Source organism: Danio aesculapii, chromosome 13 (genome assembly GCF_903798145.1).
Source record: "Danio aesculapii chromosome 13, fDanAes4.1, whole genome shotgun sequence".
Lineage (NCBI taxonomy): Eukaryota > Metazoa > Chordata > Actinopteri > Cypriniformes > Danionidae > Danio > Danio aesculapii.
In genome coordinates, this window is record NC_079447.1 from 22,160,705 (window position 1) to 22,266,522 (window position 105,818).

Genomic DNA, 105,818 nt, shown 5'->3' on the forward strand with positions numbered 1-105,818 from the left:
TGTTATAATTGCACATTTGCAGAGGTTCTGAGTCCTGCTTTTCATGGCACTAACACATGTAACTCAATAAACACTGAAGATCATATGCTTTTCATAGTTTAAATCCAGTTTGTTCCTGTTTAATTTCCCTTAGGTGCTCTTTGTTAGTCCATACCAGATAAACAACATTTCAAGGTATTTTTAAATTACTGGAAAAACCATTTAACGCCAGAGGGAGTCTGGTACTGTAAAGACATTAAAAATAAATACATAAACCTGAAACTGGAGATAAAGTCATCAGGCGCAGCAAAAAAACTGCCAAAGAAATCCACAAGCGGGATTTAAGGTTTATTCAGTCTCTGCTCTGCTCTTCTGGTGCTGTGTTTTAACCACTAAAAGCACAGCTCTTAAAAAAACAGGACTTACATGTAAATCCTGAACTGTGTGCATTCTATTCACTCCAGCAACACACTGACACAATGGGTGAGGTAACACTTGCTGAGAGAGCCAAAAAGCAAAGAAATGGAATGAAAGTTGTTTTGGACCCTTTTCATCATGATCATATGCTTTTAGTGATCTACAATTTGTTCAAATATGCTCCAAAGTAACAGCACTTATCATCTAAATGTGTATTTATCCTGGTCTTGGACGGCTGCTCTGTAGGTGGTTCTTTAAATGGGACACCTGAAAGCCTGCTTGCAGATATGAAAACAGATTTCCCAAATTCCTAATTGAGCATGAGTAATTTACCTCATGCACTTAGAAGTTGTCACAGATACTTATACAAACAGGGATAGCCCGTGACACACTTTCTGCAAGTGAGGCAAATGGAAAAAGCCAGTATTTCCCTGATGCTTTAGCATTTTGCCCAGCACACTTCAAACTGGGCGGAAGGTTTGCACCAGCTTACATCAATGGGGCTTTTCTCCAGGTAAGTGCAAGTCCTCTGGCTTTGGCCAGGGTAAATGTCAGGCCTCGGGAGAGTGAGTTTATCTTGGACCAGTCTGGTATTTTTACACCTTTCATAAAAACCCATGTCTCTGCCACTAAGCTTCCATCACTGGACAGGTGGAATATAATTTTTTCACCCTCAGTCTTTTGTTTGACTCTTTAAAAAAAAAAGAATACACGAAATCCACTAAACACACCTTGTAATGTTTAGAGCTTAATTAATTAACAGATTAAAAGGGACCGTTTACTCAATAAAAATGAGCTTTTAATGCACTCACCCTCAATCCATCAAAGAAGCAGGTGATTTTTTTCTTCAGCAGATGTTTAGCTAAAACCATGGATCTGAAATCATGAAATGATAGTTAATCAGTATTTTGACACAACATTAAGAACACATAAAGTGAAAGTCTGTACAAGAAACAACATTATTCACAATATTATTACCTCTAATCCATGCCCTCTGCGAACTGTTCTGAGTGCATTGACTACAGTTTTGAGGATAAGCAGTGCACAAAAAGAGAAGTACATTTTCTTTAATAACAGACATCAATAAGGACTTTTTCTTTTACGAAACACTGATGTTAAAATGTAAAATGTGCATCATTTACAACATGTCCAATACTCAACCAGTCAGTTTCTTTAATTCAGATAAGATTCAGATACTTTTTTTACTGTTAGTAAAACACATTGATCCTGAAGTCAGGCTATACACTGGTCGCATTTTATGTTTTTAATTAGGTACCAAGAACTGATCATTTAAGCCCCTTTTTTAGCCATTTAAGAATATGAAACATTGCTCCCACTGTTTGTCATTGGCTAGTTCAAAATTTTGAGAATTTTCTTGAAAAATGGCCATATACGGTCTGTTGTTTGTGGAAGCATTTTATTATGACTTATGTGGTCATAAAACCAGAGCACCAACAATTTTTCTTATTTCCACTTTTAAAAAAAAAAGTACATTTATTTTATGCATTTATTAGATGCTTTGGATCATTATTCGTAATCTATTCACACATTCTATGGGATTGGCCCAAAATTCGAGCAGTCATATTAATCAATTCTCTCTACCAATCGAGTTACAACAATATCAGGTTTTTACGAAGATGAAGGGGCACAATGCCCTCACTCACTCACTCACTCACTCACTCACTCACTCACTCACTCACTCACTCACTCACTCACTCACTCAATTTCCTTTGGCTTAGTCCTTGATTTATCAGGGTGTAGCCACAGAGGAATGAACTACCAATTAGTCTGGCATATGTTTTATGTGGCGGATGCTGGGATACCCCCATTCAGTCATTCACACACACATACACTACGGCCAATTTAGTTTATCCAATTCACCTAAACCGCATGTCTTTGAACTGTGGCGGAAACAAGAGCAAATGGAGGAAACCCACACAGAAAGCTGGGACTCGAACCAGGGACTTTCTTGCTTTGAGGTGACAGTGATAACCATTTGCATTTACGCGAAAGTTACTGGGGCATGTCTTCATTTATTATGGACTATATTAGTAAACAGTCCTGTTGGTCATTCGCAGGTACAGCTAGTGACAATATCCTTTAAGTTTTGTTTCATCAGTGTAATTTTATGTTGTAGACAGCAGGTTGAAAACACTATCATAGGTTTTTTTTTCAGCCTGATCTCACGAGAAAAGTATTTTACGTTTTGTCAGTTTAGTGGCTAATTCATACGAGTTAAGTCGTACGAAATTGTACAATTTTAAAAAGGAGGCATGGCACCTAACCCCACCCCTAAACCCAACTGTCATTGGGGAATGAGCAAATCGTACTGAATTGTACAAATTAGATTGTACGAATTCGTACGAATTAGCCACTAAATCAAAAAGTTACAAGTTGCCGTGAGATTGTGTTGGTTTTTGTATTACGTCTGGATTGGTAGCATGAACAGTTAATGGAAATCTATAGACTTAATGGTGTTTTTGTGTTCTTCAGATTCTCCCTATTCATGTTTGGAAATAGCAAAGTGAAGGGTTGTTTACATGCTATTATTGGAGATAAGCCTCGTCTCCCCTAGTGATGTCAACTTTGTAAACTAAGCAGAACAAGTGCAGCATCACATAATGGCAGTTGTTGTTTGTTTTGCTAACCCGCTAAGATGGTTAAGGTCTCCGAAATGGCAGACTTTGCTTTAGGGCTGAATAAGACGTAGAAAGGCTGATGTGGTCTGTTACAATGCCTGTCGTTTCTCCCCACTGTGCCACCCATGAGCTTAAATTGCTAATGGCCCTGCCATGTATAAATACCATTCTCTAGCTAATTAGTCACACTCACCCGCTGAGGGTTGCGGTTGCCGCTCAGACTGTAGGTGAGGCCAAAGGCCCACGTTTAAATTCTCTGCTGCAAACAATACATGTCAGAAAGCTTTATCATGATCATTCTTCTGCGGCGCTTAAGCACGTTGGTTGGAGCTTGAAATGGGGTAGCAAAACAGAGCTGAAGAATTCATAAAAAGGGAACGTGTACAACTCAAGCTATTAAAAGGCAAGAAACTAGACCTCATTTGAAGTGTAAATATGGAGGAAGAAAATCTTTGAATTGTTTGAAGCATAAGTAAACAAAGTGCTTTGATTTATAGTATACAAGCTGTCATATTTTTATTTGTAGGTCAAAACAATAGAAATGACAATGGACTGTAGTTTGATGCAAATCACAATAATGTATTATGTCATAAAAATTTTTATCTGTTAATTTTAATCTGCATTTTTATTACAATAGTAGTGTCGTAACTATGGTTTATCATGCATTGTTTACCATTTGTATAATCACAATTTTAGAACTACCATGGTTAAATTATGGTTAATGTAGGAAAACTGGTGATTTTGTCATTGCCATGCTTTAACTACAATAATCAGGTTTTGTTTTTCAGTTTTTTAAGGGATTTACACATTTCAGCAATTCTCAATGCATATTAAAACGTGTAACAAACAAACAAAATTAAACTGCTTTTAATGGTTGAATCACCAAGAGAAGCAATTTTAACTCTTTGTTTCTTGAGCAGAACATTTGAAGCACTTTATTCTGATGGTCCCTTTTACACATTCAGTTTACTATAGTAATTTGAGTATTAGGAGACTGTTAAAGCCCTGATAAACTACAGGCATAATTGAAGAACAAACTGGCCAAAATAAATCTTGTTTGGAGTTTGTTTTGGAATTCGAAACAGCTTTCCTACATGAACTTTCTGAAAAAGATTGATTTAGCTGGTAAACACATTCAAACTACCATTGGCCTGTGTCCTTTAGTTAGGTGTGGCTCCAAGTCTCTACCTTTTTGGATATAGAAATCTTCAAAATAAAGTGTTAGCAGATATTAAGCAGACACTCTAATGTCTAAAGTGGGCCATGAAATTAAAAATGTTACCAAAAATGAAAAGCAAGTCTACAGTATGTACTTGACATTGTCAGGTGTGAGCTGCTTTCTAGGAGAAATTAGATGGGAGACTTTAAATTAATTTTAAAAAAAGGAAACTGGGTAACACTTTATAATAACTACACACTATGAATCATTTACCAAGCATTAGCATCTAGTGAATTAATTATTTGTTAAGCATTAACTCTACATTAATAAGTGTTAGGAAGCAGTTTATAACTGCAGCTACAAATGCTCTATTCTTGACTTACAACCACATTTATAAAGTGCTTAATAACTGTACTTTTATACTTTGTTAATGATTTATTTTTTATTACTAAATTAACTGCATTATTTACAAACCAGTTGTATTTAAGAGTAGTTGGTGGTTTTTAAGCTCCTTCAGAATGAGTTAGTAAATGATACTAACTCTATTGAAATCAACGTTTATTTATCTTATTATTCAGGCATTTAGTAATGGTTACTATCTATGTTAATAATTGCTTTATTAACTCAATCTCATGCAGTTTTGTAACCTAATCTAAAGTGAGGACTATTTATGCTTTATAAATCCCTTATAAATAACAAATAAAGGCTCAGTGTCAAATGAACAATAATCTTTGCAATCGTATCTCTTAAGTAAAATTACTGTAAAGTTTAAACATTGCTGAATAACAAGAGTGTCAAAATACGACATAAAAATGGAAACAACAACAATATAATAATTTAACAATATAATAAGATGCAATGTTTAAACTGTACAGTCATTTTATTTTAGATAAGATAACAAAGATTTATTTTTTATTAAAGTAGTTTCATTTGTGTGTCTTTAAGCGAGTAGGTATGAATAATGTCTTTTATGTACGCTTATAGTTGTGTAAATTGCTTCTTTGGCCTAATTTGTAAGTCGCTTTGGATAAAAGCGTCTGCTAAATGATTAAATGTAAATGTATGTTCTTTTTTCCTGTTTAGAATATAACTGAGCCTTTATTTGTCATTTATAAGGGATTTATAAAGCATAAATAGTCCTCACTTTAGATTAGAAACTAATTAGAAACACTTTAGATTACAAAACTGCATGAAGTTGAGTTAATAAATGAATAAAGCATTTATTAACATAGATACATTATTATATGCCTGAATGATAAGAATTGTAAATGTTAATTTTAATAGTTTATTAATCATTAACTAACTTATTCTGAATGATATTAAAAAACAACCAACTATGCTTAATAACTGGTTTGTAAATAATGCAGTTGTTAGTTTAATAATGAAAAATAAATCATTATCAAAGTATGAAAGTACAGATAAGCACATTATAAATGTGGATGTAAATCAAGAATAGAGCATTTGTAGCTGCAGTTATAAACTGCTTATTAACGTTTATTAATGTAGAGTTAATGCTTAACAGATAATGAATTCACTTTATGCTTATGCTTAATAAACGGTTTATAGTGTGTAGTTGTTATAAAGTGTTACCGGAAACGGATATGTAGTCTCAACTTCATACAGAGTAGCTAAAGCATTTTCAGTTGCAACTGCATCAGCAAATGCAAACACATCAGTCTCTGGTTTGGTGTATAGAATATGGCAATGCATATGGAAAGTGAGGAGATTGTCATTGAGAAAATAGCAGATGGCCTGGATCTCGCCTCTGGCATTGGTGCCCTCTCCCGCTTCTACTATTAAAACATGATGGGTGGAGGAGGGAAACTTAATATTTCAACTCTGGCTAACAATTTGTGAGCTTCACACTTCACAACAAAAGCGACTGAAAGTTCATTGTTGGATGGCATTAATCATGGCATTGAACCTCGGTGTTACCAGCAGTAAAAGGCAGCCATAAAAACCAGGGTGCTTTCATTTACTGTTGCTTTGAGATCTGTGGTCTCACGGATTCTGCATTTTCTTTTGGTCATATACATATTTCATCTCATCACTGTTGTTTGCAGTGCTTTTCACAGGCTATGTTGGATTTTGTGACACACTGTGTCAGCTAAAACATTTTTAAGATTAATTCATAATTTTTTATGTGCTTCTCTGTGGCATCAAACACGTTTTATATACTTTAAACTTAAAATTTTTTAAGTTCAACAGCTTTTATCCTTAAAAATTTCCAATAAGCTATAGAAGTCATTCATTTCTATGAGGGTATATTTAATTATCATTCTGTTAATAAACTTCTTAATGCAAATTCTTATTTTTGCTAGCACATTTTGAATGTTATAACATGTTTTTAACACTCCTGGTTTGGATAACTGCTCAAAATCACTTGTTTGCAAAGTTTTTATAAAATAACCCCGACATTTTGAATATCTGTGAATTTTGTGGCATTTTTTGCCCCATATATACCCATTAACTTCTGACCCTGCTCCAAATAATTGATCCAAACCATTTTGGCACCAGAAACAAATAAGTTCTGACAGTTCTGACTGTTTTGAGAGGAAGTAGAGCATTTTGAATGTCTTCCTCTCATGAAACGCCTGTTGTTTTTAAAAGCCTGGAAAAAGTAACCGGGGATTCCATATGTGAAAACACGTCACCTGGGCTTCCCTCCTCATTTTCCCCCATCTCGTTTCTTTGAATTACTAATTTGTGCTGTTTTTGGACAAAGAAAAGGCAGCAGCGTTTTACCAGGTTGTTGTGAATCAATTAAGTAGTTACTGAAGTAAATTGCTGGCAAAATGTACAAATACACAACACACTAACCCGTTTGAAGTGCCTTTTCTTAGCTCTCCTTCCAAGTCGAGTTTGCTCAGATCAGAAAGGCTGATATGACTGATTATCGACCAATATTTGGAAGAAACCTGAGATCTGGTCTGGGGGCGACAGTTCTTCCTTTTGATTGGCTGAGTGATGAATTACAAGGAAGTGCGGTAACTGGAGCCGAATCTACCACACGATGAGAGGCGGCTGTGTGTGTTTTATGTAGAGACAGACAAGCTCCCGTTTCCCATTGTCTCTGTCTGAGACTTCCATCAAACAGAGGGTTAATGTTACAAAAGTCTGAAACACTTGAGCAGTGTGTGTGTGTCTGCTAGTGAGCGTCGTTTATTATTAATGAAGTGACAGCAGTGAAGATGTGTGAGAAACATGTCACGTTCCACATCCGTCTTTGTATACATGTCATAAACTCTAGAAAGCTTGTCCATTTCCTAATTGCCCACACAATTTTTTTTAATAGACACATTTTTATGCCATGTAGGGTGTACACTATAAAACTGAATTGGGCAAAAGCAAATAAAAGACAATTCAAAACCAATCAATCAATCTGAGTTTTCGAAGGCAAAATATATCTGCTGTACGAAAGCCCCAACGCTTTCTAATTTAAGGAGATATTTTATGGAAAATGGTTTTAAGTCATTTCCTATCCACACTTCATTATAAATCTCTGAAACACTCCAGAGTTGTCCAGGGGGAAAAAAAGAGCACTGCTGTATTTTAAAGATTAAAGTTATTTCTGCAAGCTCCTGAGAGAAAATCCTCAGGTCATTCTTATATGCATAAGAAACTACAAATCCTTCCTGAAGCTAGAAATTATGCACAGAAGAGAGGAAATTTTCCTTCTCAGGAAAAACATAGATCTTATCAGAGTCACTCTGCTGCTCCAGAAATATCAGAGCTGCCATTGCATCCTGTTGCGCCACCTACAGGCAAACTTTAGGTGTACTTTTTAGTTTTATTTTGTACATTTTTGGTGCAACAGTTTTTTTGGCATTGATTTTCCATGAAGAACCTTTAACTTCAGCCTTAAAAACTTTGCATTCTACAAAAGGCTCTTAAGATTTTAAACTGTTAATAAAATATGGGTATTTTAAGGGATATTAATCCAAATGGTTCTCTGGAAAGCCAAAAATGGTTCTTCTGTGGAATAACTGCAAAAACCTTCTATCTGAAACCATTGTTTTCAAGAATGTAGTGCCCAAAAGTGATGTCTAGAGGAGACGTTTGCACAATATTTCATTTTAGTGACCCTACACATTGAAATAAACCATTAATATATGAGGAACGCTGTACTTGGATCAGAGAAACTTTCATTCATTAATTTTGCTTCAGCTTAGTGTCTATTTTAGAGGTCGCCACAGTGCAATAAACCACCAACTATTCCAGCATGTGTTTTACGCGGCAACCTCCCGCTCTCCCTCATGAAGCAAATATGGAAGTAACTGAAAATGCAATTTATCGAAATTCCGCTAGTCCTGGCTCCATAATAAAGCAGATTTCTATTGAGCCCACTGTTAAAATGGCCAACTTTACAGCAGAAAAAAAAGGTGTTTACAGCCTGGTACAAAGAATGATTTTGGTTCATATAGTTAGTATTACCCTTCATGATAACTGTGAGGGGGGTGAATTTTTTTTGTAACTCATCCGTTTCCTTTATATTAGGTTATATTAAGTTTGCATAATTAAGGGCGTGGCCACTTGTGTGACAGCTAGGCCTCGCTGGTCGCCGTCACTTCACCTCAGCTGATTTCAGCTGATTAGCCACTGAACTCGGCAAATACATCGCATTTTCGTGTTGTTTTATGTGGCTTTACACAGTCAATTGCTTTTTGGAATCATTTTTTTACAATTATCAGATAATATGGCATGCTGTGGGCACTTTTATTGTGCTCACAAACCATTCACATGGTCTCCATTTCCCAGGTGAGTGAAATGATATACTTATACCATCGCTATAAATGTATTTGTTTTATTTAAGATAATTTATTACTTATATTTTTCTTTAGACCTGTAATGCACTGCAGAATCTGACAGATTGATTAGCTATAGGCTCTAGAACAGTCATCTGAAGCGTTGTCATACAGTGTTATGCTGGATTTCATCAATAGTCTTGCATTTACTAGCACAGACTATATTTGAAGTGTTTGGAAGTAATTCGCATTTTCCTCCTGTAGAAAATCGTCATAAGAACAATGCTTTAGTGGCTCTATGTGTTACAACTGTGTTTTTAAAGGTCTAACCACTATATTGATATAGAGTACAACCAAGCACATGTGGTCAGAACACAAACGAGTCGCAGGTAATGAAGTATTAAGCAAAATACCAGCATGGGACTCGAACCAGTGACCTTCTTGCTTGTGAGGCGACAATGCTTACCACTGAGCCACTGTGCCGCCTCCAGCAAAACTAGAAATAAACTGTCAGAACTAATCTGGCTGCTGAAATTAATTTTCCCCATTTCCAGAGGAAGTGGAATACAGGTGTTCTTTTTAGCACAAACCAGGAATAAAAAACAACCCTTACTTTGGATGACCTGGGGGTGAGTACTGTAAATCAACAGGAAAGTTTAATTTTTGGGGGAACTACTGATATAATCTTCATCACTGCTAAATCCCAATAAATAAGTGACTTTGTTGGTGAATCCACATGAACAATGCTGTGATCAAAAAACCCATGGCAGACCACAGCTGATAAAGTTATGCCAGAATGAGCTAGCATTCATTCACAGCTTTCAGAACCGCATGTTCATGAACTACTCAGCATTTTCTAACATTATATTTATGACTCTGACCTATTTCTGGTCTTTACTTCTATATTTGACATAGAGATTTCAAAAAGAGGACTAACCATCTGGGCCCTTTTGATACCGAGACAGAGATTTCTGTCTTTGTCTTCACAAATCCAATTAGCAGAAACGGCCTCTTTAATGACCACGTAGATCCATCGCACACTTTGTGGCCATCACTTTTAATGTCTCAAATCAAACAGCGAATGAAGGCAGCAAAGAAAGGCAGTCTTCTCCCGTTCTCCGGGTGGAAAACAAACGACCCGAATTAGAGGTCTCATCAGTACTGTCTCCTGGATCAGAGCTCCTCTGCCTGTCAAAGTCACGTTTTAATCGCCAAGGTAATTTGAATTCACATTAATGAAAACAAATGGCTCCCTGAGCTCCTGGCGCTCTGTGTAATAAATTATTATTGCTCCCAACAATCACATCTCCATGCATTTTTCAATTACACGCCCCCTGTTGAGTTACTCAAGGATAGCCCACTTTGATGAAGATAAACGATCTTCCCGGGACGTCGGAGTGTCTGCAACCTCATTGTAATAGTTTTCTAATTTAGGCACATCTCGCATGATGTGGGACGTGATTTATCTGTCTATATCTCTGGCTTGACATTGCAGTAATATAATTGAAAGCAGGTGCTAATTACACTTTTGATTGGGTGGGAACATTAACAAACAGAAGACGGCATCTTGATCGGAAAACCTATTTTCCGGAAGGCGATTTAACAGTAATTAAACAGAGTTTTCTTTATAAAAGTCAAAGTCTGGGTTTTACTTTTTTGCGGACAGTGTCTTTTGGTTAATCAAACCGCTGCTGTTTCAAAGTGTTGTCGATGCCCTCTCCATCTGGCATTGTGGTTAATTGGCATCCCAGATTGCCCTACAAGCCAAGTAATCTGTTCTCCAATGTCACCATCCCCCTGTCTGTCACCAGCAGAGGCTCAGGTTTCCTGATTCAAAGCTGCTCTCAGTCACTGATGCAAACCGGATCCCTGCACTGTAAAACAACTTTCAGATTTATCACCTTTGAAATAATATTTCTCATTCTTTATCCACAATAAAAATGATCGACTGGGCCAATATAAGCAATAGCGCTAGGAAAAAACATACAGAGTCCTGTGAACTGTTTAAACACGCCTACATCACACACTCGTGTCTGTGATTTATAATCCCAATACACGCACCTCACAGGATCTCTGGAGAGCTGTATTAGTGCTGTCATCTCTTCCACAAAGAATGAGTGAAGTTCTGCAGGCTCGCATTGCAAGGGAACATCATTAAGATGTAATTGCTGGATGGTTAACATAGCAGGGCACGGGATTTAACTGCATTTTGAATAAAGGTGTTCATTCGAACAGAGCATACTTTGGGAGCTTGTTGCCAACCCACAGTGGTGTTAATGGCAGGCACTCATTCAATGTCTCTCTCTCTCTCGCTGCAAGAGCTTACCATAATTGTCACAGAAAAGCCAGTTTTTGAAGATGGGCCGAGACACAGGCCAACCAGTGGGTCTAAAAACAGATGGTTTCTTTTACTTGCAAGTAGTTTTTGTCCCCACAAAGATATTTCATATATATATATATATATATATATATATATATATATATATATATATATATATATATATATATATATATATATATATATATATATATATATAAATATATATGTGCAGTATACTGTATATAGACTATAAGCTGTAAATATATATGTACATACAGTTGATGTCAGAATTATTAGCCCCCTTTGAATTTTTTTTTCTTTTTTAAATATTTCCCAAATGCTGTTTAACAGAGCAAGGAAATTTTCACAGTATGTCTGATAATATTTTTTCTTCTGGAGAAAGTCTTATTTGTTTTATTTTGGCTAGAATAAAAGCATTTTGGTATTTTTTTTTATTCATTTAAAAATTATTATTATTATTTTTTTTCGAAAGCCTAAAGAACAAACCATCGTTACACCATAACCTGCCTAATTACCCTAACCTGCCTAGTTAACCTAATTAACCTGGTTAAGCCTTTAAATGTCACTTTAAGCTGTATAGAAGTGTCTTGAAAAATATCTAGTCAAATATTATTTACTGTCATTATAGCAAAGATAAAATAAATCAGTTATTAGAAATGAGTTATTAAAACTATTATGTTTAGAAACGTGTTGAGAAAATCTTCTCTCCGTTAAACAGAAATTGGGGAAGAAAATAAACAGGGGGACTGATAAAATGCTGTATATGCTTCTCTATATATGAATTAGCTATATATATATATTTATTCAACATAAATTAATTGATATATATTTTGTTTATAAAAAAAGGGCAGCACGGTGGCTGAGTGGTTAACACTGTCACCTCACAGCAAGAAGGTTGCCAGTTGGCATTTCTGTGTTCTCCACATATTTACGTGGATTTCCTCCAGGTGCTCCAGTTACCCTCACAGTCCAAAGATATGTGGTATAGGTGAATAGGATTAACTAAATTGGCCATAGTGTGTGAGTGTGTGTGAATATAGACGCATGTCAAGGTACTTTAAAGAGTATGCAACTATGGAAGGCTACAACAGGCATGCACTCAATGCAGAAGTATAAATTGGCACTAACCTGATAGAACCGGCTTAAACTGGAACTTCTTTTGGAAACCATGTCTATCGACCAGATAATGTCACCCGATTTGAATGTTATCACTCAATTGAATAGGCGTTATCAGTGGTTATCAGCTGATAGATATGGGCCAGTAGTGGCCTTCTGCACCTACTAGTAGGCTCAGAAGGTTGTTATCATCCATCCACCACATGGTTAATCATATATGGATCACATACGGCTGCGGCTGGATGTTAACGAGTATTATTCATATTATGTGGTATAGGTGAATTGGATTAACTAAACTGGCCATAGTGTGTGAGTGTGTGTGTGAATGAGAGAGTGTATGGGTGTTTCCCAGTACTGGGTTGTGGCTGGAAAGGCATCCGCTGCGTAAAACAAATGCACTAACAAATAGTTAGTGGCTCATTATGCTGTGGCGACCCCTGAAATCAGGGACTAAGAAGAAAAAAAATGAACGAATAACTAAATATTTAATCAGATTAAATATTAAAAAAACATATTTTAACATTCACACAGTGTGTAGGTAAAAGGAACAATTAAATAAAAATAAACTATAATAAACAATAAAACTATACACTTCATGACTGATTATTTTGAATATGATATAAATTATAATTAAATCATTGATTCAGTTAAAAAAGTGCGTTGACCATACAATAAATAAAGTTATATCAATGTCAATCAACAATATGTGTCAATCGCTGAACAGACAGGTCAGGTTAACAGAGGGTCACGTTTCTCTCCGTCCCGCTCACTTAAAATGAAACACCACAACCACAGCTGCAACAGCGTTCACTTTTCACAAGCTTGGCCTCCTCTCTGCTGGCAAGCTTAATCCTGAAAAATAACACCAAGTGCTCTTCCATTCAACTTAGGGACAGACGGTGATGTCTTCAGAGCACTCTTGCCAAGTGACATGAAAAGGTCTAATCACCAGAGAGGTCCTCCAGTGAGCACTTTTCAGAAGCATTTTTGGTTATTCCATTGACTTTACTTGTCCTTGGAGAACCACTGAACCCTCTAATATGATGTAGATAAGGCTTGGCTTGCAGATGTACAATTCGTTCTACCTCCCAAGTCATCACGCTGGTAATGACTACTCTTCCATATTAGACTGCTGGCACAGCGTGATATAAAGGGATTGATTTACCCATCTGGGGCCTAAAAAGCCTTTTCAGGCTTTATAAGGCTAACATTGTACATTAAGGAATAGTGCCTCAGTTGAGACCTTTAAAAAAAAGCCTGGAGCAACAAACCCGCATTTACACAAAGAACAATGCAAATGTCAAAGAGATAAATACTTAATGTTAGGTAATCACAGGTAATGTTGAAGCAAATATTGTGTCTAACCAGCCAATCACTAGCTAAGGCAGCAACTCAATTCATCTATAGACATCTGCTGTAATTCAAATTCACCATTGAAATGGAGAAAAAAGGTCATTTTCACTGTGCCTTGATGTGTACAATTTTAGAAAGACGCATGTCAAGATACTTTAAAGGGTATGCAACTATGCGAAGGCTACAACAGGCCTACCGCATGCACTCAATGCAGAAGTATAAATTGGCAATAATCTGATAGAACCAGCTTAAACTGGAACAAACCATGTCTACCGACCAGAAAATGTCAGCCAATTCATATGTTATCCCTCAATTGAATGGGCTACTAGTGGGCTCAGAAAGCTGTTATCATCCATCCACATGGTTAATCAGCTATATATCACATACGGTTGCAGCCGGAAGCTAACAAGTATTATTTATATTATTCATTAAATTTCCCATTAATTGTATTTTATTAATGTCTACCCCACCCTCAACACTAAACCCAACCATCACAGTAATGTAAAAACAGATGCTGATCTGGAGTCTTCTCTATTAGTATAGCTGATTAACCATGTGGATGGATTATAACAGCCTTCTGAGCCTACTAGTAGATAACCTCTGATAGCGCCCATTCAATCGAGTGATACCATTTGAAGTGGGTGACAGTGTAGCTTGTGTTACACTACACTATGTTCCAAAATTTTCATCACATGTTTTTTTAATTGTTTCTTCATAATTCATAAAAAAGGTAAGCTGTTTGTCCAGTTTTCTGTCATACATAATTCATATGTAGCATTGTTTACAAAGGGTGCGATTTGTATAATATTAAAAAATGTAAGCATAATGTCTATAATAGCTCCTACGCTGAACGTTTCCATATGTTTACCAAGCTATAAAGTAACAGAGACTCAGCAGATCGCACTGTTTTCTGCTCAGGGCTGCTGCTGGCCAAAAGGGTGCCCTCAACAAAAACCCACAAACATTTGTATTTAAACATGTATTTATTTATTTATTTATTTATTTATATACATTACAATAGTTTGACTCATTTTAGATTACTGATCTTTCAGAAATCACAGAATGAGTCAGTTATGTTATTTCATATTGTAATGTACAAAAATAAAAAAACAGCCTATTAAAAACACACCAATCCACCGATGTAAAGACTAAAGAGACTTTATTGTCTGCAAATAATTATATAATATAGAATTATATAATAACTATATAATAATAAATAATACATACAGTGAAATAATTGTGCAGTGCATGTGTATGTTGGTGTGCAAACAGAATTATAAAGTATTGCACAAGTTAATATTAATAATTGAGTTTGTGTAATTATCAGCAACATGGGGAAGAGAGCAAACGCTAAAAGTCATAAAGCATGTCCTGTCATAGTTTATAGCACAATACACAGCAGCAAAGCAAGAAACTGAACGTAAACAACAACAAATCAGGCAGATTTGGTGCAGTTGTGGAGAAGTTTAAACGTTAGCCTCAATAATTTCCTTGAACAGCCAAAAATATAACAGACTGCTGTTGTCTTTTCGCGGGCATAGAGCTGCAACTTGCAGCCGCAAAGATAAGTAGACCGGACTGCGCCATTGGGCTATGCGCGCACACGGATAAAATTACGTCACATGTTTGTTTTTGCGTTCGTTATAAAAGGATTTTTTTTTTATGTATTAAACAACATATTGTCAATATATATTTAATTTACACTCAGTTTATGTTAATATTATTAAATAAATATTAATAACTTTTTTTGAGCAACCAAGATGGTGCCCCTCTCTGGAGTTGAGGCCTGCGTACTCTGCGTATAGGGAGTGGCGGTACTGTTTCTGCTCATGGCCATTTCTGTATACAGTACAGTCAGTGCAAAAGTTCTAGGCACTAGTATTTTTACACACAAATAAAGGTTTACTGTTGGTTATTTCTATATTGTCTGTGGCATGTCAGTTTGAAATATCAATTTACATTTACAAACATTATTTTTGTCTTTATTAATTGTAATTATACACTGAGATTATTGTCTGCACAAGAAGTCTTACAACAGCCAGTGCTCCCCACAGATCTGATCTAATCATCATGTAGTCTGGAATGATATGAAGAAACAGAACCAACTGAGACTAACTAAATCCAGAAGAACTTTGGCAAGATCTCTAAGATGCTTCAAAAAAACCTACCTGCAAAGTTACAATATTGTTAAAAGTTTTAGCACTTGATTAAAAATGCTGTAAAATGAGAATGCTTTCAAAAAGAATGCATACATACATTTTATTTATCAGTTTAACTGAATCAAATCAATGTTTGGTATGAGCGCATTTAGCATTTAAAACACTTGGTACACTTCACCATAGTTTTTCAGGTAGCTTTGCAGGTAGGTTTTTTGTTTCAACCTCTGTAAAAAATCATGGATACCTCTTCAAAACACAGAGCACTTGCATTGCCTGCCCTATTCTAGGCATGGGCCGGTTTAAGATTGTGATGATATGATAACCTTGAATTAAAATATCACGGTTTCACAGTAATGTGATTACTGCTGTAAAATATTTTATTTTTAAATGTCTGGGTAAAGAACATAAACTTTCCCCCTTTGAACACAATCCCCTCACTGACTCTTTTGCCCCCCCCAATACACCCCCACACTCCTCTAACTTATACTCTATACAATCACTGCACTCATCATCATTTAACATTTGCACATTTAAAATTTGCACATATTCATTGCACTGATTCATTTATTTGAACTGTACATACCCACTGCACATGGACATTTGTAATTATGTTTATCTGCACACTTCTGATTATTAATAGCATCCTGTACATATATTCATTTATTGTACATCTCTGTTCATAATGCTAATTCTGTTCATAGTGCTAATTCAACCTGTATATAATGTTCATAGTACATTCATCTGTAAATATTACCATAGTTTTTCTATAACTGCACTTAATAACCTATACCTATATCCTGCACTTGCTGCTATTGCACTCCTGGTTAGACCTAAACTGCATTTCGTTGCCTTGTACTTGTACATGTGTAATGACAATAAAGTTGAATCTAATCTAATCTAATTTTATTTGAAGGAATATTTCAAATATTTTGGAACAGTAGCTTTTGATGTGGAGGGTCCTTTTCTGCTGGAGATGCTGTTGCCCTAAAAAAACGAAATAAAATTGGTGCAAAAAAACACATAAAAAAAACAAAAACTGTACATATACCGTAGGAATGGTATAACACAAAATTTTGGCGGTTTTAAAATCTGACTTTCCAAACTGCTGTAAACCTTAAAACCGATTATCGTCGATTTATCGTCCCATGCATATCCTATTCCTCTGTTTCTGCATGTCCAGCTTCTTTACGACCAGATTATTCCGACTAAACCTACAAGCCTGACTTGTCATAATAAGCTTTTTTTTTTTAACTTTCCAATGACATCCTTTTCTTTTGCTTGGTAATGGCCACCATTAAGAGGTTTTATGCCTGGAGCGTATGCTTGGGGAATACTTTCTACACAAAGTACAATGTAAAAACCAAACACACATGCACCAGCTGCACTGTATTAGCATAGACGGGCAGATGAGCAGCCAGGAGCTGAATTGTTTATGTATGTAGAGTTCAGTTCCATTTACCTTCCCAATATAACTTTCCAAGCAGACCTCTTAAATACTTTTAAATGTGTTGTACTGTGTGCAAATCCCTGGCTTTTCATATCTTTTAAGCTCACATCTATACTTCATCTTGTAGCTCTCAAGAAAACTGGTCATATTGTACCGCTCGCATTGGAAGAGAGCCCTTCCTGCTGTTAATCAGATACATGACTACATGGGGGATACGGCACAGGTGAAACTCTATTACTTAGCCTTCAGCCTCCTAGTCAACACCTGCCATGTTCTTCTAACCATCCACGCTCTTCTGCTTTTTCCATCATTTCCTCTCGTCCTCTTTTTGTGAATATAAGAAGTCTTTAAGTGAAGCTCCAGCTGTATGTACACAAGACGTCTTCTGTCTGCATATAAGTCTCTAGCTTCCCCCAAAAATCCATTGCCTCCCCTTTATGAACTGATCCTTTGCTCTCCATAATTCACTGCAGATTCACAATATGGCTCTCTTAGCACACAGACTAAAACTCATGAAAGCCATTCAGGCTACAGTACATGCAGTACTAACACACCAAATGGAAATACCATACTCTTCTCAAGTCAACTGATTTTATAAACAGTAAAAGCCTGTTTACACTAAGAACTATTATAAACTACTATACTATCCTACAGTGCACATAAACTGCCATAAAGATAGCTATATCAATAACTATATTAGCATACATACCAATGGACGATAATGTTCTGTTTATTACAAGCGTGCTATACACTATAAACCCTGCTGTTGTCATTACTTAAGATATTAAGTTAATATAACTTTATATTACTTAAAATAACAAGCTTTGGCATCAAAACTGAAACAGGTGTGTTTAACTTGCTCATTAGGCTGCAAAAAACTTTTAATTATGGTGGCTTGAGAAAGCCAACAAACTGTTATACTACATAAACTTAATATTCTTCTTAGACTATTTTATGAATGCATCTCCTCCTAGACCGTTCATACTACAACTACCAAACTAACTCCAAACCACCAAACTATACTGAATTAAGTATCTATATCCTTTTCAACTGATCCGACTTCGGATCAGATTCCCAAACACTGACCCGAAAAATTCGTAAAGTCCCATTGACTAAACATTAGACCAAATTTCTGACCTCATACCTTTCTGCCAGACTGTCATACAGACTTAAGGTTGGGCTCATTTAACTCAGACTACCAATCTGCCAATTACTGATGACCTTTCAACTTACTAGCCACACCCTAGCAACCAATTACAGCACCCTAGCAACTTTCTCATAGACTTCCATTATAAAATAACTGCCATTGACTTAACATTGGACATACTAACAAACCCATTCATACTAACAATATACTGATCAAACTAGAAACATAATAACAACATGCTAACTCATACTAAATTCATGCTAACAACATCCTACTTTTTACCAGAAACAGGCTAGCAACATGCTAATTCATACTGAATTCATGCTAGTTTATAATAGACACATGCTAATTCATACTAAATTCATGCTAGTTTATAATAGACACATGCTAATTCATACTAAATGCATGCTAGTTTATAATAGACACATGCTAGCAAAATGCTAATTCATACAACATTCATGCTAGTTTATAATAGACACATGCTAGCAACATGCTAATTTATAAAAGAATCATGTTAATTTATGTTCTCAACTGCCTAGCAACTACTTAGAACAGCTTAGCAACCACATAGCAACTACTTAGCAATGACCTAGCACACCTTAGCAACCACCTAGCAACACCTTAGCAACCACTTAGAACCCCCTAGCAACCACCTAGCAATGACCTGAAACACCTTAGCAACTGCCTAGCAACACATTAGCAACCACCAGGCAACTGCCTAGTAACACCTTAGCAATCACCTAGTAACACCTTAGCAACCAATCAGAATACCCTAGCAACCTCCTAGCAACGACCTAGAACACCTTAGCAGCTACCTAGCAACACCTTAGCAACCACTTAGCAATGCCTTAGCAACTGCCTAGCAACCACTCATAACACCCAAGCAACCACCTAGCTATCACTCAGAACACCCTAGCAACTACTTAGCAACACCTTAGCAATCGGTCTTTAATCGCGGTTTGTGGATGTTAAATCAGGTTTATTTTGTACATTAATATAAGAGATATCCATACAGCAATGGATTTAACCAGTATCATGTCACATATGCGTGCAAAACGAGTGCAAAGCTTAAAATGCTGTCTCTCTCTCTCTTTCTGTGTGTCTGTCTGCGTGTCTGAGCTATGTGTGTGTGTGTGTGTGTGTATGTCTATGCTACGTTTGTGTGTGTGTGTGTGTGTGTGTGTGTGTATGTCTGCGCTACGTTTGTGTGTGTGTGTGTGTGTATATGTCTGCGCTATGTGTTTGTGTCCTTGCTGTGTGTGTGCGTGACCTTAGTAATGACATTGTGTGTGACTCATTGTTGCAAATCCACAAAAAAATGCATCAAATACTGATTGTTAAAGTTCTTACTGTAGTATTTCTCACACAAGTTATGTGAGATCTGCTTCCTGAGGCAGCTGAGGGTGGCGATTGCTGACAGGCACGTGGGAACGGTGGACGGGGAGGACTAGCCTTAAAGGCCCAATACAAAAAAACAGCAAAATCTTTTTTGTAGCTGTAATATAGACACTTTAAACAGCTATAATAAATAATCTGATGTGTGTTTTGAGCTGAAACTTTACAGACACATTCTGGGGACTCAAAAGACTTATATTAAATATGAAAAAAGGGGTAACCTATGTGCCCTTTAATGACCAACAATGAGTCATTTTGGATTCTAAAAAAGTGTTTAAAAGTCTGAAGTCTGCAAATGAATAGTTTCTTAGAATAGTTTGGGTTCTTTCATTTCTTTAATTCAAACCTCAGTTGAAGAACTCAACTGTTGGATTAGCAACAACTTCAATGTAATTCTTTGGACTTGATTCAGGAGAACGTTGAATAGTTCGTGCTGTATTACATTGTGTGCTATTTTTACATTTGTTACCAAAAAAGTTATGTCTGCACTGCGCTGTGAACTCAAGGCCTGTTGGATTTACAAGGTGGCTGTGAGATCATTTCCACACTTTCTGCACTCTTATAAATCACTGGCTCTCTCCAAATACACGCTTCCAAATGACTTTACCATGACAATACACCCACACCCACTTTACACAGGAATGAAATTGACCATCTTCTTGAACTCTTCAGCTCGGCGAGAATAGCAAAGGCTCTGGAAGTGTTATAAAACTGAAAGAAGAGCTCGGTTAGGTATTATATTAATTCCTAAAGTATGTTCAAATTTCCGCACATGCGGTTTCAGTTGCATGATCAATGACTGGAGTATGTCAGATACCAACCACATCCTCCATCAGTTTCCTTCTGCAAGAGCAATAAATCAGGCAGTGCTGAAAGAATTGCACCATTTTATTTCTTGCTGTTGTCAACAAATGGAGTTTCATGGGATAGCTATTTTATAGTCACACTGTAGATGGAAAAAAATGCCTCAGCACATGCATGAACCATAATAATAGTAATTAAATAAAGCTGCATTGCCAACAACTACAAAATAATACAGGCAAACCATTCCACCATCACATCATGTTTACTATAAGGCAACAGTGGCATTGTTGGTCTTTGCTAATTGGAAACATTCGGAGAACAAGATGAAGAAAACAGAAGCAATAATGAAATCCAGATGGGTTCTTATTATTGCAAAACATGCCTGAAATCACAGCAGCTAAGAAAACAGTGTTTCATTTCCAAAACATAAAGGTAGCTTCTCAACAAAGAGTGATTGTTGAATTAATGATAATAGGGAACATCCCTCCTGATGTGAAATGATCACTCATTTGTGGTTTAGCACTTTAAAAAGCTCAAGAAAACTCGACGGCTGCTAGGGTTCAGAATACCAACAAGGCTTGGAACAGGCAAACTTGCTAATCGTGTTTTTGCCCAAACGTTTGGCTTTGAAGGCTTTCCTCCTCTTCTACAAGGTCAAAAGGCTTTCCATGCTGTCACAAGAGCCCGTGTGAGAGGCGCTATTTACTTTGCAGTAAAAGCAGAGTGGGAACACTCTTCCCCATGTGCCATGGTGTTGGCTGTAAAGTCTGTTTTTGTTTCTCCTGCTGAAATTTATCATCCGCAGTGTGACTGCAATGACAACTGGAAAGCTCAGGATGTGTACAGATCAGATGCAGGAAGAAAGGCTTTTGAGCTGTCCTAAAATAATATCTAGGATTCGGTGAGCTGCTATATGTTTAGTGTTGCAGATCTTTGTTATTGAACAAATATGTGAATAAAATGAAGACAAGGAAAGCGCAGAATAATTGAAAGGTTCTGATTAATGACTCAAGTTTTCTTCAGTAATGCCATTTCATTGGAAAATTCTTTAATTTATTTTTATAAAATACCATAGACACGTATAAATATAACGGTCACAGAACATCCCCGCTCGTGTCAAGGATGTTCCCAGAACGTTCTGTGAAGGTCATGGTGTGGAGGATTGGGGGACGCTACTGGCAGACCTTTACAGAACATTCAGAATGTTCTAAGGGCATTTAAGGGATTATATATTTTTGGGAAATTCAATGTTTTCAAAATCATGTTGGCATCAAAGACATTGCCTAAAATTTTTCCCAGGAAGAAAAAATTCTTTTGAAGCATTTGGGATATTATTGGCAGTACTTCACGGAATATTCATAATATTATGATTATTTTTAGGTGACCATATTTTATTAGGAAATTTGATGTTCTCAGAAGATCCTAGCTGTTCTGTCAAATTGGTGGGGTATGTTATTTAGAGGACCTCCATAACATTTCTGAACATTTAGGGCACCATCGCAGAATCAAACCATAAAATGAAATTAGCTGTATATTGTGGAATGTCACGGAATTAAATTTTGGATGCATAAATCACAAGTGGTGCTCAACAGCTGATCAAATCACATTATGACTTGTTGTATATTAAACTAAATATGACATTTGCAGTTGCTGCATGTTTTTGTGAATGAGTTGCACAGTTTGGCTTGCTACATGTACACGTGTGTGTGCCACTCATGGTCTTGTTTTAGGAATGTCCCTCAAAAGAAAAGAAGAGACTTTTGTAACCTTTAGAGAACTTACAGGGAATGTTATGCAAAGTTGCGCAAATACAGTTCCAGCACTGATTTAAATCTCAGATAGTTTTAAGCTACATGTTTTCAAATAATTAAAAGCAGCAAGCTCACAAAACCCAATTATTCAAGCATCAAACTGGACTATATTCTCAAAAGAATTGTACCATTGTTTTCTGTGATCTACTTTCTTTGATTTGAAAAAGGAAACAGTAGATATTTGGGATTCATCAAAAAGAAATGAATCATAAACAAGACGTCTGTAATTGAAATGCATTAGTGGCTAAATTACATTAAATATAATTATCATCATGCACAAATAAGCTTCAGGTTTATCTTTAATCTTTCTTTTTCTAATAGTTTTTTTTATATATTGGTGAATATGTATCATGCTTTGTTTAAGTTCATAAAATGATCATTCCTCCAAATAGGTTTAGGGTGAACATTCATGATTTTTTTTTTACATTTCTGAAGAAATTAATTAGTAACCAATCTAAATTCTGCCAAATTAAATCTGTTTTGTATTAATTCACATTTTCATTTTGACTCCAAATAGGTGTAGAGGAGAACTTTATTTTTATTTATTGAAACTGCAAGTTTCCATACAGGAATATTTTACAGACACATAATTGTAAACCTATGTGCACATATCAATTTATGACCAATTTACATTTTGGTTAATTGGTGACTAATTTGTAAGAATTTATAATATCAGCTTTTACACAACTACATTTGGTAAATCTGTGACTTATTTGTAAGCATGTATACAATCTTAACAAAATTAGATTTGGGTATGCTTGTTTTTTTCAAAAATATAAATTTTTTCTATACGAGTGCTTTACATTTTTGACTAAATTTGTGACTGATTTATATCATTCATGCATAGAAAAATCCATATGAAAAATCCAGAGAATCAAGTTTGTATGTAATGAGACTGAGTTGGAATCCTTTGTCTTAGAAAATAGAAATGGTTCTCAAAAAAGTCTAAAATATACTAATATGATTATCATTGGAGGGAAAACAACAACAACAACAATAACATACAATTAAATGCTGTTTTATATTTATTTATAAAACTGTAATACAGTAGGAGTATAGAGAGTATATTTCATAACTATAGGCGATAACTGAGCTTTCCTTCCAAGTACAAGGTTAATAATTTATAGTGTAATACAGCAATATAATCGTTTGTATTTTTGACAAGTAGTAATTTTCTTTCACAAAGCCTGTGGAAAATCAATGCAAATCAATATATACCACCACATTTCACCCCTTTTAAAAGCTCTGATGTGCTCTGAAACGTATAGTAGTTTAAGACATAAGTGTGCTGCAAATCATTGTGCTGTTGCGTTGCATCAAGCAAAAACAGTGAGACGTATGACAATATCACAGAATATTGGTCCGTTACAATTTACAACCCGTTCATTCACACATTTGTTGCTTAATATCGTGACTGATTACTTAAGATGGTTTACCGCAAGCGTTCATTCTCCACTACATTTCCATTGTCCAAAGTCAAACAGAGGATATTCCCTCAGAGGATATTCCCACAGATAAGAAGGCTGCGATTTGTAGTCTCTCCTTCAGCATCAGTCCCGTTTCTTTGGGCTAATTCCTCTTGCTCTGACCTAATGTCAACTAAGAGGTAAAACAGCTGAGAGTGCAGATAAAGAAAGATTGAGAAATTAAAAGGCACTTTGCTAAAAGTATCTGTCTAGCAGCTGCTTCCTCTGAGGGTGTAAAAAGCATTTACAGCTACTAAAATCAGACACGGCGAAATAATGTCAAATCAAAACATTGCAAAAATCTGTTTGTAAGTATTCAGAACCTAGAGTTTGTACATTATGTATTGAGGCTGAATAGTACATTCAAGTGATCAATCTGAATGATTAATTAATGTGCACAAATTTACATTTAAAAACAACAACAACAAAAACGAAAACATGTTCAAGGCAAAATGACTAAGAGTCCAGAAAGGCTATTAAATCAGTGTTTTAAGCCAATATGGTATAAAAATATATATCAGATCACACAAGGGTATTGCACGGTTAATTAAAATATCTACCATATTTCTTAGAGCATATTCCACAGTTGATTGACGGTGGTCATTTTATATCAGACGCACACAATCAACACGTCACATCAACACATGTCTGCCATTCAAAAAAACACATCAATTGTTGCTTTTTTTCTGAGGAAACACTTGTAAGACTTTAAGGGCTTTGTAAGGATTTGTTCATGAAGAGGTTTCGGTTTGCCAGTGGTGACCATAAAGGAGCGAGATGTTTTGTAACACTTCCAACCAGACTTTATAACAAAAGAGGTATTGTTCCTGAAATCAGAGAAAAGAAAGACAAAACTTCTGTAGATTTATTCAACTATTCTCAGAGCCCTATCATTTCCTCAATGCGGAAAATGAATACGGAATTGCACAATTCAGTCATTAATATAAGATTATCTGAACATCACAGCCAATTTTAAATGAATAAATTTAAATTGCTGTACATCACTTTTAAACGTTATTTTTAAGAAGTAATGTCTTGATGGAGCCATGATATCTTAATTGCATTGAAAATAAAGGTCAAACTGTTTTTGACTGATTCATTATTTTGCAATCATTATTTTGTGTTTTGCATGTCACTGCATTCTAAAGTTTAGTGAAGCTTAGTGAACCTTGACTGTGATTGCGTGAGACCAACAGAAGATCAAAATGTTTCCTCTCTGTTCAGAAATATAAAATATGGAGCAATCGCTCACTTTATAACGTCTAATCATCTTGTTTAATTCCATCCCTTTCGCAGAATTTCACATGCTCTAACTCAAGTGTGACCGAAGCTTCAGTCCAAACCTTCTCAAGTAAGAAAAAACATTTTAGGGAATTATAGGTGCAGTAGGTGATTGTTTTTAGAAACATTTTTGCTGTGCTGGTTGAAAGTCTCTTTACATTCCAATAGTACTGATTAAAGTAAGTGATCTAAATGTATTTATATGTATTTTTATATTCTGGGTAAGGCATAAGACTAAAAAATGTTCATCCAATTAAAATAGTGTCAGGCCGACATCTCCCATAATTCTGATAAGTAGCTCAAACTGTCAGCAAATGCAGATGAACTAGTGCGCACCTGTTTGTACGCAGCTCCGCCGTTTGTGCATACACCAAGCGGCAACCTCCCGCTCTCCCTCGGGAAGCCAGTACGGAAGTAACTGAAACTGCAGTTCATTGAAATTCCGCTAGTCCTGGCTCCATATGGAGCAAATTTTTATTGAGCCCACTGTTAAAATGACTTTACAACAGAAAAAAAACGTGTTTACAGCCTGGTACAAAGAACGATTTTGGTTCATATAGCTAATATTACCCTAATGACAACTGTGAGGGGGGTGATTTTTTTTTTATAACTCATCCGTTTCCTTTATATATTAGGTTTTATATATTACCTACTGCACCTTTAAGGGATTTATGAAAAATTGTAATTTCCATTGCTTGTTTCTCACATGATTCTTCAAAATGCGCATTAAACACAGGAAAATGGACACCCAGGTAATGGAAAACATAGCAATTTAGAGAAAAAAAACTAAATGGATTTTATAGGGCCCTACATACTGAACTTTCAGAAAAGAGATAAATATAAACAACATCAAGTACTGCATTTATCCCACCCTCATTTTCATGGATATTAAAAGCTTAATAAATAAGTTAAGATACTGAAACTGGCAGTTTTAGTTGCTCATGGGCCAAGAAATGTGAATTTCCCATCATAACCAGTGTTGGGGGTAACGCATTACAAGTAACGCCAGTTCTGTAATAATATTACTTTTCTAAGTAACAAGTAAAGTAATGCAATACTTAATTATAATTTCTTTTTTACAACTGTAGTGCAAGATACTTTTTAGTTTAATTAAGTAGCTTAAAAAATAAAATTGTTGAATTAAAATAAATGTAATCACACATTCAAATGAGAGAATTTGCTGACAGAAATCAAGTATCAGGCCAGAGACCTTCCGCGACAGAAGCATTCTCACTATTTTGAACGCACTTAAGAAAAAGAAAAGGGCATTGTCTCAATGGACAATAATTTCTGTACTAATAAGACGAATCTTAAAAAACATAACTAAAAAAGTATAACAGCAAACACATTGCTTTGAACTTTTATTCATCTGTAATCTGAAGTTCAGCCAAATAAGAAAAAGTAATGCAAAAGTAACTCAAAAGTAACATCATGCATTACTTTCCATAAAAAGTAACTAAATAAAAGCAACTAGTTATTTTTGGGGGGAGAAACTCATGATTGCAATACACTACTTTCAAAAGTAACTTTCCCCAACACTGATCATAACTAACATCATCGAATTACACATTAAACGTCCTGATTTGCTCACCTTGGTCTGAATCATGCCGTGCCGCTGGAGTCTCATCTCCTTTACAATGTCACTCACATTAATCTGCAAAACAAAATACATACATTTATCTCTTTAGAATTAATGATATGCTGTGTACTTAAATGAGACTAATGCCATTATCTATTGGCTACAGATTGATGATGATGCTGCTGCTGTAGTTGTTGTGTAAAAGACTCACACTGAGGTCTTTCTGGATGAGACTGAGGATGACGTCTGTGCAGATGAGGACTCCGGCTCGGCCGATGCCTGCGCTGCAGTGGACGGTGATGGGCCCTTTAGCGTGAACAGCCCTCATGTAGCGGATGAAGCGCACCAGCTGCTCGGAGGAGTGCGGTGTGCCGTGATCAGGCCACGTGGTGAACTTCAGGTGCTTTACAAAGTGCACGTCTCCACTCTGGAAAAGTGCACAGGTCAATATTCATGTGCGTGATAGATCTGCATTGATTTAGAATTTTAAAGATACATGGCCAAAAATTTTAATCTGAATTTTGACTGCATTTTGAGTTGCAGTTTGAACTCTCGAAACATTAAAACAGGCAAAATTTCCTTGAAAATGAAAGTAAATTCAAAATTCTAAACTAAAATGCAGATATATTTAATTGAATATATGAATTAATTTCTCTTACCAAAATTTTAAATAACAATTCTCTGCCATTGAATTGTATTAATATATATTTGTATTTGTATATATATTTGTATTATTAAAAATTACAATTATATATTAGCATTATAAAATTACATTTTTTCTTAAATTTTTACACACAAAATATTTTATAGAATATTGCATTATTTAGCATGAGTGCTTTATCAGTGCACCTCTTTTTTAAATTAATCATAAAATAAGCAATTATTCATTTTTAGGATATCTATATGCTAGTGTGCCCCAAAACAGTGACAAAATCCACAATTAGAAGTTCAAGAGTTCGCAGTTAGCTGATGATTGATTATAAAGCTTGTTTGGCATGATGTCCTGGGAGAGAGCCCTGAGCTCATAAGATCCTCAAGGCTGTGGCCCCCTCCCGTTTGAAAGGCGATAGGGGAGTTTGAGCTCAGGTAGATCTCGAGAACTCCCCTGCTGTAGTAGCTAATGAACAGATAGTGATTGCGCTAAAGAGATAACTACTTACTAGGTGCATGTCTATGGTGCCGATTTAGATTAGTCAATTAACTAAGGTTGCATGTTTTTGGAGGGTGGGAGGAATCTGGTGAACCCGGGGAAAACCTACCTGAGCACGGAGAGAACGTGTAAACTCTTGCTGTGAGACAACAGTGCTAACCACTGGGCCACCGTGCCACCCATATAGGAAAGGAGGAGAAGTAAGGGTGGAAGGGGGATTCTTCAAAACGAAGATGGCTGTTATATGGAACTTAAGGTATTTATAGTGGCTTAGGAATCGTCTGATTGGTGAGTCATAAATTGGATAATGTGGGACAAGCCGTAAGCAATCATAAGCACGTAATCCTCTCGAAATTAGTTTATAAAGAAACTTCACGTATGAAACTGATATAAACGTATGCTTGTAGTTTGTCACTTCTATCCAAATGGACCAACAGTTTTATTCACGTCAGCTCACACTACAGATCACATCACATCAACCAATCAAATGCTCTCTAGTATCTGACATGCCCCGCCCCGCCCCCTTCAAGATGCATCTCATTTGCTTTTCATTTTATGCGCTTGAGCTCAACCACTCTCTCTGGCAGGGGTGTGATAAAACAAAACACTATTGACCTTTTTTTCAAAGGGGAGGAGCTACTCTACGTCCCACCCACTCATCATGTTTCAGTTGAGATTACGTCAAACATCGAATAAAAATGCATATTTTAAAGCATTACACAGGACCTTTAAGGGCAGGGTAACCTGTCAATCACATGCGAATGGCCAATAGTAAGCGACAATGACCCAATCAATTCCCAATATACAAAATTATTTAACAAGAGTTTATCTTGATCTTATTTGAGTTGATCTGTTTTTGTTATTTGTTCATTGTACATCTGCAGCAACATGTAGTTGACATTACTTTTCCCTTTAAGACAAAAAAAAGTATACTTCAGCTAATAATAATAATAATAATTAAAAATAATCTTTATTTGTAGGAGCTGATTGTGTTCTTTGTTGTTCTTGCATCTTTTAATTAATATATTATTATATTATATAGTATATTAACTAATAAAAAACAAATAAAAAGGAATAAAATGGAATGTGAGCAACTTTTGTGAAAAAATTTAAAAGTTAAATTAAACTGTTAAATTGGCATCTGCTGTGTAAAACAAATGCCGGAATAGTTGGTGGTTCATTCTGCTGTGGCGACCACTGATAAATTAGGGACTAAGCCAAAGGAAAATAAATGAATATGTTTGATGATTTCAATTAACTGGATGTTCTTTCTGGTCACTAAAATATAATTTAACCATTAAAACTGAGTCTTTAAATTTTAAATGAATAGCAAATGACAGCAATCAATTCATTTTATAATGGTGCTTTTTACACTGAAAAGGTTACAATAAGAAATATATTTGTTTTGGACGAAATGCAGTATTTCCAAGAGGAACATGTTCCTAACCTCTTTTTCCACCATCTTGATGACCTTAATGTGGAAATAACCAAGCATCTGGTAGTTGTCCAGGAAGAGCTGAAAACGGCTGGTCTCTTTGGGGACGTCAAGCTTCTCAGGCCAGTATTTGTGGCATTTGACCCGTCCGCGCTCCACCTCTCGAGTCATCATGGCGATCACATCAGACCTGTTCTCCCACACCATCTGCCAGAAACTGTCCTGAGTGCCAGGCAAAGGGCCCTGAGCGGAGATGAAGAACAGCTCCTCTGAGCCCACCTTCATACGAATGTAGCTGGCATTGATGTAGCCCTCATCCTCTCCCACAGGAACACGCGTCTTATCATCTGAAAGGCCAGAAAAAACAGAGATTGTAGATTGTGATCAGTTAGTCCTAATACACAGATTTATACATTGAAAAAGCAATCAATTTTGTTATGATAAATGTCTGTGGGTCAAATATGAGCTGTCTATTTTTGTGTCTGCTTTAAAGGGATAGTTCAGCCAAAAATGAAAGTCATCATTTACTCACCCTCCACTTGTTGGAAGATATAATAAGAAGGAAGATATAATAAGAAGGAAGATATAATAAGAATGTTGAAAAGCAGTAGCCATTGATTTTCATAGTATTTCTGTTCCTACGATTGAAGTCAATGCCTGTTGTTGATTTGTGTTTACAGAAGTTAAAACCAATTGAGTGTGGATAAACGGTGTGGGAATTCAAATATTTTGAGTGAACTATCCCTTTAAATTAATTTTGTAAAAGTGATTTTGCATATTCATAGAGGGGAGACAGAAAAAATGAGGAAACACCGGTATATTTTAGTAATGTCATATTAAGTAATGTAATGTTTATCATTCTAAATTTGAAGGACTTTTTAGGCATGGCTATACCAAAATTATTAGCATAGTGTTTTTCCAAAATAACCAAAGATACGTCAACAAACAAAACATTTTATGGTTAAAAGGTTTATTTCTTTGAGCATCTGGAAATCATGTTGTCTGAGGGTTTCAGCAAAGTCAGGGAAAACTAGAACATTTGGCTGCCAATTCAATAGTTTGTCAGAAAATTAAGGATTTCAAGAACAATGCAATAGGAGGAATCTGAAAGTCTCATTGGCTTTTAATACTGTGCTTTAAAATACATGTAATGCTTTAAAACTGCTATTGTACTACTATTATGAAAACTTCAAGTAGGACTAAGCCTCAACATTTTTTCAATTATAGTTCAATCTCTTTTTTATTATTATTTTTTAGGGTTTTTTCACCCTTTATTGGACAGGATAGTGGAGATTATAGACAGAAAAGTGTGGGGAGCAGAGAGAGGATCTACAAAGGACCCCGAGCTAGGAATTAAACTTGGTATGCCATTAGCACTTCTGTGCTGCTACTATATATCAGCACACTTTACCACTAGGCTATTGACTCTGATGTCTGATCGCTTATTTTGATCTCCACTGTTTGTAAAATGCACATTAAAGGAAACTTATTATTACAAGATGCAAGTTAAATATGTAGATGTTCCTAAAATGTGTACGTAAGGGATAATCAACGGTTTGCCGTGCGTTAAAGGATTTTAATGCACAATGTGAAGGCGAAGGACCACACGACACAGCGGAGTATTTTGACTAGTATTTTTTTAATTTTGCAGATTTCACTTCTGCCATTAACAGTCCTCATTGGTCTCCTGTGTAGCACATGAGAGTTGCTATGGTAACTACAGTACAAACGTTTGGGAGAAGTGCATTTATTTCGTACTGTCAAAGAGCTTAGAATGACCAAGAGGCGACACTCAATAGAAAGTTCCATTGCAACAGCCCAGCGATTCCGCCATTTTGAAAATACCACACAAATTATGTTTTATATTTCTTTGAAATGGCCCATTTTGTGCCATTCAAATTGTGCCATTTTAGTGACTGTTGCTTTAAATTCAAATTAGATGGTGCTCTTTTCAAAAGAGGACGGGGCTACAAATGCCTATGTGTCAGCATAGTGGCAGATTCAAAAACAAGACTAAAGTTTTATGCCACTGAGGGAGAGATCATCACTAATTGGTGGGACTTTTATCACCACTGATAATATGTACAAAGGCAGAATGTCAATCAAAGTGGTTCTGCATGTTTATGATTATTAAAACTAAAATGAAAGCATTTTTCCATTAAAAGCTGGTTATTCACTGACTGTTGTCACATAACTGTGTTTAAACCCCTTTAAAAGTGATTTTTGCATAATAGGTCATACATTTAAATGTTTCAAAAAACACATGTGGGGAAAAAAGTCAAAATATGAGTGAAATAATGTTCCAGCATTTGTTCATGAAAGGAAACAACATGTTATTCAGAGTCTATTGGCCATCTTCTGTAAATCAGGCTACAAATGTATGATCATTACAACAAAATCAGTACATTTCACTCAGAAATAAACACTGACATATTAAAAAAAAGCTTTCTCCTTTTCGTCCATGACCCCTGTGTCTTGGCCAATATCTGAGTACACTTAACCTTGAATAAGCATGCATGTTATTTGGCCATAATATAAGATAAGAAAACAACAGTTTGGCTCTCGATGACAACTCATTATGGAAACCAGAAGGTATACAATTTTTCTCTTTAAAAATCAACGCATGAACAAACAAACAAACCTCTTGTGTATTAACTATCAAACGTATGTTTCCCAAACCACAAACTCGTTTTTATTTGAAACGCAGGTAGGAGATTTATAACAGGGTCTCAGCATTCCTGTAATGAGCTGATTGCTGTTGTTGGCTTCGGTAGCCAACGGTGTTATTAATCTACAAACCAAGAATGCAGTGATTTTGGTTTCCCCATAGAGGTGAAGGAACAAATTGTGCCGAGGTACAACAAATAGCTGCAAAGAAATGAAACAAGCTCCCAAGGTCATGCTGGTTGGAAACACACAGTGAGAAGAATGAGCTCATGCTATTCTCATGAAGGCTTGAGACTGACTGACTAAAAAAACATTTATTCTTTGAAATTAGATCAGTGAAATCAACACTTTTTGATGACTAGAATCAAAAAATATATATTTCATTTGATTTTATGTTTATTGTTTTAGCTATAGAAAATTATATTATCATTATATTATCACTTTAGACTATTCGGACGTTTTGTGTCAGCAAATTATTGCTGTAACAAAGCTGCATTAAATTGGTTAAAAGTGGCAAAAGGTTTCTATTTTTATATAAATACTGTTGTTTGGAACTTTCTATTAGTCAAATACTGTCATTCTGAAAATGTTCAATGTTTCCAGGAAATGTTAAACAACAGAGTTTTTTATTGTAGGTAATAGGACACAGAATTGATGTACATGCAAAATATATTGTTTGATTTTATATAATAATGCCCTTTTCGTTTTTTTCCCTTAAAAAAAATCCTTCATGCATATTAAATATACATATATATCTAAGAGAAGCAGTACAAAGTTTGATGCCAGTATTATATTATATTATCTTGTACTATATTATATTATGATTCAATTGGTCAACAGTGAGTTTTTCAAAAGCATGTTCATATGTTTATTTCACACGGCCACCATTTTAAAAATAGAAAGCGAGGCTGCGGTGGGAAGAAACCCGGAAGTTTAGAATCAGCACTGTAAACATTGCAACAACATGCTGTGGACTGCAAACCTCCAGCTGTTGCTGCGATTTCAAAGTGCAGATATGGTGCAAACATCACTTTAATATCATTCAGTTCAGTTTAATTTAAACAATTAAAAGCATTTTAGGCATCAAACTAAATCACAATCTCTTTAAGAGTAAAACGCTTAAGTGTCCTCCTAGGCTTTAGTTCATGGCACCAGGTAAACACCGTGGTGATGCTTCCCTGCTTCAGCCTATGTAACCCGGTGAGAAATAAATCCATGCAGTCCTCTGTAGCACACCCTCGTGTTGTCTGTAAAAGTTTTTGTCTTGTTACTGAAAATTTAAAAACGTCCATTTAATCGCTGTTGAGCATGTTCTTAAACATCGCTGATTTGCCATAGTATTCACCATTGCTCAACGGGAATGACTGTGATTGGCTGTGAAGGTCATCAGTTCACCGCTTTTCACAGTGTGCAAACACAGATACATGGACACTGGAGCGTTTTAAAGCCATGAACATCAGTTGAGTCATCGGCATATTGCTCATCTGTGTTTGCACTCGGTAAACATCGGTGAAGTGATGACCTTCATGGCCAATCACAGTCATTTCTGTCGAGCACTGGTGAATACTATGGCAAATCAGCGGTGTTTAAGAACGCGCTCAACAAATGTTAGCTGGAAATTGACTTTTTTTTTCAGTACCCAAATTCAGTATCGTGACTAATATAGTGAATCAGTTCATTAACTTGAGTTTGTTAAATGGCATCTAAAATGTGTGTTTGGGAAAGAAAACATTAGCTAACTAGTGCCATTTCCCTTAACTTATCTGAAAATGAGATCTGATAGCCATTTTTTATGTTCACTATCCATTCAGAACGGACCTTCACGTCACTCGGAAATCGGTGAAATGATAAATCGGTGTAACTTTCTCTTCGTTGATAAGATATACAGCCAGATACACAGACGCAAAACAGTTCCTGTGTGACTCCAGGTGATACTTCCAGGTTTCTTCCCATCGCAGCCTCGCATTCGATTTTAAAACGGTGGCCATGTGAAATCAGTTTATAGGTGAGTTTTTAATCTTTAAGTAACTGTGCTTAAAATTCAAATCAGATTGAATAAATAAACAAGTGTTTTCTTCATGTGTCATGCAACAGTGTCAACAATAAATAAAACCATGAATAAAAAAGAACCTTCCTCTCACTTTAGAAAGGTCACATTTGTTAGTAGCGTGTTTTCTCCTGTGTGCAATGTACAGAGAGAATACTAAAGCCACTGCTGTTGTAACTCTCTAAAGGGGGCTCTTGAGAAAACATGTTCAACAGCTCAGAAGAGGAAAGGGCTGAAAAATAAAACCGAGAAAAAGAAGAAGATAAACAAAAGGGGGGCGCATGTAAGCAGGGGAAGCGTGTGTCGCTGGGAGTAGGTAAACTCGCCCTCCACAATGGGTGGCATCGGCTTTCTGGAGAAGTTCGCAGGCCCTTGAACTCTCTCCAGTAATAACAGTGGTTTAAGTCCCAGGGGCCTCACACTTTTCAATCCAGCGTGCTTTATTCAGGGAACAGAAGCCCAGTGAGCTGCCATGATAATAAACAAACACTCCAGGGCCAAACTACAGCCAGTTTCCCTCCCGCCAGCACATGAAGCACAGTATTGTGCCTATTCTGTTCACAGAGACCCCTTCATTTGAACAAAAGTGACCCCGCACATGTATGGATGTTTCCTATTAACAGTCAAAGCAGATCTGTGAGTCACACATCTCCTGTTGGACTTTTTCAGGGTTACTTTGTTATGATGTCAAACAACGCCTTTGACCTCCTTACATTTCACACCAGCAAAAAACTGAATCCGTACAAACAGGATAACGGTGAAAATGCCAGCTCATACGTGAGGAGATCCGGAAAGCCGCAAAGAGGTGCTGGATAGAGTGTGAAAAAGCAAGTCCAATAGATGGTTACAGTGGCTATGTAATCTAATATGTTGTACACCAGGGAGTAAATAACCAGGGATTGGTTACATTTCACTTAATTGCTGTGTCATGTGTTCCACTGTTTATGGGTAAATGTATACAAGGGTCACGTTCACTGTTGTCTAACACTGAACACATGTTCAAACAGGAGATTTGTGACTGAGATAAATTTAAATGGAACAAATTGTGGTATTTTACTTTTGTAAAACTTTATAGTATTACTTTAATGTGACAGACTTTTTCAGCAAGGATGCATGACTTGAACATTCTATTTATCAAATACTGTAATTCTGACATCTGTCATGTCTATAGGAAAAAACCATACCGCTGACAATATACACGCTGAGAAACAACAGAATCACAAAACAAATAAATAAGAATTCTATTTTCTAAAAAATATGGACATTAGCACTTGTTATCTGAATGTACATTAATATTTATATTACCAAAAATATATGCCAAACTAAGGGGTCGATCACACTGAACGCACTTTTACGTTCCAAAAATGCGAGGCGCACCACACTGCCTTTTTTGTTGACAAGAAAAAGGAGTGCGGTGCGCTTTATGTCACTAGGCAACAACTGAATCAGCTGTATATTGTGCGCGAGTGTTGCTGTTGATACTGTTACAATTGTAATATGTAATAATATTGTGATAATCAAGATTTGTAAAGTCATACAGCTCTGAATAACTTTAAACAGTGACCACTAGTCTCTCCTCTATCTTTAAAAGTCTCTGTAGTCGTGTTGACAACATAAACACTGCTGTCACCTTAACGCAAACCCCGCCTCTGCTTTCATTTGACTGGAGAATGAAAAAGACACGACTGACGTAACATGCTTTTTCTGCTCAGAGTTGACACTTTTTAACTGCATGCGCACACAGTTTGCAACGGCAAAAACGTGAGGCGCAGCAGGCAATTGAAACATCATGCCTCATTCAAACTAGCAGCGACTTTGTAGCTGCCTGTCACTCTGGGTGGCGACCTGCTGCAAACATGTCTGTGTAGGTCTATACAGTACGAATACAACTGGAGTCTGAGCAAGCTGAGAGATCACCTGAGCTCTACTGGTGCTCCTATTGGACTATCGCTCATGGCAGTCGCTCTTCATTTGCATAAAGTTGAAGGATTCTCAATTTTTGTAGCATCACTCGACACACCCACCTGGTTCCCAATGGTCGCTGACGCTCGCAAAGACGGAGGGTGCCAGAAATCGCTCACTCTCCATTGAAATGAACGGGCGCTTTGCCACTGCAAGTCGCTCATAGTGTAAATGAGGCTTCATGCCTTGAAATGAACAACCACTTGTCCCTTTGGCGCTGCAAGTTGCTTGTATTATGAATAAAACATGAGGCATACAGCCCGCAAAACGCTCATGGCCGTTATTAAACCATACAAAAAATATGCACCTCTCAACACAAAAAGCGTGTTCAGTGTGATTGGCCCCTAAAATAAGAAGACTCTTCTGATATTTATTCATTAAATTATTCATTTGACTAATTAGTCCTTTCTTTAAACAGATTCGTCATGACTTGTAATGATTTTACAGTGTTGCATAATATTTCACAAAAATATTGTTCATTGGACAATATTCATTTAAAATGTAATGAATTATTCTGTTTTGCTATTGTAAAACTGTATACTGTGACTTTAAAATGACATAGGACATTATTATATATATTATATTATATATTATATATATATTATTATATAAATATTATTTAATTTACCATCAAAAACCAAGCTTGCATTCATTTTACAGTAAACATCTGCATACATTCTTTTTGTAAGACTTTCCTGGAATTTGTGTACAGTGTGTGGTCCATGTGGTTTCAGAATGGTGTGAAAAAGTACACCCAAAAATCTTTTTTATGAGAACTGAGGCTTACAAACTGTAAAACAGCAATAAAACTCCAAACTAAGGAGGGTTTGTGGTGGATTATGGGAGAAGCAGAGGGACTTACAAGGCAGGATTTCCCTGTATCTGTTCTTTTCCCGGTTTTCAGGTGCTTTTCCAACCAGGCAGTTGTCTGAAGGGTTTAAATGCTCCAAAGCCTATAAAAAACAGCCATACTTATTCACTCATTTACACACTTGAAGTATCATTACATTTCAGACATTGTTACTATCAAAAAGACAAACTAAAATAATATTATAGGAAACTATATATGGATGCCTCTGCTTCTATAAAACAACAACATTCAATATTTTTAATGGACCAGTTCACACAGAATTTAAAATTATGTCAATGTACAGTACTTGTTTCAAATATATTTGAGTCTTCTTTTGAACGCAATTTATTAAATGTTGGAAACTGGTAGCCATTAAGTTCCATGGTGTATTTTACCCCACTGTAGAATGGCTACATGTTATTAGCATTCTACAAAATACCTTGAATCATGTTCAACAGAAAAAACACACTGATAAAGGTTTGGACAATTGAGGGTCAGTAAATTTGTTATTTTTGGGTAAACTACTGCTTTAAGTAATGTGCTATATGTTTTATATATACAATATATTGATGTTGACTGGTACTTACCATAAACTCTTTGACCAGATCTTGCTTTTCTAGCTGCTCAAGGGCCTGGATGAGGGCTTTGACCCTGGAGCCGGAGTACTGCCCATTCTTAGGAGGAGAAATCATTGCAAGACTGGAAAGCTCCTCTTCTGACACGATTGGCCGACCTGAATGTATTACAGCTTTATTTTAGTTGCTGCTAAAATGCTAGCTTAAATCACAAAAATGTCCATATATACAGATATATTCCAGTCTATCTATCTATCTATCTATCTATCTATCTATCTATCTATCTATCTATCTATCTATCTATCTATCTATCTATCTATCTATCTATCTATCTATCTATCTATCTATCAGCTCAACTGTTCGTTAATGCATATATCTACAGTAAAAAGCCAATCACAAGGCAGATGTCACTCAATGTATTTACTGTAGGCATGTAGAGGTGAATACACAAATGCCCTTCATTAAACACGCACACATAGACATCAACTATATACTATATAACTGCAGGTTAACTATGTCTATATATAATAACTTTAATAACAATAATGTGAAAAGTGCTACACAAATAAACTTGAATTAAACAGAATTGCTGAAGTTCAAACTAAGCACCAGAATGGTGAATAAAGGTGATTTGATTAAATGACTTTGTAAGTAACGTTTTAACTTCAGAAACTTTGTCAGATGGGTTGATTTGAATGGATTTTCACATACTGTACAACTATCTCTATGTTTTGCGGAGAATAATTCCAAAAGGAAAAGCATGGGTGTGAGAGCTACATAAATGACTTGTTGATGCCAGTGGTTGGAACAGAATGACCAGACTGGTTTAAGCTAACCGAAAGATAACCGTAACTCTGTTGTGACAGTAACAGTAACCCCTCATAGGTCATTAAACACACCTGAGGGAGAACATCTCTGAATCCACAACAAATTGAAACTTGATGCAACAGGGTTACAGTAGCAGAGCACAGAGCCACTCCTTCAACTGAGAACATCAAACAAGTCTACAGTTCACACAGACATGTGAAACTTGGAAAAAGCTTGTCTGGTCTGACGAGTCTTGATTTCTGCTGCCATATTCATAAATTTCTAATGGTCAGGTCAGAATTTAGCATAAAAAACAATTAAGCATGTATCCATCATGTCTTGAGTTAATGGTTTGTGCTGCTGTTGGTGATGATGTAATGCTTTTGAGGGAAATTTGTAGCATATTTTGGGTTCCTTAGGTACCATATCATTTAAACATCAGCATACTTAAGCTTACATGTAAAAAAAAAAACACTATAGTAATTTACATACTATAGTGTTATTGAACCATACTATAATAAAGTACTTGAAATAATGTGTTAATTCTATAGTTACTATACTAATACAACTACCATAGTAATAAAAATAAATTACACAACGCTGTACTAAGTTTTTCAAAACTATACAAATTATACTAAAATGCAGTAAAAACTGAAGTATACTACAGTATTTCATTTATTCATTCTCTTTTCGGCTTAGTCCCTTTATTACTCAGGGGGTCGCCACAGCGGAATGAACCGTCAACTTATTCAGCATATGTTTTATGCAGCAGATGCCCTTCCAGCTGCAACACCCATACACTCCCATTCACAAACATACACTACGGGCAATTTAGCCAACCCAATTCACCTGTACCACATATTTTTGGACTTGTAGGGGGAAACCGGAGCACCCGGAGGAAACCCACTCGAACATGCAAACTCCACACAGAAATGCCAACTGACCCAGCCGAGGCTCGAACGAGCGACCTTATTGCTGTGAGGCGTTTGTGCTACCCACTTCTCCACCGTGACGCCACTAAAGTATTTAAAATAGTTTAGCATTTCAGTTTAGCTGTAGCATTAACACTAGAATATATACTGTATCATACACTTTTATGGTTCAAAAACACTATAGTATAGTTTACTATAGTATTTTATCATGTATTAGCTGTTCATTAGTACTTATAATTCTACATACCTAATCACCAATACCTAAAACACACTATCTTACTAACTATTTACAGTATAAGCAGCTAATTAGTAGTTTATTGAACTAAAAAGTCAATGGTTTGTTAATACCAAGAATTGTAGCTTAAAATAAGTCTCACTAAAAAAAAATATCACAAAGCTTATATGTCCTTAAACTGGTTTCTTGAACAAAACAGTGAGTTCACTATACTCAAATGGCCTCCACAGCAAGGCTGAAGAGGTCCAACTTTGTAGCCTATTAAAGTAGCCAATGAGTGTGTATACATTGTTTACTTCATTAAATTATTACTAAGACTTTGATTAGATGTAAAAAACAAAAACAAATAAATAATAATAATAATAATACTACACAAAAACGATAATGTAGTCTCATTTACCTGTCTGAGGAATAGTCTCTGGAGGCGAAGGCTGGGAAGCACAGTCGTCGTCGTCACCATCTTCTTCCTCGTCACTGCTCCAGCCGTCCGACTGGCTGTGTTCTGTTTTCATGGCAGATTTTTCTAGATGCTGCTTCTGGGGGTCTGTCCTGAAGGGGGTACGGGGCAGGAATGAGCAGAGACCTTGACCACATTGCTACGTTCCGGGGCCTGTTATCATGCAAGGCTGATTTTCCTGCGATTTTTCCACCTAAAATGTAAAAAAGCTGCTAATTGCAAGTGCTGCGTACTATAACAAGTGCGGCACGCAGGCCAGCCTAACTAGGAGCCACAGCTGTGATTATTATTGGGCCTGTATTTTATCGTTGACTCTTTAGCGCCTCCCTGTGGCGGTTCCCTGTGAGAGCTATGTTAAGAAAAAAACAAACACAAACAGAATAAAACAAAAACTTCAATGAAATTCAGTCCTCATGACTTGACTTATTTTCAGTCACGACATGTTATAAACGTATGAATATTTGCTTGTTTTAATGTTTGACCCAGTGTCAGATAATTCAGAGCACGCTACAAACTTTCAGGTGTCCTACTGTACAATACCCCCTCAGCACTCGAAGTGATAGATGTCATCATACGGCAGCAGGATTAACAAAAAATTAGGAAGATAATTAAACGACACTCACTTTTCTTGTAGCATGTCTGTGACTCCCAGAGACGGACAACACCTCTGACAGGTAGGTGTACAGTTTCGACTTTCCTACAGGCAAGAGATAGAAAGAAAAAGGAGAAAGAGAGAGAAAGAGGAGACAAGTGATGAGTTAACATACTGTCATCTGAGTTTCCTCTGGAGGCGGTGCTTGCTAATTAATTTCATGGAGAAGCTCTCTGGGTGCTGGAACTTGTCACGCTCTAGATCAACTTTTTGTAATCTGTAATTTACTGGATTCGGTCATCATCTCAATGTTGTAATGTACACGCTCACATTAAAAATAACAGTGAAAAACATATACCTGCTCACATTCAGGACAGTCTGAGTGGAAAGACACGTGATCTGGATGTGCTTCAGTTTGTGCTGTAATAAAAGAAGCATCATCTCAAAGGTGACCATTAAACAAGAGTCATTTCTAGTGGTTGAGTTGTGTAGTGTTTTTGACAGAAGTGTTTATGCAGATTTATAAAATGGCTGGCTAATATGAAAACTGAATAATACGATTAACTAATTAACTTCAATAGTGTCACATACAGCTGAAGTCAGAACTATTAGCTCACCTTTGAACTTTTTTTTCTTTTTTAAATATTTCCCAAATGATGTTTAACAAAGCAAGGAAATTTTCACAGTATATCTGATAATATTTTTTATTCTGGAGAAAGTCTTATTTGTTTTATTTCAGCTAGAATAAAAGCAGTTTTAAATTTTTTTTAAATGCATTTAAGGTCAAAATTATTAGCCCTTTTAAGCTATTTTTTGTTCAATAGTCTACAGAACAAACCATCGTTATACAATAACTTGCCTAATTACCCTAACCTGCCTAGCTAACCTAATTATCCTAATTAAGCCTTAAAATGTCACTTTAAGCTGTAAAGAAGTGTCTTGAAAAATATCTAGTCAAATATTATTTACTGTCATCATGGCAAAGATAAAATTAATCAGTTTTTAGAAATGAGTTATTAAAACTAAAAATCTTCTCTCCGTTAAACAGATATTGGGGAAAAAAATAAACAGGGGGCTAATAATTTAGGGGGGGCTAATAATTCTGACTTCAACAGTATATTAATATTGAAATCATTTTAATCTGTTTTTCAGATAATAGTTATAATAATATGAAAAAAGTCATGCTCACCAGAAATATTAATGAATGAATTAATTAATTAATTAATGGATTCATTTGTTCAAATACAAATTTGACTATTTTATTTGTATTTTTTACACATTTTTTCTGTGATGTAAAATTGATTTTAGGTTTCACACGATCCTTCCGAAATTATTCTAGTAAACACATTATTATTGTAAATGCTATCAAGTATTATGCAGCTGATTACAACGAATACATGTATTCAGGATTATTAGATGAAGTGTATTTTTTAATTATTTGAAATTGAAATCTTGTGAAACATTTACTTATCTTATGTATCTTTAAGGACTTGTGCTGAACAAGTATTTAAGTAAAAAAATTAATAAATAAAATAAATCTTTCTATTCTCAAAACTTTGAAAAGCACATATTTTACATGATTTGTTTAATTTAAAGTTTACTTAAAGTTTATTATCGAAATACTGGTTTATTATCTATTGAGGATGCTACTGAAATTAATTACTGTATTAATTGAACTATATATTGTTCTATTTTCAATCAATACACTATTTATAAGGAATTGCTTTTCACAGGACATCTTACTGGTAAAAAGTGCTATAAAAAGCATAACTTTTGAAAAAAGTATTCTTTAACTAGATTGACTGCATCATTAATTATATTATATTTTAATGTTGCAGTCAATCTAATGTAATAGATGCTCCAGTACAGTGGAGGGATACCCGGAGCGGGTCGTATCAAGTTTGCTGACCTGCAGAATTCAGTGTGTTGAAATTCCCATGGGCCTCAGCGGGGTAGTTGGAAGCAGAGCAGGCTGACATGGGCAGGATGTCCCTACACACTGTCAGCTGAACTGAGCCCTCTGCCTTCCTCAAAATATCCACAACTTTACTATGGCTCAGTCCTGATACAATGATGCCATTAACCTGCACACACACACACACACACACACAGCTCTAATGTAAAAATCTGTGTTTACTTGTTACTTGCTTGCATGTTCTTAACCTGATTATGCTTCATAACTTAATGCATGTGCACATTTTGTAAATGTTTTAACCTGTCTTTACTTCATCAGAATAAGGTCTATCACAACTAGATTTTTGCCTTTTCCAACTTCACCTAGCATGCAAATACAATGAAAGGTTTTCTGTCAGATTATTGAAGTGTGCATTTGTGATATTTAACAGCCCAGCAAACACTTAATGTTCCCCAATATAAGTTTTTGGTTCCTGTTTGTTAATTTTTTCAAGAACCAAAAACTGACATTACGACAACATTCTTTTTAGGTTGTTTTGTAACCATAAAATAACCATACCAAAACATTGTAGGGTGTTTAAAAAATAAATAAAAAAACAACCTATAGAGAATGTTCCCTCATGGTTACTCTTAAGTAATTTTTTGCCACCATAAAATGTACGTTCCCAGGACGTTGTAGAATGGTTATCTAAAAACAACATACACAGAATGCTTCTTATAGATTATCTTTAGTTACATTAGCATTAGATACACAAATTAATATATTCAGGGGAAAATATTCTGATGCAATAATAAAGTCTTGCATGTAAACCAAGACAATGGGTTATTTTAGTTGATTATTATAGCTTGATTTGATTTGAGTTATCAGCGTATTAGCTGTGTGCATGTAAATGTGTTAAAGATTGACACATACCTCCAGAAGAATGTCACCCACTCGAAGACGACCATCCTGCTCAGCCACGCCCCCACAGCATATGTCCTTCACTCTCAGTGTGCTGCCATTGACTCCGCCCACTAGTGCAAAGCCCAGCCCACCACGATCAGGCTTGGTGAACTCCACCTGCAGGATACAGCTCTACAGGAAGAAGAGAAGAGGAACTGGGATAATTAGGCAAACTAAACAAAGGCCTTCTAAAGTACTGCACAGAAATCTTTATTGGATTTAGGATTAACACATTATTATAAGTAATGGAAATAGGTCCATTTGCTCAGATTAGTCAGATCAGTATTCAGGATGTGAGATTTTTTGGTTACACATCACAATTTGGTTTAATTTGTTAACATTAGTGTTATAAGATTTACAAATTAATAAATGCTGCAAAAAATGTTTTGTTTGTAGTTTATTTGTGAACAAAATTATAATGTTCATTAGTTCATGATAAATAATTCTAACAAATGAAACCTTATTGTAAGGTGTTATCAAAATCTTCACTGTAAAACATTTCACTTGGTTAAACTTACAAACTGAAGTTCACCAGCTGCCTTAAAAATGTGTCAACTCAACTTAGAGAGATTTTTTGTTTTAACTTAAGATGTTGAGTTTTAGTTAAATATATTGTAAACCTCAACACCTTAGGTTGAAACAAAGAATCTCTCTAAGTTGAATTGACTCAATTTTTTTAAGGCAGCTGGTAAACTTGAGTTTGTACGTTTAACCAATGTGAAACATTTTATAGTGTTGATAAACTTCTCGCCAAAATGTTTAGCTTTTACTGTTCTATCATCACAAACTATGTGGATATACACATTGAAGTCTAAATTATTAGCCCTCATCGGAAATTTTAATTCTTTTGAAAATATTTCCCAGGTGCCATATAACAGAGTAAAGATATTTTCATAACTCATTTATTCTTTACTTATAAGTCAATAACTCCTTTCTATTAACTTATTTCTTTTGTCTTTGCCATGATGATATAATATTTGACTAGTTTAGCAGTTCCCAAACTTTTTAGCCCCAAAATAACAATTCCAGTGACTCACGACCTCCACTATCCTCGAAGGTGGTTATAAACATACAAACATTGCATACAGTGTAGCAGTCTAACAACCATATTTAGTTTTTTATAGTCATTATTAATTTCTTTAGGAAATTTTGATTTGGAGATCATCCTCCATGTTCAGTTGTGGCCTTTTTTATGTAGACGAGTGTGTAAAGGTGTCAAAGTTAAGCATTGGGCCATAAAATCAATCTGCTGCATCTGACACTATTGCTGTGTCATTAATAGAACATAAACAACCCAGGGGTTGCAATCCAATAGAAAAAAAAGAAAGGCTGATGGCTATTTATGCCCATGTTGTTTTTTTATGTAACTAAATAGTATTTTATCTTCTAGGTTATGGATAAAATATGGTAATTCTAATAGTTTAATAATATTTATGAGACTTTTGGATATCACCAAGCGACCCCTGCTCATTGTCTTGCGACCCCCACTTTGGAAGCCACTGGACTAGTTATTTTGCAGGAGTGCAAAGGTTTAACTATGTTTTTTAGGTTAACTACAGTAGGCAAGTAAGGTTGATTAATTAGGCATTGGACAACAGTGTTTTGTTGTTTAGCCAAAAAAATTATAATTTCTTTAGAAGGCTAGTAATATTGACTTTAAAACGATTATACTTTTTTTACATTTTATATTCCAGCCAAACTAAAAGAAGTAAAACTTTCTCCCGAAGAAAAGACTTTATGAACTACTGGGAAAATTGAATTCAAATTGAATTGAATTGAATTTTTTACTGTTCAGTCACAGTATATATGGCATACAACATTTCATACAGTTATAGTAAATGGCAAAGTGTCAGTGTTTTCATATAGGCCTATGAAAAAAAGACAAGTGGATCTAAACAAGCAACTGCTCTCCTTTTCCAGGAAAGCTTTATCGAATCCCATTCTGAATAGTGTAATATTAATGAATTATGAATCCAGTGCTGATGATGATTACACATGTACTGTATTTAGAGGTGAATGAAAGAGATTACAAAGCAAGGGTCACATTACAGTCCATGCCATCAGTCTGAAACAAGGCAGAGAGACAAAAAACATACCTCCTGCTCCGCTGTGACCGACAGCCTCTTCCTGAACGACATGGCACTGTCAGCGACTGCTTTAACTGAAACACAAACAAGAAATATTTTGTCTTAAAAAAATTCTACTAATTCATATTTTAAGAACTGTAGAAATGAAAGACATCAAAAACAAATGCAAATCAACCCAAGCATCACACCACATAATATTCTTCCAACTAAAAAGAAAAGCAAGTGTAAAGCAATGAAAAACAATTCCCAAACTCACAAATGCCCCCCTCCTGTGCTGCCATACCAGCGGCAGGCGTGTTGATGCCACTAAAGGTAAACTATGTCTGCTTTTTGAAGCTCTTTCGGACCTCCTGGCCAGCGGTTTCCTAGCAACCCGGATGCCCACGAGATGAGCTGGCCTTTATTCATCAGACACAGCGAAAGCGCACTTTGATCGGCCAGTGGAGGCCATGTCCCTTGCTAATAATTAATCCTGCACCCGCTGCCCTCTAAGCAGGACATGCCATGTCTGTCAGTGCAGATCTACTGCCACAGAGACACAAGAAACCAAAGGGCTTTACCGTCTGCAAGAGCTGAATGCACGTCAGGTGACATGGGCTCCTCCAGGTGAGGGAAACCTTTCTTCTCTTTCCATTCAAACAAACCTGAAGAAAGGAAATGGTCAGGAATAAACTCATTTCGTTTTAAAATGATTATTTATCCCACAAGCAATTAAGTTTTTATTAAGTTTAAGTTTAATAAATAAGTTTTTATTAGTTGATGGTCAGTAGACTAGATATTTTATTATATTAGTATATTGCTTTTATAAGTATCTATATATTCAGGTAGGTATTTATATACCTAATGTGAATCAAATGACAGAGCAAGTATATGCTGCAAATATCATCTCATTACAAGGATGAATAAACTGGACTTGACTAAACCAATTTGTTTCGTTTTTTTAAATATGATGTTTCAGAAATATATCTGAAAACCATTACACATTATATATTTTGATAGAGTGATTTTTATGGTATTGTTATTAAATTAATATTAGACATTCAAATAAATTTTTTGATAAATGGCAAGCATTTAGTAATGATTAAATTACACACTGGCCACTTTATTAAGTACACCTGTCCAACTGCTTGTTAACTCAAATTTCTAATCAGTTAATCACATGGCAGCAACTTAATGCATTAAGGCATATAGACATGGTGAAGACAATCTGCTACAGTTCAAACCGTGCATCAGAATAAGGAAGAAAGGTGAATGACTTTAAACGATCTCTAGAATTTACAGAGAATGGTGTGAAAAAAGAAAATATGCAGTGAGCGGCAGTTTTGTGGGCGCACAGGTCAGAGGAGAATGGCCAGACTGGTTCGAGCTAATAGAAAGGCAACAGTAACTCGAATAACCACTCGTTACAACATTTCCAACCTTGAGGCAGAAGGGCTACAGCAGCAGAAGACCACACTGGGTGCCAATCCTGTCAGCTAAGAACAGGAAACTGAGGTTACAACTCGCACAGGCTCAACAAAAGTGCACAAAGACAAGATTGGAAAAACGTTGCCTGGTCTGATGAGTCTCGATTTCTGCTGCAACATTCGGATGGTAGGGTCAGAATTGGACGTCAAAAACATTAAACCATGGATCCATTCTGCCTTGTATTAATGGTTCAGGCTGGTGGTAGTGGTTTTGTGGTTTGGGGGTATTTTCTTGGCACACTTTGGGCTCTTTAATACAGTTGAGCATGTTGTCAATGCCACAGCCTACCTGAGTATTGTTGCTGACCATGTCAATCTCTTTATGACCACAGTGTATGGGATATTCTGATTTACTTCCAGCAGGATAACACGTCATGTCATAAAGCGCAAATCATCTCCGACTGGTTTCTTGAACAAGACAATGAGGAATCTCTGTCCAAAATCTCTGAGGAATATTTTCAAGACCTTATTGAATCTATGCCAAGGAGGATTAAGCCAGTCCTGAAGGCAAAAGAGGGTCCAACCCAGTACTAGTAAGGTGAACCTAATAAAGTGGCCGGTGAGTGTATAATAATAATTGTTCTCTCTTAAGTAAGTTAGTCAGTGTCTTACGCAACTGCATAGCAACAGCACAGCAATCACGTCAACAGGTTTTACACAGGCAAGCTCCGATAACATTTTAATGAGATGAATAGTTTGACATTTTTCTATTTGTTCTATTTGGTGTACATATCAGTGGATAAATTGAGTAAGGCAAAATTTAAGTTCACAATTATTGATTTAAATACTCGAGTCTCACCTACATTAAAATGATTTCAAAATTCCAAGAACTATTTCAAACTCATCGTACTTTACCTAATCTGAGCAAAAATGGTGCTAAAATCCAAGCACATGCACCGCAATCCAAAATCGAGAGAATCACATATTAGTCCTGACAGGCACAGTGGTTAAAGTGCTCTAATAAGAGTTGACACTGAAAATGTGTTGATGTCCAGTGAAGCATGCAGTAAGAGCCCGGGCTGCTCCGGAGCACCACTTGAGCAGCTTTTCGTCTCATTTCTGTCACTTCAGACTAGGCTGAAACACGTCGATCACGACTGCCCTCTGCAGCCCAGCCGAAGCCTCCACGTGCCCAGAGCAAGAGAAAACACCCCACTGACTGCCAGAGCTGCCACCTCGCCCATGGGAAGGTTAAAGTCTATGTGTAACTCCACAGACTCCATAATACAAGCACACTCTCAAAATCATGTAATGAAAATATTTGTTGTGTTCTGCTTCCATCTGGAATAGAAAGTTTTCTGATCAAAATTGGACCAAGACATATTATTTATCCAGCTACAGCATTTCCACCTAATATTAACACATTTATAAGCATCTCTTGTGACCACCAGAGGCCGCTGTCGACTGACTGACTGACTGACTGACCGACTAAACCCAACTGACAGTGTTTTCAAAAGCAGTCGAGAAAAAAAAGACCTCGCAGCCGCCTGATTTTTACCATGTTTTCAGATCTTACCATGATCTCACCTTTACTTAATTTAATTTTTTTTTTGCCTTTTGTTTTTGTTTTACCTGCTTTCTTGAACCGTTCTTTGCCAGATTTGAATCCCGTTGTCGCTCAACTCCTCTCTGACATATGTGGCGAGCTACTAGGCAAACTGGTAAAAACGAAAAAGCTGTCCACATGGAGGTAAGAGGTCAGCTGGAAACGCTAAATCAAACAGAAACCATCTGCGGCATCATATCGCCCCGTAGCGATCATTTTGCAGCCATACGTTCCTACATAATTCGTGCTCTCCAGAAATGTATATGGGGGTACGTTTTCACAATGAGCCAGTTTGCAACCGCCGTTAAATGATCGATGGCTTATGATCGAGTGAAAAAGGACGCTAAACATAAAGGATCTGGACGTCAGTTATGATTGTAATACTAAAGTATGTTTTATATGAATATCTTGTCTGGGCATGGTTTCTTAGAGCACATTTCATTTATTCATTCATTTTCTTTGCGGCTTAGTCCCTTTAATAATCAGGGGTTGCCACAATGGAATGAACAACTTATCCAGCGTATGTTTTACACAGTGGATGCCCTTCCAGCCACAACCCAACACTGGGAAATATCCATAAACTCTTGCATTCACACTCATACACTACGGACAATTTAGCTAACCCAATTCACCCATTCGGCATGTCTTTGGACTGGGGTGGAAACCAGAGCACCCGGAGGAAACTCACGCGAACACAGAGAGAACATGCAAACTCCACACAGAAATGCCAACTGACCCAGCCGAGGTTGAACCATTGACCTTCTTGCTGTGAGGTGATTGTTCTACCCACTGCACCATCGTGACACCAAGCACATTTCATAATGATCATCACATATAAACTTTTGTTGCCTGTTCATTTACAGTATGGTCTAATGCATTTTTAACTAAATCTGGAATTGGTTGAAAGTGGATATGTTTGAAGCATCATCCAAAAAATACATTTTTACCTCATATAAAAAATATAATTTTTTTTAGAAAAAATTGTCACAATAATTCAAGCAGATCTGCAAAATCAAACATACCATTCCATTTATCTCGTGGTATCACTGGTTGATCATCTCTGGAAAAAAGAATGAGAAAAAAAACCTTTAACTCAACAAATGACAAAAGGAAACACTGAGACATTGTATAATTAATGCTGCTTTTGATCATACTCCAATCTCACCTCATGGCTTTGAATCTGACTTTGCGTGGGGAGCTCTCACACACTTTCACAGCATCCTCCAGCGTCATTCCCAGAGTACATCTCCCACATATGTAAACAATCTTGTCATTGGGCTGAATGGTGCCCTCCTCGCTAGCAGGAGAGCTCAGCACCACCTCCTGCACATAAATTCCTTGCCGTTTGCTTCCAATTCCTCCTGTTAGCTTAATACCTGCACAGACAAATGCAAAATAATTTTTAAATTAAAATTAAAATTAAAATTATAAATAAAAATACCCCTTCAGCATAAGCAGAAAAACAATCTGTTCTATCAGAACAATTTCACAAACTGTACATGAGTTGTAACAATAAGTAAAATGATAAAAAGACATGGACAAAATGACAAAAACACAAATATAACATTTTTGCCTACTTAAAATAGTTCACCCAAAAATGAAAATGTACTCAGTATTTACTCACCCAAACATTGGTTCCAAACCTTTATGACTTTCTATTTTCTTTTGAACACTAAAAAAAATATTTTGAAGAAAGCTAAAACCCTATAACCATAGACATCTATACTAGGAAAAACAAATATTATTTAAGTGGTTTGAAACTTTCTTTAATGTAGCATCTTTTGTGTTCAACAGAAGAAAAAACTCACGTGGGTCAGGATCAAGTGAGTTGTTTGTAAATGATGACAGGATTTTCAGTTTTGGGTGAACTATCCCTTTAAATAATAGCTACTATAAAATATAAGCAGGCTAATTTTATTATTGTACATTTTGACATACTTTAGTGTCTCGGTTTAACAGGATACATTTTATAAACAGTAATGTTCAATTCTGGCACCCCTCCTGCTTAACCTTTACAGTATATGCTGCCACTGAGCCAAATAATGAGAAAAAACCAAATCTCCTACAACAGCTATCCTGATGAAAGTCACATCTACCTAGCCTTATTACATAATGACAACAGCCCCATTGACACCCTCTGCCAATACATTGATGAAATTAACATTTGGATGTGCCAAAACTTAAAAAAGAAAAACAAAAGTAAAAAGTTAAACAAAGAGAAAACTGAAGTGATTGCGTTTGGGAAAAGAGAGGAGGTTCTCAAGGTAAATGCATGGTAAATGGCTCTGTAAAGCATACACTTAGTGCACCACTTAGGGGGCTTCCACACAGGTTATGCATCTTGCTGATATACACTGTGAACATCAGCTACGCTAATTATTTTCTTTATTCTCCATTTCCACCTGGGGATACTCTTCCCGAGGCCCTCAGACTATGCAGAGTCACTGATTCGATCCAAGACCAACGACGAGATGATCCCAAGGTTTCCATATCCTGGACCTGGCCGAATCCTGAACAACTACTGCGATGGTCATGGAAGAGTGGAGAACATGAGACTGTTTCCTATGACGCTCCAGAGACAGACGAGTCTTCGCTGAGGCCAGCTTCCAGCCTCCGCCACTGAGACTGCAGCTCTGCACAAGACGTTTGGCCAGCGGAGAAATTAAAATGGTCGTGCCCAACTGAGCCTGGTTTCTCTCAAGGTTTTTTTTCTTCACTTCCGCCTTTAGTGAAGTTTTTTTTCCCTCTCCGCTGTCGCCACTGGCTTGCATGGTTCAGGATCTGTAGAGCTGCGCATCGTTGGATTTGCTCTTCAATATTTGGACTCTCAGTAGTGATTATTAAACCACACTGAACTGAGCTAAACTGAACTGAACTTAAACACTACAAACTGAACTACACTGTTCCTATTTACTGTGACCTTTTATGTGAAGCTGCTTTGACACAATCTACATTGTATAAGCGCTATACAAATAAAGGTGAATTGAATAAGGGTCAAATAACAAAAACAAGGTCAAGAATTTTGGTGTGATTCTGGAGTCAGATCTGAGTTTCAGTATTCATGTCAAAGCAGTCAGTAAATCAGCATCCTATCATCTCAAAAACATTGCAAGAATTAGATGCTTTGTTTCCAGTGAGCACTTGTTCATGCTTTTATCAGCAGCAGGGTGGATTACTGTAACGGCCTCCTCACTGGCCTTCCCAAAAAGACAGTCAGACAGTTGCACAGAGCACATCACACCTGTCCTCAGGTCTTTATACTGGCTCCCAGTTACATTCAGAATAGATTTTAAAGTATTAATACTTGTCTATAAATCACTAAATGGCCTAGGACCTCAATACATTACAGATATGCTCACTGAATACAAACTTAACAGATCACTCAGATGTTTAGGGTCATATAACTAGAAATTCCAAGTGTTCAGTCAAAGCAGGGTGAATCGGCCTTAAGCTACTATGCCCCCCGCAGCTGGAATCAGCTTCCAGAAATGATCAGACGTGCTCCAACATTAGGTACATGAAAATCCAGACTGAAAGCTCATCTGTTTAGCTGTGCCTTTACTGAATGAGCACTGTGCTACCTCCGACAACATTGTGTCTTTCTTTTCTTTTGCATTGTCTCTTTTATTGCTGTTTATGTAAAGCACGTTGAATTGCCACTGGGTATGAAATGTGCTATATAAATAAACCTACCTTGCCTAATACTTTCGTAATTATCTTTAAAACATTTTATTAATAGTCTGGAAATTACCAATAATTGATTAGATTGTATTTAAGGTATGAACATGACTTTATTCTTTGAATTTCAAGCTACGTGAAAAATGAGAAACATTAAGCTTTACATTAAAATAAAAAAATCAATCAGTCTTCAAGTCCACCAGTGAACTTTACACATTCATTCATTCATTTTCCTTTGGCTTAGTGCCTTTATTAATCAGGGGTTGCCAAAGCGGAATGAATTCCCAACTTATCCAGCATATGTTTTACACAGTGGATGCCCTTACAGCTACAACCCAGTACTGGGAAACATCCATACACACTCATTCACACACATACACTATGGCCAAATCAGTTTTTTCAATTCACCTGTACCACATGCCCTTGGACTGTGGGAGAAACCAGAGCACCCGAAGAAAACCCACACAAACACGGGGAGAACACGCAAACTCCATACAGAAACGGCAACTGGCTCAGCTGGGGCTCAAACCAGTGATCTTCTTGCTATGAGGCGACAGTGCTAACCCCTGAGCCACCGAACTTTACACATTACTTCTATTCATTTCTGTAATCATCTGGTCAAAATAGAGCCAGATATAGCCTTTCTCTAAAGTTCCAATTCCATGACCATCTGGCACCAATCCTTTTTGCTTTTGGTTCTAGTCTGATACTCCAGTTTAACTGACTATCTTTAATTCAAATGAACAAATAAATAAATAATAAAAATAACAACATTTAAGTGTACACCGAAACTCAAAGTAACCTAAACCTCTCCATGTTTTGACCCAGCTTGAAATAAACACAAAGAAAGCTGTCTGTCTCTTTTTACAGCTCAATACTCATTCTTTTATATTATCATATTAATGTTAAATCATCTTTGAGAGAAAGGGGCTTCCTCTTTGCCCTTTACAGTACATACAGTATAGGGAAGACTGGAGTCAGAAGATTGCAAGTTCCAGAATATTCATTTTTCTAATGCTCTCTCTCTTTTGAATTGGCCTGTTATCATGCACTTGCTCACCCAGTTGTCCAGATGGAGTCTTGGAAATGATGATGTCCTGGAGGGTGTCAGGAGGTGGTGGAGGGAGCAGATTTTGCACAGCTCTGCCCAGCACCATGTGCAGTCTTTTGGAGGAGCACCTGAGGATGCTTATTGCCACGTCATCTGTCACGCTGGTCACATTATGACCATTCACCTAAGAGTACAAAGAGACAATGTTAATTCAGTCAGCTGGAACTGTTTACAGTCAGCCCCACTGACTATCAAAAATCAAACCCTCTGAATGGGACAGTCATAACTGTGAATGTGTGTGGAAAAGCATGTACCATGATAAGCCTGTCTCCTGCCCTCAGCCTGCCATCTGCTTTGGCTGGATTATCCAGGACATCCTGGACATAATAGCAGTTGTCCAATTTACTCCTGGTTATTGTAAAACCGAAGCTTCCACACCAGGATTTGGTCAGTGAGACGGTCAGTTCAAACTCCTTGAACACGTCCTGAAAGGGGACAAGAAGAAATGTGTTTGTGAACAACATAGCTAAGCTTGTGCACCACCTAGACCATCATTAATAATAAGATTACACAATTAATTTGAATGGTTCCCTTTAGACTTTAATTTCATAGACTTTTATTTTGACGGTGCAACTACTACATCTAGCAGCCATTAAAATGGTAGTAGACTGTGTGAATAATATCTATATTTTGATAGCTCTCCAACTTGCATTCATCTAATTTAAGTAACTTTCAATGTGCATGTCAACTTATTTTACTAAATCTAACCTAACAGTCTACTAATACTGTAAGACAGGGATTTTCAAACTTTTAGATGCCACAGACCCCCAAATACCAACAACCATTATCATTATTATAACTCCGAAATATTTAGTTTCTTTAGTACATTTTATATACATTCACTTTATTAGCTACACCTTACTAGTACCATGTTGGACCCCCTTTCGCCTTCAGAACTGTCTTAATCCTTCAAGGCATAGATTCAACAAGGTACTGGAAATATTCCTTAGAGATTTTGGTCCATATAGACATGATAGCATCACGCAGTTGCTGCAGACTTGACAGCTGCACATCCATGATGTGAATCTCTCGTTTCACCACATCCCAATTGAGATCTTGTGACTGTGGAGGCCATTTGAGTACAGTGAACTCATTGTTAGGTTCAAGAAACCAGTCTGAGATGATTGGCATTATCCTGCTGGAAGTAGCCATCAGAAAATGGGTAGACTGTGGTCATAAAGGGATGGACATGGTCAGCAACAATACTCAGCTAGGCTGTGGCGTTGACATGATGCTCAATTGGTACTGATGGCCCAAAGTGTGCCAAGAAATGTGTGCCATGTCTACAGGCCTATAAGCATTGAGTTGCTGCCATGTTAGTGGCTGAATAGAAGCTTACGTCAACAAGCAGTTGGACAGGTGTATCTAAAAAAGTGGCCGGTGACTGTACATTTAGTATTATTTTTTACATTTAGTATAATTTTATACATTTGTTTATTTAATTCAAATTATTATTTTTAATTCAATAAAATCTCATTTAGATCATTTCTTTGAATATAATTTAATTGTATTCATTTTTTTATTATTACAATTAACAATTAAAGTGTATTCCAGAACTTTGCACATAAATATGATCAGGCTTCACCCTTCTGGGATCTTCATCATCCTCTTCGTCATCATCATCCCAGCCGTTGTTGCTAGGTTTGGCAGGAGGCTCTGCTGGAGATGCTGCTTGAATGGCTTGCTGGTATGTAGGAGGTGTGTTCAGCAGTGATGGAGAAAGTGCAGGTACAGGAGGAGGAGCTTCAATGGAGACTGCAGTGCTGCTGCTCGGGGGAGATGGAGCCGTGGTGCTGATGGTCAGGTATTCTTCGCCAGCAGTGACGGTCAGACCATCAGCTGTGAAACTTATCACGTTCTCTTCCACTCCTTCATCATTCACATGACTGTGGAGAGATAATGTGAAGTTATGTTTGTTCGTGCAAATGTATTTGAACAATCGATCATGACTATTTTTTGAATGAAGCAATCAAGAAATCATATAAACCACATGCAAAAGGTGAGAAAGGATTTTGTTGATTGCTTTTTATTTATTTACATATACAAAAAGTAGCTATGCAGCTTTTGAAATCTCTTTTGTACAATTTGGAAAGTATTTATAGCGCTTCACTTTTTCCACATTTTTCTGTTACAGCCTTATTACAAAATGGATTAAATTCATTTATTTACTCAAAAGTCTACACACAATACCCTAATGACAATGTGAAAGAAGATTTTTTGAAATTGTTGCAAATTTATTAATAATAAAAAAACTGAAAATCACATGTATATAAGTATTCACAGCCTTTGCTCAATACTTTGTTGATGCATTTTGGCAGCAATTACAGCCTCAAGTCTTTTTGAATATGATGCCACAAGCTTGGCACACCTGTCTTTGGGATTTTTTGCCTATTCCTCTTTGCAGTACCTCTCAAGCTCTATCAGGTTGGATAGGAAGCGACTGTGTACAGCAATTTTCAGATCTCTCCAAAGATATTCGATAGGATTTAGGTCTGGGCTCTGGCTGGGCCATTCAAGGAAATTCACCGAGTTGTTGTGAAGCCACTCCATTGATATTTTGGTGGTGTGCTTTGGGTCATTGTCCTGCTGGAAGATGAACTGTCACCCCAGTCTGAGGTCAAGAGCACGCTGAAGCAGGTTTTCATTCAGGATGTCTCTGTACATTTCGGCATTCATCTTTCCCTTTATCCTGAGTAGTCTTCCAGTTCCTGCTGCTGAAAAACATCCCCACAGCATGATGCTGCCACCACCATGCTTCACTGTAGGGATGGTACTAGCCTGGTGATGAGCAGTGCCTGGCTTTCTCCAAATGTAACGCCTGGCATTCACTCCAAAGAGTTCAATTCTAGTCTCGTTTCTCTAGTTTCTTATGGGCTGAGAGTCCTTCAGATGCCTTTTGGCAAATTCTAAGCGGAGAGTGGCTTCTGTGTGGCCACTCTACCATACAGGCCTGATTGGTGGATTGCTGCACAGATGGTTGTCCTTCTGTAAGGTTCTCCTCTCTCCACAGAAGAACGCTGGAGCTCAGACAGGGTGACCATCGGGTTATTAATCACCTCCCTGACTAAGGCCCTTCTCCCCGATCACTCAGCTTGATGGCCTGCCAGCTCTAGGAAGAGTCCTGGTGGTTCCACATATCTTCCACTTACGGATGATGGAGGCCACTGTGCTCATTGGAACTTTCAGAGCAGCAGAATTTTTTCTATAACCTTCCCCAGCCTGGTGCCTCAAGACAATCCTGTCTCAGAGGTCTACAGACAATTCCTTTGTCTTCATGCTTGGTTTGTGCTTTGACATGCACTGTCAACCCCGGGACCTTATATAGACAGGTGTATGCCTTTTCAAATCATGTCTAATCAACTGAATTTACCACAGGTGAACTCTGATTAAGCTGCTGAAACATCTCAAGAATGATCAGTGGAAACAGAATGTACCTGAGCTCAGTTTAGAGCTTCACTGCAAAGGCTGTGAATACTTATGTACATTTGGTTTTTCAGGCTTTTTATTTTAATAAATTTGCAACAATTTAAAAAAAAATCTTTTTTCACATTGTCATTATGGGTTATTGTGTGTAGAATTTTAAGGAAATATATGAATTTAATCCATTTTGGAATAAGGCTGTAATATAGAAAAATGTGGAAAAAGTGAAGCGCTATGAATACTTTCCGGGTGCGCTGTATATAGTATAGCTGCATATTAAACATTCAAATGATCTAACCATTTGCATTTCAATTGAAACACATCAAGGTTATAAGTTTTCTGTAGCTGTAGTTTTTATTTCGTTTTGACATTTTGTTTTCAAATTCAGTTAGTTTTAATTAGTTTTTAGAGGTAGATTTACAAGTTTATATTATTTTCAGTGTTAGTTTTAGTTTTTTCTTGTAAATAAGGATATTTTTTAGGTGCAAGATTCAAAATCATCAGAATAAATATTGTATAATAAAAAACAGAAATAATAAAATAATAAAATAACAGAAAAAAAACTTTATTGGGTACAAATGTGCAAAATTAATAATTTTAAGTCCATGTAACTTATTTAATTCTGTCACCGTCTTGTCCACTTGTTGTTTTTGTCACGGGAGCAACAGTGAGGATGACTGGAGGAAGACCAGCTTGGACAAAAACAAAGGACATTTTTGCTAAACTTTTAGTTAAGTTTCAGTTAGTTTTGTATGTACACAATACTGTTTCAGTTAGTTCTAGTTGTTTTAAATTTTACATTTTTATTTTATTTAATGAAAATTTAACAAACTTTTATTTTAGTTAATGAAAATGATTTTAAATGTTATTGTTTGTTTTTTTGTTCATTTTAGTTAACTATAATAACCTTGAACACATCATATCCCATTTATTGGTTTTGAATTTAGACTTCTGTTTAACGTAACTCATCAAAAAAATGTAGATTTCATAAAAAATATTTTTGTAAATAAACTTTTTAACATCATAATTAATAAAATAATATTTCTTGAACACCAAATCAGCATCTATGAATATTGTCCTAAGAATCATGTGACACTGAAGGTGATGACTGCTAAAATCAGCTTCATGTTAAGCTATACTGTATTTAAAAATTGGAAATTTTAAACTAATAATATTTCATAATATAGTTTTTTTTACTATATTTTTTACAGTATATCACATAAATAACAGCCTTGAAAAAAACTCTTTACATTTTTTTAAAATCCTAACGACCCCAAACTTTACCCCTAATGGCCCCAAACTTTAAAGTCTTCAAAACACAGAGATTTTGATTCCTCATAACCCAAATTTTGAATGATTACGTTATATTGTACAATGAGTATAGCAATGGTTAACCTATTATTATAATGATTAATTTATAGATTATAATGCATTAAAATATTCCGCCCTTTACCTGGTACATGCTGAGACATGGTTGCTTCCAGAGACAGTTGGTTCTAGTGACTCTTTCTGATGGGCTGTAATTGCCGTTTTAGGTGCTGCTGGGCTTAAAGCAGTGTTGGTTGTTGACCCTTTAAGAATGCCTGGTGTTGGGGGAGGAGTCGGAGGAGGAGGCAGGTCTTTCTTCTCATACTCCTCCACCAGAATGACATGAGGTTTTCTTTCTCCACCTTCAGCAGAAGATGGACGTGGAGGTAGAGGTGGAGGAATTGATTTATCGGTATCCAGCAGCTCATTCTCCTGGATTTCCTCAGGTGAAGCTTCTTTCTTAAGCCCCATCTCTATCGCCCGCCTCAAGAGGAGCTCACTGAAGTCTGGAGCCACAGACCTCACTTGTAGGTCGAGGGATCTGGATCTCAGTTCACGGGTTGGAACCTGTCAAAAAGGGATGCCAGTTTGAGATGTCAAATTTTTAGAATTGTTTTCGAACATGAAGGAAGAGAATGTTACCAGAAAGGTGTCAATATTTGTATGTTCATCCTGTGAAGGCCTGCAGATTGACAGTCTGATCTCAGATGGAGATTTTTGGAGGAGATGCAGAACCTCCTGTGGTAAAAGAAAGATGAAAATTACAGTAAATACATTTGGGGTTGAAAGATTAATTTAAAAAGAATTTTCTCATTTATGCTAGGCTGCATTTTTTACAGTACAGCAGTAATATTAGGAAAAATATATTACAATTTACTGTTGTCTTAAGTGTCATGTGATCATTCATAAGTCATTCTAATATGCTGAATAGGTGCTTGGTATGTACAATTCAGTAAAAAAGTAATTAGACTCATAGAAAATATAGGGTATTTGGAGCATACAAATCCTTTATTTTTTAAATTAAAGATACTTAAGTTCAATGATTTGGTTAAATTTAAATCAGTACAATTTATGTTTAAAGCTAGGAATAAACTACTTCCAAAATGCATACAAACGTTTTTTGAACGTGAAGAACTAAATTTTAGGAGGTTGAGAACAAGAACAACTTTAAAAAGTTTGTGTATGTCTGTCTGTGGTGTAAAACTATGGAACAGTCAAGATCTGACTCTCAAAAAATGTCAGGATATTAATCAATTTAAAAAGTTGTATAAATATATATTATTAAAGGAATATAATGATAAAGGTGATTGAAAAGGTATAAAAAGAGAAAGGTAAGATGAAATTTTAATTAATGGCTATTTGCAGTACTATGTTTTTTCTTCTCTGGGTTTATGTTACAAAATATAAAGGTACAAATGGAACCAAACATATAATTTGTCAAATATGCCAAAAGGATCAAATATGTTCATGTAAAAAGAAGAGATAAGTAAAAGAAGAAATAAGTTTAAGTAATAGACGAATGATGTATGTGGTAATGGGGTGGGAAAATAATAAGCTTGTGCTTCATCCCACTCCATTTTCGACCATGTTGAAATTTATTTTTTGTTAATGATATTTTATGTATGATATTTTGTTCGAAAATAAATAAATCAAATCAAATCAAATAAAATCAAATCAAATCAAATCAAGATTCATTTGATGTTATTATACCAGTTGTGCTGTTTAAGGCTAAACATTTCAGTTAAAAATCTGGAAAACTCAGCTTTTTGGATTTTCATAATTTTTGGAAAGTCTAATGGAAAGAAAATGGAAAGATTATTTATCACTCTATCCATTTGTGTCATAAAACATATTTTAAAGGACATTTTTCTGGTTATTCACAGTATATTTTTAATTAAGGAGCATTAAAAGAGATGCCTAAAATCCCATTTGTATAAAAAAGCTTTGGCTAATCAAACTGAAATTCTTTCAAATACTGTATGTCAAAAAAGCAGTACAAGAATTTTAAAATTAGTAGTAAATGCCTTTACATAATGACTTATTTGGTTAGTTACATTTCAGAAAGCTAAATATAAATAATACATTGTTTACCTCATAGGAAAGGTCTCTGACAGGTTCTCCATTGACAGCAAGGATTATGTCTCCCTCCTTCAGAAGGCCACAATCTCCTGCAGGATGACCAGAGGACAGACTCTTGATCTGCACAATGTTTTGCCCTTCAGGACCCAGCTCAGACATGAGGAAGCTGAAGCCCAGGCCACTGAAACTCTTCTGCAGCGTCACCTCCAGGATATTTTCTGATACAAATACAGAGTGGAAATTTCAATCTGTAGTTCACAATCGGTTCAAACTCACACACACAAACGTCTATGAACAGTTATAGGGATGGTTCATCAGAAAATTAAATCTTTGTCTGCGTTACTTACCAAACACTTATGGTTTATGAATTGCAATATATCCTGGCCACTGTTTAATATAATTGTAATTAATGAGGACTGGGGCTGTTAACTTCCAAAATGACTGCTATAAATTAGAGCTGTTGAATGAAACCGTTAATCTGGTTTATAAAGACACTCTGAATGATTTGTTTCTCAAATGGACAGATTAAACTTTTTGACTCTGTGGTCTGGTCCTAGCTGTTAAATTAGCGAGGGGTAAATTATCATTGAAAGATGAATTGGACTGCAAGCTCATAAAAATCTGTCTGTCTATCTGTACATACAGTGGTATGTGGTATGTATACAGTGCATCTGGAAGGTATTCACAGCACTTTTCTTTTTCCACAATTTTTTATGTTACAACCTTATTCCAAAATGCATTAAATTCATTTATTTTCTCAAAATTCTACACACAATGCCCAAAAAGACCATGTGAAAATTATTAAAAATAAAAAACCTGAAAAATCACATTAATTCATTTTGGAATAAGGCTGTAACATAAAGAAATGTGGAAAAAGTGAAGCGCTATGAATACTTTCTGGATACACTGTATGTTATATATTTAGTTTTGATAAAAGAAAAAATACATACAGGATTAGATTATATATATTTTTTATTTGAAGGTTTTCATCTAACATTTTATTTTAAGTATATTGTGCTTGTCGTGCTTTGTTGTCTTTTTTCTTTCTGTTTAGCTTTCCGTAAATTGTTTATTTAAGTATTAGTTTAATCATTTTATATTTACTTCAGTTTGCTGTCAAAGCATTTCAAATGTTTAAATAAATTATCAAATGATTGATTTGCTTTCTATTTTAACACTTGAAAGCCCAGATCACACTGAATTCATCCTTACACCATTACATTCATTATAAAAACTGTTCACAACACCTTTCTAAAATTGACTCTGTGTCCCACAGAAAGTTAGTCATGTAAATCAGGTAAGTTGGGCATGAAATTAGGGTGTGTAAATTGATGTAAAATGTTAGGTGCACTGTCTCTTTAAAATGCACACCATTTTGCAAGCGAAAATGTGCGAATAAATGTCAGAATTGATGTAAAACATATGTATATGCACATAAAAACAAAATTCCTCTGGCCAAGATCTAAATTTGGCTGTGTCTTACTGAGCTGAGACTGTGGGTCTGACAACTAGCACAGTGTAGCTGTCAGATTGAGTTGAAATGTTTTGCAGTGTTTTCTCCCCCTCTCTGATCCCCAGCTCACCATCTGACACAAATCTGAAGTCCTTGGTCCTGACAGACAAGGGCGTTTGGAGGGGCACATCTCTCCTCAGGGGGGCACTGAGGGGTGAAGGAGATCTTCGTCTCTCCAATGTGGACGAGGCGCTGGAAGTGTCCAGGACCACCGGAGGCTCTCGCTCCAGAACCAGACTCACCACCTGAAAAACATATTTAAATCTTCACTCGCCTAATGAAACACAATGGCTGCTACACCTATCCGCTTAGTAAGTCTATACAGTTTCCAAATCAGATGACAAAAAAATGAACACAAGGTTCCCACAGAGCTTCTGGAATATCATGGATTTTTAACAGGTCTATTTTAGACATTGAAAGTCAGGGAATTTGACATTCTTTGCTCATGAATAATCAGTGATGTTAATTTGTCATTTTAAATGTTACTTTCCAATTATCACCATGTAAAAAGCTGGGTTTCACACGATCGATTTGAGCTGATCATTTTAAACAGTAGTAGTAGTTTGAACAAACAGCAAACATAATTTTTTGAGTGCATGATGTAATTTTTCTATAACTTTTTGATTATGGTTAGTCTATTTTTCAGAGTCATTTTATTTATTTTCTTACTTGTCTATTTTCTTATTGACGGATTTGCTCTTCAGTGGACTCTCAGCACTGAAAATTAACTCACACTGAACTGAACTAAACTGAACTTAAACTCTGAAAATGAGACTGACACTGTTTCTATTTACAATAATCTTCTATGTGACGCTGTTTTGACACAATCTACATTGTAAAAGCGCTATACAAATATGATGAATTGAATTGAATTGTCAAATGGCAGTCACTTGGGCTGAAATCTTGTGGTGCCTGAATATTAATAAATCCCACTGGTCATACAGGGATATTAAATATATCATTATTTTATGTCTTACTTGTATTAATGTTATACGCTAACTAAAAAACCAAACCCTGGGATTAAATAATACAATTTAATCTAACTACCAGTCCAGCTTTGTTTCAGGCTATAGCACAGAGACCAAAACATACAGCTGAAGCCAAAATTATTAGCCCTCCTGTGATTTTTTTTCTTTTCAAATATTTCCCAAATGATGTTTTAACAGAGCAAAGAATTTTAGTATTTCCTATAATATTTTGTCTTCTGGAGAAAGTTTTATTTGCTTCATTTTGGCTCGAATAAAAGCAGTTTTAATTTTTTTAACAAACATTTTAAGGTCAATATTATTAGCCCCCTTAAGCAATATATATATTTTTATTGTCTACAGAACAAACTATTATGTTTAGAAGTGTGTTGAAAAAATCTTAAATAGAAAATGGGGAAAGAAAGGCTGGCTAATAATTCAGGAGTGCTAATACTTCTGACTTCAACTGTATGTGACAACATGCAATAAAAGATTCATTTTCCTGTTGGTCTGCCTAGTGTTCAATACAGTTAATGGAAATTCAGCTTCTTAGACAGTGAAAGTCAATCAGGGATTTTTCTATTTGGCTTAGAGTAGGAACCCTGTGAACAACAAATGATGCTGCTTTACACTCACAGTGTGCTGCAATATTATTGAAATCATGATAGTAATGTTTATGTACTGTATATGCCCTATCACTAATGGTCATACAGTGATTCATCTTTTATAAAACATTAAAATATTGGTATACGGGATGCAAAAAGTCCAGAGATTGCTGCAAAAAATTCACTTCGATGTGTCATGTGACTAACATGAATAGCTATTCAAGGAGTTTCTTAATCTGGACCCAGAAAGTATGAGTGAATAGAGAACAATGTCATCACTATGCATGACACAAGGTCTGGTTACCTAAACCAACTAGTGAAGACTAGGCAGCTTAAATGTTATAGTGTGTCAGCATGACACACAAGCCTCAACGTCATTCTGCAGAAAGTCTTATTACCCAGACAAAAATAACAACTAACACATGCTTTCACAACGGCGTGTCACTTTAGATCTTTCTTTTACGCTGTCTGAAAACCCTGAAGACTTAGAGATGCTGGTGCTGTTGTCTTAAAGCTATGCTGAGGAAAGGGGCAAGGGCCCTTGAGACCTTTGGCACCCACGAGTTCACATCTACGGCAGTTACTTCTCAAGATGTCAGTTGAGATTAAATGAAAGTGACTGCTCTTTAATGGCTGACTAAAACAAAACTTAACGTGTATGCTCTATTTTTGATTAAACAGTACTTCACAAGGCAAAATAAAGATACCATTCCAAGCAAGAATGAGAGCTGTAATGATAAAGATTAAATAAAACAAACTCTAAAAGAACTACATAATTCCCTTTACATCTATAACATACGAGGAGTTGCTTTATTCTCATTACATATTCAGATCTTTAGGCCACCAGGGTCTATATATCTGACACAGATGAAAATGGAAGGGTCCAATTTGAAACACTAATTATGCTTTAAGGGTTAAAGAGCTCAGGACTTAAAACAGCAAATGACTACATTTAAATGTGATTGTGATAAACAGAATATGTTATATGTTATAGTTTCAGTTTTTGGTGTCAGTGAACCCTAGACTTCACTTTATTGGGAAGAGTCAGAATTTTTACTGGTGGCTAAAAATCTTTTAATTTGTGTTCATTTTAAATTTTACATTTTCATTTTTGTTAATGGAAATAAAAAGCTAAAATAAACTAATTTTAATAACTTAATAAACATGAATTCATTTAAATGGTAATTAAATGAAAGAAAACAAATTGAAACTGAATAAAATTAAACTAAAGATAATATGATTTTTATAATATTTTTAATAAAACTAAAATCTAAATGAAATTTGATAAAAATCAAACAAAGATTAATATGGAAATTTGATATATAAACTTAAGCTAATTATAAACATTCTTTTTAAAATTACATTTAATATGAGATACAGTTAAAATAAGAATAAATAAATAGATAAATAAATAAATAAATAAATGTATACTAAGGCTGAACAATCAGGGCTGGATTAACATAAGGCTAGGTGGGGCTTTTTAGTCTCCAGTAAGGATGACCAGATGTCCATTTATCTCAGGAAAGTTCCTTATTTCGGCTCTACCACAAGAATGGTCCAGTTAAAGGTAGGCTAACCAAGTGCATTGTAGAACAAAAAATAAGCTTCAAACAGTATTCTTATTAACGTGCAGTAAGAGAAGAGCCGGCATAGGCGGAATCATTCTGTATATGTTAATGGACACGTAACGAATGGCTGTCTTGCCGTTCACTCGCATAATCCTGGCCGTCAAATAGTATAACCGAGACAGTGTGCAACCAAATCAAATAGCCTACACAACAGCTATCGAGAGGTCCATCGTTGCAGAGTATCTATTGCAAGAAAATACATGCTTAAATCTGACTGAACCAATTAGAGAAGCAAACTTTTAAATGAATGAATTTCCCCTTTTATAAAAATGAGTAATATTTCAGAGCATTCAAATATTGGCGCTGCCTTTCATTAGACAATATATCTGAGAAAAAACATGCTAACCTTCTGTATTGATTGACTCAAGACCAAATGAGAAAATAGAATTAAGGATTTAAAGAGATTTTAGGGAGTTTCTGCTCAGCTAATGTTTAAAGTTTTTAAAGATAGCCCTATTTTATTGTAAAAGCACTCATTTAGGAAGTATTGCAAATGTGTGTTTTTTTTCTTAATTTTTTTGCTGATTTTGAATTAATTTTGTATGCTTATTAGCCTATGCCTACTTCAGTGAGATATAAGACTTTTTTAACATCAAATATAAATCAAATAGTGGAAAATTTGATAAAAATATTAACTTAGCAAATAATAATAATATATTAATAGTAAAAAATGCTACTTTTGTGAGACAAAAAAATAATGGGGTTCTTGGGTTTGCTATAGCCCCAGAGCCCAATATGTTCTTAATCTGGCCCTGTGAACAATATATCGTTTCAGCATCGATATCACAATGTGCATATTCGCAATAGTCACATGACAGGATATGTAATGTTGAATCTGAATTATAGTTGACCAGGAACTACAAAATTGTATTTAATTACTGTATTTTTACAGAATTTATATGTTTTATGCCAAAAAAACAAAACATTTTACTTAGATTTTTTTGTTTCTAGTCCAAATATCTCCATTTTAAAGTGAAAACAATATTTTTACTTACACCACTGGAAGATAATTTTACTTGTTTTAAATGAAACAATATTTTTACTTGATTTAAGAATTTTTAGACATTTAGACTAGAAATCAGACAAAGCAAAGTAAGAAAAGCATTTTTTGCGTTGTGATTATTCAATTCTCTACCTGAATACTGTTAGACTACCCAGAAAACCATCAATAGTGTTATTCAGACTACTTGTGAAACTGTATTCATATCACAATATTTATAATAAAAAATTAAATATTGCAATATCAGATATTTCCAATATCGTGCAGGCCCTAATGTATACCCTATAAATGTAACTAAATATATGGTTGTGTCTGTACCTCTCCGGTTCTCTTCAGGCACTCCTCCACCGCCTGCCTGTGTGTGACGGCACCAGGTTACATCCGTCCACCTCCAGCAGCCTGTCACCTGTCACATATTCACACATTACTAAGCGTCAACACCAATCATGCTTCACAACCCATCTGGATTTGCATATTCATGATCATTAGCATGTTAGGAAACATTTCAGGCATATTTGTGCATCGTCAAAAAGATGAACGTCCACATATCTTAACTGTTCATCTCAGTAAGGTTTAATTCAACATTAGTATGTTTTATGCAGCATGTATGCATTGAATTGTTTAAAAAGGGAAAGTGCATTAATTAATTCACATGTATTAATTACACAAATATGAATCATATTAATTACAAAAAAAATCGATTTCTAATTGAATAAATTTTGATTCATAAAAGGGTTGTGATAAATATAGTAGCAGCACTGTTTTCAACATGGATTTTATTCTAAGATCACAGAAATTACTTGTGAATTATTAACATAAAAAGATTTTAAAACTGGTAATAATTTTTACCGGTATTACCATTTTTATGCATTTTGGGAACAAATAAACAGCCTTGGTAATCAAGAATTAAGTTTAGATTTACTTACAATTAAAAATTGTAACATTATTCCAAAAAAAAGTGTGGCCAACAGAATAGTTTGAGTTCAGAATACTGAGCATGTTTGTTTTATAAATAATGATGGATCTTAACCTATCTGTATTCTTCCATCTTGATCTGCCGCTCCTCCTGCTATCACGCTTTGATGTAGATTCCTCCGTGATGTACATTAGTGTTGATCCCCCCTAGAAATTAAAATAATGGTATCACCCTCTTTGTTTCAATATGTCAGAACTCACATGAATGCCATGCGGAGTAAAAAACTCACAGCAAACACTGATTCCCAAAACTGCCGTTGATCCTTTCGGAGCTCCATGTAGATTATTGCACCTGGTTTCGAACTGAAGCCAGAACGACTGTTAGACATCTCGTCCTGGAGAGGATGAACATAAACAATTAACAAAACATTCAAAGAGGGTCCTCCCATTTAAAAAAGTGGTTAGTTTTGATACATTCCAGATGTTAACTGCATCACTATAAATCACCTGAATATCCAGAATGCGGACCACAGGTATGTGCATCCGTTTGTTGATTTTAGGGGCCATGATGTTGGAGAGGGTCTCCTCCAGCTCCTCCATCACTGGTCTGTACTCGGCACTCAGGGTGCTTTGGGAGCCAAAGCTTCTTTCTAGCATCATCCCTAAATTACTTGGAGCCAGTGAAGTCTTGCTGCCCCGAAGATCCTCTACTCATGAGAAAAGCATGAAGACATTGACTCACAGTGGTTTTAGGTTTAAAAGGATTAGTTTCACCCAAATGAAAAGTTCGGTTAGGTAATTAATTACTCACCCTAATGTTGTTCAATAGCCTGAGACATTCGACCATCAAATTAGATATTTTAAATAAAATCAGAGTTCCCTCATACATAGACAGCAACAGAACTGCTCAAGCCCAAAAAGGAACTAAAATATTATCAAACAGTTGATTTGACATCAGTGGTTTGACTGTAATCATGCAAAGCTCCTCAAACAATATTTTGTGCCAAAAATGGTAAAAACGACTGTTTTCACCTAAGTGTCCCACAATCGGACCAGGCTTTGCATTATTACAAGCAACATTTGCTTTTGTCTTGCGCTGCTAACTCTAATGGCAATATTTTGTAGTGCCCTTAGTAAACATGCATCCTGACAACCAGTTGAGGAAGAGAAAAACACTGGCAAACAAAGTCATATTTACCTTTTTTCTGGTGCACAAAGGTGTTTCTTGCAGCTTCGTATGATTACAGTCAAAACACAGAATGTTTAGACAATGTTTTGGTTCCTTTTCTGGATTTGAATGTCTCTGGACTGTTGCTGTACATGGAGGAGGAGGGAGCTCTCAGATTTAATTTAAAACATTTTCATTTGTGTTCCGAATATAAACATCTCAGGGGACTGGAGCGACATGAGAGTGAGTAATTACTAACAGAATTTTCATTTTGGGGTGAACTAACTCTTTAATGGTGAAATGTGTAGTTTATATCAAAATATAGATGTAATGCTCACTTATAGTTATCTCAGAACATTAACATGCCCCATTACGCTTTTTCAGATTTAGCTGTCATGCAGTGAGTAATACACTGTTTTGGCATGTAAAAAAATAACAATATCTGAAATTCAAACTGAACAATGAATGAGTTTTCATTTCTCAACAGAACAACTGGTTCTAACTGTGTAAACATTTTGTCAGTATTCCACAAATACCTCCAAAAATATAAGAACAAAAACTACAAAATTTGGCCTGAAATGAATTTGCATTATGCTGATGCTATAATAACCCTGTACTTATAATCCCACCAAGCAATTTTGCATTTAAAAGACTTCTACTTGACATTGAAAGACAGATGTCTAGGCTAAAACAAGCCTAAATGTGGGCTTTCAGTGAAAATCTAATAGACGTCAAACAATAGTCAAAACTAGACTAGACAGATTAGACAGACATCACATGTGTATTCATTCATTCCTGTCTATTGGAATGACTAGTCTAGTTTTGACGTCTATTAGATTTTCACTGACAGCAAAATGTATCCATGTTTACCCTGTATGTTTAGACGTCTATTAGCAGTATTTTAGACTTTTTTAAACACAAAAAATTCAGAAAATTTGAGTTTGGTGTAGTTGACATACAAATCAATTTCATGCTTTTGCACAATATAATAATGAAAAACCACACACTTCATCTTTATTAATGGATTACAAAGTACAAAAAATGAAGACATACGTTTGGGTTGAGACACTATAAGTTCCACTTCTTCTGGGCTGTTCTGGAGTATGGCAGCTGCTACATTAAACGTCACCCCTTCAAGACTGATCTTATTCAACGAGATCAGCCGACCACCTGAAAACACATGAACAAAAAGAAGCTGGGATTCTTCATTTTTCTTTTGACATACAAGAAGGCATGGCCCGATTTTTACCTGGTCTAATTCTCCCATCCTTATCAGCTGGACCTCAGGAATGATGGATGCAATAAAAATTCCAAGATCTAACTTCCTGTGTTGTCCTCCCCGACTATTACGAAACCTTTGAAAACAGCAGGCATATCTCAGTGTATTGTAGCACCATTATAGCAAATGCTTAATGTAAAAAGATGCATGCTTCTTTTTACTTACCATAGCCAAGTTTGGCATCCTTTTTAAAGTGACACAGAGGATTTCTCTCTCTGGGGTTGTTCTTGTGGGTGTGTCCACTGAATTAAAAAAATAATAATTAGTATAAAAATGCTGAAATGAATAAACAACAGAAAGTAGGAAAAACTAAAATAAACATGACAAAATAAATACATTTTAATACATTTAAATACATTTTAATTATGTTAAATTGTAAGAATAACATCATGGCTAAATATTTATAATAAAAATATTGTAAAATGTCTTTTAAAAAACATGACTTTTTCAAATCAAAACCAGAGGGAGTTTCACTGTTTACCTCTTATAGATGAGGTAGTGGAATGAACCTCTGAGTCCTGCTTTTGCAAGAGACATTGGACATGATGCGATAGACTGGGGGACTGAAGGTTTCTAGTGGGCTGCATTGAGGAAAGATCAACACAACAGTTTTTTAATATATAGATTTGGTTGTGTATTGGGTGTACAGAGTAAATCGATTAACTTACCTGCTGCTTTGGCTCTGGTCTTTTGGTTCACTGGAGCTCTTGACTCAGGACTGTAATTTTACTTCATTGTGTTGCTGGATCCGAACTCCAATCTTCGCCGACAAGTCATCGCAAGACTTGCTTATAGAGTCACTTGGTAGTCCATTCAGAACCGATATTATTGAGCACAATCTCTGAGCAGGACAGCCTCTTTATCTGCTCGTGTCGAGCACGGCATATGGATTGTATATTTTGCTATGCTGTCATCTAGGAAGAGATATAGGACGAATTATTTATTATCAATTAGAGTTAGGGTTATTCAGTTCGTTTATTATATGAGAAGTATTGAGACTCAGTGAGACTAACAAAAAAAACAAAAACCCTAACAGAAATTAAAACTAATTAAAAAGAAAAGAAAGATTTAACTACACAGTCAATTATAAAATAGTCTTATAATTTAAATGATTTTAAGAATAATTTAAATATATATATATATATATATATATATATATATATATATATATATATATATATATATATATATAATATATATATATATTATTTATTCATAGCCAAAATCTAATAAATAATAATTAAATAAATAATTCATTTTAGAACCCCGTGGATTCAAATTACTTCAAATAATTCTACACACCTGAAGCTAAACAGTAGGTCAGCTGCGTGAGGTCATCTCACTGTGAAACTTGTGTTGGGGCCGAGCACAGGTTCAGGAGGTACTGTGGCAATTTTCGAGCTCTCCGTCACAAACGAGTGCTTCTTTCCACTTGGGCTGCACTCAATGGTAAATTTTCGTCTCTGTGACAGAATCATTGGAAAATCGTTCACCCAAAACATCACAAAGGTGTTTTCATCCATAAAAATCCTGTTGACTGGGTTTCATGAAGTAATAAACAGCCAAATACAGCCAAAACTCACACTTGTTGAGAGACTGTCAGTTTCTGTCCAGTGAAATCTTCGGCTTAACAGCCGAGAATTATTCTTGACTTCATAAACCGAAATTCCTTTGGCACAAATTCCCAAAACCAGCTCTCCAATAATAGGTTTCCTTTCACGGGCAACTCTGTGAAACAGCACCCCATACTCTGGTAGCTGCTGTGCAATCTATAAAGACGTAATAGACTATACATGAATATATTTAGGACTACCATCAAACATCCAGTCATTTGAACGACACCATTTTTGTATATAAAGTCATTTTAAAATTGAAGAAACCTTAAGAACTCTGTCTCCGCCTCCTCTGGAAGCATCTGGGCATTATTGGCATGTAACCTTGGCAATTCTTCTCTCAAACAGGGCAAGGCCACTTTCTCTATGACTCTCCTTAGAGACGTACTGCTCCGTCTGTAAATAATTCTTCCCGTAAACCTAAAAAAAGTCGTGTGATATTACAGAATACTGTCTAGTTAAAAGTTAAATTGAACCATTAAAACTTGACTCACTTCAGCCATATAATCTCCAAACTCAGCCTGTAGTGCCAGCGCAGCGAGAAAACAGCGCTGTCTCCTCATTACAGTGCACTCTGTCCGCCAGAATGTCTTTCCTCAACTGGAGATAGTATTGGTGTCGAGTAAGTTAGATATGCCTTTTAAAATAATAAGAGAAAACTGTGAGCAGAATAAAAGAAAAGGAGAAATATGCAATGCACTATAAATAATGGTCTTTGGAAAAAAAAATAAATCTCTTGTCAAGAAGTTTTTGGTTAATTTTTGTGAACAAAGACTTCTTCAAATGCATTCAAAGTTTGAGGTTGTTTGAGGTTGTTTGAGAAATCTTACTCTGATTAAGGCAACAGATCAAAGACATGATCAAAATGGCAATATTGCAAAATATTTAACTTTTCTATTTAATGTACACTACCTGACAAAAGTCTGTCGCCGATCCAAGTTTAGGAACAACAAATAATAACTTGACTGCTAGTTGATTCATTTGGTATCAGAAGTGGGTTATATGAAAGGCAAAGGCCTCTAGATTACGCTTATTAAATTATTTAATTAGGTCAGTAAGAGTCTGACTTTGTTTAGATAAAAGTTTTGTCACTTAACAGACACATGTACAGTATAGAACATAAGTCATGGTGCAGTGGAATGGCAAAGAAACGTTCTTGCAGGACTCCCAGAGTTCATCAAAATTCTTTGGATTCATCTTCAATGCCTCCTCATTCATCTTAATCCAGACATGCTCAATAATGTTCATGAATGGTGACTGGGCTGACCAATCTAGGAGCACTTTGACCTTCTTGCTTTCAGGATTTTAATGTTGAGGCTGAAGTATGAGGAGCGCTATCTTGCTGAAGATCTCCTGTGGTTTGTAATGGAATGGGCAGCAAGAAATGTCTTGATAGCTCAGGCTGTTGATGTTGCCCATCTACTCTGCAGATCTCTCGCACACCCCAATACTGAATGTTTATCCCAAACCATGATTTTTCCTTCACCAAACTGAACTGATTTCTATGAGAATCTTGGGTCCATGCGGGTTCCAATAGGTCTTCTGCAGTATTTGTGATATTGGGATGCAGTTCAACAATGATTCATCATTAAAATCGACCTTGTGCCACATTTCCAAATGATCAACTAGAAGTCAAGTTATTATTTGTTGTTCTTACAACTTGGATCAATACAAGACTTTTGTCAGGTGTACATTTAAAAAATTAATGCATTGTTATGATGGCAAAGATACATTTTTACGCAGGCATTAAAATACTTCAGTCTTTAGTATGACATGATCTTTCAAAAAATCCTTCTAATGTTAATTTTACAATCTTTTATCTATATATTATATTTGATTTATTATCTAATTATAATATATATATATATATTCCCAGAGATGGGTTGCGGCTGCGCAAAAACTGCTTCGTAAAAACGTGCTGAATAAGTTGGCAGTTCATTCCACTATGGCAACCCCGGATTAATAAAGGGACTAAGCCGAAAAGAAAATGAATGAATGAATGAATGAATGAATGAATATATATATATATATATGCCATTATAAAAGTTATACAGTGTACTGCACATGTATCAAAATTTATTTTTGACATGAAAAAGGCCACAAAACTCAAATCCAGACATCTTCAACCAGACAATAATATGATGATGTATATTTAAACAGCAGAAAATTACATACAGTATGTAGGAGATGTCATCAGGGAAAAAATCTGACACGAAGATAAAGTGTAAATGTCGCAGAAGCCACTTTCTTCCAGTAATCTGGGGCAAACCTTTGAGATTTTTGTCTCGGGGTCCAAGAAGAAAAATTCACCATCTATATGTGAACACATAATGCTCAATCACTTGTACAAATCATTAACAACACACAACAGCATGCCAATATGAGATAAAGATTGCATTACCATCAATGAAAGCAAGGCCAAAGTAAAAATGCTCCACAAGGTTAGCGTGCGCCACAACCATGTCGAACACATCTCTCCCTCGGGACTTGATGTCACATTTCACTGCACACACTGTTCATTTGGCATGATCACGTTAACTTCCCTCTGAGACAGACCTGACTTGCCTTTCTTCGACTGTATCGATTGAGAGGAAGGGAGAGGATGATGAAAATACAGAGACTCAAACTTTGCAACCTTAGAATGCTAAAAGTCAAGTGCATTATACTGTATGTTCAACCAAAAATACTGAAACACGGTTTACCACTATAGATCCCGGAAGCTCTAAAACGATTTGAGGCTCATCATTCATTCTGGAAAACTCAGGTCCAAGACTCTACAATTAAAACATGGACAATTAGCAACTAATGAATAAGCCTGGGATCTTCTTTTAGTATAGCGCAAATATTAAGTGCATTACCTTAGCTTTTCTTTGGGACAGACTGACTGCAGACTCACTCACAGTATGCAGGGACTGGAAGGTCGGACTTCACCTTTGTTTGGAGAGCTTAGGCAGGAACTTCGGGACCAAAAACTTGTGCTTCGTCTGTTGGGAAGACCCAGAGGATTTCTGGCATAACAACATAGCAGAGAGTCACATTTGCAGTACTGATGATACTTTTAAAAGTGTGTATCAAATACTAACCTTGATGTGCTCTGATATGATGTGGTCTGACTAGGTCTGCTTTTGAGAGACCAGGTTTTCTGGTGATGAAATATTCCTAAAAATGATAAATAAATCAGTTTAATGATTAATTTAATAATCAGACTTATTGATTAATAATTAAACTTAATGAAAATGACTACTGTATTGAGAAATGGAACAATTTAAGTTAATGACTAGCAAATAATCTGGTAAATAGTAAAAATAAACTCAATATACATCTAAACTACTGTATGCATGTGTAAGTCATAAATGAAACAGGTAGGAATATTTATGATTTTTGCACTTTAAAAATCAGGGAAAAGCTTACATTTTAAGTCTATTTCAAAATGAACATATTCCAGCTACTTAAAAACAGTACAAATATCTTCATCGCAATAACAATTACATTTATTCAGTTAAAAAAATACAATCCAAGCCTTTGCAAAACAAGCAATATTAAGTTTGAATTCACAAGATGTACAAACTATTAGGTTAAAACCAGGTTATTTAACAATAAAAACTAACTCTGTTTAATAATTCTATTACAGAAATCTTACAGAAGCCTATATACTGTATGCCTGACAAATACACAACTACTTATTTTCATTAATTTATATTGAACTTGAATTGTATTGTTTATAATATTTATATATTTCATTTTATTTAGATAATTTATATAATTCATATTTATATTATTAACTTAAGTAATTGAATTTTTTATTTTAAATATTTTTTGAGTGGATATTTAATAAAAGTTTTTTTGTGCATTTCTATTTGAATGCTCTTCTTTTGAACCTTATATTCATTTTTTTTAAGTATATTAACAATAAACATTATTAAAAAAAATAAACAACAACAACAGAAAAATTGATTGACTGAAAAAGGGTTGATTTCAGAAGAATCACATGATGCTAAAGACTGGGTTAAAAATGCTTAAAAATCAGTCCAATGGGTTATTTGCACACAGACTTTTAATATGAGTCAGCTAGCCCGAGGGCTTCCGTTATTTGTCATCCCATATAAAATTGCAGCGTTTAAGATCTGATTTCTTTAAAAAAAAACAACGATCATCACTGCATGGCTGAGATACGATGTAAAGTGGGTATCAGACCAAACAAGAAGCACTGCATTAGTTATATTTTTCCGTGGCATGTCTTTAAAATATGGAAATTAATTTTACCCTAGTATTTTCAATGGAATTTCTGTGCTATGCCTGCTGTTAATGACGGTGCCTGTGTTTAAACGGTCTTTCATCTCTTTTTATGCTTTAACAACCAATGGATGCTTAAGTCTATTTAACTCAATGTATTGTAATTACATTACAACTTCGATGCTTTAAAAGAAACCTTATGAAATTGAAAATTGGCCACATAAAACTTTCACCGGAAGTTCATTATTGGCTGAAAAACACTAGCTGTGCATAGAGCCCATTCATTTCAATTTAGTGCATGAGAGGCTTCTTAAACAAACACTTAAAAATCTGACCCTAAACTATATAACAGCTTACCTTGCTTTGGCTCAGAGTCCAGAGACAGTCTGCGAGTCTCTCCTGCAAGCTCCGTTCATCTCTGTATAACCAGAATATGGTCCACGTTTACCTTTTAAATAGAGATTTGATCATTACTAACCTGTAATACTGTACACTAACTGCACAGGTTACACAATCTGGAGAGCAGCCAATCAGACCACGTTACAGGTTTGTGTTTAGGCATCAACGCTTTGAGCCCAATTACAACTTTTTAAATCCCATGTTCAGTTTAAGGTAAACCATTAATCCTATTGTGGAAACTACAGTATTTCATTGGTGCTATGGTACGAACATATTGGTCAAAACCTGCGGGGATGGATTTTTAGGATAAACATAGTAATATGAATATGTCTGGATTACTGTTGATATGGTTAGTTATGGATACAGTTGAAGACAAATACGCTATCTCAACACCCACTTAGATTTTTCATGCAGAGTGCTTGACCTGCAGATAAAAATATGACACGCTAAAAAATTCCAGTAAACACTAGATCAACTTATATTTGCATATATGCACTGAAAACACATATGCATATACTGTAAAACAGTCATGAAAAAAAAATAAGAGGCCATCTGAAAATGATCAAATTATCTGGATTTGTGGTTTATTTGAATTATTTATTTTAGTTTTATTCTGTAAACTACATGCAATTTTTATTCAAAGTTTAAAGGGGTGGTCCAGAGTGTGTTTTTTAGGCTTGGTTGTGTTTTTAAGATGCAAAGCAATGTGTGCTCCAGCTCCATTTGTAAAAAAAAAAATCACGTTATATTTTCATATATCATACTTTGATGTAGTTCAATATTTGAGATGTAAAACGCTCGGATAGCAACCGCATAGACACTGCAGCGCTGGTGAAGATTGTGGGTATTTACAGCGGTTTGACTGATAAATATGAATTTGTATCATAACTGTAAGCAGTGCCAAACACATTTGCCCTTGTTACATTCTTGTTTACGTCCCCGCTACAACATAACCGTTAAAACTGGAAACTATGCATGTAATAGATACATTTTTACAAATAAAAATACTTACAGCTTGTGGCTCACAGTCCACAGAGTTTTTAGCCGAATCCAGCACTGAACTGGGAGAGATTCTTGGAAGCTGTCCTTTGTCAAATGTGAGCTATATATTTTTTTTATAATTTTCTGGAACATAATTAAAATTAAACTGTAAGCACTTCTCTCTTTGTGTTGGTGTCCTTTGGAAGCCCAAATACAGAAACAGAAGAAGCTCTGTAAAAATAGCAGTGTTTGGACGCCATTTTAGCTTCTCTGCTACAGCAACTCTGGCCACGCCCCTTTGCTGTGTGGGGTCTATGCGCGGTGATGAATGCACGTAACCTGAAGTGCTTGTGTAACTCTGTAACAGCCAATGTCTCCCTTTGCATTGAACGTTTAGCATATTACATTCAGAGATGTTGTTTATGTTTCACACAGCTACAGTACATTACACATCAACTAAAGTTAACATATAATATCATAGTGAACCACCCCTTTAGATAACTTCACTTTTGAAGAAAGTTGATATTAAAGCATTTTTTAAATAAAATTACAACAGAAGTGCCATATTTTCAGAAATAAAAATATTCTGTATTAGAACAACACAATACTGATGTTTTTAACTTTAGAAGAGTTGATAAATCAATATTTGATGGGATAACCCTAGTTTTTAATCACGAGAAATAAAAACTTGCTCTTCTGACCAACTATCATTTTCTTAACAAGAACAAAAGAGAGAAATTATTCGGAAAAATTGTGAAAAATTTGGAAAAACTTCATAGACTTAAAGAAATATTAAGATTTTATTCAAAAAGCCTACCTAATAAATCCAGTAAATCCACAAAAACAGACAATGTTCAAGTGGTCTCTTATAAATAATGTAGATATGCATTAATTATAAATAAAGAACCATAAAAAGTTATAAAAACAAAAGATTATTAAATTCATTTTACAACACTTCTTACAATTTCTTAAAATCTATTTTTGGGGGTTTTTTGTATTCAAAGGCCATTCCTACCATGAAGTCTTTCTCTGATCATTTGACTTTTCCCCACTCAAACTGCACAACATTTTCAGTTAAAGCAGCCCGAATCCACCTGGAAATGAAGACTTTGTTCAATTATTGGCTGTCTTATGTTCTAAAATGATTAAATGAAACAGTTTGAGGCCTTTTTAAACTCACAGATTCTTGAAGGACATCCTCCACCAACTGTTTGATGACTTTATTAGGAGGCGGCAGGAGAGATGCTTTGTGGTGTGATTCGCACACCTCCAGGATAGAGTTGAGGTTTGTTCGCCGATGGGCCATGTCCTCACACATGCTCAGCAGAAGGCAATTCAGAGAGTCACTGAGCTGAATGGGCTGAGCAAGCACAAAACACATTTCCAGCACATTTTCTGATGGAAGGTGAGCAGTTTAATTTAGCCGGATCATTAATCTTTTACTGACCTGGTTTTGAGGGAGATGATAATCAACTGACCAGTATAGAGTCATACCAAGAGAATACACGATTAACTGTAAGAAATGGCACAAAAGTCATCAGTATCTCCTCTGTGGGCATTTAATTGTAGCATAGTTTAAAGAAGCATCATTTTCTAAAATAAACTCAAATACATTTAAACCAAATGTTGTGCTAGGTTACTAAAGGATGTATGTCATGTCATTAGCTCATAAATTATTTAATTTCACTCTCAAGTGATTGAATTAAAGGCTAAAATATGTTTAGCATAGAATATTCAATGAGATCAAAGAAATGTACACAAAGTGATAGTTCAGTAGTTCAGTTCTGTAGTGATAGCGATAATGCTGTTGAACAAAAAAGATATTAGGAAACCAGTAACCACTGTCATCCATGGTAAAAAAACTATGAAAGTCAATGGTTACTGCTTTCCAATATTCTTTTTAATATTGTCTTGTGTGTTCAACAGAAAAACAGAAATGTAAACAGGTTTGGACAAATGGAGGGTGAAATAAATGATGAAGAAAAAAAAGACTTTAACATTGCATTAATTATTAGGGTTTGTGCCTGATACATCCTGAAAATGTGAAAGCAAAAACATTAGTATCGCCCCCTAGTGGGCTGGAAGCAATATTAGGTCATACCCGCCTTCTTCATGTAAACAAACGGAATTAAAGCCAAACAAAAAATAAATAAAATGCCTTTTTTTTTTTTTTTATAGAGTATATTTTGTGTCAGTATATTCAAAGAATATTTTCAGAACTTGGAAAAACATAGCATTGGTTCCTCATTCATCCATGCAAACCCTTCAACTGCACAAAAACATTCTTTACAGTAGTAGGCCTATCTTTTTTTAAAGATTAAAGTGGATAAAAGTGGTTATTCTAAGAAGTGATCACTTCCCCAACTCAGTATGATCAGAACCCAAGAGGGATCTTCTAGAGCATTTCCGTAAAAACACCACTTTGTTTTAGAGTCTAAGCCTATATTATTATTACCAGTTAATGAAATGCACGTTTTTACTGTGGCCTAATTCACAAACCTAAAATGTTACTACCATTCTTTTTGTACACTAAAGTTCTGTAAACCACAACTGCCCCTTTTATCATACTCTACATATCAGTCAAATTGTTACAACTTAGAAAATCCTACAGACCGTAGCCAGGGGTTTTGTCCCATACATGAGCTCATTTGTCCTATTTTGACTGCTATGCCATCATAAATAGTGAAAATAACCCATTGAAAAAGGCTTTAAGACTGAGTGTAATCTTTGTCGATTTGTTGTGACTAATCAATTTTGTCTAATGCAAACAATTAGTTTTCATGATGAGTCCAACATACAGCTGTGCATGAAAACAATAGAATCCGACATAAGTGAGGTCATCTTTCACTAATGACCTATACTGTACTGTTGTTAAATATAGAAAACAGTTTACAAGTAACTATTATTCTATATCTTGGAGCTTATTCTTAAAACAAAAAATGACCAATAAAAAGGTGTGAAGCACCAAAAGTGGCCCATATTAAAAATAAATTTGAATACTAGTTTGACTATTGTTATCCATGACTTTTCAAATGTTCTTTTTTTACAAAGGGACTAGTTTCTCCACGTGTTGGGTTTCCTCCAGGTGCTCTGGTTTCCCCCACAGTCCAAAGACATGTGGTATAGGTGAATTGGGTAAGCTAAAATTGTCTGTAGTGTATGTGTGTGAATGAGTGTGAATGGTTGTTTCCCAGTGATGGCCAGTGAAGGGCATCCGCTGCGTAAAACATATGCTGGATAAGTTGGCGGTTTATTCTGCTGTGGCTATCCCAGATTAATAAAAGAACTAAGCTGAAAAGAAATCAATGAATGAATTATTATTATTATTATTATTAAATTTATCTTATTATTCAAATATCCAAATTCTGACTGAGGAAAGTTAAATGTACTGGTCTATTTGTTATTTGCTTAACAAATGACAATATACTACAGTTTTTAATTTAAAATTTGATTCCAATTCTTTTTCTATTGAAATATGATGTTATAAATTTTTATATATTTTTTACATTTCTTTATTGTAAATCTTTTTTGGTACATCAAAAATTGTGGTGATGACCATCTGACAAGCAAAACCAACTAAAACCTATTTAAAATCTTCACTTTTTGAGAAAAAAGAACCACCCCTTTCACTGGGCTCTCTCAGACAATAAGCTTCAAGACAAAAATATTAGCTTAGTCTAACCCCACTGAATGTCTTTGAATCAAGCTGACCTTCTCCATGGCGAGCTTGGTGGAGATGGTACGGCCTTGCAGCATCTCCGGGGCGGTGAAGGCACACACCTCATCTGTCATCGCACAGGTTCTTAACGCCAGTGTCCCAGTGGCGGACAGCAGCAGTGATGCAGGAGTTATAATGTTGCAGATATTGTGACCTAGAAAAACAAACCCACGCTCATTTAATTTTGCGTGGACTGCGCTCTTCATCGTTAGAAGATAAAATACAAATCGGCAAGGTCATTGTTTACCTTTATAGGAAAGATCTACGAGTGATTCAGCGGAGCCCAGCAGGAGGGACCAGACCTCGTCCTCCTCCAGCGGTCCTCCTCTGGCCTCTAGCACCTCGGCGAGGGTCACAACGTGCTGCTCATCCTGCCGAGTCACGAAACAAAATACCTGAGGAGAAGAGGGGAAAAGTCTGCTGCTGATGGAGGTGGAGAGAAATATCTGCCAAAGGGAGTGGATAGAGCTGAAACTAAGTGATCATCGGGGACTCTGATGTCATCGCCAATGCTTCATAACAATATTGAGTGTTTTACATTATTTATATCGTCTGATGTGTAAATCTAAATCTGTCTACTGTGATCTATTTTGGTCTTTTGCTGACTTCATTCCAGCTATCAAAAGAACCAGCTTTGGCGGGAATGTGCCAGCTGTTTTGCATAATCACTGATGGTTGGATTGCACTTCTGAGGGCACATGATAAATACAGTTCTTATTGTCTTCAGTTTCAGGTAGCCTATTTTTAGAGAATAGCAAACTACATATTTATTTGCACTTAATTGTTTTCATATTTTAGTTAGTCTGACGTTTTCACTGGTTTAGTATGAATAGACTATTATAATATAGGCCTATCTTTCTCTGGAATTATAATTTATGTGTTTGAGTAAAATGTCATTTTTGATTTGTTCTGTAAAATTCCCATGACATTTCGTCTATAAAATAAAATAAAAATGAGATAAAATGTTAGAGCATAAAAAGAATTGGTTAAAATAACAAAAAAACAACATTTTCAAACATTAATTAATGAACAATATTAATTCATATTAACCTTCAGAAGAGTAAATAAAGTGATATTTGGTGTAATAACCCTGATTACAATCACAATTAATGTAAAGATTTGTAATTTTGACCATTGTATTTAAAAAGAAATTTAAGATGACAATAGTTTTCTTTCATACTGGGAAGTCATCAGACTCTAATATAACAAAATCTATTATTTTAATCAAATGCATACGTATTAAATAAAGCAAAAACGTTTCATTTTTTTAAATTATTGAATTAACCCTCTAATTCCATCTGTCTTTTGAACAAAACAGTTACCTGTAACTACTCATGAATGAAGCCAGGTGGCGACATTTTATTTCAAGTGCATGTACATTCTCAAACTAATCGTTAATATTCAGCTTTTCCCAAAAGGATGATCCTTTTCTATTACTTTGGTATATATGACCAACATAATTCTGTAAAAAAAACAAAAAAACAAAGACCTTTATTTGATTAATTTAGATGGTCCTTTGAGTTCATCTGTGGTGTATGCACTGAAAAAATAGTTCATTGCACATTGTTGCAAACAATTTATAGAAGCTGAATTTAAACAAACAAATTAAATTAAATATTAATTAATTTCATTTGTTTGTTTAAATTCAGCCCATATACAGTAAATTGTTCACAACCACTTAACTTAAAGATTTTTAGTAAATCATAGTAGTGAATAATTTTTCTCATTGTGCATGCACTTTTTGCACTGATTTTTTATGACTGGCTTTCAAGAAAAAATTACATTTCATGTTAAATTCTAAACATAATTTATTAAATGGCCACACCTGGTATTGTATTCACTAAGAATAACAATACTTCTAACATTTATTACTCATAGTTCAACATTTACAAATGTATTTATGAAATCCAACGCTACTTGTTAACATTAACAAGAACTAACAATGAACAACTTATTTCTGTTAACTATAATGTTAACAAAGTTGAATAAATACTGTACTGAATGTATCATTCATTGTTTCTTCATGTTAGCAATGCATTAACCAACATTAATAATGGAACATTATTGCAAAAAAATGTTACTATAAAATGAAGCAAAAACAAATGATTTCAGTATTTGTCATAACATTTTGTTGGGCATGTTGTTGTTTGGCTCTCTTGAGTCTTATTATATTAAACTAGATCAAGTCTGATAGATTACAGGTAGATTACACAATCTAGTTAATTACACAAGCTGAGTGTAAACAGGTTGAATCAGCACTTCAAAAAATAAAAGAGCACACTAAATAAATGAACCAATACAAAAAGACACACTAAATATGCTGAACACAATCGTTTAGATTTGTTATTTAAGAATAACCGCCTCAACATGTTAGAAAGAACAAGAAATATTTGAGCCAGACAGAGCAATCGTGCCACTTAAATAATGAGCTTGAACTCCAAAGAAGGTTAAGAAGGACCTGCAGATGTGTATACATAGGTCTGAACTTTACAGGAACATTTCTTTTTGTGGCCTGTCAAAAATAGCATACTTAAGGTCACTAAACACCAAAACACTTAAATAGCCTTTATACAAAATGAAATACACATTTTATATGTATAAATACACATTTATAATGTCTATATACAATATATATATATATATATATATATATATATATATATATTATATATATATATATATATATATATATATATATATATAATATATAAAATGATGCACCGATTGAGATGAAATGGGCTCTCCAACTAGCTCTTCTAAGAAGAAAATAATCATTCAGAACTGTCCAATACAACATTTTTTCCCTTTACAATATAGATCCTAAATATATGCTGAATATGTGTTGTGATTCTGATATACTCTAAATAAATATAGAATTAATTTCAAAACTCATATACCAGAGTACATTTTAAAATGTAAAACCAATATTTTAATTAATCAATTATTAAATAAATCCTGCTGTTCATCCCGCTGTGGCGACCACTGATAAATTATAGACGCTGAAGGAAAATGAATTAAATAAATCTAATGTAATGAAACAATCCACTAAAATCAAACATACTTTAAATCAAATGCACACAATATTCTGTGTGTATGTTCAGTAATTTAACTTTTATGACAAAGAATCGGTTATTTTCATTCTATTTAAAGAGAAATAACAACATTAACAGGAGACTGACAAAAATGCTCCTTTTAGGAGAAAATTTCAGACGGTACTTAGAGGCTTTTGCATCTGAACTCTTCATTTTTTGGTCCAAACGTGAAAATGTATAAATATATTCTTATTTTAGGTAGCATTAGGTAGCTTTTTAATAGCTTTAACCAATATAATAGCTGACCTGATCATGGCAGCGGCATTAATTAATTACAAACAGACTACGTTGTTAATCCTAGAGCATACAATTTTTAAATAAAGACAGAGTCATATAATCAAACAAATTAAAACTATAAGAAATGTGTGTAATCAACAAATTATCACAATTATGAGTAGTTTTTACCTGCTAGCATTCAATGTCTTAGGATCCTGATCTTCGACTGATGTCTTCAGGCTGCGTACACACACTTTAATCCGGTGGATCACTACATGTTTCATTTACCTCCTGTTACCAAGCACCTCATATGACTCAAACACGCACAATCTCAGCTCAAGCATACTGCAAGTATTCTTTGATAATATAAAATACTTTACTGATTAACTACACGTGTCTAATCACTAAGAAAGCAGCAGGAGTCTGCAGACCCTCCAAACTTTTTACTAATTGAACAACTATTCTTAGACTAGAGCTAAGAGCTCAATTGGATTAGATGGGTAGTGACAGAAGAGGATGAGAATGTCTTCCAGACCTTCTTTTTATTAACTCCTGCTGTTGTCTTTTAATGCTGTGAATATTTGTATATTTGTATTCTGTTATGCGCTTTATAAAAAAAAAATTATCATATTATGATAGTAGTACATAATTCATTTCTTTTCGGCTCAGTCCTTTTATTAATCAGGAGTCGCCACAGCGGAATGAACCACCAACTTATCCAGCATATGTTTTACGCAGTGGATGCCCTTTTTAATATACCCAGTACTGAAAAACACACTCTCATTCATACACATACACTATATGGACTCTTTTAGCTTACCCAATTCACCTATAGCGCATGCTTTTGGACTTGTGGGGGAAACTGGAGCACCCGGAGGAAACCCACGCAAACACGGGGAGAACATGCAAACTCCACACAGAAATGCCAACTGACTCAGGCAGGGCTCAACCAGCAACCTTCTTGCTGTGAGGTAAAAGCGCTACCCACTGTGCCGCAGATAGCAGCTCATTCAGATGATAATGCTAATAATTCATCCACATTAAGTTGTGCATTATGATAAATAACATTGTGTAGTGATATTTTAAAACATATTTGGTATAAAATGGCTGACTCTTATCTTGCTAATGCTAGCTAGCATAAGCATCTCAAATACAAATAATTAAGTATATTTTCCCAAATTTTACAGGTTGATTGGATATTTCACACACTAAAAAAAACGTATATCAAAAACAAAGGGTTTTACCTGGCCTATTTCATCTCACCTATTTCATCTTCTGCACTGTTTGTTTTCTCCTTGGTAAACAAACACACTAAATTTTGAAAAACTTTATTAGATGCCTCAACCATGAACAGTCCTCTTTTTTTTTGGAGAAACATATGTAAATATTTTCAATACATGTGTGATTTATGATATTTTCAGTCTTTGTTTAGATTAGCATGCTTTAATTATGAACAATCAAACACAAAAACAAATCAAACAACAATCAATTTGAGAACATGGGTTAGGGTTAGGGTAAGGTTATAGATTTACTTCTAAAAAGGTTATTCAAAATTATATTTTTAAAAACACTTTATATTCACTAGAACATATTTTCAATATATATATTTAAATCATTTAAAAGTATATTTCACATTAATGTAACACTGGAAAATCTAAATCTTTTTTATGTCAAAATATATAAAGTAAGGAATGTTGAAAAAAAGCTCCTTTGGACACATCAGTAATACATATGATATGTTGTCATTAATAAATGATGTTATTAATCTAAAATTATAGAACGCAGTTCTTCTAAACCAGAGATGCCCAAACTAGGCCACGCAGGCCAAAGTTGACCCTTTGTAATCTTTGATTTGGCCCACCACAGGGAAAATGATTGGAAGGGGTTGGAGAATGCCTTTAAACAGAGATTCTCATTTCCATTTTAATGTAACCATTTGTTTGTTTGTTTTATTGTTGAGCTGCAAAAAAAGCAAACTGAAATTAAAAATTTCAATTAAATGTTGTAAATGAATCAAATTTTGTTTAAATATACTGTCACTTAACGGATAGGGGACAAAGCAGAAGACAACAGTGTGCAAATCAAGGCAAAGGCCGTTTCAGCATGACAAGTGTATTGAACTCCATTGTTTGGATTTTTTAAAAATGTTTTTTATTGGTTTTATTTTAATAAGTTTGTTAAAATAATATACATTTTCAAAAAATTTGAATGCATTAGTAAATACAGTTGAATTAATTTATGTTCTATTTATTTAAAAATATTATGAAATAAATTAGAAAATTACCCATGGCAATTTTAATGTAATACAATTGACAATATTTACTTTCAGCCACAACTTTCAATCAAGCTTGGATTTTGGCCCATCAAAAAAAAAAAAAAAAGTTTGGGCACCCCTGTTCTAGGCCATTGTTTATTTTACTTGATGAATAAATTAGATTTCCATCCACATTTTGGCGTGTATTTTCTTGAGCATTGCATTTAATACAATTAAAAAATATTATTATACATTTTAAAGGTTGAAATTATATATATATTTTAGATTTAAAAAATATTACCTATTGTATTGTATCCCCACAGTTACAAAAATATATTTAACATATATTTAAAATAAATTTAGCCAACTTTTTGTTTACCTTAGGGTTGTCGCTTCTTTTAACAGCATTGTTTATCCTAATAAGAATGACTACAGACTGAAAGAAAGAAAGAAAGAAAGAAAGAAAGAAAGAAAGAAAGAAAGAAAAAGAAAGAAAGAAGAAAGAAAGAAAGAAGAAAGAAAGAAAGAAAGAAAGCGGTATATCTATGAATAGACCGGCGTGATGGCACGGAAGCGCGTGGGGGTTTGGTGACGTAGAGCGCATGTCGTCCGCAGTGCACGCGAGGCCTGCTGGCAGTGGAAGAAAGCGCTTTCAATAAGGTGAGGTCATGTTATCGACACCAGCAGCAGAATAAGCGCTATTAATAATCGATAGAGCCTTCACCACATCGTTTCTGACGAGCCCGACTATTTAACTGACGTTTAGGATACACGGAGTGTTTGTGTTTCAATCGAAGCAGGTAAGTGAGCGTTTTAAGGTGGTTTTAATGCGAGGTATTGTTTCGCCGTGGGGGAGGGTGTCTGTGTAAATCAATGCTCATTTACTCTTCTTTGAATAAAAGTAATACGACAGTTGGGTTGTTTTGAATGATGAGGCGTTTTAGCGTTGAGGCTAATAAATGAGCCGGGGTCCGTGGGTTACGTGAGATCGCTTATAATGCTATTTGTCAAGCCGCTCGCTTTGCCTGCCACCCACTGTACCTACACTACACTATACCACCTGTGTTTGTATTCTGGGTGGAAATTAGTTGGGAAGGTAGCATGACAATGTAAACTGAATTACTTAGGGTTTAGCATGTATGCTACCACTGTCAAAGACCTCGCATACACACACAACCACTATAGATATGTTTTGTGTACATACACATAGTACCTTACAAGCTTGTTCTATCATGACCACAATTATGTATATCTTGATAATGAAACTTTTAAATGATTTTAAATGATTGTTTATCAGTCAGAAGTGAACCTTTAGTTCTGTGTTTTTGATTAATAAAAATGACAGTTATTCAATTATGATTATCAAAAATCAAACAAAACCATATTTAGTGGCATGAACACACAATTAAAGTATGACTTTAGAGTTTTTCGTATTGTGGACAAATTTAGAAAACTCAATATTACTATTCATGTTGTTATTATGATTCAGTAGCCTTTATTTTATTAGTTTTTGCTTCTGAGGCCATGCTGGATAAAAAATTCACTTGATGTTACTCCAGAACTGATTTATTTCCATTACTAGATGTTGTAATTCTTGTCTGTTGATCATTTCTATTGCGGTGCATAATAATTCTTGTGGTTTTAGATTATTTTCCTTTAGGAATGTTGTACTGAGAAGTTATGCTTGTTATTAGTCTGGAAATCTTCATTTCATTGTGATCTGGTTAAAAGGAAAAACAGTTTCTTGATTGATTTGTTTGGCTGCATGTCTGGTTCTACAATGTAGGCATTTCTGATTTATTGTTTCAATTTATAGTTAAATATTGTTCTGTGTATGATAAACTGTTTAATACCGATTGCAACTTAACATGCTTGAATGTACACAGCTATTACCTCAAACTTCCTATCAGAAGTTAATTAATTAAGTCTTGGCAAAATTCTTCCTCTGTTGGATCTAAAAGCCATTTCAAGCTTTCATGTGTTCAGCTATATTCAGTTTTACTACCTCTAATCACAGTGCATTGTGTAACTTTAAAGTACTGCTGTGACATGTCAGACAAAAATATCCCTGATATTATGCCCTTTGAGTAAATGACAAAAAAAACCTGGAATCACTGTGGAACTGGGTCATGCTGATAGTCCTGCTGTTTTAACTCAGGTTAAGAGCCATTAGGAAACTGCCCTACTCTTTGATGGCATATGAGTCCCCATTTGTGTGTGTGTGTGTGTTTCTAACAGCTGTATGCTCTAGTTATTTTCTTTTGATGGCACAGAGATAAAGCCCAAAGCCGAAATGAGGCTTGAGACCACTCTGTGCTGTACTTTCAGTTTATTCTGCTTTGCCAGGAAAAACTGTGCAGGAAAAAAACAATCTAATCTTGCGAAAGATATCACAACATTTAGAGTGTGTTTTGTTTTGTTTCTGTCATCTAGGTTTGTAACAGTCTGCCTCGTTCGGATGCGCAGACATCGACTTCACCATGAACAAAAATAAGCGAGAAAAGAATTCTACAGTGTAGATGTGGGGGATTCGACATTCACAGTTTTGAAGCGCTATCAGAATCTAAGACCCATTGGCTCGGGTGCTCAGGGAATAGTCTGGTATGTTCTAAGAGCTCGTATTCCACCTCAAATCAAGGACGTTACGCTGTCGCAGCATCTTTTCATCCGTTTCATGCATGCTTTTTCTCTTTTAGCTCAGCCTATGACAACAACCTTGAGCGAAACGTGGCTATAAAGAAACTCAGCCGGCCTTTTCAGAATCAAACTCATGCCAAACGTGCGTACAGAGAGCTGGTGCTCATGAAATGTGTCAACCATAAAAATGTAAGTCAAGACACTGAAATGTAACATGTTGCATTTTATCCCGCATCCTATGTGTAGAGCTAATACACATTCTTGTCTTTTCACTCACAGATAATAGGCCTCTTAAATGTTTTTACACCGCAAAAAACATTAGAAGAATTCCAAGATGTGTGAGTATATATTGCATGTTCATACACGGTTAAAAACGCCAGACCCCAGCTGTTACCCCAACTAATGCTCTCTCACATCCACACACAAACACACCCCTCCCCTTCTCTCTTACCCCCCCATCACACCCTCTTTTTTTTGTCCCTCCCCTTCCCGCCCCTTCCCCACCGGCAGTTACCTAGTAATGGAGCTGATGGACGCAAACCTCTGCCAAGTCATTCAGATGGAGCTGGACCACGAGCGGCTGTCGTATCTGCTGTACCAGATGCTGTGTGGAATAAAACACCTCCACGCGGCGGGGGATCATCCACAGGGTCTGTGCTCTTTAGCCTAAAGCATCTCCGCCTAAAACAAAAAGACTGCCGTACGCAGCCAAGGTTGCACTGACGACGAAAAGCTTAATAATCAGTTAAGGTGAGGGAGGGGGAGGGGTTTCATCCCCTGGGCTGATTACAAAAAGCCAGACCTCTGCCTGCCTGACTGCCTGACTGCAGCTGCTGCTGTGGACTGCATTGCGCTGTTGAGGCAGGGACGTAGTGAGAGGGGACAGGAGGAAAGCGATCAAGTGATCCTCAGTAAACATCGCCATCCTCTAGTCCTGTTTCACCTTGACTACGCTCATATAGAGTATATACAGATACGATTGGAGATGTTTATTTTTCTGTGGCTGTAATATATTGAAAATTGCCTTGGCGCACAAGGTCATGTGTTATAAACAGCGACCTTTGGATATTAAATATGCAAATTTAATTTGCAGCCATGGACAATCAAGCATTAAATGAATAAAAATGGTTTCATTCTGGCAGATCGATTGAGAGTTGGTGAGAAAGCGAGGGACACTGAGGGGAAATAATATGTCATATTTTTCAAGGTTAATTGGGCGGAAAGACTTATTTGTTGAAAGTGGAGTGCAGAACATTGGGTTTTATTCACTTTAGCCCCTGGAAATATATCTGTGTTTGGTTAATTTCCAGTTTGACAGCAACATAAATACCACACAGTTTATATTAGATTATATCATATACTTCTATAAAAAACAACAGTTGTATCAAAAAAGCGATACGTATTTTTGACATTTGAATTTGAACACGGTAGCTACTGCCACATGTCTAGGCATGGGACAAGGACCTTTTTCAAAGTATACCGCAGTTTGGAAAAGTCAAGGTTTTAGAACCGTCAAACATTTCTGCTGTACCGTTCCTACAGTATATGTAAGAAGTTTTTTGAGGACAACAGTATCTCCAGCTGAAGATGCCATTTTAAATTGTAGTCTAAATCTGTATTTTTGTAACTAATGAAGACAGCAGAAGTCATTGATTCATTTGAATTATTTAGCCTGACATGTTTACTGTTCCAAAATACTTTAAATGTTTCTCAAAATAAAATATATTGTGTTCAAATTGGAATTTTTTTTTTTTGTTTTTTTTACCAGACATTTAAAAAGAATGTATTATAGAGCAGTAATCACAATACCATCAAACCGTGATATATTTATCGAAGGTTATCATTCCGTCAGAATCTTATACCAGCCCATGCCTCAGCCACATGTACAAAGGTTGTTCTGTTTTGAGGTTATTCTTTTATTCAATAATTTATTAAAATGATAAATAAAAGAACACTAGAACTTTATATTCATCAATAAAGAAATACATATTAATAGTATGGTGAAAACAAATGCTTATTGATCCATATTTAAATACGACGCAGTTATTTTTAATTCTAATAATGTTATTCATAATTTTTGTTTATTTTTTATTTTTTGAATTAAATAAAATCTTCTTTTTCTTTTAAAAAAATCTGTCTTTTGTGCACATTACTTTTGGAAGCATTTAAACTAATCCTACCAATTCCAAACCATTGATCTATAGTGTATATTACAACTTGCCATTTCAATTATTTTTATTTTGTCTTATTTTTTTTCTTTATCATGTATTGACTTGCTATGTGGTCTAAGGTTTTGAGACCCTAGTGTATTTTTAAAGTGGTATTTCACACAATGATGAAAGTTTACTGTTAATTTACTCACTCTCAGGTCATCCAAATTGTTTTTCTGAAGCACAACTTAAGCAGAACCCTGTTGTCCCACTCCTTAGAGGGCCAAATAAAACACATATATTACATAGGGAAAACAAAATGAATATTCGTGGCTCCTGATAATATATTGAGGGCATTGATAATTCAAAATGATAATACTGATGATTAATTACAACATTATTACCTTTTTATTGTATAGCGAACTATCCCATTGTATGTTAAAGAAAAAACTGACTTGTACTCTGTCTTGTGATTCTTTAGGATCTGAAACCCAGTAACATTGTGGTAAAGTCAGACTGTACCCTGAAGATCCTGGATTTCGGTCTGGCGCGGACAGCAGCTACGGGTCTGCTGATGACACCATATGTGGTGACCCGTTACTACAGAGCCCCTGAAGTCATCCTGGGAATGGGATATCAAGCCAATGGTCAGTGCTGCTGACAAGCTGCAGAATGCCTAGTTGGCACATCCTATGCATGCTTAACGTCCAATATCATCCTCGTGTTGCAGGTTTCATTTCATGCATTTATAGGCCTCCGAGGCTTTCCTTGCACTAACAGCTTTGTGGTTTCAGCACCAAAATGTTGTGTGAGGAATACCATTTGTGCTCTCTCTGATCAAATGTGACGCTTGTTCCGTGTGTGACGAGTACACAATGGCTTGGTGTGCTCATTCATTTCTAACCCAAACTGTAATGAATAAAACAAGCTCTTATGCAACTGTACAGAATCACTAACACCCCCTGACTTCCTGCTTAACTGTTTTCTCTCTTTCCCTCTGCTGCACACGCTTAGTGGACATTTGGTCTGTGGGCTGCATTTTGGCAGAAATGGTCCGTCACAAAATCCTTTTTCCTGGGAGGGACTGTATCCTTGAGTCGCGCGAGCGTTAAAGTGCATCATCAATGCAAGGATTGTCTGTTGGCATTTCGAGGAAGTGTTGACAAAGAAGAGTCATGCAGCACTGTTAAGCTTGACATGCCTTTTAGTTTGTTTTTGTTGTTGATAATTTGCCATTCATTTTGAGATCCATTCATATTGTGTTCTTTGATGCATGAAGTGGGTTTAGCAAACATCGGTTGGTTATTTTTTGATTATAGCCCTATATTTTGCTTTTTATGCCATCATTTATTTCTATGAGGGGCAGTTTTGATTTTCCAGTGTTTCTGGCTAAATTTGGCTTTACCTTAGGGTTAGTTCTTTACATTGTCACCTGTTTTTTGATTTATTAGTTGTCTTTTATTGGTTTGTGTGTTTGTGTCACGTCAAATAACGTGGTATTTTTGAGAGGATCAAAATATTATCTGGATATTGCAAGATTATTCTCAAATCATGCAAGCTGTTGTGTTCTGTTTTTGGCTCTTGTCAAAAGGGACTGACAGTGTTTTCGTTTCCCATAGTAAAATTACTCTGTTTAGTCATTTCCATTTATGAGCTGCTGAACGTTTTGCAATTGAGTCAACTGAAAGATTGGATGGTGAAATACTTTACTAAAAAAATGATGGTTTTATTCATAAAGGTTGCATATCTTGATCAAAATCGCAGAAAAACATTTTATAATGTTAAAAAATACTATTTTGTGGTTTTTCAACATTGATAATGAGAAATATAAACATATTAGAATGATTTCTGAAGTAACGTGACATTCAAGACAGGGCAAATGGCAACAATAAAATTCAGCTTTGCCACCATATGAATAAATCCATTTAAATCTAGTAAGATTTCAACAATTTCAGTATATTACTAATTTTACTGTATATTTGTTCATTAAATGTAGCCTTGGAGTGCAAAGAATTCTTATTTTAGAAACGGTTAAAGTTTGTCAGCTCCACTTTTGAATGGTAGTGTATATTAGGAATTTGAGATCTGCGATTTGGTGTTTGAGAACACAATGTAAAGCAAGTCATCCTCAAAAAAAACATTTTCTGTAAAAATATTAATTTGTATTACATTGTCATGCTCGATCTAAAACTGTAATATTGCTCAGTATTTGTTTCCTTTATCATAACTGTTGATGAGTCACCATTGTGAGTCACAGCTCGAGTGAAAATGGTCAGACCCAAGATGCGTTATGACTTTTGTTTCCGGTTTATTTATAGTTTTGCGGGGATTATTCTGTTACGTCTGCACTCCATCTTCACTTGCTTCTCCTGCTAGACATGGCAGATCCTGCATGACGCACATCACTTTTCTTGCCATCTGATTTCATCTTCATTTTGTCATTCTGCCTCTTCTTTTTTTTTTTTAGCTCTGTGTTGCATGCTAATTTCACTTTCATTTCATTTTTCAGTGGATGTGTGGTCTGTCGGCTGTATCATGGCTGAAATGGTCAGAGGTAGTGTATTATTTCCGGGTTCAGATCGTATCCTTACCTGTCTATTGTATGCCATCCATTCCATGTTCATCCCTTCTCTCTATTACCCACAGCACATTGTTTTTCCATGGCCTTTAGGACCACTTAGATTACTGCTAGTGAAATGTAAAAATGTATATTTGTGCTAAGTTTAGTTAACATATTTTAGGCCTGTTTGTATTTTTCTTAACGCTCTAATGATTAAAGATATTGATCAGTGGAATAAAGTAATAGAGCAGCTGGGAACGCCAACCCAAGAGTTCCTGTTGAAACTCAACCAGTCTGTACGGACCTACGTGGAGAACAGGCCGCGGTACACTGGGTATAGCTTTGAGAAGCTGTTTCCTGACGTCTTGTTCCCTGCCGATTCAGATCACAGCAAGCTAAAAGGTACTTTATCTACTTGATGCTTTAAATGAGTGATCTTGTTTTCTGCAGCATTTTTGTACTGTTAGTTTAAACTAATGTTAGACATTAGTTCGTCTTCAGAGCACAAATTAATATATTTTTGGTGAAACTTGAGAGCTCCCTCATCCTCCATAGACAGCAAGGTTCCCGAGTCATTCAAACATCAGAAAATCAAAACAGACCTTATATCTTATTTCAGTGGTTCAAATTGAATATTATCAAGTCACGAGAATAATCATGTGTGCACATAAAACAAAAATTACTTCATTCAACAGTCTCTTTTCCTCAGTGTCAGTATAGGGTGCACAAAATATGGATTATATTTGGAAAATATCAAAATATTGGGATTACAGGATCCATTTTTTTTTTTCAATGGTTGAATTTTTTTTTACATGTTACACTAGGGTAGATACCATTTTTAAAATAACTTTAATTCAATCTCTTTATGAGAAAAGTTAAATGCAAAGACTGAAACTAAACAGCGCTACTTGCTTGAACTGTGATGTAGGAATTGTTTAAAACTCGGCACAAAATACACTTCATTGCAAACTTGGAGCAAAGTGTGTTTGTTTGCTGACCTTTTTGATCACGCAACCATTATCAAACAGATAATTTTTTGCCAAATTCTCCAAAATGTCCAAAACCAAAAATGTTATGATTTAGGAAGTTTTCATAGTCAAATAGTTTCATAGTTTGTTTCAATCCATCAGCCCCATTAGTTTACAATAAGGTAGTTATTGTTAGTTAATGCATTTACTAACATAAACAAACAATGAACGATACATATATTGCAGTATTTATTAGTTCATGTTAACCCATAGTGCATTAATGTTAACTGACATGAATTTGGATAATAATGCATTAGTAAATGTTGAGCTATGATTAATACATGCTGTACAAGTATTGTTCATAATTACTTCATGTTAGTAAATACATTAACTAATGAAGCCCAATTGTAAAGTGTGACTGATTTAAGTTTGTTTAGTTAATGTGGACATGTGAATCAAATTGAATCACTGAATTGAGCCATTGTTGATGTATGATCTGGTCAAACTTAATTTTGTTTACTCGTAAACATGTGAATGGCATTTAATTGAATGACACCTTTTCTGTTTACACCATCTGTAGTACGTTTGTGGTTAATCACCATGTGCCATTACTCCATGGCACAGAGTGTTCTAAATTCAAAGTGCAAAAAGGTACAGAAACTATGATTTAAAAAGATTTTCAAAGCATCGGCACAGAAAATGTATTTGCATTTATTTGTTGCAAATGTAATAGAAAGAAGGAGAGCCAATTTTTGCTGAGCTTGAGCAGAAATTAGATTTAAATTCCATCTGCTCGCAGTTTGTCAGGCACACATGTCTGGATTGATGGTTAGCAAGTAAACATATATAGTTTGACAAATTCATCAAAACTGACTCACTTTTGGGGATTGTTACTTTTCTTTTGTGCCTAGGATTGTACGTGTACGTATAGTTAGGAAAACATTCACAGTTTCCAAACTAAGCCAATTTTGATATCATGTTTGAGCTTTTCAGCATTTCCATTTATGTCTTGTTTTTTTGTTTTGTCATGTATATAACAAACTGTTATTTTTAAATGAAATGAAGAATATTTAATTGGCAACTACCTCAAAGGAAAGTTTTTATATATTTTGTACATTTTTCTTTACTCCCCCTCATTTCATTTTCAGTTTACTGTCACAAAACATCTAATATTAATAATCTGTAAAATGTGCTGAAGCCAAAGCTCTCAAATGTTAATCTGAGCCTTGCATTGTGTCAGGTTCATCTTAATTAAACGACACACATGCATGCAGGACAAAGGCAGCCTAATTCGCAATTCTAATCATTTCCAGCGCATTCACAGTGAAGTGGTCTGAATATTCAGCTGTGTGGACGAGGTGACATGTCAGTGTACTTGACACTATCAGAAGCATCATTAATGCTTTGTACTGTGATTTGTTATGCAGCGAGTCAGGCGCGGGACCTGCTGTCTAAAATGCTGGTGATTGATGCATCAAAACGAATCTCAGTGGATGAGGCTTTGCAGCACCCGTACATTAACGTGTGGTATGACCCGGCTGAAGTGGAAGCGGTGAGCAGATGCAGATTCACACACACTAAGTACCAATCCACTGCTGTTAAGTACACAGAAAAGCTCATTGTAAATTCAAGCCCTTGCAATTTTGAATAGGCTAGGTAAATAGCGTTAGATTTTTTAAAAATAAAGGTTGTACTTTTTAAATGATTTGTCTAAGCAAGTTTTTATTCTAATGTATTCTAACTGGGTTGTGTTTAAAAAAATACATAATAGTTTTATTAGTCATAATAATTTAATTCACACTGCAGTTGAAAGGTTTTATCAGCACGATTTTAGAATGTTTTAAGTTATCTGCTTACCAAAGATGCATTTATTTGATGGGCAGTCTACCTTAAGTTGATTAAAGTAATAGTTCACCCAAACAAAACCTAAAAAAAATCACCAATTACTCACCCTCTAGTGGTTCCCTATCTTTTTGAATTTCCTTTTTCTGTTGAAAGCAAAAGATGTTTTGATCTTAAATATACGATTCCTATTAAAAACCCATACTGTGCGTAATAAGTTATGTATGATGCGTGTATGATAGGGCCCTTAGTGTTCAACAGAAAAATGAAACTAAAACATAGTTTCATTTTTCTGTTGAACACTAAGGGCCCTATCATACACGCATCATACATTGCTTATTACATACAGGATGTACAGCAATACACAAATATCTTTACATATGGAAAAAAATTAAAGGATTAAAATGTTACAAAACATATTATTTTCTACATAAATATAAATGCCACTGCATCCATGCTTCATCTTCAGTTCTGTTTTTTCTTGACAATTTGCATTTGTATAATATTAGTATTATTAGCAGTATTATTTATATTTGTTTTATTAAAAATAAGTTTAGATTTGTCCACCTGTCGGGTTTTGAAGACGTATGCGTCACTATATGGGGCATAAGAATAGGACGTGTGTTTGGATATAACTCAGTTTTTTGACCACACTTCATTGTTATTGTTCATTTATTTGTTTTCTGGAAATTAAAACTGAATTCAGAAATGGTTTTGAAACAAATCTTTGCACTTAACAAACAAAATTAAATATGTAGGCTAATGAATGTCTTCAGTGAAGTGCGTACAACACCATTTCCTTATCCATGAAAGTAAAGAGAAAGTAAAGAGGCTGAATGGAGTAGGCTTGTTCTTTATCCACGCGCTGCAAATGGTCTGTTTAACTGTTTTCTCACTAGTGAAGCGCTCAGTTTTTCCACTTACAAAGTCTGCCATGTAAATAGCGAATGCACCATGACATGACGCAACTGACTCTTAAAGGGTAATGGAGATGAGACTCTGATCGCGTTAATGCATGTTATACTCAAAACACATCCATAACTCACATATATCTCATTAAGAGAATAAGCACAACTCTGTTAGACCAGGGCACAAAGCATATTTTTCCATCCTTAAAATGGCAAAAGTGGATTCGGACACACCCTTAATGTTTTTAGTCATGCACTTTAGACTTTGCGAATAGATCTCTAAATTAGAACCCAAAGGAAGTTCATTTTAAAAAATGTTCGAACCCTATAACCATTGACTTACTGTTGAAGTCAATGGTTATAGGTTAGCGACATTGTTTCATATTAACTTTTTTTGTTCAACAGAAAAAGAATGTTTCCAACATTTTTTAAAATACCTTCCTTTGTGTTGAACAAAAAAATTAAACTCAATCAGGTTTGTGAAGGTAAATGATGACAGCATTTTGATTTTTTTTTAGTGAACTAACCCTTTAATAGTCTACAGTTTTACATGTAGAAATAATCCTGATATTATTCAGAATAATATTAGAAATAATCTTAATATTTAGAAATAATCTTAATATTATCAATGTTATTAAAATAAACAATTGCTGCATAGTATTTTTGTGGAATTTGTAATGCAGTTTTATTCAGGATTTTTGCTGAATACAAATAAAAAACAATTCTTTTAAAGATAAATCTTTTTTAACAAAATAAATATCATTATCACTTTTGAGCCATTTAATATGTTCTTAATAACAGTATTAATTAAAAAGAAAACACTTTTTCTGACCTCATGTTTTCCAGTCTGTAATAGTTTAACTAATACTTCTACTGAACAAAAACATTTTGGACTTTAAGCTTTCAATTATTATTACATATATTTTTTCATTATTAAGTAGCCTATATGCCACATTGATTAGTTTTTTTTTATTTATTTATTTATTTATTTATCTTATCTTACTTTATAATATTTTTTTTTCTCTCTCTCTTCAGCCTTCTCCTCTGATCACAGACAAACAGCTCGATGAGAGGGACCACACAGTGGAGGAGTGGAAAGGTAGTTTGTTTTTCTGACTTTAATGTTCGCTGTGTGAAATCTGATGCAAAGGAAAGTGCCAGAGGTTGAGAATGCACATCATTTGCTCACTGCACACGCGGTCGAAATCTTGTCCGCAGGGGTCACCTGATTGAATAGTGTTAATAAGCTCTTCAGCGTGTTTAAATGTATGACGGCAGCTGCTTAAATTAGAAAGATTGATATTTCTTTTGACTCATGGAGGAGAGCGTGTGCTGGGGATCTTCGGTCCTGCCAGTTTCCATGACTTCGTTCATCTGTCCAATGTTGGAGAGTTCCTGACAATGCATTTCAATTATCTAGTTTTTTGACAGTAGTTCAACTGTTTTCAAGCTCTCCATTTTGTTTCTCCAACTATGCAGTGTGGCATAGTGTTGGGATTGGGAAATGTAATTAATTAAATTAATTTAAGCTAAAATATATCAATTAAACAAGTCAAGTGTATAATTAAAGATCAAGTTCACTATCAAGTTAGCTTCATGTACATTTTTACTAGTTATATTACTGTCTCTTTTTATTTATATTCACCCAGGTTGATTTATTTAAATTTGAAGTGAAACTAACTTTTGTGCAACATGAATATATTTATAATGCTTGTTTTCTATAAATATGTCCATTGTAGATGGATATATGGTGTGTAATGTAGTGTTTAATAATATAGGGTTGTTTACGGTAGTGTAATTATACTGTGTTTTTCATCATCAGAACTGATTTATAAAGAAGTGCTGGATTGGGAAGAACGGATGAAGAATGGTGTTATTCGAGGTCAGCCCTCCCCCCTAGGTTAGTTAGACAAGTTTCTGCTGATCAATTTGCTTAAATTGACTTTTATTTTTGCAATATCAGGACTGCATGCTAAGGATTTTATATATATATGTATGTATGTATGTATGTATGTATGTATGTATTATGTATGTATACATATAGTTATTATATATTATACATACAGTTGAAGTCAGAATTATTAGCCCCCCTGTTTAATTTTTTCCTCCAATTTGTTTAAAGGAAAGAAGGGTGTTTCCAACACATTTCTAAACATAATAGTTTTAGTAACTCATTTCTAATAAATGATTTATTTTATCTTTGCCATGATGACAGTAAATAATATTTGACTAGATATTTTTTAAGACGCTTCTATACAGCTTAATGTGACATTTAAGGGCTAACTAAGGTTAACTAAGCAAGTTAACTAAGCAAGTTAGGATAATTAGGCAAGTTAATGTATAACGATGGTTTGTTCTGTAGACTATCGAAAAAAATATAGCTTAAAGGGGCTAATAATTAAAAAAAATTAAAAACTGCTTTTATTCTAGCTGAAATAAAACAAATAAGACTTTCCTTTAAAATATTATCAGACATACTGTGAAAATTTCCTTGCTCTGTTAAACATCATTTGGGAAATATTTAAAAGAGAAAAAAAAATTCAAAGGGGGGCCAATAATTCAGCTGTGTGTGTGTATGATCAAAAAAATGATCAAATAATGCCTAAGTTTTGAGAAAAGCATTACAAAATTAGCCGTTCTAGGGACTGCAGAATAATCTGTACATAGCATATCTATTTTTAATAAACTGTATATAAAACATGGCCTTTTTATATGGCGGTCTTAGACCATGAAGTCATGTTGAGCTTTTTATATGACATTTATTGTTTGTGAGGGAAAAAGAAACATTTGAATAATCACACAGAATGGTTATTTAAAGAACAGCTTTTGTTATGGTGAAGAACTTTTTAAAAGTCAAAAACATTTTAGCTCTATAAAAAAATGTTGAATGGATAGAATCCATGTACTGTATGTTAAAGATTCTTCATGGAAGCATCAATGCCTATAAATAATCTTTAACCTCTTAAAGAGTGTATGAAATATCGAAGCTGTTCATTCTTTTTTTTTTTTTACCTCTAAATGGAAAAATAAAAAAGTTGAAATAAAAGCTGAATCTTATTTAAGTGATAAATAAACAAAATAATGAAAATTTAAATAAACAGTGTCTTAATATTAGCAGTCACTACAGACACATTTTCACATCTTGAAAAAATCGTATCTTATCTCTAATTAGGAAATCTTAAATTGTGTCATCAAGCTTGACTATCAACTCTCATGTCTGTTGCCAAAAACCTTAATTTTCAGTCATCAGTTAATGTAATGACATTGTTGGACTGCAATTACAAGCATTTTTCTTCCATTAGCTTTAGAATAATTTCAAAGTTAGGACAGCCGGGTTGCGGTAGTTGCCCTGAAGTTTGGACAGTTTATAGGTTTTTTAAAAATCAAGTTATGATGTTTCGGTGTCTGTAGTTAAAAAATAAATTACATCCATGCAGTTGTTATTGTGGAATAAACCTGACAGGCTTAACAGTTTTGTTCTGCAAAATCAACAGCATGGCTGTACTTTATCTTGCTAATTACACATCTACTTACCACAAACCATAGAATTGGACAACAAACATTGTTCTTAGCCATATCAGTTGATTTATTCTTTAATTAAAAACAAAGCTGATAGAAATTATTGTGCTAACGACGGAGTGTTATTGTTTAAGCCCGAAGGGTTTAATTCTGTAAAACAGCCACCTGGATGTACTTTATCCCGCTTATTACATGACTACTTGCCACAAAACCTTCAAATTAGACAAACATTATTCGAAGACATAATATTCATTCTTTAATTAAAGGCAAAGCTGACAGAAACAAAAAAGCTGAATGGAGCATACACTAACCTATGTATTATTCAGTAACAAGATGGCGCCAAACCGACGTGAAAGTGTTTCAGCAGTTCAGTCAGAATCAAGTATTGCAGGCAGCCGTGTAATTAGATAAGATAACACGCTTAGGAAATACTGTTCGGTAATAGAGGCGACACGGTGGCGCAGTAGGTAGTGCTGTCACCTCACAGCAAGAAGGTCGCTGGTTCGAGCCTCAGCTGGGTCAGTTGGCATTTCTGTGTGGAGTTTGCATATTCTCCCCGCGTTCGCGTGGGTTTTCTCCAGGTGCTCCTGTTTCCCCCACAGTCCAAAGACATGTGGTATAGGTGAATTGGGAAAGATAAAACTGTTCATAGTGTAGGAGTGTTTCCCAGTGATGGGTTGCAGCTGGAAGGGCATCCGCTGTGTAAACGTGCTGGATATATTGGCAGTTTATTTCGCTGTGGCGACCCCAGATTAATAAGGGGACTAAGCCGAAAAGAAAATGAATGGATGAATGAATGAATGTTCTGTAATAGTGTTTGTCCTAAATGTGGTCCTGACAGAAATCAAAAGATAGTATAAGCTTTTAAAGTTATAATACTTCTGTATAACGCCCCCAGGTTTACATTCCTATTTTTGATTTATACCCTCCAAATTTTATTACATTCCACATTATACAGTGCATCCCATCCATTTCATCAGTGCCCATCATGCTTGCATCTTATTGCAACACTCCTCCTACCTCTGCATTTAATGTCCGCTTCTGAGCGTATAATGTAAGTGACAGATGTGTTTGTCATAGCACAGGTGCAGCAGTGATCAACGGCTCACCCCAGCCCTCATCCTCATCCTCCATCAATGACGTCTCCTCCATGTCCACAGAGCCCACCGTGGCCTCGGACACAGACAGCAGCTTGGAGGCCTCGGCGGGACCCCTGAGCTGCTGCAGATGACTATCACCCTCCCCTGGAGTCGCTCTCTGTGTGGCATGGTATCAGATCTAGGCCAGTCTAATACGTTCTTTCGGGTCTGATTTGGCTTTTATTTTTGAGTTGCACTCTAGATGCTGTAAATCACTATACAGTTTGATCTTTCTAGCAGCAGCAGCCCTAACAGACCGATGATAGTGAGCTCCTTAACAAAACAAACACTTCTTTTATAAGCTACATGTAGAGTATTTTGTCATGTCGTCGTAGAGTGATTTTTTTTGAAAGGTAATCTGTAAAGATTGAATTGTGAATATATTTTCTCAGATTTATTTATTTTGAGTCGTTTTTTTTTTTCTGGTCTATGTATATCTTTTGTTTTGGACACTTGGGATATGAAAAACATTAGAAAGCAGTCCGTTTTAAAATGGACATAACCATATTGCACAGAATTGATAAAGTCGTAGTTATTTAAGTACGTAACTTGCTTGAGGTGGCTTTTTCTGGCTCACGATTTCCATATTGGTGAAGAGCATATTTGATTTGACTTTTGTACAGTTTCGTTTAGAGAACTCGCAACATTGAAAAAATATTTTTATATGTACATTGATTTATTTTACCAGGCCGTTCTTTAGTTTCATGAATAGTTTTGCTGCTGATTAATTTTCTGGTTGACTGTGAAATGTGACGTACATGTACGTTTGTCTCCGGTGTTCTAGTCCTAATAAACTAGGATTTCAGCACCTTTTTTTTAAAGATTATTTAAATGAGTTTTCCCCCTTTAACATCTGCGATTGTATGTTGCATTTTACAGTAACAAATTTTTTTCAGCCCTTTATATAAAGGCTTGTTCAGTCTGAATCCTTCTGACAAATGATTTTATTCTTATTCTTATTCAGAACACCAACAAAGATTCATTTCTATAATCCATTAGAGTCATTAAGCTACTTATTTATTTAATTTTTATATATAACAGTGAAATGAACCAAATTTGGAAATCATCTTTGCTTTGTTAGTGTATTTTTGTGTCCCTCGTCAGATTAGAAGGTCTTTTATGGCACGTGATGTGCTGTAAGTGAATAGGATCTTTTGTATTGGGGATTGACTTACTGTACGTACAGTGCATCTGGAAAGTATTCATAGCGCTTCACTTTTTCCACATTTTTTAATGTTACAGCCTTATTCCAAAATTAATTAAATTTGTTTCCTCAGAATTCTACACACAATACCCCATAATGACCATGTGAAAAAAGATTTTTTTGAAATTGTTGCAAATTTATTAAAAATAAAAAACCTGAAAAATCACATGTACATAAGTATTCACAGCCTTTGCTCAATACTTTGTTGACACACTTTTGGCAGCAATTGCAGCCTCAAGTTATTTTAAATATGATGCCACAAGCTTGGCACACCTGTCTTTGGGAAATTTTGCCCATTCCTCTTTGCAGTACCTCTCAAGCTCTATCAGGTTGGATGGGAAGTGACGGTGTACAGCCATTTTCAGATCTCTCCAGAGATGTTCAATAGGATATAGGTCTGGGCTCTGGCTGGGCCACTCAAAGACATTCATTCATGTTGAGTCTGAGGTCAAGAGCACTCTGAAGCAGGTTTTCATTCAGGATGTCTCTGTACATTGCTGCATTCATCTATCCTGACTAGTCTTCCATTTCCGGCTGCTGAAAAACATCCCCACAGCATGATGCTGCCACCACCATGAGCTCAGACAGAGTGACCATCGGGTTATTGATCACCTCCCTGACTAAGGCTCTTCTTCCTCGATCACTCAGCTTAGATGGCCGGTCAGCTCTAGAAAGAGTCCTGGTGGTTCCAAACATCTTCCACTTACAGATGATGGAGGCCGCTGTGCTCAGTGGAACTTTCAGAGCAGCAGAAATTTTTCTGTAACCTTCCCCAGTCTTGTGCCTCGAGACAATCCTGTCTCGGAGGTCTACAGACAATTCCTTTGTCTTCATGCTTGGTTTGTGCTTTGACATGCACTATCAACCCTGGGACCTTATATAGACAGGTGTCTGCCTTTTCAAATCATGTCTAATCAACCGAATTTACCACAGGTGAACTCCAATTAAGCTGCTGAAACATCTCAAGAATGATCAGTGGAAACAGAATGTACCTGAACTCAATTTAGAGCTTCACGGCTGTAAATATTTATGTACATGCGATTTTTTTTTTTTTTTTTTTTTTTTTTTTTTTTTTTTTTTTTTTTTTTCAGGTTTTTTATTTTTTATAAATTCGCAAACAAATTTAAAAATATATATTTTTTCACATTGTCATTATGAGGTATTGTGTGTAGAATTTTGAATAAATAAACGAATTTAGTCCATTTTGGAATAAGGCTGTAACATAAAAAACTGTGGAAAAAGTGAAACGCTGTGAATACTTTCCGGATGCACTGTATGCGCATTTGAGACATTGAATGGCACGAATCTAAAAGGTGAAGATATATCAGGGAAGTGGGTTTCTTTTATATTTGCTTTTGAATGTGAACATGAGAGACTGAACATTGGATAGTTGAGGACTGGAAAGTGGGAATCTGAATGTTGTTGACATGGAGTTTAGCCCACTAGATTTTTTTTACCTGTGCACAGGGTAAAAAAAAAAAGTATTTTGCTATTATTTTATATTATTGTTTTGTTTTGAAGTGCTCTTAACAATGGCAATGATTTAAAGCCCTACATCCTTGCCTGTTCTTAACATGTTTTAAGCACGAAAACACAAGAGCCGTTTGAAGGTCGAGTCTGAACTACCTCACACTGACGCCATACAGCTCACATTTTACAAGTATTACTGTAACCTTTATTTCCTTTTATTTATTTATTCAGAGGAATAGGAGTGTTCAAGTGTCTATTTAGTTTTAAAGTGTGAATCGGTGAGAATGTACTGTATGTATGTTTATACAATTCAATGAACGAGTGTCCTTGTTTCGATTAGAGCGTTTTTTTTGTTTGTTTGTTTTCAGCTAATGTGCGGTAACTCTCAAAAGCTGAACGATGAACCATCTTGTGTCAGACTCGACATCTGTGTGAAAATATTGATTTTTTTGTTTGAAGAAAAAAAGGAAAATGGAGAGGAGAAATTCTCATGCCCAGTCTTGACGGATCTTGCATGACCTGCTTAGCATTTGATATATATCCTAAATACTGTACAAGAAGTGTAAGATCGTGGTGCTGGGTTTATTAGACTTCACAGACCGATGCAGTTGTTTTCTGTTAGGATTAGCAGATTACCACCTCATTAGAATGCACTGAACTTCAACTGTTAACATCATAACAACTGGAACAATGGAAATAAACAGTTGAAAAATGGCTTTGCTTGTTTGTCTGTTCTTATCTCCAGGAAATTGTTTTCATTTTTTTCCCTATTTGTATATAGGACTTCACTACAAAAGCAGTCTTGAGCCTGGTTTATACTTCTGCGTCGACTGATCGGCGTGTGTGTGTTGTTGTGCATTTATACTTCTACGCGCTGTTTGTGTTTTGTATTGCTCTGCAATAACACTTCTGAAACGCTAGCTGGCAGTAGGTGTTTATGTTCTTCTGTGTTGAGTTTCTTCGCTGGTGTTTTGCTTTTTCTGAACGCTACCTTAATGCAGAAGTAGCTCAAACTTGCTCGTTTTGAGGCGAGAACTGTCACTTTAATCATAATGTAAACGCAAAACAAAACTTTTCATCTGGACCTCTTTCACGAGACTCGACACTTGTAAACACTCTCTCCAACAGGTTCGCGCGGCTCTCGGTCCCCCCCCCCCCATACTCATCAGCACTACCAAGCCGACCAATCACAGAGCTTGCGCTATGTGTTGTTGCGACAGTTAAATTTTTTTGAGAGGCGAGTGTTGGCAACGACCACGGCGAGGACTTTGCTACGCTTGATGCAGAAGTATAAGTCAGAATTTATGGATGTTTTTGGTAATAGCCAAAATTATAGATTTTTCTCTTATACCAAAAACTATTTTGAAATTAAGTAAAGATCATGTTCCACTAAGACATTTTGCAATATATCAGAACATAATTTTTTGTTAGTAGTATTCATTGCTGAACACTTAATTTAGACATTCTTAAAGGCAATTTTCTCAATATTTAGATTTTTTTCAAACCCTCAGATTACAGATTTTCAAATAGTTGTCTCGCAGCGCCTGTTTATTCAGCTTTCAAATTATGTAAAAAGCTCACCCATTAAAAAATGGTCACTTCCAGACTCTTATTTTGCTTGTTTTTCCGACTGTGAACTATTTTAAGGCAATTATTGCTGCTTTCTACATGCAGTGCTCAGCATAATTGAGTACACCTCATTTTGAAGATGAATATTTGTATCCATTTCTCTGGATATAGGCA

General features: G+C 35.4%; 3 protein-coding genes across 3 annotated transcripts; 1 reads left to right on the top strand and 2 right to left on the bottom strand.

The window, feature by feature from the left end:
* Positions 1–23,534: 23,534 nt before the first annotated feature.
* Positions 23,535–40,095, bottom strand: LOC130239808 (tyrosine-protein phosphatase non-receptor type 20-like). Its single transcript, XM_056471138.1, has 7 exons — positions 39,899–40,095; positions 37,537–37,682; positions 36,962–37,052; positions 29,436–29,770; positions 27,050–27,265; positions 26,851–26,913; positions 23,535–24,805 (listed from the first exon to the last, which is right to left on the bottom strand). Exons 1-7 carry the CDS (start codon positions 40,008–40,010, stop codon positions 24,710–24,712), a joined length of 1,059 nt encoding a protein of 352 aa, XP_056327113.1. The 5' UTR covers positions 40,011–40,095; the 3' UTR covers positions 23,535–24,709.
* Positions 40,060–80,779, bottom strand: ptpn20 (protein tyrosine phosphatase non-receptor type 20). Its single transcript, XM_056471452.1, is given in 53 exon segments — positions 40,060–40,148; positions 40,579–40,652; positions 40,906–40,967; positions 42,457–42,631; positions 43,375–43,536; positions 45,501–45,565; positions 46,052–46,135; positions 49,526–49,563; positions 49,669–49,879; positions 53,242–53,416; positions 53,547–53,717; positions 54,878–55,178; positions 58,166–58,587; positions 58,663–58,758; positions 60,112–60,317; positions 61,683–61,857; positions 66,129–66,181; positions 66,184–66,216; positions 66,841–66,888; positions 66,891–66,932; positions 67,012–67,120; positions 67,233–67,432; positions 68,947–69,063; positions 69,143–69,178; positions 69,181–69,216; positions 69,219–69,248; positions 69,334–69,414; positions 69,654–69,753; positions 69,903–69,987; positions 69,989–70,086; positions 70,475–70,531; positions 70,533–70,559; positions 70,561–70,635; positions 70,756–70,943; positions 71,054–71,156; positions 71,158–71,205; positions 71,280–71,330; positions 71,332–71,411; positions 72,936–73,050; positions 73,052–73,098; positions 73,187–73,291; positions 73,294–73,360; positions 73,488–73,559; positions 73,644–73,690; positions 73,693–73,793; positions 73,869–73,944; positions 75,376–75,422; positions 75,424–75,434; positions 77,579–77,758; positions 77,846–77,911; positions 80,110–80,270; positions 80,364–80,562; positions 80,723–80,779. Coding segments are annotated over 53 exon segments (5,499 nt in total). The 3' UTR covers positions 40,060–40,114.
* Positions 80,780–88,158: 7,379 nt separating this feature from the next.
* mapk8a (mitogen-activated protein kinase 8a) lies at positions 88,159–103,652 on the top strand. The gene is given in 13 exon segments (XM_056470615.1): positions 88,159–88,174; positions 88,177–88,279; positions 88,375–88,504; positions 88,595–88,653; positions 88,826–88,949; positions 88,951–88,965; positions 90,947–91,112; positions 92,975–93,046; positions 93,245–93,427; positions 95,421–95,545; positions 97,779–97,842; positions 98,566–98,643; positions 101,348–103,652. Coding segments are annotated over 13 exon segments (1,281 nt in total). The 3' UTR covers positions 101,494–103,652.
* Positions 103,653–105,818: the final 2,166 nt, after the last annotated feature.

Excerpts from the sequence above, each read along its gene's own strand:
- LOC130239808 (XM_056471138.1), bottom strand. The coding sequence starts at position 40,010 with ATGAAAACAGAACACAGCCAGTCGGACGGCTGGAGCAGTGACGAGGAA. Across the intron at positions 37,683-39,898 it reads AGAGACTATTCCTCAGACAG|GTCGGCCAATCGTGTCAGAA; the intron begins GTAAATGAGACT and ends TAATACATTCAG. Across the intron at positions 27,266-29,435 it reads TCAAGATGGTGGAAAAAGAG|AGTGGAGACGTGCACTTTGT; the intron begins GTTAGGAACATG and ends GCACTTTTCCAG.